The sequence below is a fragment of the Eschscholzia californica genome, unplaced genomic scaffold (genome assembly GCF_041429995.1).
Source record: "Eschscholzia californica isolate CP2 unplaced genomic scaffold, dmEscCali1.0.p SCAF_6, whole genome shotgun sequence".
NCBI lineage: Eukaryota > Viridiplantae > Streptophyta > Magnoliopsida > Ranunculales > Papaveraceae > Eschscholzia > Eschscholzia californica.
Window position 1 is genome coordinate 29,261,466 of NW_028238483.1, and position 103,571 is coordinate 29,365,036.

Genomic DNA, 103,571 nt, shown 5'->3' on the forward strand with positions numbered 1-103,571 from the left:
TGGGGAAATATTACCAAGAATTCGAGATGGTAGTCGGTTAATGGTGTAAATGGCAGTAGAGAAGGTATCAGGCCAGAGAGAGAGAGGAACAGAGGCCTGAGTGATCAAGCATAGAGAAGTTTCAACTAGATGGCGGATCTTTCTCTCAGCTACCCCATTTTGTTGGGGTGTATGAGGACAAGATTTCCTGTGGATAATGCCATTAGTGTGAAGAAATGAAGAAAATGAATTACTAATGAATTCACCTCCACCATCTGTTTGAAAAATCTTAATTGGTTTTGAAAATTGTTTTTCAACCATGGCTTTGAAGTTTTGAAAATGATATTCGACCTCTGATTTGTTTTTAAGAAAATACAGCCATGTATACCTTGAGTAATCATCAACAAGAATCAAAACATAACGAAAGTTAGAGATGGAAGGGACAGGAGAGGGTCCCCATAAATCAGCATGTATTAATTCATTTGGTGAAGAAGAAGAATGATTAACAGTACCAAATGGGAATTGATGATGTTTGCCATTAATACAACTAACACATTTAGTTTTAGATAATGATGAAGTTGTTAATGGTAACAATTGATTTTTAACTAAGAAATTTAAAATCTGCAGATGAGGATGACCCAGTCGAGTATGCCATGTATCTGCAGATGTACGAACTCCAGGAGAGAGTGATTGAGCAAAGAGAATTTGAGGTGGAGCTGATTCTGGGGATAGACGAAATAGACCATCTCTAATCGTTCCTTGAAGAAGTATCTTCCCTGTGGGAAGATCCTGAATGACAAAGCCATGTCGATGGAAAATAACAAGACAATTAAAGTCATGAAGAATTTTTGAAACAGAGATTAAGTTCTTTTTGAAGGAGGGTACAATTAAGACATTTTTGAGTGTAATAGAGGGAGAGAGAGAGAGATTACCAACTCCAGAGACTGAAGCAGTATGACCATTGCCCACCATTACTTGATCTGGAGCTTGAGAGTCAGTTCTTGAAGCAATAGAGACATTATCAGAAGCAATGTGAGATGTAGCACCAGAATCTACATACCAATTAGGATCTGATGAAACCGAGTCAATACCCAAGGCAGCAAAAGATTGAGTGAGTTCTTGTTGTCGTTGGAGAGAGAAGCATTGCCTGGCTGTGTGTCCTGGACGACCACAATATTGACAAATTAGGACAGAACGATCAGGATGAGGACCAAGAACAGAGTGAGAGTTTGAAAATGATCGAGAGGAGCCCCCTCTGTTGGAATAAGAACCTCGACCACCTCTGTAACTTCCTCTGTTTCTGGGAGAGTTGGAACCTCGACCTCCTCTGGAGGAGAAGTTTGAAAAACGAGGAGGTGGAGAGGACATTTGGGTTAGAAGAGCAGAAGGTTGAGGAGTTGGAGGTTGAAGAAGTTGGAGACGACATTCATGAGTGAGAAGATGAGAATGTAACTCAGATGAGGATGGTGGAGTAAGTCTGGTTGTCATTGAAGTTACAAAACCTTCATAAGAGGGGCCAAGACCAGAGAGAGTGATTAGAACTAATTCATCATCAGCCACTGGATGACCAATGGCAGCTAAAGAGTCAGATAGGGTTTTGAGACGAAGGAGATATTCAGAGACAGAGAGTGATCCCTTCTTGGTTGTTTGGAGCTGAAGCTTAAGGTTCATGAGACGAGCTGAGTTTAGAGAAGAGAAGGTATGCTCAAGGGACTCCCAAACAGCTCGAGAAGAAGTAAGTCCCAGTACTTGAAGAAGGATGGGTTCTGTGAGGGTTGCATTAATCCATGAGAGTAGCATTTGATCTACTCGATACCAGTAAACATAGTCAGGGTTTGGAATGAGAGCAGAGGAGCCTTCAGCTGAAGCAGGGATAAACTCATTAGGAGGAGGAAAACTTCCATTGACAAACTTAAAGAGGTCCTGGGAATGAAGAATGGGAAGAAGTTGGCTGCGCCAAAGTAGGTAGTTGGAAGCATCCAACCTAATGGAGATAAGGTTGGAAATGTTTGTTAGAGAAGGAAGAGTGGAGACAGAGTGATTGATAGAAGAAGAAGGAGGTTGAGGGATAGGAGATGGAGGAGGTTGAGAGATAGGAGAAAGAGGGATTGAAGTTTGGGTTTGAGGTTGAAAAGTTTGATCTGCCATTGATGAAAGGAAGAAGAAGAAGAAGAGGAGATTGACACTGAAAACTAGGGTGGGAGGGAGAGGAAGTTTAGAGATTGATGGCCTGCTCTGATACCATGAAAACGTTGAAGGCAAGATGCCCTAAAGAGGGCTATTCACTTTGTATTTATAGAAAGGTTTCATGTACAAGATTACAATACTAGACATTGAAGTCATAGACAATTACATTGTGTACATAGACAATTACACATATATATAAATGTATGTTGACATGTTTGACAATGGGCTCCCTTTGACAATATACACTTTTTGTATTTTTATTAATTTTCTCCCCAAATAAATGGTTTTGTAAGAACTTGTGGGACTAAACCCATTTTCTTGTAAGATAACAAGTCGGAATACACCTTTTTTCTAAGTTGAGTCTCCAATGTAACTCAGAGTTCTAAATGATTTGAATAAGATTTTAACATTTTTAATACATTCGTATTTTCGCTATAAATAGCTAGCCAATTCTAACGCAGATATTATCCGCTATGATCTTTAGGGTCAAACAACATTTGTTTGGAACGTGGCAAACAACACCATTCGCCAACGAACTTTAAGTTTTTTTTATGATCTTCCTCCTTTGCTCCCAACACCACCATCCTCTCTCTCTATCTCTATTTTAACGAAGTGGAGGGTCTCTTTCGCCCTGAGCTAGCGACTTGTTTGGAGGAAGGGGGCGTGAAGAGAAAAATGGTGGGGAGGGCATGGAGGAAACAAAACCAACTAGTAGTCCAGTCGATTATGTACCTAGAAAGTTATTGATGTGTAGAGTGAGGCCTGCAATTACCTAAAGGGTGGGTTTATAAGCGCTGCTAGTGTTGTCTAAAAGGTACAGGCCAGGCTCTTTACCGGGTCCGGCCTAGCAAACCCGGGTTGGAGTAGTCTCGGGTCGGGGCTCAACCCGGGTTGGCTATACAGGGGGAGTCTTAGTATGGTTAGAAAAAGAACACTCCTTGACATTTTTCCCGAACTTCTTCCCACATTTCTATTTTGAATTTTCTTTTAAAATTTTCATCGGAACTCTAAGATTTTCTCATATTTTTCAGAGAACATCATTGATCGTTAGTTCTTTGGAGAAAGACTTCAAAAGACTTTGTTTTCTTTTTAAAGATCGATTTTTGTTATGGTTTTATGTTTTAATCTGTGTTTGAAAGGTTTTCAAAGTGTTACCATTTTATCAATAGTTTTGAGTAGATTCAAATAGTTTTAGAGTGCTTTGTAAGTAATAATAGAGTTTTCGAGATTTGAAAAAAATCATAATGCTTTCGAATTGTCTAGTCTAAGTTCATTTGAACTCTGTTACGGGAGCTCTCGGACTGGGGCAGTCGGCGAGTGTGCTTATCCTCTAGACTGTCTAGTCCGGCATCCGGGGCCAGCACGCCTATAGCGCGCCAGTCAACCTGCAGGACTGAAGTCAACAAGTGTTTGGGTGCTAATGGCAAGAAGCGAGTGTGTCTATAGACGCCCCCTCCCTCTAAGCTAAAACCCTGATTTTTTATACAGAGTGCAGAAACCCTCCGAGATCTGATCAACATTTCCTCATCGAACACCAACCAACCTAGACAGTGAAAAAAATGGCTTGGAGAGGATCCTTCTCTAGGTCTTTTCTCTCCACAGCAAGAGCCTCCACCCGGCGTTCAGCGTCTCAGCCGCTTCCTCGTCCCCGTCCTTCACCGTTCGCCGCTGCTCCTCGACCTCAAGCTCCTCGTTTCTCCTTCACCAACCCTAGGTACACACTTTCAACTCTTTTAGGGTTACAGTCAACCAGAAATAAGTCATTTGTTCTTCATCTTTCTATCTTTTTCTCTCTCTAAATTTTGTTCATTTATTGTCTACTGCTGTAGGAATTTCGGTGAGTTAGGATGTGTACAATCTTTGTTGCCGCTACACAGCGTTGTCTCCGCCGTTCGTCTCACATCTCACCTCGCCGTCGACGTGCGAGCGTGTTGTGAGTTGTCACAGGGTACCTTCTGCCGCACTTGTCCAGATCGCTAATAGTATCCTTTGTGAGTCTTAAAACTGTTTCTAGGTCAACAACAACAAAACAGAGAAAATAAAAAACTAGGGCATTTTTTATGATCAATTTCTTAGTAAAAATATTAACCCTTTTCTGTTTTCTAAGTTTTTGTAGTTTATTTTGATTAATATGAAGCATAATTGTTGATTTTTTGATTTATAATGTGACTGGTAAGAATTTTAGGCATTTTTATAAGTTATATTGATGAGAGTAAGTTGGGATTGAGATTGTTAGGGAATGGCAAAGATGGGTGACGCGAAAGAGTGAACACAAGCAATCATCGGAACGTGTATGGTGACGATGATTACAATACTGTAGGTTCTTTTTCGATTCGTGGTACTTTACAGTAAAAGATTTTGTAGATAACAATTTACGAATTGATTTAGATCGGTAGGAGCACAAACGATATTTAATGAAGAAAACCTTTTTAGGAGATATATAGTACGGCAATTTAGGAGGTTTCCGGTTAGATTTGGACATGTGTATGCATTCTATTGTTCATCACAATTTTAGGTTTCGATGACCTTGAACTAAGGTGATGTTACTCACAATCTCACATACTGTTTACTTTCTATGATTAAATCCTGAAGATTAGTGTGTATATTAAACTAAGATATATGGAATGAGGTTCACGAGACGAATTGCACACCTGATTTTGTATGATTTGACCAACTTCACCCGAGGTCATGGGTGAACAGCAGGGCAAGCCTGCATAGTGAGGAAGTGGGGGATGAGGCGAGAAACAGGGCACCCCATTTTATTTATATGGTTGTATTACATCCCGCATATAGGGCAGACATTCGGTTCACAATATACACAATTTATTAGTCAGTAAAACATAGTATAAACACAATTTATTAGTCAGTAAAACATAGTATACACAATTTATATGGTTGTTTGAATGACCAAACAACTTCTAGTTCACTTCTAAACGTGCATGAGCTCCCTCTCTTTGAGGAAGCATTGCAACCATTAGACCATTTGGGTAAGCTTCGCATCATCGTGGACAACTGTAGGATGGGACCTGACTGATTTCCGGTCCGTTTTCTATAACCTATAGGAGTTAACTAGATTTCTTGCAGTAGATGAAGAGTTTTATATTTGCAGCTTCCTGAGCTGGTGCATAAGGCATATAGCCCTGGCAATAATCATTTAAAAACAATGTTGAAGTGTTCAATGTCCCATACCTCTTATAGCATCTGAACAAGTATGTCCATCACTCTTGCCAAATATTGCAAAGCGTGAAATCATTTATTATAATGGATTAACAGGCCCACCTTATCTTTCACTAGAAAAAGAAGAAAAAAAGGAGAAATTGATCTGGCAACAACATTTAGTTCTTAGTTATTAGTATTACCCTTTTAGGATGTAACGGATTAGTGGTGATCTCAGCATTTTACTTAGTATGAGTCTAGAAAGATGTACAGGCTCAAATTGCTACTCGGTTGAGCTGTGCTTATGCTTGTCTAGTGGTGCTACATAGAAGTGCAATTCTAAGTAGCTTTTATGATGACTTGATGGAAGTTCTGATTATTTAATCCGGGTTGTCTTACTTTGTGTTCGGTAATGTAATTTTAGTTGGGAATCGAACATAGTAATGATGATGAAAATATATTGGAAACTAACACAAATTTCGTGGGAAAAGTTACGAACAATTACTTGTTAAGTTTATACTTTATATTATTTTGTTGTCCTCCAGTCTCCACAACAAATGTCATAACCTTCGATTGTTTAGTTATGAAAATTTAGTATTCCTGTAATGACATAAGTAACATCCTTGATTTGCTGTTCTTTTTGTCCTTGATGGAAGTGTGATTGTATTCTGAGTAGAGAAAAATGAAAATTGGATCTTATGTTGTTACTATTTTTTTTTCGGCCAGCATAACCTAGTTTTCTCGAACATGATATTTGATAACTATCAATTATTCAATTGATGGTTTAGACTTTAGACCAAAAAAGAAGACTTGGACACGGGTTTTGGGTGCACTCCTCGCACAAACAGAATTTTGATGTAGAAAAATGCATGTTTGTTTGAAGTCCAAAATTATAAGCATTCTAATGTTCCAATTTAGTTCATTTACTTGAAACAACAGCTATATAACCATTCCTTTTCATGTGGATTTTTTCAGGTACTTGATAGGGTTGTCGTTTCTTGGCGCGAGAGTGCAACAATATTTGGGATCTGCGATAGTGGTTAATCTTGTGGAAATTTCCATTCAAGATTTAGGAGAAACAAAATAAATGTTTTGTTATTTTATGTTTTAAGAACCAGGAAACTTAAAACTTCCCAGTTTTCTAGAGGTATTCTTTTTCTAAGTCACCGACGTTGATGTTTAGTCAGCAAACAAGTTCTAGCATCCAATTGAATTTTCAAGTCTTAATGCTATATTTATGTTTCTGAATTTATATTTCTATTCTTCTCAGTTCTTTGTTATGACTGTAAAATTGTGTTTCCAATATTTCTCTTGGTTTCTATCCAGTTGTTTTCATTCCCATGGCCATCGGTTACTCTTTGGAACTAATTCTTTAGAAATTAGTTTGCCCTTGCCCAATGAATGATCTAAAATCCAAATTGGCAAAGCTTATTTTAAACGAGTTCCAAAGATTATGATATGCAATAATAGTTCCTAGATGTGAAGCGGTTGCATTCGAACTGAAGTGTCAGTTTGGGTCTCTGAGATCTTCAATTTCCAACTTCTTCCATCTTTGAATCGGTTCTTATCAAGTATCAACTGGTCCAAGTAATATGGAATTTGTTCTTCATTTGTTCTGAGTAAATAATACACAGGAATCAAAAAAATGTTGAAAAATTAGCATACTAAGAGAGATTCTGTCTTTCAACAAAAAAAAGAGAGATTCTCTGATTTTGTTCTCATATTTCTTCATCATGATAATGGGAATATATAAACACCCAATTTTTGAAAAGGATTGATCTACACAAGTATATGGTGCTCAGTGTTGTGGAGATAAAAAGATAGTGATAGTTGGGTTTCTGCTGCATAGATTAGCTAACCAAATTGCAGAGGATTCCACAAATATATGTGAGGAAAATACTTGAGGTGGTGATTCAAGGATAGGTTTTTATTATATCTTTTAATCATTGAAGCACCTTTCCCATCTTAGGACTGTTAAAGAGTAATTAGGTTGTATGCTTACAGCAGTTCTTCCATTGTAAGACTGGAAGATAAGAAAGAGGTCAAATAGAAGCTCTTTGTTTTTCATAACGCCTCAATAGAAAGAGGTGGCCACCCAGGGGGTCACCAAGCGGACTGCCTACCCGTCCGTCTCGAATAGGACAAGGGCCAGTAGTTTCTTTTTATACTTTCTGAAAGAACGTCAAAAGACGATATTTCCCATTATCAGTATTATCTACGTAGGACACGGGGTGCACTACACCATGCATACTCCAAGTTTTCATTTTTAGAGTTAGGGGTGAGTAATGGTCGGGTTTTTTCGGTTTTAGCTTGAACCGAAATCGAATCAATAAGTGGCGGTTTCACTAAATCATCCGCCGAAGCCGAGTCACTTATTCGGCCTGCCGACATGGCTCGACACTGTTTGGTTCGGCTCAGTTGAGTGCGGTTAATCAGTTTACAATTTCACGGCATAAAAAATAAATTTCTTATTCTTGATTAGGGCTCTTTCAATTTCTTTCATTTTCAGTTTAACACTTTTTAACTTTATTAAATTATTGTTAACTTAAGATAATAACGATAATTCAGAACTTCTTAATAAAGTTTAGTATTTCTTACTCTCTATTTCTATATGTAATATTTTAGTATGTTAAATACTTCAAGGTTCGGTCGGTTTGACGTGGGCGGTTTCTAGAAACCTAAGCCGAAACCAAACCAAATCAATTTAAATTGTTCGGTTTTCTGGCGGAACCAAATAGAATAGTGATTGGTTCGACCCAGAAACTGATTGGTCTGGTTCGACTTGGTTTGGTTTGGCTGATTAGTTCGGTTTTTCCGTTCTCGTATTTAGAGTTGTTGGTTTAGGTAGTTACTCTGGTTTGAATTTCCAACCCCTCCAGTGTGTTAAAACAAACTTGATCAACAAGGGCAACCCCACTTTGATACTCTTGTTTCAAGAAACTCCAATATCTAATACATTCAGACTCTCTCTCTCTTGTCTTTTGGGCACCATTATGGAAGCTTTGTGGGTCACACCACCTTACCAAAATAATACAAAAAAATTGTGATTTAGAACCACTAATAGATATACAAATTGGACCTAATCAATTAGCACCCATTTAGAAGAGTGTCATTATCTTCCATAGGGAGTAGCATTGAGCTTTGATATTTTGACCAAAAAAAAGAAAGTAGGTTTCTATCTGTGGTGACTGGTGAAGGAAGGACTGAAGGTGTAGTTAGTGGGATTTCAACTGAACAACTTATGCAGAATTGCTGCGTTTCTGCAGACAAGCTGAAGTTATTGGTGTTTTTTACCCCCATACTGCTTGCACATTCTTTTTGACATGATCTTTATTGTACATCACCTTCTTGGATGCATTTTGACCTAAACTCCATTTTTCTTTATACATCACATGAAAACATATGCCAACTATTTTTTTCCTGAGGAAATATACCAGTTTTTATAACATGGAAATGTAGATGAATAAAGTCAAAAAGCGAAAAAGAAAAGTGGAGTCCAAATGCTACTTAACTACTGAAGGGTTTTGTAGGACACCAAATACGGGTAAGGATCGGTTCGATATTCTTTAAATTTTAACAAAATCTCACATCCTATTTATGTTTATTTAGGTCTTATACAAACTAGTTTTTCTTTTACATAGTCTACCTAAAATTGACAAAATATCAAAATACCCCAACTTTCATAGGTTTAACAAAACTATGTTATCTAGTAGAGGAAAAATACCATGAAGTTTGATTTAGCGAGGACCGCACACATGCTCAAACTTAATAACTGTCGTGGTTTATGGACAGGTTAGTGAAGCTTTCGTCAAGAACAAAACCTAGTGCCTATGAGCACAGATGCCCCTGAAACATCAAAGCACACATATCACAAACAAGGTGGCTCCCTCTGTCACTACTCTCTCTCTCTCTCTCTCTGTTATAAATATATTCCATTTTCTTCCCTTTTTTTTTCCTTCTCATCTTAATAGTAGCTACAACCAGAGAGAGAGAGAGAGATGGTTAAAATGATTTTCCAAAGAGAATTAGAGCAAAAAGAGGAGGAAGAAGAAGTTCATCAAGTTGTGAACCATGAAAATGATAATAACAATAGAGATCAGTGGTTGAATTTGGGTGTTGGTAGTACATCAACTTGGAAATCATCATCTAATATTGATCCAATTTCCCTTAAGACACCAACATCACCTACATTCTTTAAGATCTTCTCATGCAACTTCTGCATGAGAAAGTTTTATAGTTCACAAGCATTAGGAGGTCATCAAAATGCTCATAAAAGAGAAAGAAGAACAGTCAGAAAGTATAAAGACTCACATAATATTATGGCTTCATTACCTTCATTTTTCATCAATACCACTACTACTACTACTACTACTACTACTACTACTGGAAGATCACTTGGTGTTCAGTCTCATTCATTACCCCAAGAGTCATTCAAACGATCATTACAAGAAAACAGCAACCCTAGTTTTGTACAAAATCCTGGCCATATGGCCGATTTTAGTCCGATTGGACAGTCGATGAATTCGGGGATGGATAGTGCTGCAAGTATGATTTGGCCTGGTAGCTTTCATGTAGACAAGAAACTAGTAGTATCTTCAAATAATCAATCATCATCTCAACAACATAAGCTTGATTTAAATCTTAAACTTTGATTTTCCCATTAGTCTTGAGGGTTAATTTCATTTTTTTGTTCTCTTTTTTTTCTTGTAATTAGTCTAGTGTTATTATGGCTTTCTTTTTATTTTCCATGAAATGTTGCATCCAATTCTAGTTTGTTCTTTAAATCATTTTTCATGAACAAATTATGGAGTAGAATAATTGAGAATATAAATAGTTTGTTTATTCAATTTCATTGTGAATGTGAGAACCCACAGCACATGGTAAGTTGTGAAGTTTTGGTTTTGGATTTGATGGTGGGTTGTCACTCACATCTCATTTCAATACATGTTGGGCTTTATGATACTAACATAAAATGTATGGACCCCAACTAGTGAAGTTCATCACGTGGACTTATATATGTGTTTGTGTATATATGAGTACTCAAAGATTGGAACATAGTTTAGTAGGGCAAGGTTTTTGTAGGATAAGGTTTTTGTAGGATAATATAAAAATTACTCAAAGATTGGTTTCTTATCGAAATGTTCTCTTCATCTCGTAGATCATTATTTGAAACTCAATATATTCTAAAACTTCTAACACCACATCTATCGTCCTCCTATATCAGATACAACGTGCAAGTTTACATAATTTGTAATACTATGTAATATTTTCCCAAACTCACATACGAAAACGAAAGGAATATTAAAGATATCACGAACATCACTCCTAACATATGTAAACATCTCATGAAATTCTAGGTCATAAAGAACACAATAATCATCAAGTGATAACCAATGCTTCTCCTCCGATATTAACTCAGTTGGCATTTCTTTTTCAAGGTTTGCTCTGATTTCAGAACAGTTGATGAAAGAGTTCCATACTATTTGGTTGTTCCAAAGGGGCTTCATCATCCCCTGCAAACACATTACAAATACGCAAAGAGAGTAAATTATCTCTATTTGAAACGTTTGTTTCATTTAGACATCCAAGAAAAGTATAGTATGCAAATTACTTGAGACATGTACTTTGTTGTATGTTGCGATACTCCCATACCGTCAAAGAAGTCTGAGGTTTAGGTGCTAGTAGTATAATTAAGTAGTAAATTTGCCAGTCTCTAGGCATTTTGGGTGGGCCTGTGGAGCCTTTTGTCAGATCAGAGCTTTCTATACCGGTTGGGCTTGGACTTGGACTTGGACTTGAGTGCTAATAGTATGGACAACATTGGTACCTGCTAAGATTGGGTTTCACAAAGAACCTGTCTTTTGGGGCTAATGTCAAAGATGCCTCCAACATTCCCCCAACATGTTCGTTTTCCCCCCCTATTTTGACCAACAAACTGTTCGACACCCTAACAAAACGTTCCACGGTAGATAGTTTTTTTTTTTTTTTGATGAAGGTCCACGGTAGATAGTTATATCCACTTTTTCTCTTTAGCTCCTATTCGACCGGATTCAAACATATGGTATGTATAAAATAATAAACACAAACCTGTTTCAGGATTATGCTCAGACCATGAATGGAATTGCACAAAATCGCCATGTTCTTGAGGTTGTGGATGATGTATTTCATTACCATCGTCTCTAACAGTATCGCCATTACTTGTACCAACGTGATCTGAAAGGCTTATACTATTTCCATTAATGAGAGCTGAGGGTGATTGCAGATTAACTAATGAAGCTGGTGGTTGTTCTCTGCATAAAAAAAAAATCAAACTTCATTTCCAATCGAAGGAAGTTAACTTATCTAAGGGTTTAATGAAGTAGAAACCTCATAGGAAGAAGTCCATTTGAGTTCAAGAAGTTCATGATCTGAACATTTGGATCTCTTTGTATATCCCAATTATCAAGTATGTTGTTTGTATTATCTCCATGAATCATTCCATTCGTACTAGTTTCATTTGATTGTTGTTGTGGAGGTACCTAGATATAATGAACAAGCATATTAATTAGCTAGATAGATCCTAAGGCAAAGAGAAACAAATGAAGAATAAAATTGTCAGCCCAAACAGCGCGACAAAGGAACACCCTAAAGGACCATCGAAGAAAATACAATGCTAGGAATGCATCTAGATTAGACATTAAAAGTTATGGTCTCAAATTGGGCTCGAAACCCACATTCGTGTTGATCTTAGTTAAGAAGTTATCTCGGGTAGTTTTTGTAGGCTTGGGCTCACTAATACAAACTTGTCATACCCGTAGAGACTATTTACAAATTTGTGCGAACCGGATCAAACTTTACACAAGGAGTTGAAACCTAAAAAAAAAATAGATCATTTTGACAAAAGAAATTTCTAGGAAGTTATAAGTGTTTCCATGTACCTCCATCAAAGCTGGCTCCATACTTGCTGAGGTATACTTGCTTTCCAATACTTGCTGTGATATATATTCCATTAGAGCTTATGTTAAACTTGATATGAAGCACAATAACTCGATAGATTATATAGTTCTTATTACCTTCTGCAGCTGAAGACGTCCCAAGGTGTCTCCTAAGAGCTCTTCATAATATTCAATTTCGGTTAATGTACTCATTGTTGGTAGATTTCCTTCATAAACCCTACTCATGAAGATAGGTAGAAAAATTCTAAGTTTTTCTCTTAAGTGAAACAACACATACACTAATAGATTGAAAAAATGTACCTAAGGCGTTTTGAGAGTTCGTCTACTTTATCTTGTGATCTTTCAATTTCGAGTTGAAGATTCTGAACATAGACGTTCTATTAGTAGTGAATGCAAAAAAACGAGTGTTCACAATTATGAAATGCTCATTAATATACTATCTAGTTCGAATGATACCTCAACTTGAGACTGGTCTTCATTCTTTGGACTGTAAATGACATCATATGGATCAAAAGAAAATAAATTTAGAGATAGAAATAACGAAAAAAATAATTAGACACTCAAAATATCGAAATAGTCTTAAATTACCTCAACATTTGAGACACTAATTCCTCTTCGTGTTTCATATTTTCTATAGTCCATTGGAGCATCTACAACAAAATAGTTAGTTTTCGAACTATTCTATTTTTATTTATATTTTGCAAAATAAAAAAAAATATTTTCTACCAAAATGAAAAACTAAAATGTAGGTAGTATAAGAAGGTTTTTATGTACCTCTTGATTTTTCAATCTTTATTTCCAATACAATGGTACATGAAAGAAACACATCCTTGTCAAGTAAGTTTACACATCAAAAGCAACATATAGTACGAAAATTACATGTTCTTTTATTTTGTGTTATTCGTTCAGATCTTTATTTAAGAAGTTTAAAGTTTGGCGTTATTGGTTCAGATCTTTTTTTAAGAATTTCAAAGTTTAGTGTTATTGGTTCAGACCTTTATTTAAGAACTTTAAAAGAACGCGTTATTCATTTTTTTAGAAAAATCAAGAACTTTTAATCTAATGTCCGACCCAAGATCTTTTGGAGACAAATTTACTCACAATTTGTCAAACTCAAAGTTTCACCTATATAGGTGGATCTTTGGAGTTCTTACTGCCATGGGTGGATATTAAAAATAATGAGTTAAATAACTAAAAAAACTCTTTTCTCTATTATAAATAAAAAAAAAACCCTGAAACAGGTAATCTTATCTTTCTCGGTTGGTAGCCGTTTTCTTCTTCTTCTCGGTTGGTAGTCGCTTTCCTCACCTTCTCGGTTTTGAGCTTCTATAAGTAATTTTTATTTTTGTAGCAAATAAGGTTACCGACTACTCTATGATACCATGTTTCATCATGATGTTTGTGTAGTCGAAGAACATTACCCACACGACTAGGTAGAATTCAGTAGTAGCCATCTCTATTACTCATTATTCTACAAACTCATAATAAGTAACCATTGTTTGTGAAACTCGGTAGTAATCCTAAAACATGTGTTTGTATGCTAAACCCAGTTTTGATTTCCCAAACAATAATGTCAAGAAACAAGTGTGAAACTCGGTAGTAACCCCAAAAACAGGTAGAATTCAGTAGTAGCCACTTCTTTCAATCCATGCATAATCCTAGTAGTTGAGAATAATAAATTCTTTATTATGTAGTTGGGAATTCTTTGTTCTTAAAAGTTGGTTGTTGTTATTTATTTTGAGAATTCTTTGGTTACACAGAGATGGATAATCTATTTATTTTATTAGTACACTAGACAACGATTGCATAACATATCATTAACATTAGTTCTTACTATCATAGTATATCATTAACATAAGTTCTTACTATCATAGTCTTCCAATTGTAATTTTAGGAAGATAAAGCCAAAATTTGTAAGTTTGTGTAATTTTATGATAAATTTGGAGATAAACTTTTATGTATTCAATTTGTTGTATTAAATGAATTCACAGACGACAAAAAAAAATACATGAAATAGTCTCAAATTGAAAATAAATTGTTGCTTCAACTTATTGTTGAAGCCATGAATAACGGTAAATACGGCAAAGACAGTGCCACTTTCAAAAAGGTACCATGACCAAGTTATTATTCCGGCTCTAAATGAAAAATGTAACGATAATAAAACAATATAATATTTCACTTTTTTCTATGGCATCTCGCGTTTGTGCAAGAATAATGAGAGAGATAAATGAGATTTGATATTTTTTCTATGCCGTCTCGTTTTTTACATAAGAGTGAGAGAGAGAATAAAAAAAATTATGTTGTCTTGTATTTACATAAGTGTGAGATAGAGAGAGAGGAACAGAGAATGAAAGAAACAACAAATATTTATATAACTTTTGTTTTGATCTTAACCATTTGTTTGAACGACTTAGATTTATACATTTCTAACAAAAAAAGATCTAGAACTTCAAATTTTTAATAAGAATGGTCCAGAACTTAAAGATCTGGGATTTTTAATGTCTCGAAACATAAAAAGTTTTAACACCTAAAAGATTCTGGACCTTCAAAATTTTAATAAAAAATGTCTCGGAACACAAAAAAAACTTTTGGATCTTTGAAGATCCGGACTTTGAAGATCTATTAAAAAGACCTTAACGAATAACAGGCCCTTAAGACAAAAGGAACACTTTTAATCATAATGTCAAATTACCTTCCTCTCTCGTGCTCCGGCAGATTAACGTATCGCCATAAAATGTCTTCAATCCTATGTACACAAAAAGAAATGTATGTTCACAAAAAATCATCAAATGAGTACGAACGTATTTTTTTTGTACTCGGACTAAAGTTTTCACACGACTATATATATATGTATATGTAGAGAGAGAGTAAAACCTCTTTTTGCCAGAGAAGAGGCTGAGTCTTCCAGAAGGGGAGAACATGATAACACCAATATCAACATCACAAAGAGTAGAAAGTTCATAAGATTTCTTAATGAGTCCATTTCTCCTTTTAGAGAAAGTGACTTGCCTATTGGTTTGATTTTCTATCCTTTTAATCTCAACCTTTGTTCTCCCCATTCTCCTATATACTATTATTAATCTTCTATATATGTATGTATCTCTCTGTACTCAATTTTGTCTAGAAAACCACCAACTTCTCCTTATTAGTAACTCCCCATAACTCCAACCAAGCACATCAAAACCACTAGGGTTTTAGTTCTCTCTCCTAAGAAAGTAAAGATTCTTAGTCTTAGTGAGAGACAGAGAGAGAGAGAGATGACGACAAGGAGAAGTAGGTGAATTTTGTCTTTGTAAGGCATTAAGAGTAACTGAAGTCTGAAGATAACATAGAGAGATAGAGGGAAGAAGAAGATCAAGATGGGGGTGTGTATATGCATGACGACCAAAGCTTTGGACTGTTTCTTCTTTTCCCCATTAAACATGGCAAAAATTTGACTTATATTCATGGAAAAGTAAATCGTTGCCTATATATATGCTGGGTCTAGAAGGGAGTAATCCCCTTCTTACATCCAACTTTTTTTTGACATAGAATACAAGAGTCAGTTATGAAATATTGATACAGGGTGAACAAATAATACACGATGTTACGAGGTATTGATACATCAAATTCAATAAATCTTAAAATTTCACTTTCGGTGGAGTCGAACTTGGGATTTTGGAGTTTACGTAGAATCTAAAATTTAGATTGGTAAAGAGAAATTGTGATTAGTTAGTAGCTATTGGACGATAGACCAACCATAACAATAGGTTGGTAGAAATAAATTGTGATTAATTAGTAGTTCTTGGATGATAGTCAGTTCCACCGATATAACTACCTCTCGTATCTTATGCATTGTTGTTACTGTCTATCTCGTAGTAACTCTCTTGGTCTCAACCTCCATCTCTTTCTTCAACTTCTTTCTCACCTCATTATTTACCTAAATTGTAAAGGACCCACAGACACCTCCTATTTAGCTTATAGACACCCCCAACATTTGACTTTGGGTCAAAGACATCCCAAGCTCGTTTTACTTGAGCTAATGGAACAAGAAAATTTGGGCAAGTATTTCTTCTCCCAGTAACTTGGGCGTTTACCAAGGGGAATTTCTATGAGTGTCTCCTATCTTATATAGCAAAACATCTTGATCGGTTATGAAAAAGGTAAAATCTGGCCCTTCGTTTTTGTTACGAGTTTGCTAAAGACCAAAGCCAAGAGAGACAATTTTTTTTGAATTTTTTTCTAAATCTTTTAGTAATTTGAAGAATAATCAAAGGTTGTTTAAATCATTTAATATGACGAGAAAAAAGAGGGAAGCCGTAGGAAAAACTACTCATTTCCAACTATTACAACCCTTCCCTCTCATAAAACATGAAAACTAGCCAATCTACCATCCCACGTTTTTTTCTTTACTCAAAGAAAGTTGTAGATTAAATTTATTTTTTTCTTCCAGGAAGACGTTAATCAAGTGGGATCTACCGCCTCTCTAAAACTCGGTGCAAACCTAGTTATTACTAATTGCGCCCCCATTTCCCCATAAACCCTCCTCAAATATTGGTTTGAGGCTCCTTTAGCAATAACAGGGTGCCTATAGAGCTTCCCTCTACCCCTTTTAAACTTGAAATGTGCTTGATGGGAGATGAAGTTACCTACCATTCAAAAAACACATACCCTCTACTTAACCGCGAATAAAATCAAAAAGTTAGTTGAGGCATAAAACACATACAAAAATCTCATCTACTAGTCTTTAGTTTCTTGAATCATCTTTAAACCATTAGGTCTCTTGCCAATTAATTCTCACTCTTAAACTCTGTCTCTCTCTAATCTTCTTCTCTAGATCATCATCTCTTTACAACAGTTCTAATGTACAGATCAGTATCAATTTCATATTCTTCAACCTACTCATCAAGATGGATAGAGTCATGGGCTTGGTTACTAATTCCTCTATCTTTATGGCTATGTGGCATGTAATCTTCACTTCTAGTGTTTCTTATTTCTATTCACTAAACATTTCTGAATACAATTCAATTTTCATTTGTTAATTTTTGCAGTTTCAGTGAGCATCAGATATGGGTCTTATGGAAATTCAAATCTTGTTCTTGGACCAAATTCATCCAAACTATATAAAGCTAGTTCGATCTTCGTTCAACAAATTCAAATTCAAGATGATTATAAAACTGGAATTCTTGTTTATGGGTTTTCAGAAAAACCTGAATTAAGCTTGAAAACTAATGACTGGAATTTTTCTAGATATCTACTTGTCCAGGCTTATCGTAGAAAGGTATTATTAGTTCCATTCAGAAATCAATACAAACTTCTTCTCTCTGGTTCTTGTTTTCAAATGGGTAATTAAGTTGATGGATTAAGAATTTGAAATCCTTATTATTCAGGTGATTTCATTTTGGTTCAACAAAGGATCAATGGTGAATATGAAATGGGAAGCTAATGCTAATGAGTTTGACGATCTCGTGGTGCTTTTATACAAGGGTATTGCCAATTTCCCCTCACCGCCGATAACCAATTATGGGAACTTTCTAGCTTCAAATTGATTTTCTACTTTGATGGTTAAGTTTCTCTTGATGTTTTTTTACAGGAAAATATACTTTCGAGACGATGCAGCCTCTAAGCTCACACACTGATTCCTCTGTTCTAAGCAATTCAACTATCGGTACGAACTTACTTTCTTGGAAAGTATTAGTATTATGTCCCACTTTGTCTGAGAACTTAACATTTCTAGAGTAGATAAGCTTTCGCCTGTCCTCTCACTACACTTTGGCTATAGTTAGGCCAAATAGGCGCTAACACCGTATTAGAGTTAGTATTTGGGGATGGGTCTAAATTTACTTTACGGGCTTTAACACATTATCAGAGTTATCATTATAAAGAAGGGTCGAGATGCTATTGCCCATTACATAGGAGTACCGAGTGGCTCAAGAACTAGTGTTTAGCGTATATTAGAACTTATGTTCCAAAATTATGTCACATAGAATGCGCTTTGGGCAACCCAATCACAACAAACCGGTTTCAATAATACGCTTAATGTGCTTTAAACACAAAGAAGAATTTAATGCTTGAAAGTATTTTATTTTCATGTCATCAAGTATGAATCTTCTACTTTTGATAGTATTCTTCTTTGTTGTTAGAACTAAAGCAAAATCAAATTTATGTTCAGGGAAGAATATTGGAGAGGCTGAGTACTTAATTAGTGAAGACGATGATTACTTCATATGTATATTAAACATGAACCCAAGAAACATCAAAATGTCAATCAATGTCAATGTTTCATCGACAATGTACGACATCAGTAATTCCACGACTAATTGTTCCACGATAACCGGATTTTGTCAATTCGATCTACTCTTCCCTAAACAACATTTCATCGTCTTAGCCACACCGAACAATGTATGTATCAATTTATCCGTAGCTTACTTCATTTCCGCCACTTTGTTTCTTTGCTAATTTGTAAAGTGCAGGGAGATCTAAATGGATGGTCTATTGAACTATCTTTCATTGCTCGTTTGGTAACATATGTTGCACTTTTAGGTAACATTTATCATGTAAACTACATCGATATCTCTCTGTTTTACTCATCTTCAATCTTTCAAAATGCTTTTCTTTTTTGGGTTAATTTGTTCACTTTTTTTATCTTTGTTAGGAGTTATAGTGCTTTTGCTTTCTTTGATCTTGAAGTACATTATGCTTTGTGAGAGGGAAACACTAGTAGAAGGTGTAAGAGTAAATGAGGTTGCCCCGTTAATATCGCCGAGTATGGATAAGCCGATTTCATTAACATATGGAACTAATGAAGAAGAAGATATCGAGTCAGGACTTTGCAATTCTTCGGGCGATTTATACGATGGGAAAATATGTGTTATTTGTTATGATGCAGAACGTAATAGTTTTTTCGTTCCTTGTGGTCATTCTGCTACTTGCTACCAATGTGCTCAAAGGTAATTTCACTATTGTTTCCGACGCAAAATGATGTCGTGATAAGAAGACTTGTACATATCTAATGAAGACTATTTTTTTGGCAGGATTATGGAAGGGGAGAATAAGGTATGCCCTATATGCAGAAGATACATTCACAAGTTAAGAAAATTGATAAATTCCTAAGATAAGATAAGAAAAGTTTTCTTGCTTTTTTCGTACTTAGTCTGTACTTTATATGAAGTAAAGTGAAGAGAAATTTAGATTTAAAAGAGTTAAACTCTGAAGAATCGAAACTAGTTATTTCATCTTGTTTTTGCCCTAAAGCAGATATTGATGAGAAGATAGTTATTTAGAATGTGATTAAAACATACAACATGTTATATTTTTTTTTCCCTTAACAAATAATGGAATATTGCTAAATGAAGAGTTATTATTATTATTATTATTATTATTATTATTATTATTATTATTATTATTTTAATATTCTTCGGAAGGAACTGAGTCTTGAGTTCATTCTTCATATATTATAATATGTTACAGTGTAAAGTTATCATAACAATGGGAGCATATATTTATTGAGTGCATATAAATATACATTAAAATAAGTTGGGATGTGCCCTTTGTTGAGTAGAACATGAAAGTGACGTCTTCTTGAATAGTGAAAACCTATACCCGACCACTTATGAGTTCGTTAAAACTTAATTATGTGTCATCCCTCCTTGCCCAGGTGCATGAAGCTCTTTGTGTGGGGGCCCTTCTCAAACCCCTCTCGTATGCGATCGCGCAAGGCCCTACTCGTAGCGGCGCTTGAATGCTGCAAATTCCGCCTTTCGACTTACTTAACACATCTGCAACCTGGTTGGCATTATTGAGAAGGCCAGGCGTACTCACGCACCATGTCAAACTCGGCAAGTTTGTCTTGCCAGCTGGTGAGAGCTTCTTTTGGGCACTCGTCGCTATGTGTTCTGTCTTGACCACGAACTTCGACTCCATACTTTCTAGGTTCCAGCTTGTAGTGATAGGGCAGCCTCCATGTTCGCAAACAGTGCACTAAAGCCCTTCTCTTGGACTGTTTAACGCTTCTCTCTTTCATTAAACTTTCTACTCTCATATGCTAAGGGGTGTCCCTCTTGCACCAATACCCCACCAATAGCAAAGTCTGAAGCGTCACTGTGGACTTCAAAGCTTTGGTGTGGTCTGGGAGTCGCAACACTGGGTTTTTTGTCACGGCTTGCTTGAGGTCTTCGCATGCTCTTTGGCAGGTACCACACCGGTACCCCGAGGAGAAAGCTTCAGCTCGAGGAAATCGAGCCAGAGGTCAGTACGTGGAGTGTGAGGATCCGAAAAAGTCCCTACTTTAGGTTGAATTCCGAACTAAGACACCTAAGGCACGGGTAGTCGATCAACAGTTCAGGCTTTTGTTTGCGATCCGGCTCCTCCTTTCGATCCCACATGACTGATGCTGGTGGAATCGGTGGTGCTGGTGAATGAAAAATTTGCTAGAGTACTCGATTTGAAGTTTAAACTCCCAACTGAAAATGATGATACACTAAATCTAAGAATATGTCTAGATTTTTTCGATGACACTAATATTGTCGTGCTAAGAGAAATCATAGGAATATCAGAGTCTCTACCTAAACCGACTTTTAGGGAGTTTGAGTCTGATAGAAGGGTCTCCATTGAAAGAACTCGACATACTTCTTTTAGAGACCCTAATTTAACTTCAAGTGACTCTGGTATTTCTCTAAATCATTTTGTATTTGTCCCTCAGAAACATGTTTAGATTTTGAAGCAGTTTATCTCTTTGTCTATCATCCATATAAATACCATTTTAATCAGGTTTGTACTCTCTCGTGCATTGCCAAACTTAATGACTTTATTATCGTCTAAGTTTGGGGAATGCCCTTCTTCCTTGATAGCATCACCTGCACTTTCGCTGAATTACACAAATGAGAGACTATCATTCATCAAAAATCTTTTGTTTTGTGCGGATCCTCAGATGTTTCGCTTATTGGTTTATGTAGAGTCAAACATTCGTAATCCAGTAGATATGATTCTTTTATTTTGTTGAGTCATCTGTATAGTTTGGCTGAAGACTTGAAACTTAGCGCTAGATGGGATGCAACCCATGCATCTGATATAAAACGATGGGATTCGGTAACATATTTCCCTTCATCTTATATTTTTGCATAGTACAATGTTCCGTTTAAGTTCGGGAACGAGAGATTAATGTCTTGTTAAGACCTTTTGTGACGCCCCTAGCAGTACAAAGTTTGTTTTAGCGAAGGTTCAACGAGCCCCCTCCCTCCAAGGCCTCACCACTAATAATAACTCAAGTTCAATATTCCCCGAATTTGTACTTCCGGTGGATCGAACCTGAGACCTCTGTATTGCAGAGTAATGCACTAACCAACTGGGCTACCAATTATTAGCATTTTCTTCAGAACCTTAGATAATTAAAGAGTTACTTGGACAAAGGAGCCCTAGATCCTCCAAATCTGATCAGAAAAGTATTAAAGAAAGCAGTGAGAGAGTTGGAATGAAATATCACATGAAAACAAGGATTGAAGTCGAATAAAACATTTCTATCACTTTAGACTCCATGACAACACGTCTAGATTTGAGTTGGCTTGCCACATAGAATTTCGGGTCCTAGTCGGTCGACCACTCAGGCCAAGGGGCATTTTTGGAACAATTAAACTTCCATTTGTGGAACGTGATAAAGATTGTTTTGGTTTTTTTATCTAGACCCAACTATTATTTTTTTTTTGTTAAGGGTAGACCCAACTATTATTTTTTTTTTTGATGAAACGAGGCCAATGCCTAAATTTATTAGCTACTTGAGCGAGAAATTATATTGGTTACATCTGCCGCCAACTGGCTTACAAGATAAGAAGGAGAATCATAGATCTCCAATGTTTGCTCTAAAATAGAATTAAAATATTGTTTCGCCAATAAGTGAGCTACAGAGTTTGCACTCCTAATACAGTGGTTGAACTTTATGTCTCGAAGTTTTTCCTTTCCCTTATGTATTTCTCTCATAGTAGTTCGAATTCGTCAAGGAATTTCTTCTAAATTCTTCGAACACGCACTTATGACCGTTTGTGAGTCTCCTTCAACTATACACACATACTCTGGTAACCTGTTTGCTGTCTCAATGGCCAATTTAACTGCTTGAGCTTCAGCTGCTGTCGAGATGGAGCACTTTCTGACAAAGGCCATAACAAATTCTCCTTGCGCATTTCGACATACTGCTGCTACCGACACCCTTCCATCGGCAAACGCTGCATCACAATTTATCTTAAGTTCTGTATCTCCTGGTGGGACCCGATAGGAGCTATGCTCCAATGCTTCTACAGTTGTATGTTCAATATTCAGGAGATTGCCCGAGTACTCCTTTTGTAATGTAACAACTTCCTGTAAAATTCGATAAGGATTTGGAATAACATGCTCGAACACACATTTATTTCGTGATTTCCATAGACACCAAGCTACATAAAACCGAAGCTCTGTGGCTTCTCCATTTCCAATATCCATAATCCATTTGCAGAGTAATTGTGTAAAATCCTCTTCTCCATCCACCCTAAGATGTAATGGGTAGTTCATCCATGTTTCTCTTGCAACTCTACAAGTTCTAAATAAGTGATCAATATCTTCATTCTCTTCTTTACACATATCGCATATTTTCGGAACATGTAGATTAAACTTTAGTGATTTTACCTTTGTTGGTAATGCATCATGCAATAATCTCCAAACAAAAGCTTTGACTCTTGGCATGAGATTATATTTTTTCCATATTTTTGTCCAAGATAAGCCATTCGGTAGCTCCATGTGAGTGGACGAGCTCGGTTGCTCCTTCAAGATAGTGGTATAAAGCGACTTAGTGGAGAAATTTCTTTTTTCCGTGTATACCCAAATTAGTTTATCTTCTTCTTCCTCGCTGTCCAATGGGATTTGTAGAATTGCCCTTTTTGATAAATCATCAAAAAGTTTGTCTAGCAACCTCCCATTCCATCTTCCATCTTCCTCCATAAGATCTTTCACTAAGAAAATATTTGGTACTTCTTCTTCCAACTCTTTCTTATGAGGTTTGAAACCTCTTATGTCCGGCACCCACGGGTCCTCCCAAATTCGAATATTATTTCCATTGCCTACCATGAAGCACATCCCCTGTTTTATATATGCCCGCATCTCCAGTAAACTTCTCCATGTTGAAGTGGAAGACGTTTTTATCTTATAAGTCCAGAAATTCGATGATTTTAAATATTTGGCTTTCAGCAATCTCACCTAAAGAGCATCCGGTTCCGTTATGAATCTCCATGTGAGTTTCTCAACTAGTGCTTGATTGACAAGACCCATATCACGAATTCCCAATCCCCCTTCTTTAATACTCGCTTGCATCTTCTTCCAATTCAAATAATGTAACTTTTTTGCCTCTGAACTATGTCCCACACCAAAAGTGTCTTCGGCGCTTTTCTATTTTCTCAACCACCCCCTTCGGAACTATGTTCGTAGAAAGAAAATAAATGGGAATTGAAGCTAATTCACTCTTTAGTAGAATCGTTCTACCAGCATGCGATAACGAAGACCTTTTCCACCCCGATAACTTCCTCTCTATCTTGTCGATAATAAACTCATAAGAGTTAATTTTGTGCTTCGGTTTCAGCAGGAAGTTCCCCAAATAAATATCATTAACCTTCATTTCTTTAACCCGTAACAAGTCCAGAATACTCTTCCTTTTTGCCATCGCACAATTTTTACTAAAGTGAATAGAAGATTTTTGATAATTGATTAACTGATCTGAGCAACTCGCATATAAATCCAGATTAATTTTTAGTTGCTTTATATTATATTCTGAGGCTGTTTCGAAGAAGAACAAATCATTTGCAAACATAAGGTGACTCACACTTGGAGCATATCTATTTATACGAAGTCCATTATATAAACCATTGTTTTCTGCATGACTTACCAGCTTAGTAAGTATTTCTGAGCACAGAATAAATAAATACGGGCTAAGCGGACAACCCTGTCGAAGTCCTCTTTTGCTATAGAAATACCCTTTCGGTCTCCCATTTATCAATAACGAGAAAGAAGCCGTCGAGACACAATTCATAATGAGGAGATGGGTGTTGTCCATAAAACCATACCTTCGAAGAACCTCACTCAAGAAATTCCAATCAACTCGGTCATATGCTTTTGTCATGTCAACCTTAAGAGCGAAAAACCCTTCTTTTGCCGTAGAATTAGCAATCGAATGAAATAGTTCTTGCGCAACAATTATATCATCAGCAATCTGTCTACCTGGCACAAAAGCATTCTGAGTAGGTGATATCAGTGAATTTAGTAATGGCCGAATCCTATTAGTAAGGATTTTTGTGACTATCTTGTATAGAACATTACAAAGTGAAATGGGTCGATAATCAATTGGAGACTCTGGGACTTGCACCTTAGGAATTAATGCAAGATAAGTATGGTTCATATTACTTGGCAATGTACCTGATTCGAAGATACTCCTTATTTGATCAGTTACCTCACCTCCTATAATTTCCCAACAATTCTTATAGAAAATAACAGAGTACCGGTATGGTCCCGGAGCTTTGCATGACTTCATTTTTTTAATAGTTTGTCATATTTCTTCTTTAGAAGGTACCACACTAATATCTTTATTTTCCACTGAATCAATGGGACTTGCAGGTAATGTTACCTCTTCTGGAAAGTCTGTAATATACTCCGCTCTTGAAGCCCTGTAGAAATGAGACAAAAAACATTAGTAATAACAGTAGGGTCCAAGACCAGCTCTGATCCTCCAATTTTACTGCCATAATGTTGTCTCAACTATTATTTGATCTCAATACTTATTTGTCCCACTATTATTTTTTTTGTCCCAAGCGTCCCTCTATTATTTGATCTGAATAATTATTTGTCTAACTATTTTATGATCTCAATTCTTATTTGCCTAACATGGGCTCATTTGCCCAACTATTGTTTGATCTAAATACTTATTTGTGGTTGTAAATTTCTAATGATCTTACTTTTAATTATATACAGACCAAACCTAACTTGGGCTCATTTGCCCAACTATTGTTTTGTTTTATGTCGAAGAATTGCCTAGCTATTATATATGAGCAAACCTAACATGAGCTTCCATATAGGCTTGTAAACTTTAGTTTATCGTTATAGACATTATCCGTATCTGATATTCGATAAGCTATCCGATAGTCGATAACCCGACGGATATTATATATTAATATCTTAATCTGAAAATATAATGGATATGGGATAATATCCGATATCGAAACAAAAATAAAATTTTATATTTTAAGTTTAAGTTTTTAGCCATTAGATTAAAATAATAAACTTCAACCATACATTTTATATATTATTATTGTTATTATTAATTTTTATTTTTTATATTATTTATCGGCTACGGATATTTATCAGATTGGATATTGGTGGATCCGACATCCGATAAAGAATATCCGAATCTGTATCCGAAATTTCATATTATATTTTAAAATTTGAATACAGATCGATGTCAAATATTTTGATATCCATTGGCAAGCTTACTTTCATATGAGTAGCTCACAAAGTGTATAACATTTTCAATTATAAAGTTAGGGCTCCCAAGTGAAGGCTCCTAACTCAAATTTAGTTTGTTTTATACATGTGTGATGTACGCGTGTAAAACTTCAATCTTATTATTCAATTATAAATTATTAGTTCTAAATTGAAATTAAAATTAGAATTTTAGTCCAATTTTCAAAAGAGAGGGTCTAAAAAGATGAAAATAAATAGAATGAACTTAGAAAAATGTTAACGAACATAAAATAAAACGGGTCCATGGGTATATATACCAAAATAATGTTCAAAAAAGGTTTATGATCAAATCTTCCCAAAATATGAATATTTAGTCCTTTTGCATTATGGACATGATAACTCATTCTTTATGAAATAACTACCGTCCATGTCCCTCCTACAAAAATCGCAGGATTTTTAATTTTTCGGGGTGAATCTGGAAAGTTTCTAATATGGGCGTGATTTGGGGGTTTTAAAGCAGCTAACGGTATAAACCCAAATTTGATTTTTCTCTCTCTTCTAAATCATTTTGGAAAGTAAATCTATTCCCAAATCGATTCAAAACAAAAACCCTAACCAAATCAATGTTCTCTCTCTATACATATTTGGAAACTAGTCTCTCTTTACAGATTTGGAAACCAAAACAATTTTCTCTCTCTTACTATCTAATTTTTTTTCGATTCAAATCAATTTTCTCTCACTTAAATTTCAGATTTGGAAAGAAAATATTTTCTAGGATCAATTAAGCGTGATTTGGGGGTTAATATACAAAACGTATGTATCACTTTCTCTCACTTAACTTTCAGATTTGGAAAAAATATAGTTTTCTGAGAATATTACAACAACATTTGTTTTCGTTTTTACTCATACATAACCACATATCGAATACAAAATTATGAAACAGGTTCGTAAATTATGTGTTATTTATGACGAGGCAACCATCATTTGTCATGTATACAACGTAATTTATCAAATGTATATGCGTCATGTTCAATAAATTACACATGATTTCTATTAAATTACACATCGTTTACATTTTGTTACAAAAAAACGTACTAAATCTTCTCTAGTTCAGAAAAGGTGCCCATCCATGTACTCTCCATTTGCAGTCTTGAGCAGGACAAATAACAATTACACTATATTGTGGAAGAGCATATCCAAATGCTTTTGCACCACCAGAAAACACCTGACCAACTTCAGTAAATATTTTATCCCAGTCATCAGATTTTAGTTTCGTTGACTTACTTTGATTTGATGATTCTGTTTGAAATTCCATCTGTTATATCAAATCTACACACATAAATACACATACATTAAACAAAAAAAATCATACATTGTATTATAAACTACATGTACAGTTCCGTAAATTATGTATAATGTTTGTCAAATTTTAACAATATTTGAAGGTTTTGAGTAGTTTGATCAGCTCAAGAAGGCTACTGTTTTGGGTGAAAAGTACGCGTAATGTAAATAAATAATACATAATTTATGTGCACTTATACGATGTTTTAGAATTTATTATAAATTATATATAATGTATAACAAATTACGCGTATTTTACATTCTCTTATAAAAACATCGTACATAAGATGTTTGCGTAATGTACTAGAAAGTATCAAAATTTACTGTAAATTACCTATATTGTATATTTTGTTATGATAAACGTATGGAATAACACCTGGTTCATAAAATTGTACGAAACCAAAGATCTGAGGTGATGAAATATCAGAAAATCAAGAAGCTTAAACCTAAATCTAAATCTAATGATATGATAATCGGATGAAAACAAAACATAATCGATCTGAAGGAATTAGTAAAGAAGGATTAAACATCGAGATCATAAATAGTTATGAATATCTTAGAGAGAGAAAATAAACCTCACAAATACGAAGTTAATGAATTAGTACACTAACATTTGAAAACAAAATCAAAATCTGTTATGTTCAATGTTAGAGAGAGAGAATTTATTACTTTAACCAGAGAAGCAATATTAGATCTTATCAATGGAACGAAACAAATACTTTAAGAATGTAAAATTGATAAAATATGAAGGATTCAACTGCTATAATGAAGATGGAACAATATTTTTGAGTTTAATGGAGGTTTATTAGATGATTCGGTTTTAGAGAGAGAAAATAAACATGTTTCCGTTATGGAGGATGATGAAGATAATGGTTACTTTGAATAGAAACGTGATTGGAGAGAGAAGGTGAGAGATAAAAATGGAAAAAGATATTTGTGGATTTTGACGGTAAATCAGTTATAATATATGAGGAAGGTTATATTAGGTATTATGATTTAATATGTATTCTAGGATTTTGTGTTTTCTCTCTAGATGTATGCAAATGGACTAGATATCCATTTACATTAATATTTTGAGTTTTAAACCCTTTATAGGATTAGAGAGGACTAAATTTCCTATTAGGGTCCGTTTTTTGGACTATAAGTTCAAAAATTCAAATAAAAAATTGATTTTTTTTAAATATAAATAAATAAATAAAAGAGTGGGCTGGATTCTCTTTTTTTAGAGGATCTACCTCATATTAGCTGTTCATAAGACAGAAAATGTTCTCAAATAAAAAAACTCTTGAAAATTTTTGTATTTCCCTGTACAACCCGCTTTTCTTTTGTTTTATCTCTTTTTTCTTTGGGTTTAAGTGGGGCGGAAGAAAAGAGGGAGGAAGTTAGGGGTTTAAGTGGAAAGAGAGAAGAAATACATACTGCATTTTTTTAAATGATGATAGCCGACAGGTGACCGGCCAACCTCTGGCAGGCGGAGACCGACAAAAAGAAAATGACAAAAGATAAGATGGGAAAGAGTTTTGAAGAGAGTGGTAGAAAAGGGAATTAAGTCAACAGTTAAAGTTGACTGTCGAAATAACTCAAAAGGGGGCCAAATAGAAGTGGATCATCTTTAGGGGGAAAATGGAATTAACCCTCCTTTTTTTTTCCTGCAATAGAGAAAGAGAATAATGGAGAGAAGAGAGAGCGAAGAGAAATAAAATGAGACTAAGACAAAATAATATCGGTGGTGCGACTCCGGTCGTGAGATCCAATTCCGACCAAAATAAGGAGAGTTAGTTTATAACGTGTGTGGCTCTCCCCTTTTTCATACTATCCCCGTACAATTTGGCTTAGAGGATTCTCCTTTAACATTTCCAAGAATAGTCTTCAACGTTTTCAGGTGTGTGCAGAATTAAGTTTATATTTCTTGGGCTTCAAAGATGGTATCACCTTGTTATTTTGGGTTGAGAGGTAGGCTGCTTAAGTTTTCATTTATGGTGTGTTTGGATAATGGAATCATGAATCCGCGGATTCATGAGTCCTTGGAATTCATGATTCCACGGATTCATGAATCCAAGTAATATTTTTTGGTGAGAAGAGAGAGCGAAGAGAAATAAAATGAGACTAAGACAAAACAATATCGGTGGTGCGACTCCGGTCGTGAGATCCAATTCCGACCAAAATAAGGAGAGTTAGTTTATAACGTGTGTGGCTTTCCCCTTTTTCATACTATCCCCGTACAATTTGGCTTAGAGGATTCTCCTTTAACATTTCCAAGAATAGTCTTCAACGTTTTCAGGTGTGTGCAGAATTAAGTTTATATTTCTTGGGCTTCAAAGATGGTATCACCTTGTTATTTTGGGTTGAGAGGTAGGCTGCTTAAGTTTTCATTTATGGTGTGTTTGGATAACGGAATCATGAATCCGCGGATTCATGAGTCCTTGGAATTCATGAATCCGCGGATTCATGAGTCCTTGGAATTCATGATTCCACGGATTCATGAATCCAAGTAATATTTTTTGGTTTGTTTGGCAACTAATAAGAATCCTATGATTTATTATTATTTGAGTATTTAAACGCTTCTTTAGAAAAAATATTGAATAAACCTTGTTCTCGAAACCCGTTTTTTCAAATATCGTTTCATATGAAGAAATATCAAAATTTGGGAAAAAACGGGTTTTGGAGAAAAAAAAAATTTCAGGGAAAACTGATTTTAGGGGAAAAAAATGATTTTTGAAAAAAATAATATTTTGAAGAAAAAATGATTTTCGATAAAAAAAATGATTTTCAGAGAAAAAATTATTTTTGGGAAAAATAATGTTTTTAAAATAATTATTTTGTTGAAGGAAATTTTTTTTGTTGATTTTAATTTTAAGAGTCCTAAGATTCTTGGTAGCCAAATAGACAAAGGATTCATGATTCCTACCAAATCCCACTTTTGATAGGAATCCTGCAACCAAACACACCATTAATTTAACTGGTAATTAAAATCTAAAAAATAACTCAAAATTAAGTGAGAATTGGACCTGCACCACCAAGATCCTCACACGCTCCTTCAAGTTCAACCAGTTGGGCTGCTTATACATTTTGTTATTTAGACAGATTGGGAACCATAAATATTTTTCAGGATGGTCTAAACTTTTTCTAAAGCACTTTTCTGAAAGCGAGAGTAGGCTATAACGCACCCTTGCTTACAACTAGATTCGCCACTGACGGAGAGTCCTTACAGAGTGGCTCCTAACCCCGGAGCTCCCATGTTGGGGCAAAGGGGCTGGGAGAAACCCCACCCCTATTGCTTTTGTTAAATTTGAATATTAAACAATATGTCCTAATTTCTAACGAGATCACGTTTCATAGAAATTATTGCATTCAAGAGACATCAAATTTTAATTTACAAAACCAGCCTAAAATTGGTATACACAACCAAACTAAATCTTTGAGATGCCAACAACCCTTGGCTCAAGTGGTAAGAGGTAAGTCTTCCAACTTAAAGGTCAAGGGTTCGAAGCACACGCTTACCAATTCAAAAAAAAAAAAACTAAATCTTTGAGATTTCAACGAAAAGAAAAAAAAAATGTAAGAGCATCTCCAATGCGAAATTCAAAAATCTCTATTCATTTTACGTGTCAAGTTCCAATTGAGATCCTCACTCTTAAGTGGCGAAAATAGAGATCCTCAATTTTTTTGTCTCCCCAATACAAAACTCTAAGCTTATCTTATTTGCTTATGTGGCGTAGTTATTTTTGTACACAAATAATTAATTACTTAGAAAATATAGAAAACTCGATTTCTATTGGTTGAAAATCAAATATTCATGAGTTGGACAATTAGAGATATCTCATAGAGTGTCCTCTTTAGATATCTCTATTCTACTCTCAACACGTCATCTTAGAGATCCAAATATAGTGTTGCATTGGAGAGAGTTTTTAAGAGAAAACTCTAAAAATCATATGTGACACTCAGAGTTTTTAAAATTGAGTTAAAAATCATATGTGACACTCAGAGTTTTTAAAATTGAGTGTTGCATTGGAGATGCTCTAAACTTTTGAGATCTATAGAGATAAGTCTCCACAGTCTTGCTTAGTTTCTATGGAAGATTTAGAAATTCTTGTAAAAACTCTGCTCCTTCTTTCTTTGTAATATAAGAAAAGGAAATTTGCAAGAAAATAGAGGACAAGACTAAAAATGATGATCCAATGGCTGATGCAATTCTTGGAAGATTCTAAAAAATAAGTGACTTTTACTCCAATACATGACCTCAGTACAAAGAAGACTGCTTTTCAAGATTATTTGAACCAAAAAAACCCTTTACTCCAATACATGACCTCAGTACAAAGAAGACTTTTACTCCAATGCAACACTCAATTTTAAAAACTCTCTCAAATATAGTGTTGCATTGGAGAGAGTTTTTAAGAGAAAACTCTAAAAATCATATGTGACACTCAGAGTTTTTAAAATTGAGTTAAAAATCATATGTGACACTCAGAGTTTTTAAAATTGAGTGTTGCATTGGAGATGCTCTAAACTTTTGAGATCTATAGAGATAAGTCTCCACAGTCTTGCTTAGTTTCTATGGAAGATTTAGAAATTCTTGTAAAAACTCTGCTCCTTCTTTCTTTGTAATATAAGAAAAGGAAATTTGCAAGAAAATAGAGGACAAGACTAAAAATGATGATCCAATGGCTGATGCAATTCTTGGAAGATTCTAAAAGATAAGTGACTTTTACTCCAATACATATCCTCAGTACAAAGAAGACTGCTTTTCAAGATTATTTGAACCAAAAAAACCCTTTATTCCAAGGAAGATTACTTACCATTCAAAACTTCTCAATATCCAAATCCAATTATAAATAAAAGCTTTGTTTTTTGTTTTGGTTCAAGAATTCTCACACCATGGAACCCTTCTCCCTCTTACTTCTATTCATAGCTTTGTTTTTCCTAACAAAGCTTCTTCTCACTCTCAATAAGAAGAATAAGAACCTCCCACCTAGCCCTCCTTCTCTACCAATAATTGGCCATCTTTACCTCTTAAAGAAACCCATTTATCGAACCTTATCAGTCATTTCGAATCAGTATGGTCCTATAACATTTCTCCGATTTGGTTCTAGACCCGTACTTGTTGTGTCTTCTCCATCTCTAGCCGAAGAATGTCTCGCCAAAAATGACGTAATCTTCGCGAACCGTCCCCAATTCCTAATAGGAAAACATTTAGGATACAATTACACAAACTTAGTATGGGCTCCATACGGTCCTCACTGGCGAAATCTACGAAGAATCACGACCCTTGAAATTTTCTCATCGAATCGTCTCCAAATGTTTTACAATATACGTGCAGATGAAGTCCGTTCCATGGTCCAACAACTAGTGTCACGAGCATCTTCGTCTCCTACAGTGGACATGAAATCAACATTTTTTCAGTTTACTTTGAACATTATGATGAGGATGATGGCAGGAAAAAGATATTACGGGGAGGATGTGAAAGAGTTGGAAGAAGCTATAAAGTTTCGAGAGATGATAAAGCAAACATTTATATTAGGAGGAGCCTCAAATATACAAGATTTCTTGCCTTGGGTGAAATGGATAGGTATTAATGGAGTAGAAAAGATGGCAATCAAATTGAAAGAAGATAGAGATGAATTCTTGCAAGAATTGATCGAAGAACGTCGAAGAATATTAAAGGAGAAGAGTAGTAATTACGAAGATTTAATTGATGATTATCGTGTAGAACATAGAAACAAGATGACTATGATTGATGTTTTATTGTCTCTACAACACAAGGAACCAGAATATTACACAGATCAAATGATCCGAGGAGTTATTGGGGTACTATTTCTTACCTTATTTACGTTTATTTATTTTGGTAAAGTTATACCTACTTAACATCATTGACTAGATTTCAAAAAAAAAAAAAAAAACATAATTGACTTCATTTTCTTAATATTTTTTTTTAGATAATTTTATTAGGTAATAGTTGATTCACAATTATAACCTCTCATGCTAGGTGCCTTGAGCCTTGAAAGCTCAGTATTCCTCATGAATTTAAAAGAGAGTGTGTCTACCCATTGCACTAAAAATTGGTAGATAACCCGAGAATATGTCAGTATTAGAGAAAAATTTTGCTAAAATATGAATTGGTTTTACACTTTCATTTTTATATTGTTTGAATTTCGATCATTTAGTACAACAACTTTTTGAATCTCCACTTGCTCAACTAACTCAGCATTCAAGGCTAGGTCTAATTAGGTCATAATCTTAACAAATGACTTATTGTTTTTTAAATTACTCTATTTATGAGCTCCATCTTATCAAACCACACAAATTTTTTAGGACACCATTTTTGCATTTGAATATGTCAATAAATTTGTTGAAAAACATGACATTGAAGGCTTTCCTGTTTATGAGTAAAGTAGAAGGTAGAGGACCAAGAGGTAGTGGAAAACTTGTGTGGGAATCCACTCACATAATAAAGACTACAAGGTTAAAAGTAAGATCCACTATGACCTTAGGAAATTTGTTTATTGTTAAAGTCAATGAAAGGATCCAATTGGTTTAGATGGGGTAATCAGAGTTCACAATTGGCCGCTCCGTGGTGAGTTTAGGCACGACTTTGTTACTATCATATCGTGCTTGGTACATTAAATGACATGTTATAAGTGGCTCAATATGAACAAATAGATCGCACTCCTTAGATCTCTATGTTTGATAGTCTCAAGATACGAATTGATTTAAAATTTGATTGATTATTACAGTGTCACCAAGGTATCACCTATTAGTGCTAAAGGCACATCCTTTCCACTTTGTTAATTAGTTTCACAAAAAATGGCGCACTTCTGAAATTTCATCAAATTAAGGGAAGATTATTTTCTCTTTTTTCGGTTTCTTTAATGTTTTTTATTGTTTCTGGATATTACTTTTAGGTTATGCTATCAGCGGGAACAGATACTTCATCAGGAACAATGGAGTGGGCAATGTCTTTATTGTTAAATAACCCAGAGACTCTAAAGAAGGCTCAAGATGAAATAGACATACACATAGGACAAGATCACTTGATCGAAGAATCTGATATCAACAAACTGCCATACCTCCACGCTATCATCATGGAAACACTTAGAATGTATCCAGCAGGGCCCCTACTAGTACCACATGAGTCATCTGAAGAGTGCAACATTGGTGGTTACTGTATCCCACGTGGTACGATACTAATGGTGAACATGTGGGCAATACAAAATGATCCCAACATATGGGAAGAGCCACATAAGTTCAGGCCGGAGAGATTTATAGGACTTGAAGGAACAAAAGAAGGGTTCAAGTTGATGCCATTTGGATCGGGAAGGAGGAGTTGTCCTGGAGAAGGGATGGCGATGCGTGTGATGGGATTGGCTTTGGGAGCTCTAATTCAATGTCTGGAATGGGAAAGAATTAGTGATGAAATGGTCGACATGACAGAAGGGACGGGACTCACTTTGCCTAGGGCTCGACCCTTGGTTGCTAAATGTAGGCCGCGTACAAAAATGCTTAATCTCATTTCTCAAATTTAATTAAGAACTTCTTTCATCAAAAAAAAATTTAATTAAGAACTTATAGTTTTATAAACTGTATGTAGTTATTAGTCTATCTATGTGCTTTTAGAGTAATTGGTGATCACAATTAGGAACAAAGACATGACTCTTATTTGTTTGAAAGGTTTCATGTATGAAGTCCAAATTAATTGAATTTGAGAAGAATATTACATCTAAATTTTGAGAAAGCCCAAGAAATTCTAGAAACCAGATGTTAAATTCTCCTTTAAAGTTTGGTTTATATACCAAGAGACTGACAATCGACTTCAATGTGCATTGGATGGAACGAACAATGGTTTAATATTTCCAGCGATGAGTTCATGACAAATAGACCGACAATCGACTTCTATATGCTTTGTTCGTTCATGGAAAAACAGATTTTGAGAAATATATAAAGCTTTTTTACTGTCACTATGGAGATTGGAGAGACATAAACCCTGTGTGAGACACTCATACGTCCTATAAGATGGCTTTTAACCATTTCAATTCACAAGTGGTCTTAGTCATAAATTGATGTTAGAGCAAAACCAGTGTGGGACTCGGGATCCGAATTTTGGGAGCCCCTAGATTTTGGGAGTCCCTGGGCTTTTCTCAATTCCAACGTCAGCTCCCAAATTCAAAATATGTATATGTGGTGTACGTGTGTGGGATTTGTGGACTACTGAAGATCGCAACGAATAACAGAACTATGGTGAAACACCCAGCATATCAGAGGGGTAAAATCGAAGTGGCCAAAGAGTGGGGGCTTCGTTACAACTACGAGGGCAGTAAGAGAGAGTGGTCCCCCACCCTTTAGTTGCCATCAATATTTATCCTATGTAATTTAGACTATGAATAATGTAATAATTTGTCGGGCTTTAGGCCTCTTCGTTGTCGGGCTTTAGGCCTCTTTCATTCTCAGTTTATATTAAGCGGTTATCGTGCTCATTACATCTCCATGATGCATCAATGTCTTGTAACGATTAACGTAGACCGTAGTCGAATTGCCAAAAAAAAAAAACGTAAGGGAGAGCGACGGTGACAGGTCTATACCGTCCAGGAAGCATCATCAAGTCCTCATTACACATTTGTGTTGTGGAAGGGCGCCTATGGCACAATTTTGGAGGACCTATAAAAGTAATGTTGGGCGCCAGAGCTGAGACCTTGTAATTTCGTCGATGGAAAGTGGAACCTTTCCCCTTCATTATTTCAGAGGAGAAACCTAAACGGAGAGGGACTCACCTCGCCGGCGACTCTTGACAAGAAAAGGTGACAGTAGAGCCAGTAGAGCGAGAGGATTTCACAGGTAATAAACACTTGATTGTTTATTACCCACCATTGATCAATCAATTCTAGGCTTTTACCAGTGGAAGATTAAATTATAATCAATCACACAGGTAAGAAATCCTAATTTTGAATATATAGTGAGTACCCAATTAGGATTTAGCATATCATAGCATTCTTATATTGCCCCAAATACATATAAAGTTAGGTCTTTTTTAGGTGTCTTATCTAAAAGTGATGAATTCCTTAGAAGATAAAGAGCTATTAAAACTTTTTGAGAAAAAACCAGGAGAGATTGAATTCATACCTAGTCTAGAATTCAGATCAAGTTGGAGGTATTTCTTTAATAAGAAGTATCATAAGCGAGCAGTTAGAGTCCTTAGAAATTTGGTCACATCTATTTCACCTCTCCTAGTGGACAGTATTGATTGCAATGGTGATGAATCAAGAGGAAAATATGTTATTGAGGGCTGTAAGTATTTCTTGAGTATGACCCCTAAAAACCGTAAGAAGACCGAGCATATTCAATTATTGGAGTGGTACTTAATGACTGACTTTCTGGTCTACTTATTCAAATCTCCCATAAAAAATAATAAAGAGATTGCCGAGGAATCAATTCGTCTCTTTCTCTATCCTAATATTCAGTCCTTTCCAATACACGTTCAACACCAATTTGGTTCTGTAGTTTTAAACTTTTGCGAAAATCTCCGTGACCATACAACAACTTCTGGGCGTTTATTGTACTTGTCTTGTCGTCACACATTCGCATCTTTACTCAACTCAATTGGTCCAGCAAACACAAACATTAGGAGACATTTTGGAGATCCGACGACTTTAATTGGTCAGTTTTATCCATTTATAAGGGAGCTCACGAAACAGTTACTTGAAAATATGAAGTTGATCAGGCAGTCGTGTTTCTGTAGAGTTCCATCTGTTTTGAAAGCACGATTTGAGAGTGATATCGGTGAGTTCTCTATATTTGCACTTCATATGTGTTCCAAAATTGAAGAGCATATGAGATCGGAAGGTCTACCACTTCTGTCGCTTCCTATCAACCTTGACATAGAAGAGCTCGAACCGTTCTGTGATGATTTTAATGAGTTGCTGAACAGCGTAGATCTTGGTCTTACGTATATGGATGACGGAGTCGAGTACACTAGATGTACTGTGTGTGAATTTAATCATGGTTGGTGTTATTATCTTCCAATTCTCAAGCAATTAGACATGATCTCTAAGCTTCATCCTCCTGCAGAAAATAACCTTTACTCTTGCTTGAATTCTCACCAAGTATCAATAAATAAGCTTATTATGAAATCGAAGAGAGCGGATGATCATCAATGGCTTCTTAAACATAAGAATTTAATTAGTGATGAATCTAGAGGACATTTGATCAAGATGATGCTTCCCGATTTGGTTAATAACCTGCAAAAGTTGATGGTGACCATTGACAGATCGAAGTTATTTGTTGATTCTTTCGAGCAGGTTGGGCTTGCAAACCCCATTTTGCTACGGAATGGTATTATTCCTCAGTTAAAAAATGAGGTCTCTTTAGAAGCAAGTCCTGCCTTCCTCAGAGAATGGCTCCTCTTGTTATGCCAACACCTGTTCAGTCCACAAAATTCACTCTTCCTATCATGTCCACATGACCATAAGAGGCTCTTTCCCAATCCAGGTATATGAGTTCATATTGTTGCAAATTGTTCTACCTTCTAAAATGTTGTTTATATTTTTGTTTTGTTATATGATACAGTTTCAGTGCCTCTCTTAATCGTCAGTCAATCTCTCTAATAGTTCTATTATCGTTTCTTGTTTGCAGCAAAAGTGGAAGCCCAACAACTGAAATATTACGGGTTTTGTGGTCGAGTGATAGCTTTAGCATTGATGCATAACGTGCAACTAGGCATTGGATTTGATCAGTTGTTTTTTCTTCAATTAGCCGGAAGATCAATCATTACGTTGGAAGATATACGATGTGCAGATCCATATATGTATAAAAGCTGCAAAGATATTATGGAGATGGATACTGAGCTCATAGATTCCGATGGTTTGGGACTGACATTTGTTTGGGAGGTCAATGAAGAAGAAGAGTTTGAGTCTAGTAGGAAAAGTGTGGAGTTGTGTCCAGGAGGGAATACATTGGTTGTGAATAGCATGAACAGAGAAGAGTATATACAACTTGTTATTCAACATTGCTTTGTCAACTCTATTGAAGAGAAAGTAAAACTATTTATACAAGGTCTTGATGATGTTCTCACTCGAAAGCGCCGAAAGATCTTTTTCCAGAGTATAGAGTTGGAAGATCTTGATCATATGTTGCTAGAAAAAACAAATTGTGAAAAAGAATCTGAAGACAGGAGCTACAATGAAGCTGGTAATGGTAGGAGTCCTTTTCAGAAAGTACTTGAAACCACCCTTCACGTGTATAGGGTAGAGTATTTTGATCAACCATTAGCATGTAAAGTACAGGCTGGACGTATTCCTTTCTGGTGATTATTTTTTTTTTTCGATGAGATTTCTGTTGAGTAGTTGTTCATTAGTCTATAGATTAACGGAAAGGGTTAATTTCTTATTACAAGCTTCCCTTATGACCCTTGAACCATATTTAGTTTCCTGCATTAATGATGTTGTCCTTTTATTACTGGCAAGGGTATAACTAGTGAGCGCCCGAACAGGGGGACACATACAGTTGTATCAAAGGCGTAATCTCAACCTTTGGAGATAAGTTTAGAAGGTGCAATTTTAACCATTAAAGAGAATTTGGAGATAAGTTTGTAAGGTATTATCTCGACCTTTTGAGGGGTATTATATCAACCTTCCGAGATTACTTTGGGAAATGTAATCTAAATAGCTGAAGATGATATATTCTAAAAGAAAATACCCTCTCTTATTATATAGATTATGTCCTTATTGGAGAAATGGCAAAAAAAAAAAAAAAACTAGTATTTTCTTTTTACTAGAAAAAATAGCCACTTTAGCTAAAGATTTGAAGTTATAGTTTCAGCCTAATATTTGGTCGAGGTAGGTGGATGAACAAAACAATTTTCTCATAATGATCAAAATATCCTTCAATATATCATTGAGTGATTATCACTTTCTTTTTTCCCTTATCAAGTGGCAGACATTACCAAATCACTTTCCTCTTTTAAGTTAACTTGAAATTAAATTTGGTTTTGATGAACTTCAACCCTTCATTCATCAATGGCAGAGATGAAAAATGGTTTGCAGAAGACGGTCTCCAAGCTCATCGCCACATGATGAAAATAAATTATGTGAAAATAATAAATCCAGTATAAAATAGTATTGAATCCTAGCTCATGGCCACTGACGGAGAATCCCATCACACCCAAGGATGAGACATATTTGATGGAACACCATTCTAAATTCGATCTCCTGGATGGTTTCTAACTCATTTAGCTAGAGTTTCTGCATGAATTTTACATGATTTAGAAACATAATTAAATTTGATGTTGATGAAGGATGGACTATGGGAGTAATTTCCCGATTTACTTGATGGGACTGATGGATTGCCATTGTATAGTTCTTCGTGCGTCTTGTAAGTAGTTCATCCGTCTTTGGTCTTGTAAGTAGTTCATCAGTCTTTGATTATCACTTTCAATGGTGATCAACTTCTAGTTATTAGTTGTTGCCCATCTTGCTCAGTTGCTCCTGATAGGATGGCTTTGGGTTCACTCTCTTTACTTGTTTAGGCTCTTAGAGTAGAGGTTTTGGCTGCAATGAATTAATGGTGTGTTTGGATGGCGGAATCATGAATCCGCGGATTCATGAGTCCTTGGGATTCATGATTCCACGGATTCATGAATCCTAGTAATATTTTTTGGCTTGTTTGGCAACTAAGAATCCTATGATTTATTATTATTTGAGTATTTTTTAAAAGTTTTTAGAAAAAATATGATTTTTGAAAAAAGTAATGACTTTGAAAAAAATAATGATTTTGTAGAAGGAAATATTTTTTTGTTGATTTTAAGTTTGAAATTTAGGTTCATTAATCCAAAATCCTAACAAATCCTAGGGGGTAAGGTGGGATTTTGGTCCAATACAATTTTTGGAATTAGGAATCCTTAGGATTCAAGAGTCCTAGGATTTTTGGTAGCCAAACAGACCAAGTATTCATGATTCCTACCAAATTCCACTTTTGATAGGAATCCTACTTAGGAATCCTGCAACCAAACACACCATAAACCAAATTTCATAGTTTGATGAGGAGGTCTCAGACTCTGAATCAATTCTTTCCATGTAAACCAAAATATAATAGCAAGACCACAGTGAACTAACGCTTGTCCAATAGTTTCTATTTGGTTGCAAAAATAACAAATCAATTAGTTGTCACTATATTTACTGATACGATGCTTAACTGGTAAAGTTTTTGTACAACATTTCCAGAAGAAAAGAATTATACGAAGAATGGTCTTAATATTCCAAATAAAGTTCCAGTTTACTACGAGTTGGGAGTCAGAAATGTGACTAGTTGATATTTGGTGATACATGAAACCAACCGTATAGCTGCTCGCTTTTTTAACCAATGGTATTCTTGCCATCTTCCTAGTCTCAATGGACCTAATGAGATTTTTTTTTGTTAAATGGGATTAGGTATATGTTGGTCAAATGTATTATTAAGAATTTAAATGTCCCACTAATAACTAGTTATTGTTGATGAATTGGGAAACATGTGTAAGTTTTGAATGTATACGATTAATCAGGGGCGGAGCCACGTAGGGGCCGCACCCCCACGGCTCCTAGGTAAAAACGCCTTTAAGTGTAAAAGTCTCGGGATCGAATTTAGGTAAAATAAATGTGATTGCTAAATTATGACACAAAGCTGTAGTTGGCTCGGTGGTTTAGTCACTGGTAGTTCACACGGCATGTCATGGGTTTAAATCCCACTGTCTTATTTTATTTTAAGTGTTATTTGCATCCCCATATTATCCTTAGGTCCTATTAATTCTTCATTCTTATGTATATATCCTAACATTATTTAATTTAACTGCAAATATTATTTATTTATATTTAAATTTTAGTCAAAATAAGTTACAATTAGTTGTAGCCTAATTAGTTGGTAGTATTGCTATGACATATAGAAGTCATTGGTTTGAAAAACATATGATTTTTTTTTTACCGATTTAGACTTATAGTAACTATTTTCGATAGAAGTTAGTATCGTAGCTCCGCAATTCGTCATTAACGACGGTAATCTTTTTTTAACTGCTTAACAGTGCCTGCACAAGAAAAAATTTCTGGCTTCGTCAACAATCAGACCACATATTAATATGAGAATCCTTGTGAAGTTCATGTAGCGTGAGAGCAGGGCCGGCCCTGAGTTTTTGGCGGCCCGGAGCGAAGTTAAAAAATGTGGCCCCTTCGATTAATAGTAAATCGTAAAACTAGGTTACAAAAACTATTTGTGGCGTATAATATTTTTATTAAATTTATGTAATACGGAGCAAAAAAAAAAACTGTGATAACTTTTTTTGTTGAAATGATAATTATAATCACTTCAACATTATTCTTCTTACTTTTTAGTTACAGAATTGATGAACAATCAAGAGTGTCGGCTATATCTTTCTCAATGCACAAAATAGGTCACCATTGAAATTTTTTTTGTACATAGTGGACCAAATATCTTTCAAATAACTTAACACTTCAGTTGGTTTTCTAATCTCCTTTCGTATAATGCGTCTCAACAATTTCAGTTCCAAAATACCATAGTCCGATATATCTTCCACCTTTAAGAATCCAAAAAATATTCTTCAACTTTTATTAGAGTTCTTGCAACGTTAACACATCGTATGACTAGTGACATGTGTTCTTCGTGACTTAAATCAGAAGTGCAATCAAGTATAACTGAGACGTACTTAACATCTTTAGGTTTTTCGCAATAACTTTTAGTCTCAAAAGCCAACATAAATATTACTAATTCATTTTGAATTTTGTGACTAAAGTAATGATAATGAATTTGACCATGTCAGATACTATGAAGGTGCAATTTTACTACCTCATCAAATTCGGCAATCCATTCAATTATGCCCTATAATCAGGGCCGTGCGGTGCCCAGTGCGGGCAGGGCGCCCGCACTGGGCCCCCCACGTACGTGAGGCCCAAAAAAGTTTTTACTTTCCAAGTTTCAATTTTGTTGTCTGTTGCTGTTAGTGTTGGGTCCGTTTCCAATTAAAAATACAAAAAAGAAGTTTGAAAAAGTCAAACTTTTGGAACTCTGGATATATATATATTGTATTTAAGTAAATTAGGGGGCCCACTCTCCAAATATGACGCATTTATTTCTCTCTCTAGTAGGTACTTTCTTTTCTCTCTCTAGTCTTGCTTTCCTTTCTCTCTAACTATTAACTCTTTCTCTCTCTACTTTCCTTTTTCTCTCTAGTTTCTTCTTTTTTCACTTTGCCTTCTTTTATTCTCTCCTTTCCTTACAAGAAAATCAGACTACAAATTACTTAGTTGTTTCAAAATATATAAGGAGAAAAAATTCTAAGTAACATTTTAATTTTTTTGCATCAAATGTTTTTCAAATACATTTTGAGTTGATAAATAAACGATCAATTATCTTTATAGTCAAATTATTTTGAACTCGTTATCAGTTTGTGTGTAATTTTTTTATATTTTGATTATACGTAGGGCCTAAACTAAAATTTTGCACTGGGCCCTCAAATTCTCATGCACGGCCCTGCCTATAATTACCTATTAGAATGTTGATTACTTGATTGTTGAATGAGAAAAGAGATTCATAGAATGTTGATTACTGTCAACACTTGGTTACCCAAGTGGTTGATAGTGTTGACATAAACTCTAAACTTTGAAGGTCCTAGATTATCGCGTTTATCACATCTTGATGATGTATCAATATCATGCAATGACTAACGTCTAACGTAGATCGTAGTCCATATTCAAAGAAAAATGTTCATTACTTGAAAATGGTTATATATTGAGCGAAAAAAGAAGATTTGGTTTTAGTGATTTGGATATAAAAGTTACTCGTATTTAAGAATTAAAATTAAAAGATGAAAAGTTAGTTAAGGATTTGAAATTCGAAGTTAAAATATTAATGATATTTTGATTCATGAAGTTGAAGCATGAAGATATTAATTTAAGTTAAAAATGGGGCGGGGAAGAATAAACAAAGAATATTTAATTAATTAGGAAAAGTTATATTGTTATCATAGAATAAACTTTCGATATAGTATGCATTATTGCTATTATATAGATAACTAAATATCTCATGTTCAATAGTTAAAAGGGATTTTTTCAGATGATGTTTTACCAAAAAATAATACTCCTATATTTGATAGAGTTGTTTTCACTGAAACACCTTGCTGCATTTTATGTTTAGACACCAGAAATAATACAAAATTTTGGGAGAATGTGAGAAACTAAAGGAACTACACAACTAATTTAGACCGATTTTCTTACTGCAATGGCTAATATGGTTTGTTTAATCATCTAAAGTTTTCAAAAATTATAATTTAAATAACTTTAAATTTGTTTCCATTTAAAACATGCTAAAATATTTATCATGCGATAGTATAAAGGAGCCAAAAAAAATTCGCCCCGGACCCCCGAATTCCTGGCCACGCCACTGGCTGCAGGGCAAGGTAGCACAATCATCGGCACTTATGCGGGGCAGTTTACAATGGGTGGCCTATCCTCTACTTTACCTGCCAGTCTGGTGGATCTAACCCACAAGCAATCTGACATCTACAAGTACATTTCACTTCCATGAATCACTTTCTAATACCCATCACATTACTTAATAGTTCTTCCTAAGTTTTAATAAACGTCAAACCACCCATCCTGCTCAGTGTTCCCATAAATCAAATCACTTCGTAACAAAATACAAAAAGTAAAAAATCCAACTTTTTGCATGTTCTGCGACTTTATTTAGTAATTGGACCTACCCAAGTACTTGATCTCTATTCAAAATATTAATCAAAAACAGCTTAAGAACTTACATTATCACATAAGTCTCAGCTCAATCACATAAATCTCACCTAACAAACACACTGATCAACAAACCCAATAGATAGAAAGCAAGAAAGAGATTAAGAAGAATCACTAATATGACTTCATACCTTAACACTATCCTTAAGTTTATTGATTCTGGAAACATAAGTTTGTTTGGGAAGTTCAGAATGAAATGAGAGACAAAGATCCTAAACATTAATTACTCCAAATTTGGTGTACTAGTTGTTATGTTATATAATTGATTTTGTTAACTAGTTTATATTTTATGTTTACTAGGGATAAAGTTTGAGTTAATTCCTATATGGCCCCCTACTTTGTGACCAGCTTCCTTTATGGCCCCCTATTTTCAAGTAAATGTCAGTACTACCCTTCTTAATTCTAAATTTAAAACATTTAAAAGAACTTATTTCCACCTCACCCCTCTTTCTCCACCTCATCTCTCCACCTCATCTCTCCACCTCATCTCTCTCTCTCTCTCCAATTCACCTCTCTCTCTTTCCAACTCACTCCTCTCTCTCTCTCCAACTCACCTTCTTCTTCTCCGATTAAAGTCGTCGGCCGGAATATTTTCCGGCCGACGACCTCCAAAAAAAAAAAATCCGGCCGGAAAATTTTCCGGCCGGCGACTTTAATCGGAGAAGATGAAGGTGAGTTGGAAGAGAGAGATGTGAATTGGAGAGAGAGAGAGGTGAGTTGTAGAGAGAGATGAGGTGGAGAGAGTGAGAGGGGTGAGGTGGAAATAAGTTTTTTGAAATGTTTTAAATTTAGAATTAGGAAGGGTAGTATTGACATATACTTGAAAATAGGGGGCCATATTTGAATTTACGAAAAAAAGGGGGTCATAAAGGAAGCTGGTCACAAAGTAGGGGGCCATATAGGAATTAAAAGTTCTGATTAGCCATTTTTTGGCATTTAATAAATTTTTTATTAAAAAAATGTATTTATCAAAATAATATACTTATATTATTATATTAATAAAAAAGTGAAAATATGAAAAATAAAAAAAAAAATTATATAAAGTTATTAAAAACTAAAATAGAATAGATCTAAAAAATATATATATAAATACTTTTAAGAAATATATCATTATTAAAAATATATATAAATATTGTAATTATTATATTAATACAATATATATATTAAAAACTAAAACAAAATAATATAAAGTTATTAAAAATTAAAATAAAATAATGTAAAAGAAAAATGTACTCTTTTATTAGCTTATAAGTAGAAGTCTTTTTTTTTTTAAATCTATCTGAGTCATTTGGTACGCTATATGAAGTAAGATATATAATCAAATTAAAGAGATCATAAAAAAAAACTTACTAAACTCCCTTACTCATCAATTTCCAGGATAGTTCGGTTCTTCTTAAAGCGTGTTTTCTCTCTCTCGAGCATTGGGTTGGTCATTAAGACAATATAACTACATTTCATACTTTCATATTAGTTATGCGTAAGTAAATTTGGTAATTAAATAAATTGATAATTATGATTTAAGAACTAAATTTTTTACTTTTATATTAGGTATAAATCGTAATATAAGTTTGTTACCAATTAAAAAAAGTCGATATCGAAAAAAAAGGTTGAGTTAAAGAGGCTCTTAACTACTACACAATTTGAGTCTAACTATTGCTCTTCTAATCTCTTTTATGATCTATTTGTTCGTGACTATGTCCAATAATTTGTTTTACATTATTTTATTTTAGTTTTTAATATATATATATATATATATATATATATATATATGTATATATTATATTTTTATTAATATAATAATACAATATTTATATATATTTTTAATATATATATATATATATATATATATATATCTTTAAAATATTTATATATATCTTTTTTAGATCTATTCTTTTTTAGTTTTTAATGACTTTATATTATTTTTATTTTAGTTTTGAGTATTTATATCATTTTTATTAAAATAATAATATAAGCATATCATTTTGATAAATACAATTTTTTTAATAAAAACTTCATTAAATGCAAAAAATGGCTAATCAAAACTGTTAGTCCCACTCTTAGTCATTAAACACTCTCTTGATGCATATGGCAGCAAACTTTATAGCTCTCAAACTTAAAATATAAACTAGTAAACAAAATCAATTATATAACATAACAACTAGTACACCAAATTTGGAGTATATAATGTTTAGGAACTTTGTCATAGACTTCTTATCGAGGAGACATTCTTAACAAGTTACAAAATGTTAGGAGGCAAACTTTGCACAATCATAGTTATTTTATTTTCATAACCTAAAGAGAGAAAAGAGCAAATTAGTAATCAAAATTATCTTGCTAACTAACCATTAAAATGTTAAGTTGGGCAATATGCAATAGGACGGGTTCAGGCTTACCTTAAGGAATGCTAGACAACCTAGTAATTTCAACCCACTTTGGGAACAAGTACTGTTGGACAACAATTGAAAAAATAAATGAAAACATAGATAAAATATGTGTCGTTCATTTTGTTGTCCAATTGTACTTGTCCAATAAATGTGCTGAAATTGCTGGATTACCTAGCAGTGTTGGAATTAGAATGCCCTCTTAAGATAGTTAAGATTAACTACCAGCATATCATTTTAATCAGAGACCCGTTTGGGAAAAAATAGAAAAGTCACGATTTTGAGGCATCCGTAAAAATCTCCAAGGAATAAATACTTTGGTCAATGAGATGTGATTAGAAGGTAATCTTGTTTGAAGTCCGAAAATAAAATTTGATTGTCTATTTACCCCCTAATTTCACCTCCTTTCTTTCTCTCTCATTTCCCCTTTTTATTTTTGTCTTCGTCTCCCTCTCTCTGTTGTTCCTCTATCTCTCTTTCTATCTTTGTTTCTTATGCCTGTCTTTCTCTCACACTCACCACAGATTCAGATGAAACTGATTATTTCTTCCTTGTAACATTTTGCCTCTCATGATGTCTAAATTCGGTTTTAGGTTATCGTTCAGGATAAGAGATTGTTTCTTTGAGTCTCAAACTGTCCTTCGCGAACTAGGGGACAAAACCTGCTTGGAACTGAGAAACTTCTCCAATGTCCAAGTCAGTAAAGGCGTTACTAATGAGTATTGAAGTTCCAAGTTTAGGATTGAACCTTTGATTGGCCTGAGATTTTACTTGTATGTTTGAATATCGTTTACCCGTTTGAACCGAGTTTGTTGCCTTTTACAGGCTTGTTTACCGATTGTTGATAAACGATGTTGGAGACGGTTTAAATCCATCGTCATGGGATGAAACTGCTATTTCACAGTCGTAAGATATTGAGATTCCTCTTTGGGATTATCCCGTATATTTGATAGGTACAAGCTCCCTTATTCGAGGCTATTCGGTATTTTGGATAAATCGAGTTTCCAATCTTGCATAGAAGTATTCTCGTCGCGGGACTCTTGTATCCCAAGTAATTTAAATACATACGATTTTCGCTAACTGGGATCCTGGATCAGATTCGAGGTTAAGTTTGGAAATCATTAGGCACGTTTCTACCTCCATATTTCGGGATTGAGGTATCGATCCACTCACGCAAACTTCCTTTCTCTTTACCAAAAATCCAATAGATACCTGATTGTATTTAGAGCCAGAGCAGGACTTAAGTGCCTAGGACACTCGTACCGACCCCATAATTATAAGATTGAGTGGTTGAACTTTTTTAAATTCACCTCCCTGGTGACTCGTCACGAGTTGACACATTGGATTATTGATCATTTATTGACTTATTGACCTTGGTCAACAGATGATCATTTTTCATATCATTCGACTTTATAAATACTTTATAACAATCATAAATAAGTAGAAAGTGTAACGACAACCAAGCAGTCGATGTCTTACTAGGAATTTCAGTGGAACTAGCCAACAAATTTTTGGCAGATATTACTAGTTTGTTTTGTGTGAATTCTGCTGATGTCAAAAAACGTCACAATTTTATGTAATCAAGGGCGAGCCCACATAGGGGCATGTGGGGGCACATGCCCCCACGGCCCAAATGTGAGTTTTCCTGTGGACTTGAAATTATAACGTCACAATTTTATGTAATCAGGGGCGAGCCCACATAGGGGCATGTGGGGGCACATGCCCCCACGGCCCAAATGTGAGTTTTTGATGTAGAAACGCAGCGGAATTAAAAGAGATGAATAATTAAGTAAGAACGATGAAAATAAAGATCAAATAACTCTAAATAATAAACTTGATTAAAACTTCAATGGGGTTTTTCTCTCAATCTGAGAATCATAGACAAACTAGATATCCTTTTATAGGATTCTGGACTTTCCTAGATAGACTTGAATTAGACTTTCTAAATAATTAAATACTGCAACTGCCTAAATAACTTGGACTCAAATATGAACCTTTCCAATTATTGGAAATATTAAAATAGCATAATTCCTAAACCTAAATTAATTAATAATCATACTAAAATAAGGACTTCCTAATTCTACTCTCTCTGGCCGGTTGGTCCATGACCGGGTCCGGTCATGGAAATAGTCTCCACGCCGGGTGCCCCTGCATCAGCATCCCCTTCCCTCAAGAGGTTCGTCCCGAACCGATTGATTAAGAAAAGCTGGATGTATCCGCATAAGATTGAATTTCACCAAGGCGATTCGCAACGCCCACTTCGAACGAAGGTTGTATTGGAAGTGATGGATACTAATATGTAAGAAAACGCCAACCTCATATCCAATCTCATATGCCAATGATTGAATCAAAATTATCTTGAGTGAATGAAGAACCTTCATCTCGACATCTTCATAAAATTCGTCGTCAACAACCAAAGTATAAACGTAACCAACTTCAATTAAGTTACCGAGGTGGAAACGTGTAGTGTTGATATGACGCCCAAAATCCTCCTTCCCACGTTCATCTTCATGAAGTTTATAGAACATAATTCTATCATATTTTGTCAACTTATGAAATCCGACATTATCACTACTCGGCGAATTCATAGCCATAGAGATTCTACTACCAAAGTATGATTCGTCGTAACCATTGCCAGAGCTCCACTTCCTTCCCATTGTAGAAGAAGAATTTCCCACACGCATTAGTCCATGAAGCAGTGTGGGTTGGTTTGGATAAAACCCTTGAAAACCACTTGAATTTCCATCGCAAAAGTTCGAACCGATAGCTTTAATCTCCTCTCTCTTGCTGCCACCACCGTTATTCATCAAATTCCAATATGTTAAGGCTTGGTATTGGAAGGAATGGTCCATGTTATCATTAACCAAGACAAGAGAAGACTGATTAGGTGGATGAGATTGAAGAGGAGCAAGGATCTCACTGCTAACATCTAATATATGTTCACCAAATCCAACACCAACATTGATGGTTGGTATTCCCTTAGCAAATATTGTCACTGCCACGTCCCCTGGCTTATGGTAGCTTGCAGGATCCAACGCAATTGCTCTATTTGAATCAGTGACAACTTCAGCGAAATTAATGATGATGTTAGCTTGAGCACGGCTTGCAAAAAGATGAGGGTTGTGAGGATCCATGTTGTTGGCCTTTTTTTTGGATTGAAACTTCTCCTTAATAACTGTGTAGTTTTTCAACAGCAAATCGGCTTGAGAAGGAGCTGCTCGGGTGTGAGTAACCTCTTCGTATTCAACTTCTTCGTGATCGACTTCTTCAACTTCTTCGTAATCTTCTTTTTCTTCTTCAGGTTCACTTTCAATATTCTCTCCCATTACATGAGGTTCGACTCTATGCTCATCAAAAATAGGTTTTTCCCATTGTGATTGAGCTTCCCTCTGATCAACAATAGGTTCGATTGAAGTAGTAGGGTTGGATGTCGAAGTAGAAGAATGATCAGAATTAGGGCTGCGATTTTCATCGCGTTCTTCTTTAATATCATCTGAATTTGCTTCAGTGAACGTATCTTCGGCTTTCTCTTCTTCTTCTTCGTCGAAATCCTCCTCTTGTACGACAATATCATATCCTATCGATCGTCTAAGTGTCCTATCAGTAATAACTTTTGCACCTTTGACAGAAATATAACGACTCTTAAAAGTCTCTTGTGAAGTATAATCAGTAACATTAGAAGCCAAATCCCCTAAAATTTTTGTGAAATCAGCACTGCTATCTTGACGCTTCTCTCCTGAACCAAAAGAAGCCCAATTCATTCTAAAATTTTGCTCAACATTAGGCATCAATGCCCCATTATAAGTATGTAAAATCCTTGCTGCTGCATCATGACATATAAACTCAACAAAACCATAACAATCAGATTGACCCGTTTGCTTATTACGAATTACTTTCACATTAACAACCTCTCTAGTATGAGCAAAATAACCATGAATATAACTCTCTTCCATCCAAGGTTGCAGATTACCAATCCAAAGAGTTCGAACCTCATCGACACTAGTTGGTGGAGAGGTTTGATACGAATGTTGTTGTTGTTGTTGAGGCATCATGTAAGGTTGAGCTTGTTGTGGTGGTTGTTGTTGGTTCCAAACAGGAGGTGTAGCTTGATTTTGGTAAGGTTGCAACATAGCCCATTGTTGTTGCTGTTCCATCAGCGGTGGTGAATACGGTGGTGAATGGCTTGGTGGCAAATAAGAATGGTAATACGGTGGTGGTGGTGGTGGTGGTGGTGGTGGTGTATATGGTGGAGCTTCACTAAAGTTAGAGTATGGTGAAGATATAGCCATGGATGGAGTGAAAAAAATATCTGTGTTTTGTGAAAACATAGAAGTAATGGCGGTGGGTGGTGGTTGTTCCTTAGAGATATAAGAAGATGAAGAAGGATGATACGAAAAATAAGACGTACTAGGTTTGCCTCCGGGTTTCCAAACATATGAACATGCCGAATGCTTTTTTGGATTATGATGATTTTCTTCTGTATTTATTTTGTCTACGGAGTTGTGTTTTGAATAGTCTAATTCGTATCCAAAATCATCCATACTTGACTCATCGAAATTTTCTGCCCCATAGTGGGAGAAGTTATTTTCTTGTTGATCATTGAAATAAATATCTTGGTAAGATAAATCATCTTCCTCGTAATTCGATCGATCTTCAAAAATCTTTCATCACTATAGGACGAAGAATCCATTGATATAAAAACTAACCTTCACGATAAAAAAAAAATCCAGAATTTTGATGGCTCTAGATACCACTTGATGTAGAAACGCAGCGGAATTAAAAGAGATGAATAATTAAGTAAGAACGATGAAAATAAAGATCAAATAACTCTAAATAATAAACTTGATTAAAACTTCAATGGGGTTTTTCTCTCAATCTGAGAATCATAGACAAACTAGATATCCTTTTATAGGATTCTGGACTTTCCTAGATAGACTTGAATTAGACTTTCTAAATAATTAAATACTGCAACTACCTAAATAACTTGGACTCAAATATGAACCTTTCCAATTATTGGAAATATTAAAATAGCATAATTCCTAAACCTAAATTAATTAATAATCATACTAAAATAAGGACTTCCTAATTCTACTCTCTCTGGCCGGTTGGTCCATGACCGGGTCCGGTCATGGAAATAGTCTCCACGCCGGGTGCCCCTGCATCAGTTTTCCTGTGGACTTGAAATTTCCCTCTATAATAGATGGTGTGCCTACAGAACAGTTTGGGCATTTATAAGCCAGACTTATCAATTGTCGCCATTTAATTATAACTTTCTAACCCACCTTCTCTTTTATGTCCAGCCCATTAACAACTCACGATTTGACCTCATATTAAGTAGGAAATATTAACTCCACTAACCATTTTTGTTAGAGTTATTTCCCATATGGCCCCCTACTTTGTGACCAGCTTCCTGCCTGGCCCCCCACTTTACGAAAAATACTCATATGGCCCCCTTCCGTTATAACACCGTCACTCTCTCTCCTCCATCTCTTTTTCTCTCTCTGCCATGTCACGCCACATCATCTGTTACGCCACCTCATCACCTTCTCCGGCAAAAGTCGCCGGCCGGCCAAATTTCCGACCGGCGACCTTCAAACTAAAAAAAAGTTTTTTTTTCTCTCTCCTCTCTCTCTCTCTAAATTTTTTTTTTCTTTCCCCTCTCTCTCTAGATCTAGAGAGAGAGGATTGATCCGTTCAAGGTCCGAACAGACCTTGAACGGATCTGTTCAAGGTCTGATCCCTTCAAGACGGATCAATCCTCTCGCTCTCTCTAGATCTAGAGAGAGAGAAGGGAAAGAAAAAAAAAATTTAGAGAGAGAGAGGAGAGAGAAAAAAAAAACTTTTTTTAGTTTGAAGGTCGCCGACCGGAAATTTGGCCGGCCGGCGACCTTTGCCGGAGAAGGTGATGAGGTGGCGTAACAGATGATGTGGTGTGACATGGCAGAGAGAGAAAAAGAGATGGAGGAGAGAGAGTGACGGTGTTATAACGGAAGAGGGCCATATGGGTATTTTTCGTAAAGTGGGGGGCCAGGCGGGAAGCTGGTCACAAAGTAGGGGGCCATTAGGAAAATAACCAGTTTTGTTATATGCGCTCACATCCCTTTGATTTGAACATAAAGTAGCTTATGTTGCGAGTGTATATAATACAAGTGGTGTATGCATTTAACATTTCTCTTATTACACGGGTTTTTTGCTAGCATGTTTATAACTTTATATTATTTTTTTCTCTTCCACTTGGGGCGACTCCTTACTCCTTAGCATTAAATTTTAGACTATGTTCTTTGTTGTTTTCGATTACCATCCACTTAAAGTCTTGAACAATTTTTAATGTAAACTAAAGTAATTTTTTTTTTTTGGTTCTCTATATGTCTCTTTAAGTTTTAATAGTAGTAATTTTTTTTGTTTACATTAGGATTTAAGGTAAGAATTTCTAGTATTACAAAACGTTAGTTAATAATATTAATAAATCTTTTTTTATGTCATTGTGTTTCAACTTCGATATTATTGATAATGGAACTATTATGTTGTGATTTCAAAAGATGAAAATTCGTCGAATACAATGATAGATGTTTATTTATTTGAAAATTTATTTATTTAATTTTTTTTTTTATGAACTATCTCAAAAATGTGCCCCCACCAAAAAAAGTTTCTGACCTCGACACCTCGTCAGCGTACTTAACATTAAATTCAATCGATCAATGCAAGTGAAAGACATATGCTTACAACTAAAAAATCCATTGATAATGAAGACACTTTAATACTTTATCCAATATAACAATCTTTTTTGTAATGGAAATGGGTGGTGAAACACTTCCATTAATATTCTCTTTTCAGAGAATAAGCATGGGCAATAAAGAAAGTTAAAAACTGGGCTCTTTCCAAGTAGTTTCCACCCGCAACACGCCAACCATACATTTGTATGGACTATTTTATTATGAAAAGAATGTTGCCACTGTAACATCATCCCATTTCTTTCAAATCACCTAAAAACAAGTAAACAAATCAGAACCGTCAAATCCTCGATCACACCACTAATAGAGTAATAATTTTTTTGTTGTATACGTCAACTTAGAAAACTCGTGTTGTCACGTGCCAACAACACAAACCCTCAAGCTCACTCGTGGTCCACTAACGATTCTTATCATATGACTTAGTAGTTCTTAATCAGATCTCTACCGTTCATTATTGAATTTGCTTGTTTTCAAGGGCATTTAGACTTGTAATATTATAGTTATTTTACTACTGGGAGTTCAGTAGCACTCTTAAGTAAACATTCTCCGTTCAGTGCTTTCATAAAGAATGGTCGAAAAGCTTATAAAGCTTCCACCGATTAGAGAGAGAGAATAGAAGAGGAAGAGATTTGAGTTTCAGCTATGGCTCCCCAAATTAAGATTGGAGAAGAAGATGATGAGCGTAGTTTACTATTGGGTAGAGGGTATAATGAAACAGATGAAGGAGGAGAAGAGACAGCTTATGAATCAGATGATAAGATCGAGATTGCTGGTATTGATGAGAATAAAGGAGAAACATCAGCTTTAGACTTGGAAGATTATTCCTCTGTGACTCCACCATTTTCATGGAAGAAACTTTGGTTATTTACAGGTCCTGGGTTTTTAATGAGTATTGCTTTTCTTGATCCAGGAAATTTGGAAGGAGATCTTCAATCAGGAGCAATTGCTGGGTATTCACTTTTATGGTTGTTAATGTGGTCTACTATAATGGGGCTTTTAATTCAATTATTATCAGCTAGACTTGGGGTTGCTACTGGTAGGCATTTGGCTGAACTTTGTAGAGAGGAATACCCAAAATGGGCAAGTATGTTGTTGTGGTTAATGGCGGAATTTGCTTTGATTGGTGCTGATATTCAGGAAGTTATTGGTAGTGCTATTGCTATTCAGATTCTTAGTCAAGGGTTTATTCCCCTTTGGGCTGGTGTTCTTATCACTGCAATTGATTGGTAAATTCAGAAAACCTAAAAAAAAGTTTTTTCCTTTTTGAAGTTTTTGGTTCATTATTTCAGTTTGATCAATTAGATAAGGTTGAATTCAGAACAAATTAGGGTCCTTAGCCTGAAAATTTCCCTTTCCTGTGGACATGATTGTTAAATAGTAGTCCTACTACATAGACAAAGGGTACTCTCATAGTCAATATTATAACATCTAGGTTCTAATCATTGCCAATTACGTACTTTTGAGTTTGATGGCCACAAACTTGACATACTATCGTAGCTAGGCCCACACGTGATAGAATTGAAAACTTCACGTTTTCCGCATCACCCAACACAACAAAAAGAACCCCACATGTGAGGGGGCGAGTGAGAATAGTCCCATTTGAACAAAGGGTACTCTTGTAAAGAAGGATATAATATCTAAGTGAGTCCACAATTGGTTTTAGAGTACAATTTGATTGCTTTTCTAAGTTTATTTAAATTGATTTTGTGAACAGTTTCATCTTTTTAATCCTCGAGAACTATGGAGTAAGGAAATTAGAAGCTGTTTTTGCTGTTCTTATTGCAACTATGGCTATTTCATTTGCATGGATGTTTGGTCAGACTAGACCCAGTGGGAAGGAGCTTCTTATAGGTATAAAATAAGAATTTTATCTCATACTAAAATTTTCTCCCTCTCGTATAATGTTAACAATGAGAAAAGCATCTAAAACTAGGTTCTTTTTGTAGGTATCTTGGTTCCAAAACTTAGCTCTAGAACCGTACGACAAGCCGTGGGTGTTGTTGGTTGCGTTATTATGCCTCATAATGTGTTTTTACATTCGGCTCTTGTCCAATCAAGAAAAGTCGATATCGAAAAGAAAGGTCGAGTTCAAGAAGCTTTGAACTACTACACAATTGAATCAACTATTGCTCTTCTCGTCTCATTTATGATCAATTTGTTCGTGACTACGGTGTTTGCAAAGGGATTCTATGGTACGGAAAAAGCTAACAGTATCGGCCTAGTAAACGCAGGACAATATCTAGAAGAGAAGTTTGGAGGAGGGTTGCTCCCAATTCTTTATATTTGGGCTATTGGTTTATTAGCTGCAGGGCAAAGTAGCACAATCACCGGCACTTATGCGGGGCAGTTTATAATGGGTGGTTTTCTTAATCTTCGTTTGAAAAAATGGATGAGAGCATTGATCACGAGAAGTTGTGCAATTATTCCAACTATAATTGTTGCTCTTATTTTTGACACTTCAGAAGAATCATTAGATGTTCTAAATGAATGGCTTAATGTTCTTCAGTCTGTTCAGATTCCATTTGCAGTTCTTCCTTTACTTTGCTTGGTTTCCAAGGAGCAAGTTATGGGTGTCTTCAAAATTGGTCCCACTCTCAAGGTAACCTCTAAATTTCTGTTCATCTTATCGAGTTCTTAATCGTTTGCTTAGTCATTAGACTCATTGTTTATTACTATGTGACTTTTCAACATTTTTGCCATTGATATCATGAACATGCTTGTCAAATCCCCCGATAAGACCTTAATAACGAGTTCCTGAAGAAACTTAGACACTTATACTTGGAAAATAATGGTTCACGTTTGAGTTGTTTCTTTGACTGTAGATGGCGGCATGGAGTGTGGCTGGTCTGGTGATAGTGATAAACGGTTACCTTCTGCTAGAATTCTTCCGTTCAGAAGTGACGGGACTTTTCTTTGGTTCTCTGATATTTATTATTACAGCTATGTACGTTTCATTTATTATCTATCTCGTGGCGCGGAGTGGTGTCTCCTGTTCGTGGCTGAAAACAATATGCCCCAAGATCTTCACCGGCTCTGGAAACTAAGTACCGATCTTTAAAACCCCCAAATATTCGAACCATCTTGATTTCTCTTTTATGATGGAAGAATTTCTAAATATCGAAAATGAAAGTTTATGTAGTTTAAGCTAGAAGTTGCATATATTCATTCACTACAGTTATGGCTAAGGTTATCTAGATTCTGACTGGAAGTGCTCTTCGATGCTGGAAAATGGATATTATCGTCTTGTCATATGGATATTATCGTCTTGTCATACCCACACTGTCTGCTTGGTTTCCTCGCGTAGGCAGCATGGAGGTTTCTCACTCTTCTTCATTGTAAAAGAAAGATTAGAGTAGTTTATTCGTCTTTGGGTGAATTCTTAACAATGTAATGAGGGTTTAGAAACATTAGCTGCAGGATTTTGTAATTGGAAACAATATACAAGAGTTGGGGATTGTTTTGTTTCAAGACAGTTATGATAGGTGAGATAACTTTATCTATGAAAAATGATAATATTCAATCCATTTGATGTTTTTTTTATCTTTTAATTGTTGGAGCAACTACAGTAAGGCCATTTTTGTAGCAAATGGAGGGTTAACACGAGAATATGGTTACCCTAAAAAATCCACCTCGGGAAGAAGAAGAAAAAGGGAAAGTTATAAGATAAAATTCACCCGGATTGCCCTTCGGCAGCGTATTTGAAGTGATATCACTTGCATATTGTTTGTCTCCTAAAACGTACATTAGAATGTCAGTGTATTTAAGTGTTTAGACAACCGGTGTTGTAACACAAATCGTGATGTTTTCTTTGTCCGCAGTCTCCCAACATAAATTATTTTCTACAGTTATTGAGTGGAAGTTTTATGTTTTTCTGTTTTATCAAAATCTTTTTCATCGTGTTACCTTCTTTGCCGTTTTATTAAGGCCAGCGCTTTGGGGAAAGCTAAATAGTTTCCGAGGTGTGAAGACTTAGTCAAAATTTGGTCAATTTTGTTTGACAATTTTATTCAGGGGAAAGCAAAATAGCTTCTCCACCTCAGCTCTCTCTCTCTCTCCACCTCACTTCTCTCTCCACCTGATCTTCTCTCTCCCTACCATTCTCTCTTTCTCTTCTCCGAATAGGTCGCCGACCGGAAAATTTTCCGGGCGGAGACCATGAAAAAAAAAGGGTTAATTCCGTTTTAGCCCCCGATTTGTAACCAACTGGCCGTTTTGGCCCCTAATTGTGTCCGGCAGTTCGTTTTGGCCCCAAAAAATTCCTAAATGGCCCCAAATTTTTTCAACCTCCCAATTCTACCCCCATGGCATTTCTGTAATTATTTTTTTTTCTTTTTCTTTGTCCACCTCATCTAACAATTGACACATCACTCTGTCCACCTCACCCTTCTTCTCCGGCGAACCGGAATAAAAAATTCCGGCCGGCCACCTTTACCAAATTTTTTTTTTTTTTCATTTCTCTCTCTTCTTCATCTCCTTCTTTCTCTCTCTTCTTCATCTTCTTTCTTTACCTCTCTCTCTCTAACCCTTCTCTCTCTCTCTATAATCCGGCGAAAGGGCGGAGCCCCTTCGCCGGATTATAGAGAGAGAGAGGGGTGAGAGAGAGAAGGGTTAGAGAGAGAGAGGTAAAGAAAGAAGATGAAGAAGAGAGAGAAAGGAAGAAGAGAGAGAAAGGAAGAAGAGAGAGAAGAAGAAGAGAGAGAAAGAAGGAGATGAAGAAGAGAGAGAAATGAAAAAAAAAATATATTTTGGTAAAGGTGGCCGGCCGGAATTTTTTATTCCGGCCGGCAACCTTTCGCCGGAGAAGAAGGGTGAGGTGGACAGAGTGATGTGTCAATTGTTAGATGAGGTGGACAAAGAAAAAGAAAAAAAAAATAATTACAGAAATGCCATGGGGGTAGAATTGGGAGGTTAAAAAAATTTGGGGCCATTTAGGAATTTTTTGGGGCCAAAACGAACTGCCGGACACAATTAGGGGCCAAAACGGCCAGTTGGTCACAAATCGGGGGCTAAAACGGAATTAACCCAAAAAAAATTCACTCACTCTCTCTTTCTAGAAACTCCGGCGAAGGGGTTTCCCTTCGCCGGAGTTTCGGTTTGTTGAAGAACAGACCGATCTAGCCTGTTGAAGAACAGACCGGAACTCCGACGAAGGGAAACCCCTTCGCCGGAGTTTCTAGAGAGAGTGAATTTTTTTTTCCATGGTCGCCGGCCGGAAAATTTTCCGCCCAGCGACCTAATTGGAGAAGACAAAGAGGTGAGGTGGAGTGTTTTTTTTATTTCCCCTTAAAATTTATTTCCTCGTAAATTTTTTAAAATTCTACATATTCCCTTTAAAATTTCACACCCCGGAAACTATTTAGCTTTCCCCAAAGCGCTGGCTTTTATTAAATGTTAATTGATGAAGAAAAATTGAGAGGAGGTAATTTCATTATTTGATAAAGAACCAGAAGTTGAGAAAGAAAAATTTGGTATTCATCCTTTGTGAATGGAATTAGGGAAGAAGAAGATAACCAATAAGACAATAATTGAGAAGAAGTGGAAGATGTCAGAGAGAAGGGCAAAAAGAGTGTGGGAAGAAACACTTAAAAGACCACCTAGAGAGAAAACAAAAAAGAAAACGAGTGTATAGAATAACACTTGTAAGACCAACTGACAAAAATATCGTAGTAGAAGAAAATTTAGTTCATCACACAAGTAAAAGAATTGTAAGTTCGTAAAAGTAGATATGAAGAATGGAAAAATGAGAGAGAGGAAATGGGAGAGAGTAAATCACCAAATAACCAAGGGATGCAATCACCAATTTTGGGGGCATTCTATCATGTGGACAAAAAATAAGAGCTAAACTGTTAAGTGGACCAAAAGTTGGAGCCATTTGCCAATTAACCCAAAAGAAGATAATAGATCAAAATTACAGTCTATAAGATTGGTAAACAATATGAAATAGAGTTGTCGTTCTATCTTGCGAAATTTAGGGTTCTCTTCCTTTTTTTCGTCTCGTAAATCTTCGCATGAGCCCTGTTCAAGCCGAAATAACCTAACCTCAACGAGATACAATCGCGTAGACGGATTTAGGGTTTCGATTTTATTGCTGAGCTTCTACTTCAACTTTTCCATCTATTAGGGTTTTCATTATCATCTTCCATTCTCCTTAAGGTGCGAAACTTTCTTCATATTCTGTCTTTCCGTTTTCTCTTAACAAATTTCTAGCATGTTATTGTTCTCTAGTAGACAATGCAATTGAATTTAATTTTCTTAAGGTAACTTTAGGTTATAACTGTGCCTGATTCATGACTATTCAAATTATGTTTTGTTTGTAGAGAAATTGCGAAAATTTAGTTTGCTTGTAATGTTGAAGATAGATTGATTCTTGACATTGTGATTGTATGGGTCCTTCTGTTAAGAGGATTTTATGTAAGTGATCATACCAGGAAATGGTTCCATGAATCTGTGATGTTCTTACCAGACCATCACACCATCACACCGTCACACCATCACACCGTCACACCGTCACACCGTCACACCGTCACACCGTCACACCGTCACACCATCACACCATCACACCATCACACCATCACACCGTCACACCGCCACACCGTCACACCGCCGCACCGTCACACCCATTCTTCAAATGAAACAAATGAAGAAGCCAACAAGCTGGACATAGTAAGTGATCATACCAAAAAAAGGGTTCCATGAATCTGTGATGTTCAAGATAAAGTTAGATACGGTAGGGTGAGTCTGTATTGCTAAACCGTCAACCACTAATTGAGTTATGCATAAAGGGTCAAGATACATGTACTTCTAATTTCTAGGAGCAAAAAACGTATTAGATTCGTTGGTTTAATTCCTTGAAGTTCTGGCTCATTGGACACCAACTTATACCTGTGTTGCCTAATTCTTATATAATTTTCCTATTACGTATGTATTATTCGGCGTACATCTTCTGAAGTATGTGGAAACCTATTGCATATTTTCAAGCACTAAAACAGATCAAAGAAGAGAACCAGTAATCTTCATTAAGGTTCATTTTTTTGTTATGTAGTTTGTGCTTTCTTATGATGAGAATGTGGTAAAGTTTGCGCTTTCTTATTTTGGGAAATTTGTTACAGGAATCAATCCATCCCTCTGTAGTCATGACTGATGCAGAATCAGTTCCGGCCAGTGTTGACTCAGCAACCTCTACTTTTGAACAGTTGGGCGAGGCATTCATTGCACTAGAAGCTCACGGTAGTGCATCTGAAAACAAGGTTCAGTGGAAGGAAATTGAAGAATATTTCCAGAACCTTGAGAAATCATTGAACAAAGGATTCAGCGATTTGAAGGAAAAGGAGAATGCATTTGTGCAGAAGGAAACCGAGTCACTAGCTCTGATTGCTGAGAGAGAGTCTGTCGTTTCTTCTAAAGAACAAGCTCTGGTTGATCGAGTACAGGAAGTCAAAGACACTGCTGTTGCTGCTATTTTGGAGGCATGGGAAAAATTCAAACCTGCTTCTCCAGAGCCTGTTGATGTTGCTAATGATACAGATCTCAAGGTAAGTAGCTCACCTAATGGTGATCTCAGTTCATCTCTCCCTGCTCCAGAGGAGAGTTCCCCTTATAGATCGAGCGAAAATGCTATGGCTGTTGATGTTCAGCCCCGTCCAGAGCTAACGCAATTTTGCGAGCAGATGGATGCAAAAGGGCTTTTGAATTTCATTATGGAGAACGAGAAAAACATCGTTGACATACGCAGGGAAATTCCCCTTGCACTGAAAAGTGCATCAAAACCCGCCCAATTAGTGCTGGATTTGCTGGAAGGGTTTTACCCCCTCGATCAAACTACTACCAATCAAGGTGACAGTAGGGATTCATCCCTCCAGGGCATGCGCAGATCATGTGTTATGTTGATGGAATCTGTAGCCCCCTTGTTGGTAGTTTCAGAGCCTGATATCGATGACCCTCTGAACCCTGAAACCAAGCAGCAAGCCAAGACCATTGCCGATGAGTGGAAACCTAAGTTGGCCGAGGGGGGCATTGACGCGGCCAATGGAAATTCATTGGAAGCAGAGGCATTTCTGCAGCTCCTCGCAACTTTTAGGATTGCTACGGAGTTTGATGAAGATGAACTTTGCAAGCTTGTTCTTGCTATTGCTCGCAGCAGGCAAGCACCTGGGCTCTGCCGTTCTCTTGGTCTAACACACAAGATGCCAGGTTGGTGTTCTGTTAACGTGGTCTGTCTAGAGGCAAAATATGAAGAGACCTAGTGAAGTACGGGACAAGTTTGGATTTTGTTGGATAAGTGCTAGTTTGATCCTCCATGTTTTTGCAGGTGTAATTGAAAAGTTGATCAGCAGTGGGAGACAAATTGAAGCTGTACATTTTGTGCAATTCTTCAAGCTGACCGACAACTACTCTTCTGTGTCTCTTCTAAAGACACACCTGAAGGACTTGAGGCGAAATTCACAAGCAAAGATTGTGAGTGCAGGAGGGGCTGTCGGCGTTCAGGTATTTTTCTTACACATGATACGAACTAACTATACGTCTTTATCATTCTCTCCTAAAATGATAAATTTCTACGTCTTCGCAATTTCAGAATGAATCAAATGCGCAAGAGCTTGCTTCACTCAAAGGCATTATCAAATGCGTTGAAGTGTACAAGCTCGAAGCAGAGTATCCACTTGATCCACTTCAAAGACGAGTTGCTCAACTCGAGAAGTCGAAAGCTGATAAGAAAAGGATGGGAGAAGTGACAAAACATCATCAGCCAAAAAGAGCTCGAGCAAATGGAGGACACTATGGTTCGCGCATGCCTATTTCAGCTATGGATATTCAGCAACCCCCACCCGTCTATGCTGATAGGGGCGTATATCACGGGGCTGCTGCAGAAAGGTACTATCCTCATTCAGTCGGAGGTCTTACTTCAACATATGACTATCATCAGATGCCTATTGCTGCTGCTGCTGCTGCTGGTAGCACTGCTCCTGTTGCTGGTGGCGGTGCTGCTACTGCTGTTGCTGGTGGCGGTGCTGCTGGTGGTCCACCTGGTGTTGGTGGTTATGTGCAGCAGCAACATACCATTACTCGGAGACCGTATTATTATTCCCAGGAAGAGAAGACGACTCCTGCATCATACACTACTGATCCAACTACTTACGGAAGCTATGCTCCTAATGGAATCCAACCTTCCCATCAACCGTATATGTAATATCGATGTTAGTATTTGTAGGAAATCAGTTAAGAAGAGTGATACATGAGGAAATATAATAGATGCTATTTTAATGCCCAAGTTATTTTCATTTTGATCAAGTAACTTTTGCTCTGAATAACAATGGATTGTATTCATCAAGTGTTTTCATTGCACATGTACTCCTGAAAGCTCTTTTACCTGAATTACAAAGTCGGATCAGATTTTATACTCCATTTGTGTTAGTAGTGGAATGGTCTAGAATCTTTTCAGTTGGGTTCATGCACAATTTGGCTGGCTAAAAGCATCCATGATAGAGGTCTGACTGGGTGGCCACTTTCTGTTTCCTTCTTAGGTAATAGATCATACTTCCTGGAAGGAACTGTGAAATGTAGTTGAAAGTTAGGTCTAAAGAGCGGGTGGTGGGTTGCAGGTACAACTGAAAACGACCTCAATTTCTAAGATGTCCTTTGGCAAGTAAAAATAGAATTTATTTCAACAAAAAAAAAAAAAGTAAAAATAGAATTTTTTCTACTTGTAGTAGAAATTTCTTTGGTTTAATTAAAAAAAAAAGTATATTTGGTAAATTATTTATTTATAAGTCAAAAAAAAGTTACAAGCTAGTCTAGTAACATTTTTCAAAATTCTGTATTCTGTTTTTTGGAGGAGGTATTTGATTTTAATTAAGTTATGATTTTGGTGATGATTGAAGGGGTGGTATAGTGGTTTTGATGGTGGTGGTGGACGTGAGGTATTATGCTCAAGGTGGTGGTGGTTGTTTTGTAGGTATACTAGTGGTTGGCGTGGTAATATAAGTAGTAGAGGTGTTGAATTTGTAGTGGTGGTTGAAACATGGTGGTTGAAGTGTGATGATAGCCGAGGTGTGGTGGTGGTGGTGGTGAATTGAGGTGTGATGGTTGTGGTGGTGGAGGTATGGTGGTGGTGGTTGAGGTATGGGGTGGTGGTTGTCTTGGAGATAGAGGTACGACGGGAGAGACGGTGGTGGTTGTGGTGGAGATATGGGTGTGGTGATGGTTGTCGTAGAGTCGTAGAGGTAGAGGTACGGTGGAGCGGTGGTTGGAAGGGAGGTTTCGATTTGGTGCCAGAAAGAAAAAATATAAACTTTAAAATGAATTTACATTTTTTTCTTATTTGGAAAGTGACTACAGAAAGTCATTAAGGAGATTTTGACATTGACTCCTACTTTTATATCTATATTAGGACTACACCCCCATTTTAAAACTTTTGATTTACACCCCCACGTGAATGGAAAACGTTAACTTCTAGTTAAATGTCGGTTGTGCGACATGTGAATCGGGACAAACACACCCTTATGTATGATTTTGACATTTGACCCCCACTGTTATATTAATATCAGGACTACACCCCCATTTTTAAATTTTTTTGATTTATACCCCTACGTGGACGGAAAACGTTAATTTCTAAGTAAATGTCCTGAGAATCATACATGTGAATCAGGACAAAAACACCCTTATTTACATTTAATTTCCATCTCAATACCTTCTTCTTTCTTCTTCCATCAATCAATTTCATCAACCACATAAAACTATTCCCTTCATTGACTGTCACCACCATCATCATCATCATCATCATCTTCATCTTCTCCAACCTATGTAATCATCGCCACAGTCTTAATATTCACAAACAGCTTGAACTAATTTTCTTGATAATAAATCATCTTCAAGTCAATCATTATCAACACTACTCGGCCAATGATTTTGCAAAAATTTGTGAAAAGAGGTATCAACAACTCATACATCCTAAAATAGAGTCATCTCATTTCAAAAACACGCACTGAAGTATCAACAACTTATACATCCCAAAATGGAGTCGCTTCTTTTCAAAAACATGGACTAAAATGAGTTTCTCTTGAAATCATGACGATCTTCGATTATTGCCACCATCATCATCTTCTTCTTCTTCTTTTTAATCAACTCTCAGATTTGATTTCTTCTATGAGGTGACCTTTAACTCAATCAACTCTAATCAACCAAAGATGACATACAACTTTGTTCACTAACTAAAACCCCTACAGTTGATGATGGTGGCTTGTGAAGATAAAGATTATGTTGGTGACTATGTAGGGATAGTGGGAACCGGTGAAAGGGAATGGTTGTCTGTGGCTGATGAAATTGAGTAATAGAATAAAGAAGAACAAGGGATAGGGAAGGAAATTACAATATAAATAAGGTTGAACCAGAGACGGATCTACATGCAGGCCAAAGGGGGCCATGGCCCCCCTTGGCTTGCCAGAAGTTGATTTAGAAATGTTGATTGCCCTTTGGTTTATCACATAAATAACGTTCAAGTCAAAATCATGACATATATGTAGTGTAGTTGAGATGGTAGAGGTGGGAGTTGTGGATGTGATAGACCCGAGTTCGAGCACTGGTAGGCTTAAATTTTGTCAATTTTTATAAGATTTTTGGTTGGCCCCCCTTGATTTCTACTCCTAGTTCCGTCCCTGGGTTGAACTAACCCTTAAGAGTTGGTTGTCCACGTAAATAAGTTATGGTGTTTTTTTTGAAAAAATATCAAATATAATTTTCATTATTTAAGCTTAAACATTTTGAGAAAAACTAACCCTTAAGAGTTGGTTGCCCACGTAAACAAGTTATGGTGTTCTTTTTTGTTGCGAAGAAATTATAGTGGTGAACTAACAAAAAAAACAGGACAAAAAGCAACACCTATCATAAAGGTCGATGTTTCGGAGAAATAAAGATATTTTTAGGGGAAGACAGTTTTGGGTGGACACAAATTGTTTTTGTTTCCTTCAAACACTACTCACTTCTTATGTTTTGATTTTCTTCTTCCACCATCTTCTTTCTCACCAACATCAACTCCGGCGGCCATTTTTCCGACGACGACAACTTCGGTCATCTATCTCCCTCTCTCTCTTCATCCCTCTCTTTTATCTTATCTCTCTGTGTTCTCTCTTTTTTCCTCTATCTTCTCTCTCTTTTCTTTTTTTTCATAGTTCCGGCGAATGGACCATTCCCTTCACCGGAATTTAGAGAGAGAGTGAGAAGAGAGATACAAAGAAGAAAGAGATTGAGAAGGGAGAGAGAGTGAGAAGAGAGATACAGAGAAGAAAGAGAGACTGAGAAGAGATAGAGAGACTGAGAAGAGAGAGAGAGACTGAGAAGAGAGAGAGAGAAGAGAGATAGAGAGAGGAGAGAGCCGACCGACGGTGGCCGGAGAGAGAGGGTCGACCGGAGAAGAGAGAGAGAAGAGAGATAAGGTACGTTTGGTTTGAGTTTTTTTTTTTGTTTTCCACTGTCTTCTCCGGAAATTTTTCTGCTTTCCCCAAAACGGTGGCCATCATAAATAAGGGGTGAAAGTTGTGGTCACAAATAAAACCTTTTGTTAAACTTTGGCCCGATAAACCTGGTCCGAAATAGCTCGACAAGACAAGTTTTGCATCAACAATTTACTTTAAGATCTATTTTTTCAAGAAAAATTACACCGATCATAAATAAGGGGTGAAAATTGTGGTCACCTTTTGTTAATCCTCGCCCCGATAAACATGGTCCGAAATAGCTCGACAAGACAAATTTTGCATCAACAATTTACTTTCGGATCCATTTCAAGACAAATAAGTAAACTGAATCATCCGTAAAAGTAAATACAAATAATCAAAGATATTAACTGGATTTGATCTAATGAAATCGATCAAATCGTATAAATGTGGAAAAATCGTAATTGTCCTTTTCTTATAACAAAAATTTCCCTTAGATACGGGAAAGTTTGAAATTTTACCTTGACTACCATATATGAAGGTCGATTAATATATGGGAAAATTTTGAAAGTTTACCGTTGTTTGAGCTAGGGGTAATCTACACATGGTTCTGCGCCTCCGATCATACGAAAGCTGATGTAGTCAGCTCCCGTTAATCGGACTATATAGAGGGCAAAATTCCCAGACCGATGAGAGCCATGGTCGCACCAATTTGTGCCAAATAGCATTTCTCTTTCTTATCTAGGAACTTCCCCTCTATAGGAATCAATCCTATTTCAGTTGGTAATGCGGGTGCCTGTGAGCTTCCTCTGACTCGGTTGATGAACGGGTTCTTTCTCCCATTCATAGCGAGCGGGGAATCCTTCGCGTGGGTTATATTCACCCTCTAATAAAGTGGTCAACAATATTGACTAAGTATTTAGTAAAATTAGGTAACGTGGCGAATTCTTATTGGATAGTCAAAGAGCGTACCAAAATAAGAAACAAATAGAGGTTCATGCAAGATGGAAAATGGAAAAAAAGATGCTATAAACGCATGCACATTCTCTCTCTCTCTCTATACCACTTTCTCTCTCTAAAACTTCATCACTCCATCAAAAATGATTTCCTTAATCCATGAAACTTTCCTTCTTTCTCTTTTCATTCCTCTCTTCCTAAGGCAAAAACATAGTAGTGAATATAAACCCTAAAATTATACTCCAATACTCGTTCTAGTCTATTAGTAGTGAATATAAATATCGGATTTTTCTCAACTTTCCAACTTCTTACTCTTACTGATTCGATATCTATATTTATCTGAAAATCTTGATTTCTTGTTTTAAAAAACCCTAAACCCTCTTTTTTTCTCTCTCTCTAAAAGACCCTTTTCTTCCCTTACAAGTTTTAAGTTTCTTTTGTGCCTCTTTATTGAAACAGTCGTCGTCGTTTCCACCATTAACAATGGAGAAAAACTTCAAGAAAGATGAACAATCTGGTGGTGGCTACCCATTTGATCAGAACAATCAAAATTTTCCTTCTCATGAAACCCTAGTTAACAATAACTCTTACTCCATTGAAGACGCTTTTAATTCTCTGAATATTTTTTCTCCAATTCCTTCTGTTCCTCCTTCATATCCTCATCATCAACAACAACCACAACCACTGAACCATCATCTTCCTTATCCTTATGTTCAAACCCCTCCTCTTAATAGATTTCCATATGGAAGGGTTTTAAACAATTCTTCTTCATTGGCAGACATGGAGTTTCAGCAAAGGGTTTTACTGAACCGAGATTACCAGAAATATCTTGAAGCTCGGTTGGCTTCATCACCATTGAGGAATTACAGTTTTGGGCAGATGGGTTTTCAGGGTTTTGAGGGTTTTTCAGCTGCTGGACTGTACCCTCCTGCTCCTCCATCATCATTGACTAATGCTGAATGTGAATTTCATTATAACAAACTAGGCTTTCCTCAATCAAGAGAATCTGTATTAAGAAGTCCTGTTTTGAATAACTCTCATCTTCAAACACAATTGCAGCAGAATCCAGATTCATTGTGGCAGATGAGGGGTCAATTGTTGGCTCTTGCAAAAGATCAACATGGGTGTCGATTCTTGCAGACTAAATTAGGGAAGAGAAATGAAGAAGAAATCAAGATTATTTTCATGGAGTTGAAAGGTTATATAACTAGACTTATGGTAGAACCATTTGGGAATTACCTTGTTCAAAAGCTTTTAGAAGTATGCAATGAGGAGATAATTACTGAAATTCTTCATCTTGTGACTAGAGATCAATATGAACTTATAGATGTTTGTTGTAGTACTCATGGGTATGTGTGTTTTGTTTGTTCTTGATTTCATCAATATTTATATCTGTCTCAATTTTAAAGATTTGATTAAGAAAACTAATGGGTTTTCATGAGCTATTGCAGAACTAGATCCATTCAGAAATTCTTGACGTTTTTGAGAACGCCGCAGCAAATTGCAATATTCACGTCGTCTCTGAAGATTGGGGTTGTTATGATGTGCAAGGATGGAAATGGACATCATGTAATTCAATACTGTTTCAAGCATTTCTCGAACGAAGCCAATAAGGTAATACACATTGCAGGATCTCTCATGTCTTTCATTGTTCTCTATCTACTAGAGTTATAATCAGATTAATCTGGGTGCTTCATAGGTAAAAGACCTTGAGTCTTGACTTACATTTTTTCAATATTTCCGAGTATTATAACAAGCTAAGAAATGGATTAAAGTTAATGATAGCATATGTGACACGAACGCTTGTATGGGTATTCACGTCCAATACTAGTACAAAGGTTTGGGTACAGTGAGTGGGAAAAGGTCAACACAGGGATATCCATATACATGTAGGCAAAAGAGATTAACATGGAGTAGTATTTGTGAGAGTAGTCTCGGGCATTTCTTGCCCCTAAGTGGTATTGGGCCTCTTTCGCCACAAAAGCTAGTTCAAGAAGTGAGGCTTTTCGTTGCTCTAATAAAGTGACTACCTTCACATCCAACAACCGGAGTGGGATAACTCCAATCTTCCCTTCACACATTAGGATCAACATGAATATCTCCTCTCCACAGTTGGACTTGAAAGACTTTGGTAAACCTGGGCTCCGTTAGTGAAACCGTTTGTAGATATGGTTCTGGGATTTCCTTGCCCCCAGTGGCCTTGCACCTCTCTCGCCTCGGTAGCTAGCTCATGAGGTGAGGCTTTCCCTCAGACTTATAAAGTGACAACCCCTCCCACAACTAATGTGGGATCATTCCAACGGAATCTTATGGACATTACAGGTCTGTGCAAGTAAACCAAAATAAGAACACAAAATTGTGCACCTTAGCTCCCCACTGAACAAGTACCTGAACACTCAGCAGGGTAATAGTGCTACTCAGGAGTATCCGTGTTGTATAACTTATATCTTTACCTTGGAACAGAATGTAGGTAAGCAAATGTTGCAGTAATAAGCCTTGTCATACCTACATGGACTACATTGCCTACATGAGCTTAGCCTCTGGGGAGTTTGTGTGCATGTGTGGTTATTAGAAGCTAATTAAGGGTTTGAAAAACATTCCGGGAAATGTTAAACTGTAGTTCTAATTTGTCTAATTACTTGACATATACAGTGACCTACTTATTTTGTTGCTTTCCATTTGCATTATCAGGTGAAGGACTATTTCTTTCAGTTGAGCAAAATTCTTCAACACATCGATTTTTTCTTCTAATATAAGATTGTGCCTTCTAAGTTGGCCTATAAGAAGATATCATCTACAAAATCACTATTTCTCTTAATACTTATCTCTTAATGTGATTATGCATTCTCATTTGCAGTATCTTTTCAAAGAAGTAGCAGATCACATTATTGAGATCGCAGTAGATAAGAGTGGATGTTGTGCCTTGCAGCAATGCATTCTTGCCACAGACAGAGAACTCAGGGACCTCCTTGTAGCTAAAATTACCTCAAATGCACTAATTCTATCACAAGATCCATATGGGTATAATCGAGTTTCCTACTAGTTATCTCCTTTTGGTTTTTCGTATACAAACATAATCTTGATTCGGAACTTTAGTTTTCTATCACTTTTTTTTTGTTTCTAGCAACTACGTTGTTCAGTTCTTGGTGTCCATGAGGGAAAAGCACATAACGGAGGACCTAGTAAGACACCTTCAATGGAAATTTGAGTCACTTTCAAGCCAAAAGTTTAGCAGCAATGTTGTGCAGAGGATCTTGAATGAAGCTGAGGAAGAGGAAGCTGAAGCTGTCATCAAGGAGCTACTTCATGGAAATTTGCTGATGCTTATTCAAGATCCATACGCCAACTATGTTGTTCAGTCAGCTATGTCTGTAGCAAAGGTCAGAGTTCCCTATGCTCTTCTTTTCTTTCATCGATTTGACCTAAGTCTTGTTAGCCTCTATTATATTTATTTCATAATTTCGACACACACACACATACCACTCATTGGTCGTTACTACGAATATGTTCGAAGTGCATTTGAATTGAATTTTCTAACTATTTTGGTGACCTTTCTTACTCTTTTGTAATTTTTGTGTTTATGAACAGGGAGTATTTTTTAATGCTTTTGTTAGAGTCATCGAAATGCATTTCCAGTCCCTGTGCAATCACCCCTATGGAAAAAATGTCGTAACTCAGATGAACTTGATAATGAAAGTGCGACAAAAGCAGCACCTTCGTGCATAAGTATGTACAATCCGAGACAGAGAGAGAGAGAGAGAGAGAGAGAGAGAGAGAGAGAGAGAGAGAGAGAGAGAGAGAGAGAGAGAGGTAGAGAGGGATAACTTTTGAAGATGAAAGTACTTAACAGGCCTTCTCTTAGGGGGAAGATATCTGGTTTTGCTCTTCTCACAGTATTGTTATGTTGCTTGTTATACATTAGTAGAACATAAATAGAGTTTCGGGATTGTTAGTTTTTAATGCATCTAGTTTTTACTACATTTGCCTTCATGTGAATTTTCAGTATTTAACACCTATATGAATGGACTTATTTTCTTCTTCCCTTGTTTTCTTTTGTTGGTGTTTTTTGTTGGTAAACTATCACTACTGCTAATAATACAAAAATAAGTTGATTTTGAGCATGGCCAAACTGACTCAACTCAATATGACGATGGAGTCGTGTTTCTCGAGCAAGAAATGATAGCAAACCATAAACTGAATTCAAGATAGAGAGTACTAGGTAGTCTTTGTTTTACTATAATTTCTTGTTTGAACTCTGATTTAAGATAGTTAACTTTAGTCAGATTTCAGAACTATTTGAGCCCAATTTAGTCAGACTACTTTGGACAGAAAATATCTGAGTAGGTTTAATTTAGTATCGTTTTATGTTGAGACTATAGTTAGATGTCAATAAGTCAAACTCAGACAAATATTGTCAGACAAGTCTTATTTAAACAGGGAGAAACACAAAAAGACCCCTACCCTTAATTTATCGGAACATATTTGATATGAAAGACAAGACTAACAAGACAAGAACACTTAAAACTAGGGACTCAACAAGAAAAAACAAACCCATTCTGTAATTCTCCTACGTGATTGGAAATTGAATCAATATCCTGGATCAGAGGCAAAATCAGGAGTTGGAGATTCTACAACGAGTCTAAGAATGAAGCAAAGTCCATATCCACAAGGGCCTCGTCGATCCATGAGTCGTCGTTCCATGACTCGTCGATAACTTCTTCCGTGAGCTCAATTCTGTCACCACCCATTGGTGTTGATGAGGATGCCATTGGTGTTGATGAGGATGAAGCTAGACCGTCCGGAACACAAATGTCTTTGTTCGAATTGTCTTCCTTCATTTCCATCTTCTCGGATACTTCTTCTTTGTCCAATAGACTCTTTACATATAAGTGAAGGACTGATGTGGGTTCCTCCTTTCTTTTACGGTTTCCCTTCCTTATTCCTTTTTCTCTTTTCATAGTACCATAAAATTGGTTCTTCACATCGTTAGCGGTCCTACCTGGTAGTAGTTTGGCTATTGCGGACCATTTGTTCTTACGAGCCAAACAGATGTGGGCCTCTACCATGATCTGTTCCTCTTGCTGAGTCCATTCTTTTTTCTGCATAAACCCGAAATATAATCAAAATCGCAATCTTATTATGCAGATTATTTCACGCATATCAAGATAAGATACCTTAATGTTCCGACGGAGGTGATTAAACCATCGCTCCCAGCATTGTTTTGCAGTTCTTCCAGGGAGCTCATTCGCTATTTTAGCCCATTCCTTCTTTTCATATTTGCTTACAATCCTTAGTAGCGCCCTGAAGAGTTAATGAAAGTTAATAGAATTATAAAATTGACAAATTAAGGAAGATATAAGCTGGTTGATTAACGACTTACGCAGTTTCACTTGGAGTCCATCGCCCTTTTCTGGCTTCTTCAAATTGGGCTGATTGATTTGTAGGTAGTGACATTTTGCGTGCTCCTATCCTATGTTAAAAGTTCAATACATAAACAATGAAACTCTATGTAATTGTATCAATAGTGATTTGATATTTTTATACACAATCGACCGCAAGAGATAATGGTAACTTTAGGAGAGATGATTAAAACAAATAAATTTTATGTAAGGCAAAGATCAAAATTAACCTTTTTTACTCACTGATGATTAAGACGAGCTTCTGAGAAGTTGATACTGCTTTTAGCTCAGAATTTGGGGAGAAGACAACTGCAAAAATATTTTCTAAATTCTTAATTTATAGAACTAGTTGTAAGTATTTATTTATTATTTTTCCCTTTTAACCACAAAATTAATATTTTGATTTTTTTTCCTCTAATATTTACTGGCATAATTTTATCTGCATAAAAGTCTACTGACACACGCAACTGCAACGTGGCCAACCAACATTGTATTGCACCTCACTGATTCAGTGTTATCCATTTTATATTTATGTATACCTATATTCATTCCTAAATAATTACCTAATATTTCATATTTACTATTTTTGTTGTGAAGCATTTCTAGACAAATTTCATTAACAAACTTAAACTAGCTTAGTTTCTTATTAAAACGAAAAGCCTACCAGAAATAAGGTGAGGTATCAAATGCTTGTTTTCTTTTTGTACCTAAAAAGATCTACTCTCGATGAGAAGAGCTTGACTCTGTGGGGGTGCCCGTGCACTAGGCTGGGGAAAAAGCCACCTTTGTACCAGTAGAACTTACAGTCACGTAAAACCTTTAGCTACAAAGTTAACCGTTATAAAATAATTTGTAAAGTATTTTAATATGAAAAGCTAGTTGTTCACAATTGTGATAAATGTGAGGATAGTGACACAGAGTCAAACTATACAAAATTAAGAAATATTAAGCCTTCTCATTCATTGTTAAATGTTTTTCATTAGAATGGTATGTGAACTAGGCTTATATATGATATTGATAGATCTAAAGACCATATATGTTCCACATTACTTAACAAAAAAGACACAGGCATGCTAATTAAGAAGGGCCGGTTCAAAAAAATAATAATTAATGACATAATTTCTTTTTTTTTGTTGAAAGGACATAATTATAGACTTACTCAAAAGAAAGAGGTAGTAATTGATTTATTATCACATTTTTATAAATGAATAAAACAAACATTATTGAGCCCTTCTCTCATGTATCCTAAATATAAATCTTTTCTAATTTTAATAAGTCAAAGTTAATTTGACTTTCTGCATCATTTTCTGGTTCCAGAATTTTAATCACTATGCTTTCGAGATATATGATACGAAAACCTTTTATTATTTACTAATTTTTTGGTAATTAGCGAGGAATATTGCTCTAGATGAAATGATTTGAAGATACATTTAACCTAATTAATGTACGAGAAATATTAAGAAATTAACCTAGTAGGGACAAACGGTGGGTTCAAACTGTTTGTCGTTAAAAAAAAAACTATTGGGTTCAAACAAATTTTGGTTCACAAACCCGACTCCATAACTGAAGTTAGTTAAAATTGGTAGACTCGCTCGGGGTTTATTTCACACAATCGACTCAAATCCACCAGCTCCAGCTCCATAACACTTAAGTTGAACAGAACTCTAAAAGTCACCACGAACTTAACTGGTTCATCAACGTACCTAAGTAACAAAGTTTTAGATAGAGAGATAGCTCTTTTTTTTTGTTGAAACAGATAGAGAGATAGCTTGTTAGAGAGAGAGGGTTAAAGCAAATTTGAAAATGTTGTATACACTTATGGGACCTGAATTATTCATAGCAATTCACACTAACAACTCAAACCTACTCTTTCAACAAAAAAAAACAACTCAAACCTACTTTTACCCTAATACACTCACTTCTCCTGTACAAACATTTTGGTCATATCAATGTCCAATTTCAAATTTGATCATCTTGTTGGCTTTCGTTTTGTCGCTCACTCTCTCTAAAACTTCTCCAACAATATATGCTTAGCTAAGGGTTCTATTTCATAATTTACCCCTTTCCTCGTAATCATGTTTCCCTCTTTCTAAACCTCTCGAACCGGAAATAAAGATTTAAAGGGTTTTGAGTTCACATACTCGTTTTCGACTATTAATGATAAGGTTTTTATCGGTGAGATGCATAACGATGTTGTACTTTAAAAGTCAGAAAGATACCACCGATGTTGTCGGTAATTGTCTTACCCAAGGATCATTTAGCCCAAACATTTTATTAGAATTTTGATAAGTTTGTTGTGGATAAAATGGGTAAACCCCAATAACCCAAATGATAGCGCCTATAAAACTTTCCAACATTTATTAATTACAGTCAACGGTTTATGTATCCAATGAAGTCGTCTCTCTCTCTCTCTCTCTCTCTCTAAACTCTGTTACCTCTTTGGTAAATGTCTAAAATGATCTGATCCAGCTCCGGTGACTTTCTGAAGTCGTCTCTCTCTCCTCTCTTTCTTTCTCTCTATTGGTCTTGGAGAAAGAGAATTTTCTTGCCTTCGACTATACTCATCTTTCAATTCTTTCACCAAATTTCTCTTCTCTTCTCTTCTCTTCTAATCAGATCTTTCGTTGGATTCCAGAATCGGAAGGCGTCGTTATGGATCAAAAATTAAGATTTCGAATTCTTTTTGATCTTCTCTTCATCTCTTTATTCGGATTTCTGTTTTCTTCATCTATTGTAACCGAGGTTTACGGAGATCGTAAAAATGTTCTTCACCGGCCTTTAGGTCAATCAATGATTTTACCTTTAGTTCTCTCAAGCCCTAATTCTTCTAGGCAATTACTTGATGGTAATTTCCATCGAAAACTAAAAGAGGCAGAGAAACGTCATCCAAATGCTCGCATGAGACTCTATGATGATCTTCTCTCTAACGGGTGCCATTACTATTAATGTAGTTCAATCTTTATTAATTTCTTGTTTAGATTTGTATCAATTTCATGATGATTAATTTAGACTTGATTTTGCAGTTATTATACAACTCGTCTTCAGATCGGAACGCCTCCTCAAGAATTCGCTCTTATTGTTGATTCAGGAAGTACTGTAACTTATGTTCCTTGCTCTACATGTGAACAGTGTGGTAAACATCAGGTGATTTTTCAGTTTCAGACTACATAAAGATTGCATTTTTAATCTTGTAGTTTGTTCTGATTTCAATGGGTTGTTGGCAATGTAAAATTTGTTGAATCAGAGGTTCTTAATAGTTTGCTGATGATGTACATATTCTTATATAGATTGCATTAGTAAGAGTAATAATGTGGGATTTTAGAATCTTAGATCTTGCATAGATTATTTTGTGTGTTCAGGAAATTGTGAGAATAGCCCCACACGGGAAAAGGGTGATTTAGTAACCAAGAATATAATATCTAATCGTCTCCACTCATCACCAATTGGTTTTGAGTTGGATGACCCCTCAATTAGTATTCATGTAGTTTTCCTTTTTTTTCATATATATATATATATATATATATCAATGGTTGAATACTAGTTCTTCTACTCTTTTTCAGGATCCTAGATTCCAACCAGATTTGTCAAGCTCTTACGAACCATTGAAATGTAATGTAGATTGTACTTGTGACAATGAGAGAAACAATTGCGTTTATGACAGGCAGTATGCTGAGATGAGCTCTAGTAGTGGAGTGCTTGGTGTGGATGTTGTTTCTTTTGGAAATGGAAGTGCTCTTGAGCCTCAGCGTGCTGTTTTCGGTTGTGAGAATGTGGAAACTGGTGATCTTTACAGTCAACGAGCCGATGGTATAATGGGGTTGGGTCGTGGACCACTTAGTATCTTGGATCAACTTGTTGACAAAGCAGTCATTAGTGATTCTTTTTCCTTGTGTTATGGTGGGATGGATGTCGGTGGAGGTGCTATGGTTCTTGGTGGAATTGTTCATCCCTCTGAAATGGTCTTCTCCAATTCCGATCCTAATCGCAGGTATGATATGATAACATTTTCTCTGAGAGGAGATGATAAATTTGGATTACCTAACAAATACATTTGATACATCTCACACATTTACTCTAGTTTCGGGATGGAAACAGTCCATATTACAACATTGAGCTGAAGGAACTGCGTGTTGGAGGAAGTCCGTTGAAGTTGAGTCCTAATGCCTTTGACGGAAAGCATGGAACTGTCCTGGATAGTGGTACTACATATGCATACCTGCCCGAAGCAGTCTTTGTAGAATTTAAGAATGCGGTATGATCCCCTTGCCGTGAATGTTTTTTTGCAGTCGTGAATGTCACTTCTGAACTGACAGTTAAATTGACTACGGCATCTCCCATGTCATGGATTAAATACCTTATGCAGCCTTTTCTTGTCCGTTTTGTTCAGTTTCTTTTGCTGTTTATCAAACCCAACAAAGAATATTACTGAAGTACCAAAAAGTACTCAGACATAGAGATTTGCGATAAATCAATAGGGAGGTTTATCGTTTATCAGTTTATGTAAGCACCCTGTTGTATATTCTGGCACAGCATATAGTTTGAAAAGATCGAAGTACAACCAATTAGTATCTCTAGTTGAGTAACCTAGGTATAGTGGTAACTAATGATATCCAAAGTTCAACCTAATGACCATCTGATGTCCAAAACTCATCTTGATTAAGGAAAGAGGCAAGGGTTGTCGTAGGAACCATAATTTCAGTCTGGCAGGACAGAATGATTTTTATTTTAAGAAAGTGGGGCGGGTTAGAGGAATGGCAAGCTTGCGAGATTTATAGTAGGAACTGGTATTTTGTTAGGTTCTCGCTGAAGCATGAAAGTGATTAGTTCAGTTGTATCACTGGGTTTGGTACTCATCAGTAACTAATTAGTATTCCTGCTAATTAAGTTGTTTTATCCTAAACAGGACAATAACATTTGACAAAACTCATTGGTACTTCAGGCTCCTACTATAACCTTTGGTATCTCTTTGACAGTTTGAACTTTTAGAGATATATTTAAATGCGTATAGCTGGCGACTATTACTAGATTTTTGTCAACTTGTTGGTACATCTTTCTTGTTATATCTATACAGTCCCAACTCCAACTGTTGCCCTTTACTATGGTGGTGAAATCTGCTGTTCTATTCTATTTTGGTTTACATTCCTCTTTTATGTGTTATGGAACTTGTATTAATCATTAATTCTGCAAAGCTTTGTAACAGTTTCGCTGAAATTACTATGGTAACCTGCAGATCATGAAGAAAGTGAAACACCTTAAACAGATTCGTGGCCCTGACCCCAACTATAATGATATTTGTTTTTCTGGCGCTGGAAGGTAATACTTATGCCATAAAATGTTTTTCTTTTTCCCAATTTTCTTTAAGAGAGAGGTTAGTTTTTTATAATATTAAGGTGGCGATTCTCATGGTACTCTCATTTTGGGGCTAAGACAAAGAACAGGCGCTTTTCCTGTTGTATAGGGATTTTACTTTAATTTGGGAGGCTATATTCGCTGACATTGTAACGTCATAGTTTTTTTGTTTTGCCAATTTGGTCTCTTGGTTCTTGTTTACCTTACATGTATCTTCCCATATAATCATATATTAATATAATTGTTCTCCTTCTTGTGGAAAAAACAAGATGACGTTAAAGCTCAGAGTTCCTTTATTCTAATTATTACATCTATGTCATGTGCTCAGAGATGTCTCAGAACTGTCCAAGACCTTTCCGGAAGTGGACATGGTGTTTGACAAGGGGCAAAAGTTGTTACTATCTCCTGAAAATTACTTGTTTCGGGTATATATCTTCTGTTTACTTTTCTTTGTATTCTTGCCGGTGAAGTCTGTAAGCAGAATCAGGCTGTTTCACGGCACTTGTTTTCTCTTGCTATTGTTAATTTAATTTGAATTATCTGACGATGCTTCTTTTTACCTTGTCATTCTGCTTAAAGCATTCAAAAGTTAAAGGAGCATATTGCTTGGGAATTTTTCAAAATGGAAGGGATCCCACGACTCTTTTGGGAGGTAAATTTCTGCTTAGGTTAAGAATGTCACTAAACTTTTTTCTCTAGGTTCTTTGAACTCTAAACCTGAAGTATATCTGACATCAACTGCATTTGAATCCCTCAGCTTCTCTCTTGGCTGAAATCAAATAAACTCAGGCTGAGTGAGGATTCTTTGTAAAGAAATTTTAAGTTGCGCAAAGCAAGGGAAATATCTGAATATTTAAACCCTTGTAAAGTGTAAACATGTATTCTCCCCCTCTGTTCTTTATCCCGACCCTGGACAACTAATCTAACATTTCATCTCTTTTCTAGAATGTTTAGAGATAATCAGGCCAGATTCCAGTTCTGTCCCTGTTAACCTTTTTTGCTTGACCACTCTCTGCCTTTAGGTATCGTGGTCCGCAATACTCTTGTCACTTATGATCGGGCAAATGAAAGGATTGGGTTTTATAAAACTAACTGTTCTGAACTATGGGAGACATTGAATGTACCTGGAGCTCCTTCACCAATGGCTATGCCTCCAAGTAGCACAAACTCTACAGTAGGAGTGTCACCTACTTTGGCTCCAAGTGGACTTCCAAGTTATCTCATTCCAGGTACTAAAATTTTGTGGACTGCATTTTGGCATGTGTTGAGCTTATAATCAGGAAGATGGAGCTATGATCTGATTCTATTATCTTTTTTTCGTTTGATCCACAGACGATTTCAAGGTTGGATTTATAACATTCGATATGTCATTGAGTGTCAACTACACAGTGTTGGAACCTCACATAGATGAACTTGGAGAATTTATTGCCCACCAGTTAGACGTCAATACTTCTCAGGTAGGATAGGAGCTATTGTAGTATTAAATCATTTTGCATTTTTTTTTTTTACTAGCAATCTTTATGTTTTGTATGAGACTCGATCCGGTATCTGTATGCGTTCATGTTCTTCGCATTAACTCTAAATATATTTCCAGGTTCATCTACTGAATTTTACTCGCCGAGAAAATGGAACTCTTCTACACTGGGCTATATATCCAGAGGGGTCTGCTCATTATATTTCTAACACCACAGCAACGGTAATACTAACTTCCTGGCTATAAGCATGTATTCAATCGAAAACAGAACATCTTCTTAATGTACTTGAAAATACATGGCATCTGATGAACTTTTTGTCTGCAGAGCATTATTATGCGCTTAAGTGAACATCATGTACAACTTCCTGATAACTTTGGAAGCTACGAATTGGTCAAGTGGAAAGTAGAGCCACCTTTGCAAAGGTATGTTTTTGATTCATGGGTGTAGCAACTAGCAATTTTGGTTTACGTTATGTTTAATGCAATCTCACACACCCCTTAAGCATCTGCAACATTTTGGTTATTTCTAGTTTGAGAATAGCCATTGCATCTGAACTAGCCTATCGATGGTTCCTTTTAGGGGCTTAATGGTTACAGGTTAATAGGGGCTTAATGGTTACAGGTTAATAGGGGATTAATAGTTACGGGTTTTTTTGGATTTCTGTTAATTTGCCCGGGTCAATTCATCCAATTCTATAACGTCCTCTATAGAAACGCTTGATTCCTGCCTGGTCGTGGCGGGTGAATGGTGCAACTAAAGGGGCAGCGTCGGGTTGTTTCTGGGTCCACATGGCCCTCTGTGAACCCTTATATGAGCGTATTTCATCAACAATTGGTCCCATACTAGACACTTGATGTTTATGCTTTTCGATGTTGATATATTTTTGTGCAATTCAAGATGTGCTTTCATCCTAACCCTTCCAATCCTTGCAGATCATGGTGGGGGCAACATTTCTTGGCAGTAGTAGCTGGAGTTGCAATAACATTAATTCTTGGTTTTACAACATTTGGAGTATGGCTTGCTTGGAGAAGGAAGCAAGCAATTAATACTTACAAGCCAGTTGGTGAGGTTGGGCCTGAACAAGAGCTAGCAGCTATTAGCTAGTGAAGAATAATAACAATCTCTACCTTCCATTCACTCTTTTTGCCGAAATTCGTTCGCCATTTTTTTACTCGATGACGGGTGCTTTTCTGCAGATAGATTTTATACCAATTTGATATTCTGCACACAGTAGGCATATTTTCAATGAGAACGGACTGAGTCTTTAAGTCTGCCTAGAGTTCATACTAATCTTGATGCCGTTATACAAAAAACAAACAAAAATTCTACAATCTTGTAAAATTCAATTTTGTATGAAGTTGTTACTGTCATGTAAGATTAAAAATGAAACAGAGACTTGCTTTTACATCTTGATTTTCATTACTGTTTGAAGAGATTATGTTTGATCTGAAAGAATGGGTGACTTATATTTTGCCATTTTGCCGTTACAATTGTTTTTGACCATTTTGAAGACGGCAGGGGTTATCAGGTGAGAGTTGGTTTTGCTCCTCCACCATGGACTCACATCCGAAAAGAAACACAACCCTCTCGAAATTAGGATTGAACTTTTCTAGGCCAAGATTGCTTACATGCATTCTTGACTTGCTAGGTACTTGGAAGGCATCTGCTAATTATTTCACCAAAAAATAGAATCAGTTGCTCCAATTCATGCTCAAATCAATCAGAACATTTACTGAGCATTTTCTTGTGAGAGTATTTGTGTGGTTAAAGATCAAAGGTACACGATTTTATCGATGCTTGCCACAAATTGGGTCTCTTCACCTTCTAATAAAATGAAAACTCTGCAAAAGCTCTAACTGAATAACCTCACAAGTTAATCAAAGGTTATACGTACAAGACCTTCAACGAAATAATATTCTGTTCGTTAGAACCGGAAAACAACCCATATATTTGTAGAAGCTCCAGAGTTAGTAATTTCTAGACTTTTTTCAAGAAAAGAGGAAAAAAAAATACAGAGTTACTCGGAGTCTGATGAATCGGGATTTTGGCTTTGGCGAACATTCCGGGTAGTAGACTTGGAGGCCTGGTTAAGCGATGATTCTCCCTCAAATATTATAACTTGTGCTCTTGCAATCCTTTCTTCCAACTCTTCTGTGCTGAAATCGTCTGTCCCACCTAGCTCATCAAATCCAACCTAATGAAGACATGCGTAGATTAGTAACAAAAACATTATTTTGATCTCAATTGACTGTTTATAAACGAGTTCGTATACTGTACCACATAATCCTCAACTTTGGCATTCTTTACAAGGGCAACTGTTGGGAGTACAACTATCTTGAGCTTCTCGGCCAAGAAAGGACTTTTTTCAGCTTGGATTTTCACAAAACGAGTCTCTATATGTCGTTTCGCCAAAATAGTCAAGTGCTTGTCCATCACCTGTAAATCACAACAAACTAGATCATATACTGATTCAAAAATGAAAAGAACTTGCCTCGTTCGTGTCATTTTTTCAGGTTTTTTCATTTGATATAATCAGTTCCGACTGATGCTAAGATTAAACTCCATCAGGATATAGAAATACAAATATTTTATCTCTATTGCCAAATTCCCCCAAATAAATAGAAGCAACCTAGGTGAGAATTCATTCTTTCTAACATAGCAGCCCACTGAACAAGCATTCAGTTGTACTTTTATGAATTATCAAGAAATTATAGTTGATCGATTTCTTATAAGAAATTTCTACTTTTGTTGTTAATACTTATTCTTTACTCGTAATAACATGACCAACATTCTCTCTATAAATTCAATCACCGTTTCCCAAATAACATGACAACCGCAGTTTTCAATATATCAAATTACTAACACAAGAAAGAGATTAGACAATATGTACATTCAAGACCACAAAATCAAGAGGGCATCCATCATTCACATATGGGGTCTATGGAAGTAACTAAACGAAGTATCCCAAGACCGGAAACCCAACAAACGACACAACAATCATACTAAAAAGAACTAGCCCAGCTACTTTGAACATTAACTCCATTATGTGCCACACTACTGGTTATATTAACGGAGAATCCACTTTCTCCAAATTCTAAGAAAGAATCTCTTGCTCCACGAAATCTACCCTCTTCAGCTTAAATACTAAAGGGTAATCACATATAGTTGTACTCTTATTATTATTGCTAGACAATGAAACTGCTCTAAGGGATTTTGAGAGCTATCGCCACCCTTATCCATTTCAGCCAAAAAACAGAGTCCACCTAAAACCAATGGGGGATAGGTATGATTTGCTTACATATTCAATGAAACACGCAGAGGGGAATCTGGAAGAGTATTCGAAATGATCTACCTAGAATTAGTCTGGTTTAAGTTTCCAAATCAATTGCATTTACTTTTCTACTAAAATTAGAGGACAGATCTACCCCATTGTAAATATACTAAAAAATTGTGACCATTTCTCAAGCACTGAACTTTCAGTATCCAAACGAATCTTAAGGATTTAGCAGGACTTGATCCCAAAAGGTTTCAACTTTCACCTGTAATTGAAGAAACCCTAAGTCCCAAAATCAAAACATTTTGCCCCATTTCAGAGATATATACATTTCTTATGTTAAATCTAACTAGTAATGAAATTAAACAGACCCATCAATGAAATCGTGAAACAAGTTTAACCTAACCCTAGAGATACAAAGAGAAAAAGAGAGTTGGGTACCTTGCAAGGCCAATTCTCACGATAGAAATGACAGACAACTCGTTCACTGGCTTTAACGATAGAAAAGAAGTCCTTTTCAGATTGGATCTCGGTGTATTCACCGTGACCAAGTGAAACCCAATGTCTCCTTTTCTCAGCCATCTTCTTCATCTGCTGTAACCTTCGTTCTCTCAAAGCTTCAATATCATCAAGATCAAGACGATCTAATGCAGAGATTTCATCATCTAGCTTTTCTTCAAAAGCCTTTGCCACGGTCAATACTTGCTTCTCGATAATCTGTAAATAGAGAAAAAATACATCACAAAATCAGATTTGAAAAAAAGGGGGGGATTCTGAGAGTATGAAAGATTGAATTTTGAAGAACCCATCTCTAACCTCTTGAACTTTCTCCATCTCTCTCTCTGATAATATAATCGTCCAGATCACGCTATTACTATCAAATGGAGTATGGAATTACTGAAATCTGAAATCAAATGGAGTATAAATCAGACAAGTTTCTAAATTCGAGCTATTACTATAAAATGGAAGCCTGGATGCTATCAAATGGATTATAACCTTTGTCTGACATGCTAGCAAATGTAGTACAAATCAAGGGACGGAATTTCACACAAGTTCTAACTGAATAGAACCCTAGATTACAAGATCTATAACCTTTCATCCCAATCCGAAATTACCCCAAGTTCGAAAAACTCCATTAATGGAACCATATATTACAGAAACCCTAGTTAGAATGGAGTACCAAGAGAGAGAGAGTACCTGGAGCCGGGAGGTTGTTCGAATCTTGCCCTAGATCGAATGGAGTTCGAAATTAAGTAGATTATCGAATGAAACCTAGTGTGCTATCCCAACGTTCTTCCCTGTTCTTTGATTTGGGGATTTCGGGTTTGAGGAATTTGGGGAGGTTGAGAGGATGATTTGAGTTAAAAGCGCCCCTGCATGCTATCGAAAGCGCCCTAACTCTTTTGGTGTTCGGAAAGGAGAATGTTTAGCACATGGACTTAATAGTAATTGCACTCTCACTGACGATGGATTTCCCGTCAAAACTGACGGAACGTAGGAATATATGTAATTATAAATGAAACATGGGGATTTATGTAAAGTGTTTTTCAAAACACGGGGTTCAATAAGGCTGATGATTTGAGGAAATAAGAAAATTATCCGGGGTGCAAAGACTTTATTAAAAAGTTGGTTAATTTTTAGTTGTCCAATATATTTTTTTAATTGCTATAGGCAATAATGTTTTGTTCACCATTTCTTCTCCATGCCAGCAAGGGTCACTGTTAAATTATCATTGTCGACGACTTTAAATGTTTATTTTTTTTCAAATCTTTCTCCCTTATCTTTCCTTTCTGATCACCAAACCCGACCACCACCACTAACCCCAACCACCACCATCACCAAACCCGAATCGCCTCTCTGTTACTTTGTCAATTCTTCAAACTTGAAATTCATAAACTATGAGAGAGAGATAAAGGGACTGTGTGAGTGGGAGATAGTTAGAGAAAGAGGGGGAGATATAGTGAGAGACAAAGATTTGAGATAGAGAAATTATGAGATAGAGGGAGATTATGCGAGAGAAAGAGATAAACAGTGAGAGAGAGTACGGGAGATGAGAGGAGGAAGAAAAAAAGTAAAAAAATGGTATTGGTGGCGGCGGCTAGTGGTGGGGGTCAGAGTTAGTGGTTGAAGGTGGTGACCGAAGTTGAAGAAGAAGAAATATTTTATTTCTCTTTAAAATTTATTTTTCCAGAAAATCTTCTAAATTTTCACATTTTCCCTTTACAAATTTTCACCTCGGATAATATTCTTATTTTTCCAGATCAGCGGTCTTCAGTAATTCTCCCTAGCTTCTTTCTCAGTAAAAATTTGATCATAGTGAGTTATCAGCTCCTTTCAACAAAAAAAAAGAAAAAAAGTTATCAGCTTCTATCTATTTATGACTTGAGAAAAGTTCTATAGGCACCATAGTTCTTGGTGAGCCCACCCACTTGGAGAAATTCTCTTAGGGCCCGTTTGATACGTTTGAAATTACTTCTAATTGTCACCTAAACAACTCAATTATTATCATAGTTAAATATAGGGTTTAGAGTTTTTCTTGAGTGTCCCGTTGGAGAGGCCTTCTAATAGAGTATGGAAAGACATAATTTAGAGATCTACTTTTCATGCTTGACACGTAAAATTTCAAGTTTCTCCACTGAGTTCTTTATGAGATAGATAGGGGTGGTGGCAACAGAAGGACGGTGGTGGTAATAACTTCTCTCTATTTCTTTCTCTAACTTTTCTATCTCAATTTCGCGTTTTTTCTGTGTCTAGCAGGCGCGCCATCGTTGATAAGAAGCTTCCCATTTGACCTAAGTAGTTTCTTTCTGACTGTTCAAATAGGGTTTCATGAGGAAGAACCCCAATAGTGTAGTTACATGTTGGTAAATATGGTAACCTCTAGAAGGGTGGTCCTTGAAGGGGACTCAAAGAATAGTGCAGATATGTTGACAGTTCAATTAGACGAGTACAAAGGTCATTACCATGCATCGATCTTTAAACGTCTATTTGAAGTTTTAAGTTTCAATCTTTTAAATATAAAGGCTAGTTTGTAAAGATTAGCTTGAATCATATTAATGGCGGAAGGATGAAGAAGATGATGAATTAGAAATGAAGAAGATGAAGATTATCAGAGAAGATGAAGATTATCAGAGAAGATAAAGAAAAGGCACAACTTTATTGATTGTGAAATCGATCAAATCAGATTACAACTACTTAACTCTATTTAAAGAGTTTAGAGAGAGAAAAACGATAGTTAGTTAGAGAGTTGTTAGATTAACAACTTCTTAACTAACTCTCTAACAACCATTTAGACTATAGGCAGACTTTTACATATTCTTAGGCACTCAATAGTATAACCAAGGCACCCACACTTTGTTTTAACAATTTTATTATCTTTACACTTTAGTAACACCATCATCATCATTAAGCTTCACTAACATGCCCCCTCAAACTGATGAACTAGTCAGAGACATCAGTTTGTCTCGAAGAGGAACAAAGAGAGTTCGAGCTAATCCTTTAGTAAGCAAGTCAGCTGGTTGCTCAGCAGTTGGAATGTGTTTGATGATAATAGAACCAGAAGCTACCAAATCTCGAACAAAATGGTAATCCACCTCAATGTGCTTTGTTCGAGCATGACAAATAGGATTTGCAGCAATATTTTTGGCACCAAGATTGTCACAATACAGAACAAAAGGCTTGGTAATTGATATTTTTAGCTCTGCAAGAACAAAAGAGATCCATTGCATTTCAGCAGCAGCTATAGATAAAGCTTTATATTCAGCCTCTGTGGATGACTTAGCAACAGTAGGTTGCTTCTTTGAGCACCATGAAACCAGAGAATTTCCTAGCACAATACAATAACCAGTGGTGGAGCGTCTTGTATCAGGGCATCCAGCCCAATCAGAATCTGAGTATCCCACCAAGTTTGTCAAATTGCCTTGAGTGATAGAAATCCCATAACCAACTGTACCCTTGACATATCTTAAGATTTTCTTAACCAATTGGAGATGTAGAAAGCTAGGATTCTGCATAAATTGGGCAGCATAGTTAACACCAAAAGAGATGTCAGGGCGTGTCATAGTTAGGTATTGAAGACCCCCAACTAATGTTCTATAGATGGTTGGATCAGAGAGAAGATCACCATCATACTTAGATAATCTATTGCCCCCTGAAACAGGTGTGATGCTAGGATTTGAATCCAATAGATTTGCCTTTTGTAGTAATTCAAGTGCATACTTTCTCTGAGTAAGAAGAAGCTCATTGAGAGAATTTCGATTCACTTCAATACCCAAGAAGAAATTGAGAGAACCAAGCTCTTTCATTGGGAATTCAGACTTTAGAGTGTTAATAAGAGAGGTCAAGTCAGAAGAGTGAGTACCTGTAAGGACTATATCATCAACATAGAGTAAGAGAATGATAATAGAAGAACCTTGATTTCTCACAAACATAGAGTGATCATGAGAGCTCTTTTTGAATCCCAAACTGTATAAAAATGAAGCAAATCTGGTAAACCAAGCTCTAGGAGCTTGTTTTAAGCCATAGAGACTCCTTTGAAGCTTACACACATAGGATGGAGTTTTAGTATCAATAAAACCAGGTGGTTGAGACATAAACACATCTTCTTCTAAGAGTCCATGAAGGAATGCATTTGAAACATCAAGTTGAAGGATGCTCCAATGATTTGAAACAGCAACTGTTAGCACAATTCTAATGGTAGTAGCTTTAACTACTGGACTGAAAGTCTCTGAATAATCTAGGCCATCCATTTGATGGAAACCTTTAGCCACTAATCTGGCTTTGTACCTCTCAACAGTACCATCAGCCTTATATTTGATTCTATAAACCCATTTGCAACCCAAAATGTTCATAGATGGTGAACTTGGAATCAAGACCCAAGTATGATTGTTAATTAAGGCATCATATTCATCCTGCATTGCTTTACACCAATTAGGATCTTTAGATGCTTGTTTGTATGTAGTAGGTTCAGCTGGTTGGTTAAGTAAAGCCACATATGTGAGAGGAAGAGGATGACAGCTGCTATAATGTGCTATGTGATCAGGGATAAACTTTGGTTTTAATATACCATCTCTTAGTCGAGTTCTCATAGGGTGAATAGACTGTGAGGAAACAATTTGTTGTGCAGGAGAGGGTGAAGTATGAATAGGTGAGGAGTTTTGAGCAGGACTTTGAAGTGGTGCAGGACTTTGAGCAGGTACACTATTTGGAGCAGGTGTAATACTTGGAGCAGGTACAGGACTAAACTGAATGTGGTGTGGTAGTTCTAGCATTTTGGAAGAAGGACCAGAAGATGTTTTAGAGTTTTGAAGTGATGAAAATGGAAAAACATTTTCATCAAACACAACATGTCTTGAGATTATTATCTTCCCACTTTCAATCTCTAAGCATTTATAACCTTTATGATGAAGGCTATAACCAACAAAAGCACAAGCAGCAGATTTTGGACAAAGCTTATTTGGTCTAGTATTACCCAAGTAAGGATAGCATAGACTTCCAAAGACTCTTAGCTGAGTATAGTCTGGTTGTTTTTGAAATAAGACCTCATGAGGACAAGAACCTTTTAGCAATTTAGTTGGTAATCTATTTATAATGAAGACAGCAATAGAGAAAGCTTCATACCAGTATTCTTTTGGAAGATGAGATTGAAACAGTAAGGCATTTCCAACTTCTGTGATTTGTCTATTTCTTCTTTCAGCCTTGCCATTTTGTTGTGGTGTATAAGGGCAAGAGCTTCGAAATAGAATACCACTTTGATCAAGGAAAACTTTGAAGTCTCCTTTAGCTAATTCAGGAGCACCATCAGATTGAAAGTATTTGATTTGAGTATTTAGAAGATTTTCAGATAGAGCTTTAAAGTGCTTGAAACAAGAAATGCTATCTGATCTTGTCTTGAGTGGATAAACCCATAGATGTCTACTATAGTCATCAAGAAAGAGAATATAATACCTTTCTCCTCTTGATGATGAAATTGGTGCTGGTCCCCAAATATCTGAGTGAATTAAGTAGAGGGGAGTTGATGTATAACTTTGAGAATTAGCAAAAGGAAGTGATTTACTTTTAGATAGTTGACAATAATGACATAATCCAAGCTGAGGTTCAAAATGTAAGTCTATAACCTTGTTTCTGGCTAATAAGTGAAGTACAGAATCAGAAGTGTGGCCCAATCTACTGTGCCAGATAGAAGAAGAAGTACTTACTTCTGAAAGATGAGCTTCATGGGGTTTTTGAACTTCAAATGAGATAGGATATAGATCATTTATCACTGGTCCTTCACTAAAAACCTTATCAGACCAAATATCCAAAACTTTATAGCCCCAAGGTGAGAATTGAACCAAGCATTGATTGTCTCTTGTGAATTTTGAGATAGAGAGTAAGTTCCTTTTGATATTTGGAACAACTAACACATTTTTGAGATCAAATATATGATTATCAGTGGTAAGTTTGGTATCACCTGTACTAGAAATTGGTATACATGTTCCACTTCCAACCATGACTGAGTTGGAGCCTGAATAACTTCTTTCATTTGTGATAGAATTTGCATCATAGGTCATATGACTTGTAGCCCCTGTGTCAGCTAACCAAATTGCTGAAATAGATTCATTTTTCTCATTAACCACTGAAACCATTAGAGCTTCTTCATATTCATTTTTGTCCAGAGATTGATCAAATTGACCAAATTGAGCATCATATGCTTCTTCTTCACTTAGTTTCTCTTCTTCATGATAAAAGTGAGAATGAGAAGGATCCCCTTCTTCATATAGATGCAGACCAGCAAAGTTTGGTCTATCTTTTCTATGAAAATTCTTATTTATGCTATTATGAGGAATACTTGCACTATTATGATTATTATTTGGATTATTGCTATTGTAAAGTTTATAATTATCATCAGGAGCATACCTGTATCTGCACCTAGAAGCAGCATGGCCCCATTTTCTGCAAATTCCACAAGGAATGCTAGAAAAATCGAAATCATTTGCTCTTTCTCCTGGTTGAGAGCTCTTTTGAATGCTATTATTTGACTTTTGAATGCTATTATAATTGCTATACTGATTGCTGTTATAGTTATTGTACTTGTTGCTGTTTGAGAAATTTTGTTGCTCTTGATTTGCATAATACCTTTGTTGTTGAGGTTGTGAATACCTCAATTGATTTTGACCAACTTGATTTGGTTTTACTTGCTGTTTAAATTGTGTTTTCCTAGTTAAGTAAGCAGACTCATTTACTTCATCATTCTCTTGAGAACTTAACCATTGTTCATGATGAATGATTCGAGTTCTTAACTCAGGAAAGGATAATTTTGACTCTCTTTGATGTGTAGCAATAACAAATTGTTTAAACTCTTTTCCTAATCCTTTTAAAGCTATTCGACATAGCTCGGATTCAGGTACCTTATTACTCACAGCAGTCAAAGAATCAGAGATATTCTTTATCTTCCTTAAGTAATTACTAACAGATAGATCTCCTCTCTTGATATTTTGAAGTTGCTCCTTCAAAGAAGCAATCTTAGCTTCATACTCTTCAATGTACATCATTTCAAGGAATTTCCAAATTTCTCTGGCTGAATCAAGCCCTAAGACATCAGATGATACAGCTCGAGTGAAGGTAGCTTTCATACAAGCCTTGACAAAACTGTCTGTTTTTCTCCAAGTAAGATAAGATGGATTTAAAGTTTCTTCACCATTTTCAACTATAAATTTATTTGGTGATAAAATTGATCCATCAACATAACCTAAGAGATCAGTACTTAAGAGAATAGTCTCAAATTGATCTTTCCATAACAAATAGTTTGATCCATCTAGCTTTTCAGATATAAAATTTGATAAATTTGATATTGAAACATTAGTGTTTGAACTTGAATTTTGCAATGAAGAACTTGATGATTCCATTAGAGTATGAATGAGTAAGAGATAAGAACTTGAAGATTAGAACTTACTTGACTCGATTTCGTTGAATTGAAGATGAATTTGTTGTTTACACAAGCTCTGATACCATGTAAAGATTAGCTTGAATCATATTAATGGCGGAAGGATGAAGAAGATGATGAATTAGAAATGAAGAAGATGAAGATTATCAGAGAAGATGAAGATTATCAGAGAAGATAAAGAAAAGGCACAACTTTATTGATTGTGAAATCGATCAAATCAGATTACAACTACTTAACTCTATTTAAAGAGTTTAGAGAGAGAAAAACGATAGTTAGTTAGAGAGTTGTTAGATTAACAACTTCTTAACTAACTCTCTAACAACCATTTAGACTATAGGCAGACTTTTACATATTCTTAGGCACTCAATAGTATAACCAAGGCACCCACACTTTGTTTTAACAATTTTATTATCTTTACACTTTAGTAACACCATCATCATCATTAAGCTTCACTAACATAGTTGTTTATATGTTCAGTTAAGTAGTTCAGTATTAGTGAACACATCACTTGAGAATGACATTGTACTTATGGGCCAAACTCGTTGTTGAACTCCAATAATGCTTCTGTAATTTGTTATTATGAATGAAATGAATGACATGTTCTTTGGAAAAAAGGAAATCTAATGGTGACCTTACTTTTATAAACCCCAACTTCTTGACTTGTTCAAATGACTTGGATCAAAATTTTGTTAAGAAAGGGAAGAAATTCTCTCAATGGGCCAATTAGAGACTGACATGATCGTCCAATCTTGCGCACTCCCTCTTTCGTCTGCGGAGGAAAATTTCTCTCTTTCAACCCATTTGCTACAAAATTTAATGGACAAAGTAAATTCTTTTTTGTTGTCCTTAAATATATTTTGGTCAGGGCAGTGGGTTCCTGAAGGAAAATATTGAATGAATTCTAAAAAAAACAATTATGGATCTTGATTTGTCACATCCTGTAATCTGAGACGGTAATGAAGCGTCGCCGCTTGAATTTCCTTTCTTAAAAGTAATTTGCGGGAAACTCTGAATCCACCACACCATAATACTTCACATTCGAGAAGTAAAAAATATATAGAAAATTTATTATCAAAGTCTTGTACTGGAGGCTGGAGCTCAACAATCATCCCGAAGATATCTCCCTTACATCAAATATCATCATTGTCCTATGGTATTGTTGGAAAGAAAGATGCTTAAAAGTATTTCAGAATAAATCCCCTTTTACGAACACAGTAGTGCAATAATCTATAGAGTTAATATCTCGGCTTAAAAGAAACAAACCCAACACTCTTCCCTCTACTTACTCTATGGTTACAAATACTCCAAATGAATGCTCTTAGTATCAAATTTGATGGCTCTTTTACCAGGGTAACTGAAGACGCTAGTATTGCTTTCATGGTTGATCTTAATTCAGGTACCAACTTTGCCGGAGAATCAAAGCCAACCAGATGTCGGTCCATAGATGAAGGTAAGCAATGACCCTCCACTTTGTTGTGTTGTGGGCTATTGCTAGAAGACATATGCAAGTCCTTTTTTTGTGGAGATTCGAAGAATGTTATTGGGGCGTTAAATGGAAAAATAACAAGTGGGTGTTAGGAAAAATAACCTAATTGACTTGTTCAGAAATATGAAGATAAACGATGCGAAAGTAAAAGTAGATACACCAAGATTATTTAACGTGACAAAAAAACCCTCCGAGATAGAAGGTAAAAAACCACGGGACCTAGTCCAGAAATCTCCCACTATGATTAAATAATGGGTTACACAATTCTTCCCTAAATCAACAGGGGATTAACCAATTCTGTGTAGAAACACTCTTGGATAACAACTCTTTCCTAAACAAATAAAGGATTAACCAATTCATCACCAAACCTATGGTGGATAAACCAAACAAAAAAAGGAGATACAGAGATTTCTTACTACTATTAGGATTTGAACAAATCCTAGATTACCAAAGGTTAAAGAAGATAACCACAAACTAAATTGCTTCACAAGATTAATCATATTCTTTCTTCAAACCAATATTCTTCTCAATCTCTCTTGAAAGAACCGCTTCAGAAATCTCTCTTTCTCTGACCTCTCTTTGTTCTCATCTCTCTGATCTCTATCTCTTTCTCTAATCTGAGAGGATATCATCTGAAAAGATTCACTGGTAACTCTCCCAACTGGGAGGATACTTTCTGACTTGAAAGTATGAACAATTTCATCCCTTTCATTTCCTATTTATAATGACAAATAAGGAGGTTTACCAATAGAAATAGGAATTCCTTTTTAGGCTTGGAAAAATAGAAGTTTCTATTTTTTCCCCAAATAAAGAATAAGAGAAATTCTATTTCAACTAGGATTCCTTTTTATATAAGGAGGGACCCCAACAATGAGCCCCATCCTCACTGGACTTCCAGTCATCTTTTGAAGACTATTAAGGAACTAAGTTATACTTTTGTTTAGGTACAGTTTAACTATATCAACGGTCCGCAAATAGTAATGCAGACAAACTTACAAAATGGTCTAGCTTGCATAAAGCATTGAGGTCATGGTTTAATGAGCAAGTGTTTTCTAGCTGCAATGAATCTTCTTGTAATTTTAATTTCGAGTAATATATTGCAGATGTTGTTTAAGAAAAATCCCCTAAAACCAGTAAAGACTTCAAAATTTGCATTAAACTCATCACCTATCTAGTAAATTTGCATTAAAATTATCACCTGTCAAGTGTGTCTTTCGTATCATGCTAGATAAAAGTCTAAATGATATCGAAATTTTGGCCCCATAGTTGTACTACCTTTATTAAAACATTATTGTTGTAACTATTGATATATCTTGTTTTTTTTTTTTTTTTTGTTTTTTTTTTTTTTTTTTTTTTGAATCCAAGGGAAACATATCCATTAATAAGTGATAAACATCACAATGATACAAGGATGATTGATAATTATTTCTCTCCTCAACTTCACGAGAGTTATATAAGTAAAGTTCATAGAACTTTCGAATATAAAGTGCCTCATGAAGGGACAGAAATTGACTTGACACCGAAAACAAAAGACCCTAAAGGCCGACAAAAGATCCTAAAGATCGTGAATGAAAAGACCCTAAAGGTCGACAAGCGCATAAATGAGGCTGAAATTCCTTGGCCGAACGAGCCGCCTCCACCATTACTAGGAAGTCGCCGCCACCACTGAGGACCCGCCACTTATTGTACTAGGTATATGGAGATACTAAATAATCTCTCTTTTAATAAGATAATGATAAACTAAATAACCTTTTTCATCGTCCCTTGGCCGCACAATCACCACCGACACGAACAAACCACCACCACACCACCACCATCACAACAGTGAATAATCCGATGAAGAGATTGTTTAGTCGATACCTTTCGAAGACCATCTTTTCTCCACGATTCACAACTATGAATAGACGACTTTGTATAATTCATTCATACCCCTCCAATTTAGGTAGTTTCTTAGAAGTTTTCAAAATCTGAATTTTGCAATCAATGGGAGAATAGTTATCAAACTCCATCCCATACGGATTACAAATCCACTAATAACCAAACCCTCATCCGATCGTCTTGTTGGCTTCTTACCCTCTCTAGATAACATGTACAAAACCTAATTGAGTTCAAAACCTTGAAGAAACTGTAGACCCTAGACAGATTCAAACATACGTCAAAACCTCACCGCATCTAAAAAATCAGCCAAAGGTTATTCAAACTCCAAGAGAAGGAAGAACTCTAAAGATTCTTGTGATTCTGAAGAGGAGAAGGATGAGAAGAAGGGTGATAATGAAGGAGAAGAAGAATCAGATAAGAAAGAAGAATCCTAAACGGAGAAAACTTTAGGAAACTACCCTGGAAACCGTCAAAACTTCCACTTTCTACGGCGGTAACCACCACCCAGAGGCGGCGCCACCAGGGAGAAAATCGCTCCGCCCGGCTCTCTCTCTCTCTCTTCAAAATTATAATTTAACAACAATAGAATCCAACTAAAGTGAATCTAGAACATTAGTTAATCTTTTTCCCGTTTTTCAAAACATTAGTGTAAAATTGATTCTCGCGGACATTATTACACTTTTATATTATGTAACCAACCTTCATCTATGAGCAGGGGCGGACCCATCAAGGGGCATGTGGGGCACGTGCCCCCACGACCCAAAGGTGGGTTCTAACAACGGTGCAAGGATGCATGGCACCCGGGCTCTGATCAGTAGACCACTATATTAAGTTTAATAACTAGGATTGGTAACATTTATTGGATTTAGCCAAGTGGTTATTTAGCTGGTCTTATGCACTAAAGATCTCGTGTTCGAGTCCAGTGAAGTGTTTGTTTTTGTACTCTCATTTTTTGCTATTTCAGTTTTGACCTTCACTTTGTTCCACTTCATCTAAGCTATTGTTATTATTATATTTTTGTTCTAAAATTATCTATGGCATCTATTGTTTATCTAATAACCAACAAACATTAAATAGTTAGTTTCATGTGTTTCTACGATGATTCAATCATCAATGAAGTTTATGCAAATCTCATTTGTTTTTGTGTGAAAGTCTAAACTAACTTGTTTTATATTTTAAATTTTAAATATATGTTAGAATAATGATAGAGAGATAGTATCGATCTGCACCAAAAAATGTCTCTAAGTTATAGTTTACAAATGCATATCCATGACAAGTGAAAATTTACTCTCTACTAATTTTAGGTTGGTCAACTTAAGATCCTGGTTGTGTCTAGGGTGGGTTTTTTTAGTCAATGAGTTTATATTATTCTAAACTCGACTTTTTTAGCTCACTTTGATTTCATGGAAAGTTTAACACACATACTTTTTTCGTTTCCTGTCACACTCACATCTCTTCAATCAAGTAACGATATTTGATATAATTTTCAGCATTTACTTTGCTTAGTTTTAATTTATGATTTTTTACTTTTGTTTCACATTTTTTCAGCGAATTAATGTTTTTCTTTTTCATATTGGAATAAATTGAAAAAGTATACCAGTTTTTTTTAAATTGAAAATTTTCTAATGTAAGCGTAAAAAGTGAAAACTAGGTGTGATCAAATGTATATATATATATATATATATATATATTATGAATTTTTTCCAGTTCATTTAAATCTTTATCTGCTACTACTAAAATGTGCCCCCACAAGTAAAAATTTCTGGGTCCGCCACTGTCTATGAGGCAACTTTCCATATACCATGTGTACCAAATTTATTAGTTCTTGGAATCTTTGATAGGGAGTATTAGATTTCGAATCTCTCTTGAATAATATAATATTTGAAGATATTTTATGTAATGATGTGTTTGGTTGCAGGATTCCTAGGTAGGATTCCTATCAAAAGTGGAATTTGATAGGAATCATGAATCCTTGGTCTGTTTGGCTACCAAGAATCCTAGGACTCTTGAATCCTAAGGATTCCTAATTCCAAAATTTGTATTGGACCAAAATCCCACCCTACCCCATGGGATTTGCTAGGTTTTTGGATTAATGAATCTAAATTTCAAACTTAAAATCAACAAAAAAATATTTCCTTCTACAAAATCATTATTTTTTTTTTTCAAAATCATTATTTTTTTCAAAAATCATATTTTTTCTAAAGACGTTTAAAAATACTCAAATAATAATAAATCATAGGATTCTTAGTTGCCAAACAAGCCAAAAAATATTACTTAGATTCATGAATCCGTGGAATCATGAATCCCAAGGACTCATGAATCCGCGGATTCATGATTCCGCCATCCAAACACACCATAAATGTATTTTACATGTTGGATATAGGTTGTTAAATGTTAGGTAATATGTTAAAAACTGGTTGGATCAGACCAACTAGTAGGAGGCAATTCTTGCCTTTAAATTCATAAATTGGTGGTTGCGAAATTTACCACCAACTCTTCCTTGCAAACAGAAAACTCTGATAGAGATTGAAAGTTGAATACCAAAAAAGAAAAAGAACAGAAAGAGGAAAAATGAGAAGGAAGAAAATGAAATGGTAAAACAGAGAAAATAATGACGTTATTTTTTTAATTTTACATAATATTACACAATCTCTATCAACTTTCATTTTTTAATCTACAAAAGAAATCAGGCAAACATAAAAATCCCCAAAGCAGGGCTAACTACATATTGCACGTTTTTTTACTTTATTTTTAAAATTTAGAAGTAAAATCCACATATTCATCCTAGTTAGACCATAATAAAAGTTTATCGATCTTAAGTGATGTTCGTAGTTATGCGAAATTTGGATTAAGTTTGATCGTTATATTCATCAAACATTTGACTCAACAACATTACATCAACCCCTTCGCTCTTTCACCCCAATGCCTCTTGATAAGCTCGATCATCCCACATTTGGTAACAAACCATTTTTTTTGTTGAAAGTGGTAACAAACTATTTAGTCAGTTCAAAACACGACAGTTGTTGTCGTGTTATCCATGTTAGTAGGAGTTTTACCGAATACTCCAAAAATCTTGTACCGTTGACATAGAATAAGATGTCTCATATGCTCCAAGATTTAAAATTTTGACACGATTATCTGATTGTTATCGAGATTTAATCTATTCCTAGTATTTTATATTTTAGTGTCATACATAATTAAGAATTTGACGTGATAATGAGTACAAATACAGGCAAATACAAATTTCCAGTTTTGTTGCAATGTCATCAGCTCCAAGTCAGCATGGCGTACTTGCCATGTTTATATAGATTATTGATTTAATCCCATCCATTCTTTTACCTTCTATTATAAAACTAAATAAAATGGTCCCAACTAGGGGTGGGAATCGGGCGGGCTCGGTCGGACTCGGGCTACCAAGTGTCGGGTTCGGGCGGATCGGGCTCGCATAAGCCGAGCCCGAGGTGGTGAGCCGGGCGGATCGGGCCGGGCTAATCTAAGACATGAAGTGCCCATAGCCCGTCCGAGCCCGACTACCCGAACGGGTTCCAACGGGCTCGGGTCGGGCGGGCTCGGGTTTATTGAATTATTAAAAAAATAAAAATTAACAATAATTTAATAAAAAAACATTAATTTAATAAAAAAACAATAATTAAATAAAATACCAACCATTATATATATGATTATCATCATAAACAAAATTACATAATCACCCATTTTAATAACAAAAAGTACATTTCCCTCCCTCCAACACTTTAATAACAAAAAGTCCAAAATATAAACAAAAAGTTACATTTCTCTCCTTCATTCATTAATCGAGCAATTGAACTTGAGAAATGCTAGGACTAGGAGTTGGTTCGGGAAACCCGTCGTTTAACGGATCAAACTCCTTCAAAGTAACATTAAGCTCATGTTTCCACCAATCCTTAAGACAAACACAACACTCCAACATTTCCGGAGTTAGGCTACTCCGATAGTCCCCCAAAATTCTTTTACCTAAAGAGAAAGCCGACTCGGAAGCAACAGTCGAAACCGGGACAGCAAGAACATCACGTGCTATTCGGGACAAAATCGGATACCTCTTCTCGTTCTCACTCCACCAACCCAAAACATCAAACTTTTCAATATTATCGACCGCAGGATCTGGCTCAGACTCATATCTAGATATTTCTTCGGAAGCGGTAGCTATTGGGTCCTTTCGGACTCTCTTAATACTTCTCCAAAAAGCACCACGCCTAGACGATCCATCGAGCTCACTCTGAGGTTGATCAACAGTAGACGACGAAGAAACGGATGTAGGCACACTCAAATCAGCCGTATACTCTTTAAATAATTCACGTAACTTGCCGATCATGGTGGCAGATTGCTCGGTAGAACACTTGATAACATGAGCCGAAGTATCGAAACAATTCTGAAGTTCGGTTAAGAGCATATGAACTTTCATTTTGATCCTTGGATCTAAAATACATGCAACACCAAACAATACGGGAGTTTCACCCCAATACTTGCAAAATTTAGCCTCCATGAAATGAATAATGCCCGCAAACATAGGATCGTGCCGATTATCTAAAAATACCATCCCAATATCAACCAAATACTCCAAGACGGAGTTAGAAGTCACATAATCAACACCAGAAAAGAAGTTGGTTGCCTCATAAAAAGGCTTCAAAAACTTGTACAACAAATTGGCGTGCTGCCAATCACTACTCGATAAGACAAAAGGCGGAGATCGATCAGATAAGAACGAGTCAATCGGATCCTTAAACGGAAGGGCACTTCTCAACATAAGATAGGTTGAATTCCAACGATGTTTTACATCTAACTGCAATTTTTTAGGAGAATAGTTTTTTGATTCACAATGTGTTCGAAATTGTGCATTTCGAGTCTCCGATGCAGAGATATATTCAAGACAACCTTTCAACCGTGTAAGCATTTCTTTAAACTGGGGAACTTTAAAACCATCCTGAACAACCAAGTTCAAGATATGACAGCAACACCGAACGTGAAATAATTCGCCTCTCAAAGGTAAATGAGGCATTAACTCGATTAAACGAGAAACGGACACAGTATTCGCACTTGCATTATCCATTGACAAGGAAAACACTTTGCCAGATATCATCCAGTCATTAGTTAGCTTATCATACAAAACATTGGCAATGTGCTCCCCCGTATGAGACTTGTCCAAGAGAATGTAAGAGATGATTCTCTTTTGGACACACCAAATTTCATCAATATAATGCGCTGTAATGCACATGTAACTAAGCCTCTGGTTCGAAGACCAGATATCAGAAGTAAGAGCAATTCGACCAGGAGCACTAAGTAAAACATTTCTGAGTGCATCTTTTTCCTCCTTAAAGTATTTAAGGATATCATTTCTAACAGTGCTCCTAGAAAATGACTTGAACCCAGGATGGAAGGAATCAGTAATATAAAATTGAAAGAAGGGGTCCTCCACAAATTGCATCGGCAACTCGCGAAGGATTAAAAGCTTGATCGTGTTTTTGCGAGCTCTCGCTTGACTAAACTGAAATGATCCCATATTACCACTGTTTGGATCTTGCACCAACTTTGATTGAGTCAAGTCGATTTTTAGTGCTTTAGCACACTTAAATGTATGTCTCTTGAAATGCGTTGTCCCGTTAGAAGATTTTGAATTTCGAGAAACACCACAAAAGTTACATTTTGCCATTTTAACGATCTTGCCTCCATTTTTAGGATCAGGAGCATCATGAAAAGAATAAAAGTCCCAAACCTTAGAACTTCTGCCTCTCGCACAGGTTGACGTTCCAGTCAGCACATCTACTTCGCCTGCGGGAGAACCAGCAGGGGCAGACACACCAGGAACAGGAGGATCAGCAGTACCAGCAGGAGATACTTCTCCATGAGCACCACTCTGACTCTCCGTTAAATCAACCTAAGCAGAACCACAGCCAACATAGAAAGTCATTCTACTAAGCTGAGTTCAAGTGAAGAGATCTAAGATAACGAAATTCATCATCGGTTTGTAGGAACATCAATATTCGTTCGGACATTCAATTTCTAACCAGCTTCCTTGAATCACCCATTTTGGTTACAATGTTCTAACAACAAAGAAGTGTCCACAATTGAGAGAACCATTTAGGTTCTTCATCAATTCGGTCCTTCTAAGTGTTTAAACAACGCACCAAAACTGGAATGACAAGTGATCCAGTCTGAAATCTTGAGTCCTACAGAGAAGGTAAGAAACATAGAAGTCAGGAATAGACCAGTTTAAGAACTTAGAAGATAGAAAAAGAGAGAAAAGAAAAGAAATGTTTTGTAAAAACAGAGAGAAGAAATGTAGTTTAAGAAAAGAAAAGAATTGTTTTTAAAAAACAGAGAGAAGAGAAGTTTTTAAAAAAGAATTTTTTAGGAAAAATAGAGAGAAGAGAAGTAGTTTAAGAAAAAAAGTTGTTAAAAAAAGAAAAAGAGCATAGTTTTAGAATAAAGAAGAAAAGGAGAATAGTTTTAAAAATAGAAGAAATGGAGGCAAGATCATTATGTTGGCTCTGAAACTTAGTTGTTTGAAGTTGTTTAAAAAAAGAAATTCGTTTAGAAGTTAGAACTATTATCAATTACCTAATGGTTCTGAAACAGAACACTCGGATCTGTTTAATCAGACAGATCGATAGTTAGATGACTCAGATCTGTCTGATTAAACAGATCGAACTCAAATGTTTGTGTTCTATGTGACGCCCCGTGTTCCGAGACACGGTTTGCCCGGCAGTTTATAAAAGAAACTAAGTCTCAGTCTCGCTTAAACAGAGTTTCTAAAATAAACCAAAGCCAACACACTTATCTCTGTTATCAAACAAATAAAATGAAGCAGCGGAAATCTAATAAGAAATCATAGTTTTTGAAAACAAACTAAAAGTCAAAAAGACGAGACTAAATTTCGGCAGAGTTTCCTCTGTAAATTGAGTCTATAAAACCTGTAAAACCTGCCAAAACATACATATATACATGCACATAAACTCATATCACGACAAAACAAACTACAAACCCCAAACATCTCGCACCTACTATATACTACAGTGATACATATATATTCTTCGTTCTGATAATATACATAACTTCAAAATATACAAAAACAAATCGATCTCACATCAACAGTTGCTCACAAGCAAGATTAGATCGATCTGGAACTATAGTACCTGAACAAAAACAAATGAAGGAGTGAGATAACTCGAAAGTTAGCTCAGTAGGATACCTAGACATCCTACCCGCACCACACATCAACATTTTAATAAAACAATAGTTTAGGTGATACAATAGTACAAATAGATATTATGCACATCAAGCAAGGCAATACAGCAAGATAATTCTTCTAGCTTACCAAGATCATGACTGAATACGCCCTCAGTCGGGGTCACCTACTATTCGGCTAGGAAGAACCGTTAGGCCTTTGTTAGTACGTAGGCAGGCGGCGCCTTATCGAACAGTTGACTACTGCAGTGTACACATGGATCCACGTAATACCCCGGTAAGAGCTTCCGTAACTCTCCCTTCGTCATCATCGCCCATCGGGCTAACTTGTGATCTCAATACGCATCGAATAATAAATCCCACTCAAACAACGATACGCTTAGAATATGCTATGACTTACCCAGACGACTATAAGAGTATCGTCGTGAAGTAGAGCCATATACCCACGGCGATACAATTATCTCGTCTTGAGGCGCGTCCTACCTCCGGCCAGATCTGACGCTCCCTCGCAAGGTAACTCATTAACCATTCGAAGAATACCCAAACATATGCATGAACCTATAATAATATTAAATGATCTGAGTGACTCCCAAAGCTACAAGAACAGAGCTCTCCTAACAGGTAACATCCACCAAAGGAGAAGAGCGTTCTCGCATCTCAAGGTAGGGTAAACCCTGTTTAAAGCCAAGCTTTTACAAGTTTCCACTTTCAGGGATTAAGTATTTTCTTATTACGAAAACTCGGGTAAGCACCCTATTTCATTTCGGTGAAAATGTTGTAAGTATCAATCACATATCATACAGAATTCAAACCACAAACACCAGTGGCTTAGCAGAATAAATAAACAAACATGGCACTGGTCAGTCCCCTAATCACTCCAAGGGTCGGAATACCCCAACTCCCAATCTCTCTCGGACCCCATTCCGGGTAAACAAGAATGGTCGTTACCAAACGGCTGGCCACACGCACCGAGTGTAACCCTTAACATGAATTCATGGCTAATCCATAACAGAAATATAAACAAGGGGACCAACCAATGCCCGACGTCAAACAATCAATACACGTAACACAGATCAAGCGATTCCGCCTCCATGTTATACACGCAGCTCAAGCTATTCCGCCACCACGTGTTTACAATTCACACAAAACGATCACACAGATCAAGCGATCCCGCCTCTATGTGATTATTTTTCAGAAAAACCAATTTGTTTTGAAAAGAGAAACATCCATAACATATAGCGCACCACTACATTCATATCATACCATATCATATCATAAATTGAACTAGAGAACTATAAAAAAAAAGAAGAAAAAATGACTATATATATATAATGGTGAAACGGGGAATACCCGTGCTCCAAGTAAGATTCATAGGATCCTACCTCAGATGTAGTACACTTCCGGTTCGTTGTCGTCCACCTGAGATTCGGACTCCTCGGGTCTCTCTTCTACGTAGTATTCGCTTCCTGCTGAAAGTACAAGGAACAAGACGGTCAATTGACAGTCAGAAAACTGTCTGAGGAGATCTTGCAAACTAAGAAGACAATATATCTGAAGAACCCATAAACGATATAACATTCATTACTTAGCTTGCGTCCTAAACCATTGGACGATTCCATAAAGTCTATTATGTGATTCCGAGGTCACAAGAGTCACCTTCACTCTGGCAACACGAATATCTTATTCACACCCTTAATATACAAATCCAACCTATATTAGGTTCCGTTATAAACCAAACTATTCCGAAGTTGTTCCTTGTAACGAAATCGACTATACCGAGTACTTTCGACCATTTAAAAACTTTCGTTGTCATACTCAATTAAGTTGAATCATATATCGCTTAAAGTATATTTATGCCCTTTAACATTTCTATCGGTTCTCTTTGCTAAAATCCGAATGAACCGTATCCAAAATGCATAAACACACAAAGTAGTCTTGATTGCGCACTGCGCACTCAAACAAACAATACTCTTTAGTCCTTAATCCGATTCAACTGATTCTTAAGTTTTCGGAAAGTTAACTTCACTCCTAGCGTTTCATTCTCAGGTGTCTTTTCCTAATTACGACTAAAACATGCCGGAAAAACGTAAAAGATACGCAGCAGTGCATCAGTTTTACTGCTCGTATGCTGCATACTCTAACCATCATATCATCCTCATCCGAACTCCGAATAATCATTATAATATGTTTCTGGAATCGGAACGAGACGAGCTATAATATCTATGAAGACTCGAAATTCTTCCGAAGCCTTTAAGACTGTCTAAACACCCAAAAACAGTAGCAGTTTTGTTCTTAAACCTACTGTTTTTCATCAAGTCTTGACCTATTCATCCACTTGATTCTTCATACATAACTTCATAACTCTTTAAGTTAACTAACATCATAGAATCACACATAAAGGTAAGGAAATACCCTTAAAAATTCATTATACAACCATAGGGATCAAAATTCCTTACCTTGATTCCAATAAAATTGATTTAGATAGTTTCCTCTTGATTAGTCTCTTGTAATTCCTCTTCAATTCACCAAGTTCTTCAAATCATGAAGAAAACTACCATTAAAACTCAATTCAACATCATAGAGAGAGAAAATTAAGTTTCCATCAAAAACCTAAACAAAAAAGCTTAAGAACAACACTTACTTCTTGATTGAACTCAAAATTTCTCTTTAAAATTCACCCAAACTCTCAATCTTAATCAATTTCTTCCCTTGAGCTTAAGCCCTAATCTCAATCGGTTTAAGGAGAGAAAGAAAATCTGATTTTTTGGTTTACAACTTATCCACTCGAATTTACAGTTTAGTCCCTCAATTTCTATCAACTTGCAAAGCAGCCCCTAAATATTTCCTGGTCGCAGAAAACATCCTAAATTCTGCACCAGTTGTTTATTTAGTCCTTGTCCTAACTTTCTCTAAACTTCAAATGGCCCTTCGCCTAACCTTAGTCTTATATTTTCTGAATCGAAAGCACGGGACGTTACAATTCTCTCCCCCTAAATGAAATTTCGTCCTCGAAAATGAACGTAGAGAAGGAAAATCAAAAGAAGTACATACCTCGGTATCAAACAGTTGCGGGTGATGTGCTCTCATATCTGCTTCTGTCTCCCAAGTAGATTCGTCTACGTTATTATGTCGCCATAAAACTCGAACCAAAGGTATAACCTTACTCCGAAGTATTTTATCCTTTCGACCCTCTATCCGTACTGGGTGGATTTCATAGGTAGCATCTTCATCTAAACTTAAATTCTCCCATCTGATTATCTG

General features: G+C 36.1%; 11 protein-coding genes and 2 long non-coding RNA genes across 22 annotated transcripts; 8 read left to right on the forward strand and 5 right to left on the reverse strand.

Moving 5' to 3' along the window:
- Window positions 1-3,578: 3,578 nt before the first annotated feature.
- On the forward strand, window positions 3,579-6,591 carry LOC147533286 (protein NONRESPONDING TO OXYLIPINS 2, mitochondrial). Of its 4 annotated transcripts, XR_015227630.1 has the most exons (4): window positions 3,579-3,880; window positions 3,996-4,114; window positions 4,403-4,482; window positions 6,298-6,591. XR_015227630.1 is itself a non-coding variant. In XM_086647856.1 (3 exons), the coding sequence occupies exons 1-3, from the start codon at window positions 3,726-3,728 to the stop codon at window positions 6,303-6,305; spliced, it is 282 nt and encodes a 93-aa protein (XP_086503982.1). In that variant the 5' UTR covers window positions 3,579-3,725; the 3' UTR covers window positions 6,306-6,591. The 4 variants fall into 4 exon arrangements, 3 of the variants coding, with proteins under 3 accessions (XP_086503982.1, XP_086503980.1, XP_086503981.1); XM_086647856.1 differs by lacking the exon at window positions 4,403-4,482; XM_086647854.1 differs by lacking the exon at window positions 4,403-4,482 and having other exon boundaries at window positions 3,996-4,157; window positions 6,298-6,435.
- A 3,940-nt stretch (window positions 6,592-10,531) lies between these two features.
- On the reverse strand, window positions 10,532-15,672 carry LOC147533287 (agamous-like MADS-box protein AGL66). Its single transcript, XM_086648926.1, has 11 exons — window positions 15,132-15,672; window positions 14,950-15,003; window positions 13,032-13,047; window positions 12,846-12,907; window positions 12,714-12,744; window positions 12,558-12,619; window positions 12,375-12,474; window positions 12,240-12,293; window positions 11,689-11,840; window positions 11,410-11,612; window positions 10,532-10,835 (listed from the first exon to the last, which is right to left on the reverse strand). The coding sequence occupies exons 1-11, from the start codon at window positions 15,314-15,316 to the stop codon at window positions 10,774-10,776; spliced, it is 981 nt and encodes a 326-aa protein (XP_086505052.1). The 5' UTR covers window positions 15,317-15,672; the 3' UTR covers window positions 10,532-10,773.
- Window positions 15,673-16,944: 1,272 nt separating this feature from the next.
- LOC147533288 (E3 ubiquitin-protein ligase APD2-like) lies at window positions 16,945-21,226 on the forward strand. Of its 2 annotated transcripts, XM_086650748.1 has the most exons (9): window positions 16,945-17,199; window positions 17,288-17,517; window positions 17,627-17,723; window positions 17,830-17,904; window positions 18,409-18,638; window positions 18,710-18,779; window positions 18,892-19,186; window positions 19,271-19,292; window positions 19,894-21,226. In XM_086650748.1, the coding sequence occupies exons 1-9, from the start codon at window positions 17,100-17,102 to the stop codon at window positions 19,975-19,977; spliced, it is 1,203 nt and encodes a 400-aa protein (XP_086506874.1). In that variant the 5' UTR covers window positions 16,945-17,099; the 3' UTR covers window positions 19,978-21,226. The 2 variants fall into 2 exon arrangements, with proteins under 2 accessions (XP_086506874.1, XP_086506875.1); XM_086650749.1 differs by lacking the exon at window positions 19,894-21,226 and having other exon boundaries at window positions 19,271-19,602.
- Window positions 21,227-31,598: 10,372 nt separating this feature from the next.
- LOC147533289 (cytochrome P450 81Q32-like) lies at window positions 31,599-34,773 on the forward strand. The gene is made up of 2 exons (XM_086646985.1): window positions 31,599-32,849; window positions 33,944-34,773. Exons 1-2 carry the CDS (start codon window positions 31,920-31,922, stop codon window positions 34,562-34,564), a joined length of 1,551 nt encoding a protein of 516 aa, XP_086503111.1. The 5' UTR covers window positions 31,599-31,919; the 3' UTR covers window positions 34,565-34,773.
- LOC147533290 (uncharacterized) lies at window positions 31,873-34,792 on the reverse strand. Its single transcript, XR_015227439.1, has 2 exons — window positions 33,841-34,792; window positions 31,873-33,792 (listed from the first exon to the last, which is right to left on the reverse strand). It is a non-coding gene; the product is annotated as an uncharacterized LOC147533290 (long non-coding RNA).
- A 587-nt stretch (window positions 34,793-35,379) lies between these two features.
- On the forward strand, window positions 35,380-38,420 carry LOC147533291 (E3 ubiquitin-protein ligase UPL5-like). 3 transcript variants are annotated; one of them, XM_086646986.1, is made up of 3 exons: window positions 35,380-35,446; window positions 35,778-37,520; window positions 37,665-38,420. In XM_086646986.1, the coding sequence occupies exons 2-3, from the start codon at window positions 36,086-36,088 to the stop codon at window positions 38,336-38,338; spliced, it is 2,109 nt and encodes a 702-aa protein (XP_086503112.1). In that variant the 5' UTR covers window positions 35,380-35,446; window positions 35,778-36,085; the 3' UTR covers window positions 38,339-38,420. The 3 variants fall into 3 exon arrangements, with proteins under 3 accessions (XP_086503112.1, XP_086503114.1, XP_086503113.1); XM_086646988.1 differs by lacking the exon at window positions 35,380-35,446 and having other exon boundaries at window positions 35,679-35,870; window positions 36,068-37,520; XM_086646987.1 differs by lacking the exon at window positions 35,380-35,446 and having other exon boundaries at window positions 35,725-35,870; window positions 36,057-37,520.
- Window positions 38,421-53,156: 14,736 nt separating this feature from the next.
- LOC147533292 (metal transporter Nramp3.2-like) lies at window positions 53,157-56,449 on the forward strand. The gene is made up of 4 exons (XM_086646846.1): window positions 53,157-54,151; window positions 54,640-54,776; window positions 54,872-55,524; window positions 55,748-56,449. Exons 1-4 carry the CDS (start codon window positions 53,568-53,570, stop codon window positions 55,967-55,969), a joined length of 1,596 nt encoding a protein of 531 aa, XP_086502972.1. The 5' UTR covers window positions 53,157-53,567; the 3' UTR covers window positions 55,970-56,449.
- A 2,139-nt stretch (window positions 56,450-58,588) lies between these two features.
- LOC147533293 (FRIGIDA-like protein 3) lies at window positions 58,589-62,319 on the forward strand. 2 transcript variants are annotated; one of them, XM_086646909.1, is made up of 4 exons: window positions 58,589-59,078; window positions 60,035-61,115; window positions 61,234-61,409; window positions 61,498-62,319. In XM_086646909.1, the coding sequence occupies exons 2-4, from the start codon at window positions 60,059-60,061 to the stop codon at window positions 62,107-62,109; spliced, it is 1,845 nt and encodes a 614-aa protein (XP_086503035.1). In that variant the 5' UTR covers window positions 58,589-59,078; window positions 60,035-60,058; the 3' UTR covers window positions 62,110-62,319. The 2 variants fall into 2 exon arrangements, with proteins under 2 accessions (XP_086503035.1, XP_086503036.1); XM_086646910.1 differs by having other exon boundaries at window positions 58,874-59,407; window positions 59,648-61,115.
- A 3,816-nt stretch (window positions 62,320-66,135) lies between these two features.
- Window positions 66,136-70,282, forward strand: LOC147533294 (pumilio homolog 12-like). The gene is made up of 5 exons (XM_086649272.1): window positions 66,136-67,653; window positions 67,756-67,918; window positions 69,162-69,325; window positions 69,429-69,684; window positions 69,893-70,282. Exons 1-5 carry the CDS (start codon window positions 66,788-66,790, stop codon window positions 70,028-70,030), a joined length of 1,587 nt encoding a protein of 528 aa, XP_086505398.1. The 5' UTR covers window positions 66,136-66,787; the 3' UTR covers window positions 70,031-70,282.
- A 3,685-nt stretch (window positions 70,283-73,967) lies between these two features.
- On the forward strand, window positions 73,968-79,932 carry LOC147533295 (Eukaryotic aspartyl protease family protein). 2 transcript variants are annotated; one of them, XM_086645358.1, is made up of 12 exons: window positions 73,968-74,633; window positions 74,727-74,847; window positions 75,264-75,691; window positions 75,799-75,955; window positions 76,934-77,016; window positions 77,381-77,477; window positions 77,632-77,704; window positions 78,075-78,281; window positions 78,385-78,509; window positions 78,647-78,748; window positions 78,852-78,949; window positions 79,460-79,932. In XM_086645358.1, the coding sequence occupies exons 1-12, from the start codon at window positions 74,356-74,358 to the stop codon at window positions 79,629-79,631; spliced, it is 1,941 nt and encodes a 646-aa protein (XP_086501484.1). In that variant the 5' UTR covers window positions 73,968-74,355; the 3' UTR covers window positions 79,632-79,932. The 2 variants fall into 2 exon arrangements, with proteins under 2 accessions (XP_086501484.1, XP_086501485.1); XM_086645359.1 differs by having other exon boundaries at window positions 74,073-74,650.
- A 448-nt stretch (window positions 79,933-80,380) lies between these two features.
- On the reverse strand, window positions 80,381-83,213 carry LOC147533296 (thioredoxin domain-containing protein 9 homolog). The gene is made up of 5 exons (XM_086645360.1): window positions 82,999-83,213; window positions 82,618-82,705; window positions 82,243-82,518; window positions 80,805-80,963; window positions 80,381-80,721 (listed from the first exon to the last, which is right to left on the reverse strand). Exons 2-5 carry the CDS (start codon window positions 82,633-82,635, stop codon window positions 80,545-80,547), a joined length of 630 nt encoding a protein of 209 aa, XP_086501486.1. The 5' UTR covers window positions 82,636-82,705; window positions 82,999-83,213; the 3' UTR covers window positions 80,381-80,544.
- Window positions 83,214-96,543: 13,330 nt separating this feature from the next.
- LOC147533297 (uncharacterized) lies at window positions 96,544-99,151 on the reverse strand. Its single transcript, XM_086650033.1, has 4 exons — window positions 99,131-99,151; window positions 98,839-99,000; window positions 98,090-98,706; window positions 96,544-97,363 (listed from the first exon to the last, which is right to left on the reverse strand). Exons 1-4 carry the CDS (start codon window positions 99,149-99,151, stop codon window positions 96,898-96,900), a joined length of 1,266 nt encoding a protein of 421 aa, XP_086506159.1. The 3' UTR covers window positions 96,544-96,897.
- Window positions 99,152-99,997: 846 nt separating this feature from the next.
- Window positions 99,998-103,061, reverse strand: LOC147533298 (uncharacterized). Of its 2 annotated transcripts, none has more exons than XR_015228159.1 (4): window positions 102,952-103,061; window positions 102,767-102,842; window positions 101,693-101,779; window positions 99,998-100,258 (listed from the first exon to the last, which is right to left on the reverse strand). It is a non-coding gene; the product is annotated as an uncharacterized LOC147533298 (long non-coding RNA). The 2 variants fall into 2 exon arrangements; XR_015228160.1 differs by having other exon boundaries at window positions 102,767-102,861; window positions 102,952-103,055.
- Window positions 103,062-103,571: the final 510 nt, after the last annotated feature.

Excerpts from the sequence above, each read along its gene's own strand:
- LOC147533293 (XM_086646909.1), top strand. The coding sequence starts at position 60,059 with ATGACTGATGCAGAATCAGTTCCGGCCAGTGTTGACTCAGCAACCTCT. Across the intron at positions 61,116-61,233 it reads TCTAACACACAAGATGCCAG|GTGTAATTGAAAAGTTGATC; the intron begins GTTGGTGTTCTG and ends ATGTTTTTGCAG. Across the intron at positions 61,410-61,497 it reads GAGGGGCTGTCGGCGTTCAG|AATGAATCAAATGCGCAAGA; the intron begins GTATTTTTCTTA and ends TCGCAATTTCAG.
- LOC147533294 (XM_086649272.1), top strand. The coding sequence starts at position 66,788 with ATGGAGAAAAACTTCAAGAAAGATGAACAATCTGGTGGTGGCTACCCA. Across the intron at positions 67,919-69,161 it reads TCTCGAACGAAGCCAATAAG|TATCTTTTCAAAGAAGTAGC; the intron begins GTAATACACATT and ends TCTCATTTGCAG. Across the intron at positions 69,685-69,892 it reads CAGCTATGTCTGTAGCAAAG|GGAGTATTTTTTAATGCTTT; the intron begins GTCAGAGTTCCC and ends GTTTATGAACAG.
- LOC147533287 (XM_086648926.1), bottom strand. The coding sequence starts at position 15,316 with ATGGGGAGAACAAAGGTTGAGATTAAAAGGATAGAAAATCAAACCAAT. Across the intron at positions 12,620-12,713 it reads AAGACCAGTCTCAAGTTGAG|AATCTTCAACTCGAAATTGA; the intron begins GTATCATTCGAA and ends GTCTATGTTCAG. Across the intron at positions 11,613-11,688 it reads AATGGACTTCTTCCTATGAG|AGAACAACCACCAGCTTCAT; the intron begins GTTTCTACTTCA and ends TTTTTTATGCAG.
- LOC147533296 (XM_086645360.1), bottom strand. Across the intron at positions 80,964-82,242 it reads GTGAGAATTGGCCTTGCAAG|GTGATGGACAAGCACTTGAC; the intron begins GTACCCAACTCT and ends TGTGATTTACAG. Across the intron at positions 80,722-80,804 it reads CCAAAGTTGAGGATTATGTG|GTTGGATTTGATGAGCTAGG; the intron begins GTACAGTATACG and ends TGTCTTCATTAG.
- LOC147533286 (XM_086647854.1), top strand. The coding sequence starts at position 3,726 with ATGGCTTGGAGAGGATCCTTCTCTAGGTCTTTTCTCTCCACAGCAAGA. Across the intron at positions 3,881-3,995 it reads TTCTCCTTCACCAACCCTAG|GAATTTCGGTGAGTTAGGAT; the intron begins GTACACACTTTC and ends CTACTGCTGTAG.
- LOC147533289 (XM_086646985.1), top strand. The coding sequence starts at position 31,920 with ATGGAACCCTTCTCCCTCTTACTTCTATTCATAGCTTTGTTTTTCCTA. Across the intron at positions 32,850-33,943 it reads TGATCCGAGGAGTTATTGGG|GTTATGCTATCAGCGGGAAC; the intron begins GTACTATTTCTT and ends TATTACTTTTAG.
- LOC147533288 (XM_086650748.1), top strand. The coding sequence starts at position 17,100 with ATGTACAGATCAGTATCAATTTCATATTCTTCAACCTACTCATCAAGA. Across the intron at positions 19,187-19,270 it reads TGCTACCAATGTGCTCAAAG|GATTATGGAAGGGGAGAATA; the intron begins GTAATTTCACTA and ends TTTTTTTGGCAG. Across the intron at positions 19,293-19,893 it reads TTATGGAAGGGGAGAATAAG|GTGCATGAAGCTCTTTGTGT; the intron begins GTATGCCCTATA and ends CTCCTTGCCCAG.
- LOC147533295 (XM_086645358.1), top strand. The coding sequence starts at position 74,356 with ATGGATCAAAAATTAAGATTTCGAATTCTTTTTGATCTTCTCTTCATC. Across the intron at positions 75,956-76,933 it reads TTGTAGAATTTAAGAATGCG|ATCATGAAGAAAGTGAAACA; the intron begins GTATGATCCCCT and ends GGTAACCTGCAG. Across the intron at positions 77,478-77,631 it reads CTGAAAATTACTTGTTTCGG|CATTCAAAAGTTAAAGGAGC; the intron begins GTATATATCTTC and ends TTCTGCTTAAAG.
- LOC147533291 (XM_086646986.1), top strand. The coding sequence starts at position 36,086 with ATGAATTCCTTAGAAGATAAAGAGCTATTAAAACTTTTTGAGAAAAAA. Across the intron at positions 37,521-37,664 it reads GAGGCTCTTTCCCAATCCAG|CAAAAGTGGAAGCCCAACAA; the intron begins GTATATGAGTTC and ends TCTTGTTTGCAG.
- LOC147533297 (XM_086650033.1), bottom strand. The coding sequence starts at position 99,151 with ATGGGTGATTCAAGGAAGCTG. Across the intron at positions 99,001-99,130 it reads TGGGTGATTCAAGGAAGCTG|GTTGATTTAACGGAGAGTCA; the intron begins GTTAGAAATTGA and ends GGTTCTGCTTAG. Across the intron at positions 98,707-98,838 it reads CGAGAGGCAGAAGTTCTAAG|AGACATACATTTAAGTGTGC; the intron begins GTTTGGGACTTT and ends ACGCATTTCAAG.
- LOC147533292 (XM_086646846.1), top strand. The coding sequence starts at position 53,568 with ATGGCTCCCCAAATTAAGATTGGAGAAGAAGATGATGAGCGTAGTTTA. Across the intron at positions 54,777-54,871 it reads TGGGAAGGAGCTTCTTATAG|GTATCTTGGTTCCAAAACTT; the intron begins GTATAAAATAAG and ends TTCTTTTTGTAG. Across the intron at positions 55,525-55,747 it reads AAATTGGTCCCACTCTCAAG|ATGGCGGCATGGAGTGTGGC; the intron begins GTAACCTCTAAA and ends CTTTGACTGTAG.